General features: G+C 43.6%; 1 protein-coding gene across 5 annotated transcripts; it reads left to right on the top strand.

Annotated features, from left to right (window-relative positions):
• Positions 1 to 56887: 56887 nt before the first annotated feature.
• Positions 56888 to 143369, top strand: rxra.S (retinoid X receptor alpha S homeolog). Of its 5 annotated transcripts, none has more exons than XM_018232591.2 (11): positions 56888 to 57255; positions 113993 to 114249; positions 116681 to 116831; positions 119068 to 119247; positions 126039 to 126095; positions 133063 to 133229; positions 133557 to 133686; positions 135282 to 135414; positions 135893 to 135984; positions 136349 to 136454; positions 137777 to 143369. In XM_018232591.2, the coding sequence occupies exons 1-11, from the start codon at positions 57228 to 57230 to the stop codon at positions 137922 to 137924; spliced, it is 1449 nt and encodes a 482-aa protein (XP_018088080.1). In that variant the 5' UTR covers positions 56888 to 57227; the 3' UTR covers positions 137925 to 143369. The 5 variants fall into 5 exon arrangements, with proteins under 5 accessions (XP_018088080.1, XP_018088079.1, XP_018088082.1 ...); XM_018232590.2 differs by having other exon boundaries at positions 56889 to 57255; positions 133060 to 133229; XM_041574955.1 differs by lacking the exon at positions 56888 to 57255 and adding an exon at positions 109596 to 109697 and having other exon boundaries at positions 133060 to 133229.
• Positions 143370 to 144179: the final 810 nt, after the last annotated feature.

Raw genomic sequence — 144179 nt, 5'->3', positions numbered from 1 at the left:
TTTTTGTTTATTTTATATATTATAAAGTATATTTTTTACTTGGTTCCCATTAGCTCTCTATATGTTTACTGTGATCTTGTGGTCTTCTTTTAGCCCACCTCTCCCTAAGCTTACTATAAGGTTTTTGGTTTGTTTTAATCTACCTCTTATCTGTTGTTATTTTAGCAGACCTTTCCCTAAGCTTACTGCTTATGCTCTATGATTTTCCTTCAAAGTTTGAAGCAATATCCATCTAAACCCAGTAATCACGGTGTCCTTGGAAATCATTTATCCTGCTTGTTGACTGTACTCCAATTAATCAGTGCAAGAGCTTCTCCAACTGTCACCCCCCACCTCCCAAACCCTACAGGCCCTCATAAGCACATGATGGATGAGCACAAACACTCACTCTCAGGTCACTCTGCGTCACTTTTCCAGTCTTTGCTACTGTTTAAATAACAATCCAGCAATGTGTGTCTGCACCCACCCAGCACTGGTACCAGTCCTGTGTCTCAATCTCTGGAATTTATCTCTGGGTATAACTTTTCCTTTATCTACTTGGCAGATTTAATTTCTTCATTACTCATTCATTATTGCCTTTCTCCCACAACACACACAGGCTGAGAGGGATTCCTCATTCCTGCATATTGTGCTTAGTTGTTTAAAGCTGCTCTTGATTGGGGGGGGGAGGCTGGAGTGGTAGATTGAGGAACCACAGATGAAGCCTGCCTAAACAGAGAGGAAGGTGAGGGGTACATAAAGAATGGGGAACAACAGATGGGCACTGCCCAGACAGAGGGAAAGGTGAGGGGCACATACAGAAAGAGGAACCACAGATGGACCCTGCCCAGACAGAGGGAAAGGTGAGGGATACATAAAGAACGGGGAACAACAGATGGGCACTGCCCAGACAGAGGAGCAGGTGAGTGGTACATACAGAATGAGGAACCATGGATGTGCCCTGCCCAGACAGAGGGGAAAGTGAGGGGCACATACAAAATGAGCAACCACAGATGGACCCTGTCCAGACAGAGGAAAGGTGAGGGGCACATACAGAATGACCAATTACAGGTGGACCCTGCTCAGACAGAGGGGAAGGTAAGGGGCACATACAGAATGAGGAATTAGAGATGGACCCTTAGTTTTAGACATACATGATTCTGACATGTTGAAGGTCACCCCTAGCCCAGTGCAAGGCAACCTCACCCACTCGATAATTTCGGGTTTAAGACCTTTATTTGGAGCCACTCCCTAAGCTCTGCTGAGATTATCTGCTCCTGTTCATGATGCAGTCGCAATAAGCACTATATGGTACAACCCAAAGGCCTGAAAGCAGGTTTGGCCCCTTGTATCCAAAGAGTTAAAAGTAGAACTGGATGATCATTCCTTTCCCCTGGCGGATAAACTGACCTATTTTCTTTATCCCTCAAATGACTGGGTAACAATGATTTTTTTCCTCCCTTTTCTTTTTGTCCTACATAATAAAAACGTATGGATCCTGCGTAACGCCAGACTCTTTGAAGTTGCTTAATTTAAATGCAAGAATTCTCCGCCAGCTTGCGAGGTGTCAGTCCCCCTGGGAAAGATCTGTCTTGATCAATGTGAAATCAAGGAGTGCAGGAAAGTGGAGCGATACAGTCTTCCACTGAGAGTGGCACTGGCGTGATTGGCGCTTCTTGCTGCGCTCCGTCTAATAATCTCCCGTTTAAAGGCAAAATGCACCCTGCTTATAAACAAACTGCCCCTTCATAATTCATTATTTTCTATATAAAGTATTTTGCCTGGGTTATTCAAAAAAAGGGGTGTGTTATTTGTAGTTTTAAATGTCTTTAATTCCCTTTATTTGTATGACTGGGAGCAGCCATGTTTGTACTGATGCAGTATTCTCCTTTGGAAACCTATAAAACAGTGCCCTCTTGAGGCTTAATGGAGTATTGTCAGAATGATTGCCACACAAAGGCACAAGGCTGCAGGCTGAGTTATACAGGGAGCTCTGAGTACCACTCATGTTTTATAAGGAATAATGTACCCCCTTCTGTAAGTGATAAGGATTTTATAAGTCACTAAGGGGTTCTGTGACCAAATAAAGGCACAAGGCTGCAGGCTGAGTTATACAGGGAACTCTGAGTATCACTCATTTATTATAAAGGATAATGTAACAAGGATATTAGAAGTCAATGAGGGGTTATGTGACCATATAAAGGCTGCAGGCTGAGATACAGTATACAGGAGTTTACAGGCCAGACGCCATTCCTGTAAGTCATTATTCTCTTTACAAATACTCCTGGATGTTAAACACACTGGCAGGTCTCTGTAGGATGTGCCCATGTTGTATAAATGGCGCACCAGACTCCTGTAATTAAAGTATATAAATGTAACTGGCTGAAACATATCATTCGGGTGCAGAACTCCCCCACCCCCCCCACCCTAAAATCTAATTGCAACACAAAGCATTGTTATAGGAGGCAGATGTACCTGTCGGACCAGTGCTGGCTTTGCTCTGTCTCACTGCTAATTGGAGTTAATGTGTATAAATAACATTACTATTGATTAGAATTTAGAAATTAGTATCATAATGATGGAAAAAGCAATTGGCTTGTAAATGAAATCACCCTATCCCTACTATACCTGCTATCCCACAGCCACACTCCCTTCCCAGAGACTATTATCCCACTGTTACTTTAGGCACCATCTCTCCCTACTATACCTGCTATCCCACAGTCACACTCCCTTCCCAGAGACTATTATCCACTGTTACTATAGGAACCATCTCTCCCTACTATACCTGCTATCCCACAGTCACACTCCCTTCCCAGAGACTATTATCCCACTGTTACTATAGGCACCATCTCTCCCTACTATACCTGCTATCCCACAGTCACACTCCCTTCCCAGAGACTATTATCCCACTGCTACTATAGGCACCATCTCTCCCTACTATACCTGCAATCCCACAGTTACACTCCCTTCCCAGAGACTATTATCCACTGTTACTATAGGCACCATCTCTCCCTACTATACCTGCTATCCCACAGTCACACTCCCTTCCCAGAGACTATTATCCCACTGTTACTATAGGCACCATCTCTCCCTACTATACCTGCTATCCCACAGTCACACTCCCTTCCCAGAGACTATTATCCCACTGTACTATAGGCACCATCTCTCCCTACTATACCTGCTATCCCACAGTCACACTCCCTTCCCAGAGACTATTATCCCACTGCTACTATAGGCACCATCTCTCCCTACTATACCTGCAATCCCACAGTTACACTCCCTTCCCAGGAGACTATTATTCACTGTTACTATAGGCACCATCTCTCCCTACTATACCTGCTATCCCACAGTCACACTCCCTTCCCAGAGACTATTATCCCACTGTTACTATAGGCACCATCTCTCCCTACTATACCTGCTATCCCACAGTCACACTCCCTTCCCAGAGACTATTATCCCACTGCTACTATAGGCACCATCTCTCCCTACTATACCTGCAATCCCACAGTTACACTCCCTTCCCAGAGACTATTATCCACTGTTACTATAGGCACCATCTCTCCCTACTATACCTGCTATCCCACAGTCACACTCCCTTCCCAGAGACTATTATCCCACTGTTACTATAGGCACCATCTCTCCCTACTATACCTTGCTATCCCACAGTCACACTCCCTTCCCAGAGACTATTATCCCACTGTTACTATAGGCACCATCTCTTCCTACTATACCTGCTATCCCACAGTCACACTCCCTTCCCAGAGACTATTATCCCACTGTTACTATAGGCACCATCTCTCCCTATTATACCTGCTATCCCACCAGTTCACACTCCCTTCCCAGAGACTATTATCCCACTGTTACTATAGGCACCATCTCTCCCTACTATACCTGCTATCCCACAGTCACACTCCCTTCCCAGAGACTATTATCCCACTGTTACTATAGGCACCATCTCTCCCTACTATACCTGCTATCCCACAGTCACACTCCCTTCCCAGAGACTATTATCCACTGTTACTATAGGCACCATCTCTTCCCTACTATACCTGCTATCCCACAGTCACACTCCCTTCCCAGAGACTATTATCCACTGTTACTATAGGCACCATCTCTCCCTACTATACCTGCTATCCCACATGTCACACTCCCTTCCCAGAGACTATTATCCCACTGTTACTATAGGCACCATCTCTCCCTACTATACCTGCTATCCCACAGTCACACTCCCTTCCCAGAGACTATTATCCCACTGTTACTATAGGCACCATCTCTCCCTACTATACCTGCTATCCCACAGTCACACTCCCTTCCCAGAGACTATTATCCCACTGTTACTATAGGCACCATCTCTCCCTACTATACCTGCTATCCCACAGTTACACTCCCTTCCCAGAGACTATTATCCACTGTTACTATAGGCACCATCTCTCCCTACTATACCTGCTATCCCACAGTCACACTCCCTTCCCAGAGACTATTATCCCACTGTTACTATAGGCACCATCTCTCCCTACTATACCTGCTATCCCACAGCCAGACTCCCTTCCCAGAGTCTATTATCCCACTGTTACTATAGGCACCATCTCTCCCTACTATACCTGCTATCCCACAGCCACACTCCCTTCCCAGAGACTATTATCCCACTGTTACTATAGACACCATCTCTCCCTACTATACCTGCTATCCTACAGTCACACTCCCTTCCTAGAGACTATTATCCCACTGTTACTATAGACATCATCTCTCCCTACTATACCTGCTATCCCACAGTCACACTCCCTTCCCAGAGACTATTATCCCACTGTACTATAGGCACCATCTCTCCCTATTATACCTGATATCTCACAGTCACACTCCCTTCCCAGAGACTATCTGTGTGTTATCTATGTGTTAAAATGTTACTTGCATAATAATAAGGCAAATTATTGAGTTAATAAAGAGCCTTACCACAATGTTTATGGATTGTATACACTATATGCAGAACCCCAAATATCACCCCCTCCCTCCAGTTGGCGACCTCCCTCTATAAAGCTCAGCTTCCAGTTGGAAAGAATTTGCTGTATCCTAATTTATAATCTCCTTGTTCAAGAGAGGAACATTGTTCCATATATTCTCATTCACCATATGGTCCATTCTCTCAAGATTAATCTGAACGTCACTGTCATTCCATAAATAGTCTGCTCTTAATTTCTGCTTTAGTTACTGACTTGGACTTCTCAGGTGAAGGCCACAATGAAATTCATACAGTTACAGAAATCTGCTGTAGGGCCCATCTGACTCTCTTTGGCACGGCCCAGAATATCCTTCTCTGTATATTTGTCTTTATACATATTGGAGGAGGTGCCATATTGATTCCCTGGCTTAGACAGTACAGTATGAGGGTCAGGGCTGGAACTAGGGGTGGGCAGAGTAGGCCCGTGCCTAGGGTGCAAAAGCTAGGGGGCGCCTGGCACGTACCTGCTCTGTCGCCTACCCCATATCCGTCGCCTCTCTTCAAAAGTTTCTTCTATTTGGCCCCGTAGTTTTGCTTCCCCGCATGCACACGTCAAAAGGCGCATGCGCACGTGAGCGTCGGTTCGCGCATGTGCACGAAAGTGGGAGTTCGCACATGTGCACTGCACGGAAGCAGCAGTTTACGCATGCACGTGGCTCGCAGGCGCCGGACTGGCTGTTTGCCTAGGGCGCCTGGCCGGCATGGCCCGGCCCTGATGAGGGTATAGCTTATTGTGTGCCCAGAACATTCCGCCTCTGTATATTTGTATTATACTGTATATTTATATTATATATGGGAGGGAGCTGCCATATTGATTCCATTAGCACAGTCTTAAGGCGCAGCTTCTTTTTTTATTGGCTTCTTGCAGTATTTAGTTTCCCCTTTCTTTTCTAGGTGCTTTACAAGTGGGACAACAGACAAGCAGGATAGTAGCAGGAAACTCAATGAGTTTATTATAATCGGGGGGGGGGGGGTGCCGGTGCCGTACGTCCTCCCGGTGATTGACGTGGTATGAATATGTATATATACAGTGGTTCTGGCAGAACATATTTGGCGGAGCGATGCGGTCTCCGTGTGGTTGCCTAGCAACCCTGCAAAATGTTTAGAAGGGTCTAATTTTTTTTTCCGTATGGTAAACACAAATTTATGTGGTTCATTTCGTTAGGATTCTGGCAGCGGCGACTATGACCTCATTTTATTCATCTTTATTTTGGGGGGGCTGAATTGAAAGATTTGCAAAACTCTCCAGTCTTCCCCCCCCAGACGTTTTCTTTTTTCCCCATGAGTTTTTAGAGTGGATCTCCGCTCTCAAGACCCTTTATTAGACGCAGGGCTAATTAATTAGCGCTGAGCAAACGAGAGGCTTGGAATGAACACAAATTATAGGACATTAGTTGATTACCATGGCAATTAAGTTCTATTATGCAGCAGCCGCACTCCATTAAAGGACTCGCCTTTCTGCCCCCCGTGCCTCTGACTTATTTACTGGCACCAATCTTGTCTAATTTCTGGCCATTGTGCCAACTGACATTCATTTAGACACTTTAATTTGGTGGGGGTGGATTTACATCAAATACCCCCAACTAAAGGGCAGGATTTTTATCCAAATTGAAACCCAAAATAAAGCATCGTCTTTCAGTTCTTCAGTGCTTTAAAAGGGAACTTAAAGAAATACTGACACCAGAAAATAACCTTTTTTATATCTATTATAACATTATATTTGAATGTTATTTATACTTTTGCCATAAAACTATTTGCCTGATACATTTACATTACATTTGTGCAGCAGAGGTCGGTAAGCATGGGGCCCATGAGGGCGGGGCCTACTACCAGGTTTTTCCCTGGTGTGTCGCCAGCCCAGTCTGACCCTGAACCCAACATAGGGTCCCCTAATTCCCCCTTCTCAAACTACAGCTACCTCGCTCCCCAAAATGACTCTGCTCCCCCATACCTGTCTTGCGAAGCTGCACACTGGGATTGGCAGAGCTATGCCCAGGGTGTGGCTTGTGGTGGAATGGGCGGAGCTTGGTATGAGTAATGGGTAATAGGTTTAATTGGTTGCAGTACTCCCAGGTGTGGGTGGGACTTGTGGAGGGTGCTGGTTCAGGTGTGTTCTGGCTGTAATGGGCTGGTTGGGTGTGGAGTTTAGTTGGCCTGTTTTATTAATATAGCCAATATAAACCTTTCTACTATTTGGCACTGTAACCATCTGATTATTGTGAGAGTTGACCTGAGCTGTGAGGTTCTCTTGTAGGTCCTAGAAGGCCCAGTCCAACAGAGCTGTTTTTTTCACAGTTGTAGTGGTGCTATTGGCATGACCTGGGTTCATATGATCGCCAGCAGGCAGAGGGGGGCAACATTGGAACAGTGGTGTAATTAGAATGCACCAATCAGGCCCCCCTACAAAAAGACGGGCCCGGCGCACTGCAATCCCCCAACCTCCCGCTCGCCCTGCGTTCACCCAGTGAACACCTACTCCCATGCTGGAGGGAGGGGTGTTGTTATTTTCAGCAATAGAGGACGCAGACCCCTGTTCCTCTCCCCCCACCGCGTGGTCTGCTCCTTCTATTATTATGCCACTGATAGGCAGGTTTTCCTACACACATGGGAACACACACACACAGCCTGCCACATTCCTAATCCTAATTCCGCTACCTTCTCTACTAACTCCCAGCAGCCTTCAGAGTCCAATGAAGCTTCAGGGGAAAGAACCCCTTCTCCCATAGGCCATTCAGATCCTTCTAAAGGGGATCAGGTGCTTGCAGATGGACATTGACGCAATCTTTAAGCAATATTATTTAAAGACAAATAAAAAGAAATCTCAATTTCCACAAGTGAGGAACATTCAGCTTTCCCTCTGGGCAATTCTCAGCCGCCAAATGTCCACAAGAGCTTGCAAATGTGTCATAAATTGCCCGCTAAACTCGACATGCGCTGCGTGTTATTTTTTTTTTTAAGTGCATTGCTAAGGGACAGTTGGAGTTTTATATGCACTGCATAATCATCTGCGTGTTTTTGTACAGCGAGTGCGCCGGCGACTTTCAGCCTCCACTACACAGTATTTATCCCTTTTCCATCCCTCCCCTTGTCTTTTCCAATTCATAAATTCATCATGGTTTTCCCAGGATGTCACTTTTGGCAAATGATCCTCGCCTCCTAGAGTGCATGCCTTCTGCTAATGGATCGGTGGCGGGCTGACCCCAGGAAATCCAAAGGGCACATTGAAACATAGAGCAGGGTTCAAGGCTGGGGCTGTGAACTCTGAGGTTGCTCCCGGGGTCAGGGAGGCATTGTGCAGCCCCCACTGGTTTTTGTTTCAATCCTTTTCATGTAAAAAAGAAAAAGAGAAGAAGAAGATTAAAAAAATAGGGGTCTTCGGGGCTTTTGTGGGTGGGCTTTTCATGATGACTTTTCTTTTACCCCCTCCTTCAAAAATGTCTACTAAAATACATGCCATATCTTTTTAATCCATAAAGTGTTATCCATAAAAAAAGACAAGAGGGGGAAATATGTGGCACCCGTGCTTAAAGGGGATGTTAACCTTTAAGCCAGCTTTTAGTATGATGTAGGGAGGGATATTCTGAGACCATTTGCAATTGGTCTTTATTTTTTATTATTTGTGGTTTTTGAGTTATTTAGCCTTTTATTCTGCAATTTCTGCCATTTGGTTGCTAGGGGCCGAATTCCCCTAGCAACCATTCATTGATTTGAATAAGAGACAGGAATATGAAAAAGAGAGAGAATAGAAAGATGAGGAATAAAAAGGAGCAATAACAATACATTTGTAGCCTTACAGAGCATTTGTTTTTTTAGATGGGGGTGACCCCTATCTGAAAGCTGAAAAGAGTCAGAGGAAGAAGGGAAAAAGTCAAAAACTATAACAAAAAAAAAAAAGAATGCCAAAGTAAACGTTCTTTTGAACTGGCCATTCTGTAACCTACAAAAAATTATAAATAAAAACATAAAATTAAGTGAGGTGTGGATACCAATGCACAATAATGATAATATATATAGAAACAGATGGGTGTCCACCAACGATGAGTAAATCTATATACACGACAAAATTGGGACTAACCACCTGCCCATGTGATTCAACTATACTCAATTAGAAGTAAATAACACCTGAGAAATGTATTAAAATAAAAGGCAATATTTATTCAACACTATGCCAAAACACCTTATCTAAAACCAATTAAAATTAGGCAGCGCTGCATATGGAAAAGGGATCCCTTAGTATAGATATTTAATCCCTAATGCAAGGAATCAAGTATATGTAAGTTAGTATATTTAAGATAACGTGTGTCCCTGAGGACTGGACAAGGCGGCCCAGTGATGAAAGAATGATCCCAATATGTAATTAGGTGGGCGGCCTCAAGGTATCTGATGGTAAGATCCAGGACAATTATTGCATATACACCATATTAATAGGTCCCAAGGTCTGTGAAGAACGTGGTCCACAAATTAAGTGAGGCACCCCCTGCAGTCCATGTATACTTATGTATAGGTATAATACAATAAAGGAAGTTTTAGGGGTGCACTTCAGGGAGCACAATAGTGTATAAATGGACTGGTCGTAACTTAAGTCTAAGTCTGCGGGAAAGGCCATCGCTGTGTGTAATATTTCAATGGGATACTCCCGGTCTCCCAAGATAACCCTCCTCTATAGAACATAAAATATGTTACCGACCAAAAGTGTCCAATAGCGTCTCCACTGTGGCTCCGTGTTGATATCCGCACCGGGTAGCAGTATTTGCATAACCGACCTCCAGGAGGGGATCCCCACTTATCCACCGCAGCCGCTGCACCTCAACAGCCATTTCGCCACAAACGTGGCTTTGTCAAGAGGCCGGAGATCCGGAAGTGCTGTAGTATTTGAAGGTGGCGTCATGTGACTATGACGCTGTGAGCGGTTAGAACTAATCTTCTATTTCTATCCAAATTGGTAACATAAATCACATCCTGGATATATATTTCAAATGCAATTGTTGCCAGTTGATATCCTGGTATGTTTCCGGACATCACTATGCAATATGATCATTATGCAGGCTAGAAATATAGCCAGACTTAGGGACACATTTACTAAGCACGAGTGAAGGATTCGAATGAAAAAAACTTCAAATTTCGAAGTATTTTTTTGGGTACTTCGACCATCGAATAGGCTGCTATGACCTTCGACTTCGATTTGAACGATTCGAAGTAAAAATCGTTCGACTATGCGATAGTCGAAGTACTGTCTCTTTAAAAAAAACTTTGATTCCATACTTCGGCAGTTTAAACCTACCAAGGTACAATGTTAGCCTATGGGGACCTTCCCCATCACTTTTGTAAATTTTTTTTGATCGAAGAAAAATCCTTCGATCGATCGCTTAAAATCGTTTGTATCGTTCGATTTAAAGTATTCTATTGTTCGATCAAACGATTTTTATTTGATCGTTCGATCGTAGGATTTGCACTAAAATCCTTCGAATTCGATATTCGAATTCAAAGGATTTTACTTTGAGGGTCGAATTCGAGGGTTTATTAACCCTCGATATTCGACCCTTAGTAAATGTGCCCCTTAGTGTCAATCCCACCGTACTGAATATTATAAGCCTGTATAGTCTCCAGGATTATTAAACGGCTCAAATAGATAAAGGCATGGTGATGAAAATTAAATGATACAATATTCAAGCGCCTAATATACAGTACAATATATTATTAAGCTAAATAACCACCGACTGGAGGTAATCTCCCAGTGAATGAGTTAAGTGTACTACAATGTAAATATAAAACAGGATCAAATAAGGATTGCAAAATCAAAATCCAAAAAATCCAAATCAATAATCAAAATGAAAAATAAAATAAATTAGATGAGGTTAGCAACCAAAAAAACAAAAGAAACAAGAGAAACAAAAAGAAAAGGAAAGAAGTGTATATCCAAAGTAATTCCCAATAACCAATGGGATTGAGCACCGGACCATGTCTCAACACTACTCACAACTTTCTGGCTATCTATGGACAAATGCTTGGAAATTTAAATGTCCATTGAGTCCAAATTGGATCTATAAGTATTAAGTCTAAAGATCCAAGTAGTCTCCAATTGGAGTAATTTGTTTTCCAGATCCCCCCCTTATATCCCCATGTAGGCGATCTATGCCTTGGAAAAAGCAACCTGCGTATTGCCCATATTGTAAGCAGTAAATATGCTTTGCAATACTGGACATAAGATTGCAATTCCTTATGTCCTGTATATGTTCATAAATGCGCCTCTTTAACATCCTTTATGTTTTACCCACATACATCCTGCGCAATGGCAGGTAAACAAGTAAACTGCAAATGTGGTAGTACAAGATATATAGTGGTGCATAATCACTTTTTTTTAAAGGGATCCTGTCATTGGAAAACTTGTTTTTTTCAAAACACATCAGTTAATAGTGCTACCCCAGCAGAATTCTGCACTGAAATCCATTTCTCAAAAGAGCAAACAGAATTTTTTATATTCAATTTTGAAATCTGGCATGGGGCTAGACATTTTGTCAATTTCCCAGCTGCCCCCAGTCATGTGACTTGTTTTTGCACTTTAGGAGAGAAATGCTTTCTGGCAGGCTGCTGTTTTTCCTTCTCAATGTAACTGAATGTGTCTCAGTGGGACATGGGTTTTTACTATTGAGTGCTGTTCTTAGATCTACCAGGCAGCTGTTATCTTGTGTTAGGGAGCTGTTATCTGGTTACCTTCCCATTGTTCTTTTGTTTGGCTGCTGGGGGGAAAAAGGGAGGGGGTGATATCACTCCAACTTGCAGTACAGCAGTAAAGATTGATTGAAGTTTATCAGAGCACAAGTCACATGACTTGGGGCAGCTGGGAAATTGACAAAATGTCTAGCCCCATGTCAGATTTCAAAATTGAATATAAAAAAATCTGTTTGCTCTTTTGAGAAATGGATTTCAGTGCAGAATTCTGCTGGAGCAGCACTATTAACTGATTCATTTTGAAAAAAAAAGGTTTTTCCCATGACAGTATCCCTTTAAGAGATGACATTGTTCACAAGCTCCACATCTGTAAGTGCCCGGTGTTTTACAACATTGCCTCCCAGAACCTCTTTAGTAATGGCTTTGGGTCAATAAATCCCCAATGCTGGTATTTCTTTTGTAAGTGATTAACGGACATGGGGTAACTAGTTAGTCCAAGGTGGGATCCTTGGAAAAGTGTTTATAGATTATGGATCTCACTTCCCTGTCATTGTCATTAAAAGTTAGAATGAGTCTAGTCTGGCCTTAATTATTCTGCTTAATGTTCAAGTTTCTAGACTTGTAAGGTTTATAAAGCAAGTCATCCCTGGTCTGAGCCAGGGCCCCTTTTAATGCCTTATGAAGACATCTTGTTTGCCTTAAATCTCTGATAAAGTTTATAAACTTCCTGTCTGAAATCCTCATCTGAGGAGCAAATTCTCCTCAATCTTAGGTACTGCCCTTTGGGGATACCATCAAAACATCTGGGAGGGTGCATAGACTTGACGTGAAGAAAGCTGTTACTAGCTGTCGTCTTGCGAAATAAGCTTGTGGATAAACAACCATGTTGGTCTCTTTTCATTTCTATGTCTAAGAATTCGAGCCTCTCCCTGCCATGATTCACAGTGAAATATAAATTAAAAGTATTGACATTAAGTTTAACTACAAATTCCTTCAATAGTATTTCGGGACCCTGCCAGATTATCATGATATCATCGATATACCTGTGCCATCGAAGTATATGGCACAGGTACATCTCATATTCATCAGTAGAAAAAATGTGACGTTCCCATTCTCCAAGGTACAAATTTGCGTAGCTAGGGGCGCACTTGGCACCCATAGCCAATAATATATACCATCAAACAAAAAAAACGTTATGGTGCAACACAAATTTTAAAACCTGCAATATGAAATTATGTTGTTCATAAATGGGTTTGTGCATTCGCTCAAAAACTGATTTTATAGCTGCCAGCCCTAGATTATGGGGTATACTCATATACAATGCCTCTAAGACCACCAATATGCAATCGGGATCCAGAACTAAACCATTTAATTGTGATTGATCCACAACCCGACACAATTGGTCTCCCTGGTGGATTACTGACTTTCGGAAGGGCGTAGAATGTGGGAATTCTTCGATGGCTAACTTTCAAAAAATCACTTGTATTAGAGTCAATGCCCCCCAACTCTTGGGCTTGTTCAATTAATGTAAAAGGTTCATCCCTATATTTGTGTAATTGGGGTAGTAGAACTGGTTGATACCACTGCTTATTGTCTAAGATTTTTTTTAAACATTAAAATATACATGGAGGAGTCCATGACCACCACATTTGATCCCTTATCCAAGGGTTTTATTGTTATTTCACAATTAGATTGTAGATGTTTAAGTTCTAAGAACTCATCTCTCGTGAGATTGGGATACTTCACAATTTTTGTAATCTGTAGTAGATCATCCGTGACTCTACATACAAATGTCTCTGTTGCCCCGTTTTCAGAAATGTGGGGATATCGATACAATTTCTTTTTACAAGATGGTAAGGTAACATATTCCCCTGAATTTTCAAGCCAAAGTTCCTGAATATCCTGTAGAGCCTTATACTCTTCATCAACACGTGGGTCATCCCACAAATCTTAAGAGTCATAAAGTCTTTAGAGGTGAACCCAACCCTTTAAAGTTACACTGGCACCTGTAACACGAAGGCACCAGCGGATAAAAGGTCATGTTAATCCTGACCCTGATAACGGCAGTTAAAAACAGCTATTGTGGGTAAAGAAAAAGTCAGATGAGTTAAGATGGGAGCCATTAGCTGAGTCACTGGGCGGAGCTACTTCCATGTACTCAGCTGTGTGGGTGTGTCTTTTGTAAGATTGACAGCGCTTGCAGATTATTTACTTCTGTTATTACTGCTGCTTCCAGAGGCACCCCTGATAATGAGTAGAGAAGAGCAAATGTCCCCTGCAAGAGGCAGCTGCACAGGGTAGGGTGCTGGGGGTTCCTTTAGTCCCACTCATCGGGGGGAGGAGCCTCCAATAAGAATGCTGCCATGGTGATTATCTGTTGGGGCAGTGGCATAAATTGAAAGCTACCCTTTGACAAAATCGTTTTAGGGCCCCCATAACCCTGGAAAGATGACTTATATTACAAACATTAGCTCTGGGATAATAGAAAAAAGATCTTTATATCTTGGGAAGGAAGAGGTATTTTTGTGTCCTTTAGGCCCCTCACCACCATCCTTGCAAGGGCGCCATTACTTTTAAATAACCAGAAAAGATCTAAAGCAGCCAGTGTCTTCTCAGTTCCCCGTTGGGTTAGGGAGTGAGTGACGGCTGAATAGGCCTAATAAATTACTCATTATGGGCTCGTGGGTGAGCATGAGCCGGAGATGCCTCGCTATTTTCATTGGAGCAGACAGATGGATGTGTTTTCATTCCTCCTACCCCACCATGTGCTATTCATTAGAGAGAAATGCGCTTTTATGTGCAGATAAATCCAACCGAAGGGACCGCTCCAAACGCACCTCCCTTGGACTGTGCTTCCACTGCTAATCGGGTGCTCAGTGTAAGAAACTTACCCTGGTGGTCTAGTGGGCAGCGGGGTCCACGCCGCGTCCTTGGCGTGGACGCCCGCTGCGCCGCTCCTATCCTGCCCTTGCCGGCGCCATCTTGGATTACTAGGGTGCGAAATTGCGCACATTTTGGCGCCAATTGGTTCCCTATTTAAGGCCCATTCAGACCTGTAGCCAGTGCCCGTTATAGGATCTTATCCTGTGGTTTCCTGAGCTTTTGCTACCTGTTTCTGAATTTGCTATCCTGACTGATTATCCGTGTTTGACCCAGCCTGTTCCTGACTACTCTGCATTCTGTATCCTGACCCTTGCCTGCCTACGACAACTCTTCCTGCTTAACCCCTTGCTCGATCACCCGTTTTGACCCTTTGCCTGTTTGACGATTCTGATATCCGCCTGCCTCGACCCAGCCTGTTATCTGCCTGTCCTGATCCGGTCTGTTCCGTTTCCACCAGACGCCTTGTCCTTGACCTTCTGCCCAAAGACGCTTGCTATCCGGTCGTGCCCCTTTGCCAGCCAGAACTCCTCGCCTTGTACCCCTCGTTAAGTCCAGGTGGCACCCAATTAAGCTGAGGGCTCCTCCCGAAGCCCAAAGGTGGTCACACTACTGGTGAAGCCGAGCCGAGACCAGGGTCCTTGGCATTTGTTCTGGTTTTGGGTGCCGGCCGTGACACTCAGTCCGCAGCATCCCCACTGCTAAACAACATCGAACCCAAAGGAAGGACGGCACTCCGATAAAGCAGATGACTGGTTTATTGCATAGCTCTGCAGTAATATCATGCCTTACGCGTTTCAGGACTTAATCCCTTAGTCATAGACATAGCACATAGATTTATGTGCAGATACATATTTCTCACATTGGCAAGTTCTCCTGCCAGGGCACAGCTATGGGGCAGGAAAGCCAATTTTATTGGTAAGGACGTTGGCTTATTAGAAGATCCAAGAGCTTCCAGGGTTGTATATAGTTTTTGGGGGCTAAAGCTGATTTTCATGGAGGGGAAATGTCTTCTTTCTGCTGTTAACATGATAGGGAGGAAGAAATCTTTAATATCATCTTTGTAACAATCGTACCTGGTGGTTTAGTGGGGGGATGGCAGTGACGCCCGACGCGTCATTCTGTTTATCCGGCGCCGGTTCTTTATGGCGCGCTCTGGAAATCTCGTTTTGTAATTCAGCTGGTGGAGTCATCTGGAGAGGTTATTGGGCCTTCAGAAGGACATTCCTGTAATACATTGCTTCTTGCCTGGAGGTACATTGTATGCCATGAGTCTTTGCCATGACTTGAGTGCTTCTAGCTTCCTCTATAAAAAAGCAACTGTGCTATGTAAATGGTAACCTTATGAAATTTTAAGTAAGGAACCATTGTATCCATTGTCCTTCAATAATCCTGGACTGGACACCTAACTTGAAGGTCAATTAGTGTGAGATTTGGGGGTAAAATCTTACAATGTAATTGTGGTCCTAGATATTTTTGGAACTGATAAGGCTTCCTGTGATTGTAACCTTGCTATGAACTAGAGGGACCAAATGCTGGGTCTTGTAGAGGGGTTTGGCCCAAGAAGGTCCAAAAAATAGCTTGGATGGATTTTTAAGAGGAATCTAATGTTGATTCCCATTGTCCTTTCTTTGGTGGGATTTTTCTTCTTGGTAGGGTTGCCAATCAGTCCACTGATCCCCCAGTAGGCCATTTGACTAGATTGGGTACCACTTGGGTGCTAACTGATCCATTTGTGAAGGGACAACTGATCATGACCCATGTAAGGGGCAGGGCTTGCATGGCATGGACATTGCATTGGATGGATCTTCATAATGGGATGTGACTGGGGAGGATCTGGGTGTGCCTGTCTATGTAAGGCATTTTTTGTTGGTGGGACTCCGGTGACCAGTGGGCTAATAAATGGGCTCCTTGGGGGAGGGCGTTGCTAAGATAGTAGCAAGGCCCTCCTCCAAGGAGCCTGTGATTAGCTTTATGGCAGCTCTGCTCTGCAGTGTACACAAGTTGAGTCCCCCCAGGCACATGGGGGCGCAGGCAATCTCGGCGAGCAAGCAGAAAAAGTGACTATAACTTAAAGGAGAACTAAACCCTAAGAATGAATATGGTTAAAAATGACATATTTTATACACTGAACGTATTGCACCAGCCTAAAGTTTCATCTTCTCAATAGCAGCAATGATCCAGGACTTCAAACTTGTCACAGGGGGTCACCATCTTGGAAAGTGTCTGTGACATTTTCATTGGGCTCTGAGCAGCTGTTGAGAAGCTAAGCTTAGGGGTCGTCACTAATTATCAAACAGAAAATTAGGTTGGTCTGTAATATAAGCTGATGCTACAGGGCTGATTATTAAATTCTGATGGTAATTGCACTGGTTTCTATGCTGTCATGTAGTAATTATCCATATTAATTAATAATCAGCCTTATATTGTGACATTTCTATTCCATGTGTACTGTATATTGTGAGTGGGTCCCTAAGCTCAGTAAGTGAGAGCAGCACAGAGCATGTGCAGTGAATCAGCAGAAAAGAAGATGAGGAGTCTTTGGGGGCACAGGTCTTCCCTGCTGAAGGCCTTGGGCTGGTACAGAAGCCCATAACATAATGTACAACATTCAGGAAAACAGTTGAATCAAACAGCTCCAGGCAGTATTTTTAAACTGCAATGTGAACTGTTTTCCTGAATATTGTACCTTAAGGTGTAACAAGAACACCTGAATCTGCAGCCACAAGGAATTGAACATTGGGGCTTGAAACAAAAACGTCTTTACTATAATTTACATTACTAGCTACTTCTCTAGTTAAGCTTTAGTTCTCCTTTAAAATAGACAAACCGTAAAGTACTTTTCTTTTTTAATCATCATCCCATAATAAAAGCATCTTTATTCCGATGAAGCTCCTTTGAAGACATTTTAGAGATTTTTAAAGGGCAGATGGGATTTTGTTTGATGTGCAAACTCCTTGTCCCCCCCCCCACCCAAATCAAACCTCTGCTGTGCCTTTCTCCCTATATCTTTGTAATTATAATAAAAAAGTGCATATTTATTGTTATGGTGCCACATGTTGATTTTTATTTCTCTCCAGCAACAAATCCCTCTCCAGATCCCCCGCTGTTTCTCTTCTGCCTCAGAAAGAGCTCTGAACGCTAAAGACATATGTTATCCCCCACCCCTCTCATAATGCACAAAGCAGAGACACCTATGTTAACTGCCATATAGCAACCAACCAACCCAACCACAGGAGCTGTCAAATGTGTTTAACAATTATTTCAGATGGGAAATTCATCAACTGAAGGGGAAGCTGCAGCTCGAGTGATTATCTCTCTATTATCTAGGGAATGTCTCTAAACTGACTCCTGAAACAATGTAGCAGAAGCCAGTGGACTGTAGATACATTGTTTTAGGAGTCAGAACCAGGGAATGCAAAGGGGCACACTGCTTTCAATAGTAGGAGGGAATGACTGGCTGGCACAGCATGCTGGGATCTGCAGTTTGTACAAGCTGGATCTCTGCTTTGGGCAGAAGTTTGGAAGCATTTCCCATCTAAGAGCAACACTCTGCCATAAAGCATTTGTGCATGCAGGGCTTGGCACGGAGCAACATCAACAGCGAAATTAAGGCTCTAAATTATAGATATAATAAACAAGGCAGCAGTGCTCTGTTATTATTTCACATATGAGGAGAAAAATGACTTAAATGATAATGAGTTAATTGAGCTGAGGGAGGTCCCTCTAATAACAATGTGTCAGCTACTATTAGCTGCCGGGGAGCATTAAACCAGATTACCCAGAGGAGATGGTTATCATTTATTACCAAGAGCCGAGCTGCTGTCACCGCCCCCCCTTCTACTTAGGCTCATTTCCGTGGACAGATGCTCCATCACCCTGCACCATAAACCATGCCGTGCCATAAACCTGCTTTATTTCCCGGCAAATCTCAGATTAAACAATAGCGGGTTTTGCACAAAGATCTGAGATCCCAGATGTGCCCCCAGGGGAATGTTTTGGAATTACGTAGAAGAGATTCTGGCCTCTAGTAGTAGACTTCAGCCACACTTCATCTACCTCAGATTATGAACCTTGGCTGTGTTTGATGGGGCACAGTTTATGGACCTCATAATTTGGAGTGGCTCATATTTTAGACACAGATTGTGGAGTTTAACCATATTTAGAATGGCCCACCTTTTAGACCTTGGTCCCATCTTGGAGTGGCACCGATTGTGGACTTCTGCCACATTTTGAGCGACGTACATTGTGGACCTCACCCTCCCTTTATAATGGACCCTATTGGACCCTATTGTATACTATGGCTGCTCTTAGAGCGGCACAGATTATGGTACTCACATTTGACGACACAGATCTCACCCTCACTTGGTGTGGACCATACTGTACAACTTAGAGACACTTGTGTGCAGATTGGAGACCTCAAACACATTTGGAAGGGAACAAGTTGTTGACTGCAGCCACATTTGGTGTGGCACAGGTGGTGAACCTTATTGACAGAGTGGAGTGGAACATATTGTAGACCTCTGTAAGAGCAGGTGGATTGAGGTTAAGGCCATATGTCCGTGCTGTATTCAGAATGAGGCACAACCTCTGTTCTAGGGTCACTGACCCCAGCAACTAAAAAACAACTCGGATTGACTTTGAGGCTTAACTGTTATTTTTTCTAATTGCTTATCTTCTGCCTTCTTCTGTTCATCCTCTGTTCCAGAGAACAAGACTGATAGAAGGATCCAGGGTTGAGTTGTATGCATCAGAAATAGAGTTAGAGTTGAATGGTGCTCTAATAAATCATATTCTATGTCAAAAACTGTGGGGAACAAAAATTGAAACTAACTGTACCCAAAAGATTAATAAACATCCGCTACAGTTTGGGGGCCATATTTGTGCCCATGGTTGTTACAGTACGGTTGAGTTATTGGCAGCAGAAATAAAGTTAGGTTGAGATGGTGCCCTAATAAACATTATATCCCAAAAATATTGAAAAAGACAGAGATATATAAACATGCCCTGCAGTTTGTGGGCCATGTTTGTGCCCATTGCACTTACCCTTTAAGGTGGAAGTTGTTTTATGATGTTTGGTAGAAAGAGCTTACAATCAATACTGCGGTATCAAAGCCCCTCCCACATCTGCATGCCAAGTCGGACGTCCATTGTGACCAATCATCGTACGATTTTATTGGATGACAGATACTCAGACATGTTTGATATTAGGCTTAAAGGTGCCAACTCCATTTATAAATACTGCCATTAATTATGTCTGGAAACTTTATTTTCCTTACTAATAAACCCTTTACTGACCAGACAGGTAGATCAGTAACACAGCGAGGCTTAAGGTTCGGCTGGCCAACCGGGAACAAAGTGGTTAAGAGAGAGCACTCATCCGCAGCTACCAAAATGTCATTTTCCCAGTAGGATACAGTCCCAAAATAACCTGGCACAACATAGTATGGCAGTGACATAGGCAGAAAGACATGTTCTTTGCCTGTTCCTGTAGATGCATGAACACTTAGTGCTGAAGTGGGGGATTAAAAAGATGGATGGAGCAGGCGGGAGAGGATAGGGCAGAGTGAATTAGAAAAAAAAAACATTTAAAACAAGACGCTGCCAAAGAAAGACTATGTGCCGCCCATGCCCAGCTGAGCAGCCCACTTCTGCCCCTGCATCTCTGTTCCTTAGTAATTTATATTGACAGCGGCTCTCATAACACGCGGCTTGTTTACGATGCTGAACAGGAACATCACGTCCCCCCCCTGTACCCTGTCTTCAGGGACCTTTTATTTACTCCCAATAAAACTTCTCTTAACTCTCTCCCTGCCACAGAGAGATCATGAATTACAGGAGTGGTCCATCAACTGGAGATATTGTTCTGTCAGTGTGGGAGCCTCTATTCCTATTGTGTGCCCTTTTCTGTATATTTGTATTCATAAATATGGGAGTAGGAAGGTGCCATATTGTTTCCCTTAGACAGTACAGTATGAGGGTATAGCTTATTGTGTGCCCAGAGCATTCCTTCTCTGTATATTTGTATTTATACATACATATGGGATGAGGGAGGTGCTATATTGTTTCCCTTAGACAGTACATTATGAGGGTATAGTTTATTGTAAGCCCAGAACATTCCTTCTCTGTATATTTGTATTTATACATATGGGAGGAGGTGCCATATTGATTTCCTTAGACAGTACAGTATGAGGGTATAGCTTATTGTAAGCCCAGAACATTCCTTCTCTGTATATTTGTATTTATACATATGGGATGAGGGAGGTGCCATATTGTTTCCCTTAGACAGTACATTATGAGGGTATAGTTTATTGTGTGCCCAGAACATTCCTTCTCTGTATATTTGTATTTATACATATGGGATGAGGGAAGTGCCATATTGTTTCCCTTAGACAGTACAGTATGAGGGTATAGCTTATTGTGTGCCCAGAGCATTCCTTCTCTGTATATTTGTATTTATCCATGGGATTTCCTTAAAGTCCTTTTTCAGCCCCTTATCACCACACTACTAATTCACAATAACAAATGACTGGTTTAATATTCTGCTGTACCAATATTTATGCCATTGTAAAACTACCAGCTAATTAACTAATACATCTTATTACAATGTAACAGTGTTGTAGGCATTTAATATCTACAGCATACATTTAATTGCTAGTACAAATGTAATGATTATAGACTACTTGAATATTTCTGTACAGGCTATGAGCAAACTTAGGGGGCAGTTCCTGCTGAATTGTGCTTAGTACTAAGGAATTCCTATGCAGCCATAGTTTTATGGTATCTCTCTGTACAGACTATAAGCAAACTTAGGTGACTGTTCCTGCTGAATTGTGCTTAGTACAGGGGAATACCTATGCTGCAATAGTTTAATGGTATCTCTCTGTACAGGTAATGAGTATAATTAGGGGCTGTTCCTGCAGAATTGTGCTTAATAAAGGGCAATACATATGCTGCCATAGTTTTATGGTATCTCTATGTATAGGCTATGAGCAAACTTAAAGAGCTGTTCCTGCTGAATTGTGCTTAGTACAGGGGAATACCTTAAATTATTTTGGGTTTAGTTCTCCTCTAAGATGTAGTTAGCAAGGGGGGGTTCCCAGCATGCCCATCTGATGAGTTAGTGATCCCCTGTGCATGAGATCAATGGATCTGATGTAGAATATGCTTGAACGGGCGCTTGCCGCAGCCCTGCCTGACCTCATTACTCTCATGCGCACCCCAGGGCGGATCGATCATTAGCTCTTTCCAGTCATTTACTGACATAAAGCTGTGGGCAGATGTGCAGGAAGCAAGGAACATTTCTTACAAGCTAAACCAAGGCATGAAAGGTGGCACAACCGTAGCACAGCACCAACAATCAAACCACAAAAATCCCCACCAGAATGGGAATGCTCAGGTCTGTGCCAGAGGTGTGGCATTGCCATCCTGCCTTCTCTCCCAGTATTCAATGGGGCACGGTTGGTTTGGTTCACTTGTTTACATTTATGTGATACACTGAGCAAAAATCAGTGCTGCTGACTTAATGGTCCCATTGCACCCATGGAACACGTATGGAATGTGCCCTGATTACACTGCACCACTATACTCTCTATACTATACCCTCATACTGTACTGCTAAAGGGAATTAAAATGGCACCTCCCTCCTCCCATATGTATAAATACAAATATACAGAGAAGGAATGTTCTGGGCACACAATAAGCTATACCCTCATACTGTATTGCTAAAGGGAATTAATATGGCACCTCCCTCCTCCCATTTGTATAAATACAAATATACAGACAGAGAAGGAATGTTCTGGCTTCTGGGCACACAATAAGCTATACTTTCTGTACTGTCTAAGGGAATCAATATGGCTCCTCCTTCCTCCCATATGTATAAACACAAATATACAGAGAAGGAATGTTCTGGGCACACAATAAGCTATACCCTCATACTATACTAGGGAAACAATATGTCACCTCCTCCCATATGTATAAATATAAATATACAGAGAAGGAATGTTCTGGGTGCATAATATACTATAAGTTCATACTGTACATAGCTGGTAGCTGGAATACAAACAGATCTTATCAGTCGGGTACATATTTTCCCTATAATTTCTCTGTCAGAAGGAACACGTGTCTCAACCCTGTACAAATAATACGTCACCGGAAGCAGAAGAACAAGTTTAAAATACCAAGTTCTGCCTAATGTTGGTTTAGTGATGCCTATCGGCCTCTCAATACAAATGCAGGAAAATAAAAGTCAGTCAAACCCAGATGTACATTGGTATCCCGACAATTACATGTTTTTAGTGCTGAACCCAACAAATTCCAGGAATGACTTGCACATTCACTTGTCATGATACCCCCCTCAGGGCATTCCTATTTGTATTACGTAGTCAGGTCTTGTAAACATGATTTTCTACTTAATTTCTCTGCATCTTAATGGAGCTTTCAACTTCCAACATTCTGATGTTCTTCTACAGTCGCCTGCAGTGCCATCATTAATTCAATTGTGATGTAAGAGACCCAATAGGTGTCACATCAGGTTAAGGCTGGTAGGTGGGAATATGCAAGCTTTGGGTAATGTAACTGTAGGGTGACTGTTACCCCAATGTTTCTCTATATCTCTAACCTTGTTATGAGCTAAGGGGGGCCAGCCTGAAGGCCAGCTAGAGTGAGTTTTGGGGTGAGTGTTTATTTGTGCCCTGGGTACCCCTGGAACTATAGCAGGGTGACTGTTACCCCAATGTTTCTATATATCTGTAACCTTGTTATGAGCTAAGTGGGCCCAGCCTGATGGCCAGTTAGGGGGAGATTTGGTGTTAGTACTTATTTGTGCCCCCAAAATAAAGACTTTGGTAATTTACGTTAGATAGGCCATCTGTGCATGTATGGCCCTTGACGATCACCCCAAGTCATAATCGGAGCCACAGCAACCGGTGTCCTGAATTAGGGAGTTTATTAAGTCATTGAGCTTTTCAGAAACACTTGCATGTCTTCAAACTTTCTGTTTTCACGGTTCCAAGTTTCTCCCAAGGTTTTGGGAGAACTCTGTGTAGTTCCTCATGTATCTTAAAGCAATTATGAAACTCGTAAAGTCTAAACGTTTGGTTGGATCTGTTCATTCATGGGGGAGGTAGAGGTACTGCAGGTAGGGTTACCACCTAGCTGGTCAAAATGATACTAAATTGGGAAGAAAGGTTAAAACTTAAGAAAACTAGGCAATTTCTGGTGAATGCATGTGCCGTCTAGACTGTAGAAAGAGTGTGTGTGGTTCATTGGAGTCAGTACAAGGTTATTTGCTTCCCCTTTTAACTCCTCACCCTTGGAACCTGCTAAAAGCTTGATAATATGATTGGCCAGGAGTTCCTGATTTCACCCTCTGTTGACATCCGTGATAAGAGCGAGAGAGTGTCACCAGCTCCAGCGAAGGAATGTGCCAAACACACACACAGAGGCTGATCCAAGCTCGAGGATTCTGCTACATTGTTGGCTGGAGACCCAAGAGGAAACACGTCAATGAAAACAAGAGTTGGTGCCCCACGTGGTGCTCGAGGTCACCGTTAAGTCAAAGAAACGTGATCATCTAAAACGGAGAGCCAAATTGCAGTATATTTTGAAACTGAACAGTCTCTTTGGATTAATCCAGTGTAATCCCATGATCTCAACAAATATGTATGTGTTGGTTTTAGACTAATCGGTCCATTGTAATGGGGTAATGGATAAACTGGCAAGGTCACGCCAAACCTAAAGCTCTTGGAAAATTCTTCCAAATAAACAGGATGCCACCCATCAAGATTCCTCTAGGTTTAAGGGGTGGGGGCTCTCCCTTTGTGGCGTGTGCCTGTAAGGTCACCCAGCGTCATATCACAATGACAGGGGTAATGCATAATACGTTGGATTTCTATTGAATAAACCCCCTACAGCTGCACTTGGGAGACACATCCATTAACACCTACAAATTAATAGTGCTTTAATCGTGTCTTGGGGGTGGGGGGAATAAGCCATTGATTTAAGGACTACAAGGTCCTAAACACTGATTCATCCAGAAGGAACAGAAATATATGTGTAGGTTTATTGTGTTAAAAATTATTTTGCAGTATTTTATAGTGTCTGTGATAATCAATTTTCTACCTGAACCAACCCTTAAAACCCGTCCTCAACCAACCTGGCCAATGATTTTATACCCACATCTATCTCAGTATCTCAGATGTCATAGGACACAATGAGGCTATTACTGAAAGCATGATAATATTTTCAGGTATGGGCTGGGGATGACAGAAGCAATGGCCTGAGGGCTATCTGGGATTATCTGTATTATGTTTATATGAAGAGAATAAATTACCAATCGTAGCATTGAAATGGTGACCTCTATTGAAGAATGAAGAATTATAATCAATAACCGTCCTTTCCTTGCCTCTTCTTACAAACAAGTACATGTCCACTTTCTCTCCTCCAAACACCCCCCCCTACACTTTGGATTTCAGTTTTCTACATCCCAATGAGATAAGTGGCTAAAGCACTTAATGACCTCATGATTGCCAAGGTTATAGGTCACGTTTCCCTAGGACCTTTCCAACCATAACTGACACTTCATCTTTTTCCCCTTACCCCACCCCCCATCAGTAAATAATACTACTGCTCTCTGGTAGGGTCATACTAATAAAGCCAATTAAGTGCTGATGGCTCACATTGACACAAGACCGTTTGTCTTTTTGGTCACTGGTCTGCACCTTCTGTCTTTGTCCATTGTCAACTGCAAAGGAACCAGATGTGTTCCCTTCTCTTTTTGGACTCTCTTGGTTTATACTAGAGCTCTGAATATTTTCCAACATCTCAACCCATCTCAGATAGCCATATGTTCCTTGGGTGTCTTCTTTATATAGCCACGCAGCCACCTGTAAGTCTGTATCATCCTCAAAATCAAACATCTCTGTTGGCAATCTATTGGGAAATGCCAGTGGGGCTGTTGTAAGATTCCATAGACACTCACTATTTATTGTGTCAGTAGGGGCTGTTTGGGCTTGATATGCCAAGGCCTATTTTGAATCCCAGTCTGGTCCTGGACTGATGCCATATGGGTCAACTGAAGTTCCATCAGGCTTACCACTGTAATCCCTTGGTCTTCTCCCATACCTGGTCATGCTAGTGACAGTGATTAAAGGGGCCTTCTGTCTTCCCTTCTCTGTTACATCTAGCTATCCCATAAATATTCTAATCATGTTTAAAGTCTTGACCTAAACCCATATTTTTCCCATCCTGGAACGTTTGGACGCGTGGGACGCGATTGCCCCTTGGAGGTCCTTTATCTTGCACAAGCTCAGATCTTTATGATATGACCAAGTTCATATATGATAGCTGGCGGAGATTTATCTTTGCCCTGATTGGTGAGGAGTCAATTTTCCGATTATAGACATGGGGTCAGAGTTCAGCTTATAAATATCATCTCAACAAAAATTAACACGAGATAAAGATGCTTCATTGCACAACTCTAGGCAGATCAGATATTTTTATATACTCTGAGGGCATTTAGAGATTTTAGCTATAATACTTAAAATTATTTCTTGACGCTCTTTTGACACCCACTTGTTCATTTCAGGGTGATCTGTGTACATAGCCAGGGTCGGACCAGGTTGTCAGGACAGCGGGTAAAAACCTGATGGGCCCACAAACCAAAACACCCTTTTGCTGCTTATCTGGCCCATGCTCCCCTCTGATCTCGCCCTCCTCCGGCCCTATTAAGAGAACAGGCACGTGCGGGTTGCTGGAGGAAGGTTTTGGCTATGGCAGGGGACCCAGAGAGGGGGTTGTTGCTGGGCCAGGAGATCCTGAGGGGGGGTGGGGGGCCCTGTCTCAGAAGCCCTGGTGGGCCTTGAACCCTTCAGTCCAACACTGAACATAGCCATCTAATTTGGTTCTAAATCAGCATCGCTTTATGGGTTTCTTGCATAAATCCCAATTAAAATGATGCTTACTACTACCCCTGTCTATCAAGCTGCGCAGGCTCGCATAAATGATAAATTTGAATGCTTATGGTCTGATTACGTTTCTATTGATGATCATTGGCAGAAAGTGAGCCTGCGCTGTTTGTTAGACAGTATTTGCAGCGCTAATGGGAAATGTTTGAAATACTTTTTTTAAAAAAAATCTTAACTCCTTTACTTGCTGTATTAAAGACTATGGGGATCCACTCTACGCAGAACAGGGAGACAATTTTGGGTGCTTATCAGAATTTGGCCAAGCCCAAGCCCATTGTCTAATCTAGAAGATTACTAGCTTTTAGTTACCAATTTTCTTTTTCATTTGAATTTTTAAGAACTTTTTAAATTAATACATCTTGAAGGAATAAAAAGCTCCAAAAAAGAAAAGCAAAGGGAATGCAGCAGGGAGGGTTGGCACTCTTTTTTTTCTTCTTCTCAGGACTGTAAATAAATGATAAAAAAGGTAAATTTGTAGAAATTTTTAAAAACAGCAGGGAAGGACAAACAGAGCAAGTCCCCCCTGCCTTTATTTGGTGGAAGAGAACAGTGGCATTTTCTCTCCAATTCCCCCAACCCCCCCCCCCCCAGGATGAGCTCAGTCACCAATCAAATTATATATGTTGTTTCAAGCAGTGAGGGAAACGTGGCCTGAAATTAATTGAGATTTATGGCTTCCTTTAAACCTAATTGTCCTTGGGAATGGCGGCTCTCTGTAAGCGGTGGGATAAGTGGAGCTAAGAGAAATGGTAATGGCACATTCTCTCTCCACTTCTCCAGACACAATTGGCAAAATAGAAGCAATTGCTCTGGCCAGTTCGTGCCTTATATCTCGGCAAGGGCACAGTGACGCATCAACGGCGATATATCAGGTTTATGGGCCAAAAGTAATCTGCTTTTATTGATTATGATTTTGTTTCCCAAGAGAAATATTTTTCCCCACAGAGCAGAAAACACGGCAGGTCTGGATATGCCGTCGGCTTCGACAAACCCGGACATTTGCAAGTTGGGGCTTGGATAGAAATATCGGCTCATGTTTGTCCTTGGGTGGCACTTGGGCATCTATTTTACATGGAGCATCTCTGTTTATCTTTAGATAATATACTTTACGCATACTTACACGGTTTCAATTGTTATTGGATGATTGGGTTGTGTTTGATTTGGCCACACATGTTTGAGCCAACTGCATGATCCAGTTGCTTGGACTTTGGCACTGGCAGTAACATTCCAGTCATCCATTTAACAGGGAGCACAAAGGGATATCAAGCAATCAGCTCTGAGTCAAGAGTTACCGGTACCCAAGGCCAACCTTCCTTTGAGCCTTACCACCTGCTCGATCCTCCCTACCACCAACTGCATGCTGCACACACTCACCATAGGTACATGCCCTGGGTCTTATGCAGGGGTTTCAGTCAGTCAGGGGCCCCATGGCAGAGGGGGGTATTGATATGGAAAATATTAACTTGTGGGTTGCAAAATGGGTAGGATGTTCAGGAGCTTGGGCAAAATTTGCCATAATTGGGGAGAGGCTGGGCCATGGTTGTCATGGCAATATGACTTATAAAGGGAAGGTGGTGTCCCTTTAAAAGAACAGTAACACCAAACAAAGGGGCTCATTTATCAACACTGGGCAAATTTGCCCATGGGCAGTTACTTATAGCAACCAATCAGTGATTAGCTTTTTAAAGCCAGCTGCAAGTAGAACAATGAATCCAGCAATCTAATTGGTTGCCATGGGTTACTGCCCATGGGCAAATTTGCCCAGTGTTGATAAATGACCCCCAAAGTGTTTAAAAGTAGTTAAACTATAAAATACTGTTTCTATGCACTGGTACAACTGGTGTGTTTGCTTCAGAAAGACTACTATAGTTTATATAAACAAGCTGCTGTGGAGCCATGGGGGCAGCCGTTCAAGCACGGGATACACAGTTGATAACAGATAAGTACTACTATAGTTTATATAAACAAGCTGCTGTGTAGCCATGGGACAGCCATTCAAGCACAGGATACACAGTAGATAACAGATAAGTACTACTATAGTTTATATAAACAAGCTGCTGTGTAGCCATGGGGGCAGCCATTCAAACACAGGATACACAGTTGATAACAGATAAATACTACTATAGTTTATATAAACAAGCTGCTGTGTAGCCATGGGACAGCCGTTCAAGCACAGGATACACCGTAGATAACAGATAAGTACTACTATAGTTTATATAAACAAGCTGCTGTGTAGCCATGGGGCAGTCGTTCAAGTACAGGGTACACAGTAGATAACAGATGTTCTCTATAGAATCCCATTGTATTCTATTACAGAATTTATCTGTTATCTGCTAAGTAACCTGTGCCTTTTTTCAGCCTGAATGGCTGCCCCCATGGCTAGAGAGCAGCTTGCTTATATAAACTATAGTAGTCTCTGTAAAGCAAACACATAACTTTTACCAATGCAGGGCTACAGTATATTATATTTTAATTACTTTAAAATGCTTTAATGTTTTGGTGTTACTGTTCCTTTAACAGCTTAGGGGAATGGAAGTGATATCTCCATTGACCTGGAATAATGATATGGCAAGGGATGGGGCCCCATTAGCCTTTCTGCCACCACACTGCTTTGAGGTCCTTGTGCCAAGTTGCAGCACACAGAATTGTCTCAAAACATTATTTTCTGGGAAAAAAGAGAGATAGAGGAATGTGGAACATACTCAGCAGCCATCTGCCCAGCCCATTGATTTCATGTCTATTTGTTTGGAAACACTTCATCAGCGTCTCCCCTGATCCTTGCTCGTCTGTCCGGGCAGAACCATATCTGTCTCCGGCGGATGATATCATTGTACCAAGGCAATTAATAAAGGGCCGATTGCATTAGGATGTAGTAGCAAAGTGTGTAAGAGTCAATTACTGGGCAGCGCTGATTTACGGTGGGGAGAGGCGAAGCGTAGAATTGGGACCATATGTCACAGGCACATCACTGGTTGCACTCTGCCCTCTGGCTGGTTTGTAAGTTGGTACCTGAAAGTTATTGAGCCTGCAGGTCCTGTCTGATTCTAAGGCAGGGGACCCAGTTATTTGACAGTGTTGTAATGGACCTGCCAGTGATAACATATTAGGAACCAATCGCCAATTACACGTGGCTTTACCTAATAAAGTAAATTGCAGAGAACTAATTCACATACAAAAAAAAACAGAACATATACAATCTTAGTGTCCGCAATTCCAAGGCTATTGTTTATTTGGCCACAGCCCTCCCTATGGTCTCCTTAGCAGCACTTTCCTAACTCTGCCATTTTCTAAACAACTGCATCTCATAATTGTCTGAGTAGGCCTCTCTAGCACAAACACTTTGGGGAGAAGAAGGTGAATGGGGGAAAAGTACATAATGGGGACTGTAAGGTAGAATGGGATTTCAGGTGAGGGTATAACAGGGGAACATGGTTGTACCTGGAGAACAGGAAAGAGAATGATTGAGAGAAAAGAAGGAGGTATCAAAAGAAGAATGGAGGATGGGGAAGAACATTAAAAGTGGAAAATAGGAGATCAGAAAGAGAAGATCAGATTTGGAAAAAGTTCAGTGATTAGCCTAGAAAGGGTAGAAGCTGCAGGGGGAAATTGGTGAAAAAAGGTTTAGGGAGAGAAAAAACAAAAGAGGATTGAGGAGAGCAGAAACTGATGGTGGAGAGGAATTAAAAAAGGAAATAGAAAAAGCATAATTGCTAGTAATAAGGAAAGGAATGTGAGAAAAAGTAGAAACTTTTTGAAAAATGGAAGGAAAGGCCATCAAGTTGGTGTCATTTAGTGGCATAATTGCCTCTAAGGTCTTTGTCCAAGCTTGGTTCCATTCATGGACCTCGATGAAGCCTCAAATGACCATGAGCTCCCTGACACCTTCCCAAGCAAGACTCATGTTCTCATGGAAACCATTGCAGAGGGACAGAACAGAATTGGTCTAGCCATGTGAATTGGCCGTGGGTTGGTTTAGCCACATAAATGGGCAAATGCTCTGATTGGGTTGCAGTTGGTCTAGCCAAGTGAATGTTCTAAAGCTCTCATTGGCTACTGTTTGATCTATCCATGAGAACTGATTAAAGGTTGGTCTAGCCATATAAATGGGCAAATTCTATGATTGGGTTGAAGTTGGTTTAGACTTGTGAATGTTCTCAGACCTCTCATAGGGTACTAGCCAAGCCTATAAACTGTTATCAAAGTTTTATATTTTCCCCTCTTAAGTCACAGATGATTTATAGGCATTAACAAGACACCATTTTTGTTTTTCCTATAGTGATATAAGTACACTCCCCTGAGCAAATAAGCCACATTATCCCTCCAGCCCACCATAGGGGAAACTCCCTGCAAGCTTCTCCCCAACTCTCCCCATGTCAGCACTTTCCCAGCTTCCTACACTGCATGAAATCATGTGCTACACCCAAACTGTGGTCACACTCTGCCTTTTATATACTGATCTACCTCCTGAGGATGAAAAGCCGTTTGTTTCTGAAATCCTGCCCGGTTTTACAGAAAATCGAAATTTAAAAATTCTTGAGTGTCTGAATCAGTCCATGGGGTGCCCCCATATTGTTCCTGTGCTCACTGTATAGTGGGAATGAACTGTATTTATAATTATATATATATTTTTTAACAAGATTTAGACTTAAATGTAAAAATGTGATGCCAACACCCCCAAATCCAGCCCCTCTTAGACTTCAAATGACCGGTAAATGATGGTACAAACCCTACAGATGATTTCTCTTTAGAGATGTTAACTATAGTTCCTAAGAGCCGAACTGATGATAATGATGATGATTATAATGGGATAAAAATATGGCTGGTTCTGCAATGTATGGATGCATGGTAACTAAGGTGATTTCCTAATGGTATGATGTACTGAACATATGGTCAGAATAAGGTAATGTAACATATTACAATGGGAGCAGAGTATATTGAGCTGTTATATTGGTTTCCCATTTCCATCCAGCTTATCTCTGCCTAGCAGAAAATAAGGGCTGACAAGTGTGTAGCCGGCCAGCTATGCTCAAGTCTCCATCTCTATATGATCCGGATAAAATACACGAAAATCAAATAATAACCCCTTTCCCTGCAAGCTGGAGAGTAACGTATACCAGTATTATTGTACCAATGGAAAATTTATTTTTATTGTTTCCCTTAGACAGTATGAGGGTATAGCTTATTGTGTGCCCAGAACATTCCTTCTCTGTATATTTGTATTTATACATATGGGAGGAGGAAGTTGCCATATTGATATCCCTTAGACAGCACAGTATGAGGGTATAGCTTATTATGTGCCCAGAACATTCCTTCTCTGTATATTTGTATTTATACATATGGGAGGAGGGAGGTGCCATATTGATTCCCTTAGACAGTACAGTATGAGGGTATAGCTTATTGGTTGCCCAGAGCATTCCTTCTCCGTTTATTTGTATTTATACATTTGGGAGGAGGTGCCATATTGATTCCCTTAGACAGTACAGTATGAGGGTATAGCTTATTGTGTGCCAGAAAATTCCTTCTCTGTATATTTGTATTTATACATATGGGAGGGGGGAGGTGCCATATTATTTCCCTTAGACAGTACAGTATGAGGACATAGCTTATTGTGTGCCCAGAACATTCCTTCTCTGTATATTTGTATTTATACATATGGGAGGGGGGAGGTGCCATATTAATTCCCTAAGACAGTACAGTATGAGGACATAGCTTATTGTGTGCCCAGAACATTCCTTCTCTGTATATTTGTATTTATACATATGGGAGGAGGGAGGTGCCATATTGATTCCCTTAGACAGTAAAGTATGAGGGTATAGCGTATTGTGTGCCCAGAACATTCCTTCTCTGTATATTTGTATTTATACATTTAGTGTGTGTTGCACTGTAATCTACCAGGTGTCTGTGATGCAAAATGGGAATTATAGTTCTGCTGTGAACTCGGAGACTGCTGGTACCTCCCTCGTCTCTATGAGATTAGACACAAGGAGCAACAGCCCGGGGTTTAAGGGGGTGGTTCATCTTTAAGGTAACTTTTATTATGTTACAGAATGGCCAATTCTAAGCACCTTTTCAATTGGTTTTCATTATTTATTTTTTATAGTTATTTGATTTTTTTCTTCTGACTGTTGCTGACTCCCTTCTAAAATACAAATGCTCTGTTAGGCTACAAATGTATTGTTATTGTTACTTTTAATTACTGATCCTTCTATTCAGGCCATCTCCTATTCATAGTCCAGTCTTTTATTCAAATCAATGCATGGTCGCTAGGGTAATTAGGACCCTAGTTACCAGATTGGTGAAGGTGCAAATTGAAGAGCTGCTGAATAAAAAGATAAATAACTCAAAATGTATTTATTCAATAATAAAAATGTAAACAAATTGCAAATTGTCTCAGAATATCACTCTCTACATCATACTAAACGTTATCTTGAAGGTGAACAACCCCTTTAATCAATATGAGAAGAGATTAGAGAAGGACAGATGACTCACGTGACTCCATATTGGCTCCCACGCTCTGCGCACAGATGTTATTGCAGACTGCTTATCCATCTCGTGTCATACAAGTTTTATGGTCTGATTGGGCATCAGAGGGGAAAATGTATCGGGAGCTGATGGTGACAACCCAATCGTGAATAACAGGGGGCCCTCAGGCACAGACAATCAACAGATGACACCCCTCCACCCTTCCCCTCCACAGAGAGGGTTAATGATCCTTGTCACAAACAAAATTTCTTTCCCATGATTTTTTTTCCAGAGCGAGCAGCCCCATTCTAACTCATCTCTGGCTCCATTTGCCGTCAATAAAGTGTGAAGCAAATGCTGGTTTACTGGGTGATGAGTTAATGGCGGATTGTTTGCCTGTGGAATGGGCGTCCCTCTCCCTGGGTGGAACCGTCCCATAGTAGCTAATAAGTAGGTTTATATTTCATTTACCCTCAGGGAAACATATTAACAAGATTATTATAATTTCTTTTGGTTCATGGATATCATGGGGATCGGCCATATTGTTTTCCATCACAGCAATCCACTAACTTTCATCTACAGTGGCAAAACCCTGCTAAAGGCTGTGGCAAACCATCACATCTCCATCCATCAACACCCCACCACTACCATTCCCTTGGTAAAATAGAAAGTGAATATTCAAGGAAGGAGTAAAATAAGGGGGGGGGGGATGTCTACTGAAGATGTTAGGAGGCTCCTGACGTTTCAGAAGATGCGTTAAAAGACGTTGCTTGGAAACCAGGTGACATTATGTTGCAAATGCAAATTGCAGACAGTAAATTAAATTGCTCAGAGTGATCTTTAAGTAAATGGATGCCGGTCCCATCGCCTCCCTCTCCTCTCTCATTTCTCTCTGTTTCCCTTCAATCCCAGTCTGTAAAAGAAGTCCTTCCCAAATAGAGGGGAAGAACACTCAATACCTTGATCCCGTGTTCACGGATAGATTTCACTTTGGCAGTTGTTCAGAAGGTCATGGAGGAGTCTCAGCAACTACAGTATATTTTGGATGTCATGTGACAGGAACAAGTGCACTTGGCCATATGACCATGACATGGGTGTCCTTCAAGAACATGATTTAACATGGGTCTTGTCATAATGGTTTCAACTCCAATAGGCTAAATGTTATTTGTCAGTCCTTTCTCAAGTCATCTGCAAATCTCACATACCTTTCCTTGTCACTCTCTTCTTTATTGTCCCTTCTGAATATTGATCCATCTGTTTCCTCCTGCTGGTTATTGAATGGGAAAGTTGATGGCCTTCAAATGAGGCCACCACTTTGTTGAGCCAAGTGTATTCTTTGTCAAGTGTGAAGTCATGCAATAGTTTATCTATGGAGGGTGGCAACTCAACTAATGCTAAAGGAAGAGGATAATATTATCTGATTTCTTACTGATAAATCAACGGGTGTCTGCTGTTCTACTTTTTGGTGCACTCCGTATCCTCTCCGCATATTCGTTTTTCTAACCAAGTCAAGTCATCAAGAATAAAGTCAAGTCCTCAAATCATCATGAGTGATGGTCAATTGATTCTTAGATATCTAGATATGTAGTCTTGAAGTACCCCTTAGGAGACCATTTCCCCCTAAACTTTACCACTAAACAGCATAGTTGCTTGGGTTACTATTGACATAAACGCATCTCTTTAAGCACCGAGTTGCATAATAACCTGACCACAGGCATACCAATTCTCTCCAAGCAATTGGCCATGGAATTGGGCGCCATTAGAACTTTTTGTTTTATGGACATTCAATCTCTTTTATTTCCATTGAGCTGCATCTTCTGGTCATAGACTGAATAGATGGACCTGTTCAAATAAGACAGTATTGACCTATTTTCCTCAAGAGGTAGGATCAGTCAACCAAGAGCCAATGTCCCATGTGCGGTCACCTCCAACATATGCCCATACAGGACATGGTCCTATTGAGTCCCTATTTGAAATTTTAAATATTTATTTGAAATAAATACCTTTGAGACATATATTTTATAGGATAGGCCATGAAGGGGGCATGCGGTGGGAGGTGGTGGGACGTTGTATGGGGTAAGGCTGAAAACCAATCACTGTGTCTCACGGGGGGAGCAAAGCAAAAGTCTGTGACTCTCTAATTAAGGGAAGATAGCACAGCATCTCCATGGCAAAATGCTCTGCCAACAATAAACAAACCACTTGAGGAAGCTGAAAAACTCAGTCTCAGAACCTTAGAAGACACATTTGTCTGGGCTTATACTTGTTAACCCTTAAAACTGGGACACTGGGCCTGAAGCAAAAACAACTCAAATAACTCAGTTCATAATATACAGCACAGTCATGTTCATTAATGTAATTCAATATAAAGCTCCTTATTTCCCCCAAAGCAGTGGTTCCATTGCTATAAGGCTGTCACTCCAGGTGAGCCCACAGTTGAGCTAGGGGCAATAAAAGTATGAAAGCCAGTTGGGGTGAGATATGGATGAAAATATCTTTCTTTGGCAATTCTAAAAGACCAGCTTGAACGTTAATAAGGGTGAGTTTTGGGGTAAATTATGGCTGAGAGCAAAGTTCATATTTCTGTATGATGGTTATAAGAGAACCTTGACCAAATAATAGACTACTGCCCTAAGGTAATGCTTCCTTCTTCATTGACTTTCCCTAACTACTAGATGGAGTTTAGCAAAGCAAACCTGGGACCTTCAGACTCTATTCTCAAACATGGAACTGCTTTGCCTTGGCTCTTGATTAAGTCTACAGAACAGTCCTTGGTAACACAGGTAGGCAAGATATCCATCTATCTTTCTTCTAAAGTCATGGTGCCTTCTCCGGTAACCTCCTTTTTGGGTAAAGACTTGATGATGGAGCTAAGTAGGCCAGCCTTGACTTTTATCTTCTACAGCAGAGGTTTCCTAATGGCAGCGTAGAGGTTTTGTTTTTATAGCCACACCTGGCAAAAACAGGACCCTAACTTTCCAAAACACAGCTGCCTTGGTGGTTCCTTTGATGTCAAACCAAAATGCAAAGCTGAATGTTGAGTCAGATTTTGGGACTGAACATAGCTAATTAGCCTGACTGTAGGGCTGCCAGAGCATTGGAAGATCTCCCAGTGGACCTCTGTCAAGTACATTTTTTATATTTTTTTCCACTATAGGTCTATATTACACTTATTCAATTTTATACTGTCTCTAATTGCTGTAAAAATTGGCCCTCAATGTCAAGTTGGTCCTAGGAGTCCCAGTCTTACACTGAGCCTGAACCACCCTTCCCTCCTTTCTCAGATTCCAGAAGTCCACATTAACTTCATGCTATGGCTTGATTTTCCCATAAATCCATGGACCCCTGGTGGATACACAACAGCTGGTAACATGATGTCATGGAGTAATGATACCCTAGCTGGTACCCTAGCCATCAAGGACTTCTGGTAGTACTAGAGTTTTATTAAACACAGGTTATAATTGCCAAATACCGGGAAACTTAGGTGGGATTACTGGATGAAACATGGCCGACCCTTCCATCATTAACTCTCCAGCAGGCCAGGGGTTACGCTGACTGCGTTTTTGTCTTTCTCTGAGAGGCCGCACAATAGCCCCATTCATGCACATTTGAGTCACGCTGGCGAAAGCTCTTTTTTTATTATTATTATTTTGGGAATGTGCAGAAATGGGTGGAAATCAAAGGTTTTGAGCAAAAAACAAAATATTGGCAGAAGATGGGCACGGCTACGAAATGGCAGAGGCTTAATTGAGCACCGCCGCTGGTTTTATTAGCTGCCTATAATAATGGGTGCATTAAATCCAGATTAACCCTTCCATACTCCCGCATGCCGAGGATGGGATTTTCCATTAGTCTGCTATTAGGAAAGTGAAAAAGCCGGCATTTCAATGAAATTCTCTATATTTTATTTGTATGTTCTAGCATTCCGGCTAAAGGACACACAGGCCCTTTTGTAAATGTTCCATTAGTTTTGAAAACCTTTCCGAAATTAGTCGTGAAAAGGGAAGACATGGGGAACTTGGGCTTGGCTACAAGTTATACGTCCCTCTCTGCCCCCTGGTTCTGATTCCAACTCTTGAAACTTTGTAGCAGAAGTCACTTCTCTTATGATCAGCTGGTATCTGCCGCATTGCTTCCACAGCCAAAACCAGCAGTGCAGAGCATGTAAAAAAAGTCAGATGGAACGCTGCTTTCAGTAGCAATTACATGTACAAGACTGAATGTATCTTGTTCACTGCAACGTTAGCTTTCCCTTTACTAAGGCACGAGCAGCCACCATTGGGGTTAAAGTTGCATCTGATGACTTGCACTGTCTCTTTATGAGTCCTCCATGCATTCTCTCCCCCCTAAACTCCAGTTTAATGTCTGCAACAGCCTAATGTGTTTAAGGTTAGAATATCTTTTGTGGGACCAGACAATCTCAGCATTCTTTCCTGATTAAATTATAATGTGCAGAGCGCGAGAGCAGACCTTGTGGGGTACAGAACTCACCTCGGGGCTACGTACAGGCATTTCATTTTGGCTCAGAAATTAGATTTTTTAAAAGCAAGATAAATCGTTTTCCGTTGAAGATTTTCAGAATGCCACTTACTATATTTTAATGAATTAAATTAATACGTTAAACCTTAAACCTTTATGACCCAGTAATAAGTAAATGTCTGCCACATATCAGGCCCATTATGAACAACTGTTAAAACCATCATCAAACCATCATATGTCCTGGCTGGAATCAACCCTATAGTGGGGGTCCTATAGTTTATGGCTGACCAGTGGTGGTATTAGAATAAGATGAAGCTGAGCACACTATTAACTTTCCTTCCATTAAGGTAGCCTGGAGCACAATGCAGGAATACACTGGCACTCAAGGCAGTTCAATGCAGGGTTGCCTCTTGCTATTAATTTTGTGCGAACGTGCAACGTTTCAGGGCAAGCTTGATTCGGGGCAATGCTTGATAAAGGGGCTTGCCCCGAAACGTTGCACGTTCGCACAAAATAAATAGCAAGGGGCAACCCTACATTGAATTGCCTTGAGTGCCAGTTTATTCTTGACCAGTGGTGGTAACCACTTTGATGGAAAAATTGGATCTTCCTGGATGTGTTAAAGCAGCGTAACATACCCTTGTAACTAGCTAATAACTATGGAAGTTATTGGGTAAAAATTAGGGAGTCCAAATATCCCAAACCCCCTATGGTCATCAGGGTTCTCCTGGGAGCTGGTTTCTAAAGAAAGGGATGGAGGTAACATTAGGTGTCTGCTTGTTTATCTCTGACTTTTGATCACCGTTTTGTGGCCCCTAAAGGGATAAAAATACAATGTCCCTTTGGCTTTATCTCCAAAAGAGCTTAGCAGAAAGTTTGTCTATTGAATGTTAGGAGAGTATACCTATCTGCTACCTGGTCAAAGTGAGACCCCTTAAGAGTAGGGATGTAGCGAACGTCGGAAAAAAAGTTCGCGAACATATTCGCGAACTTGCGCAAAAACGCGAGCGGTTCGCGAACGGTTCGCGAACCCCATAGACTTCAATGGGAAGGCGAACTTTAACATCTAGAAAAGACATTTCTGGCCAGAAAAATGATTTTAAAGTTGTTTAAAGGGTGCAACGACCTGGACAGTGGCATGCCAGAGGGGGATCAAGGGCAAAAATGTATCTGAAAAATCTGCCTGTGTGTGCTTGGAAGAGATAGTGTAGGGGGAGAGCTGTTAGTGATTTCAGGGACAGATGATAGTAAGTTTGCTGGCTAGTAATCTGCTTGATACTGCTCTGTATTGGAGGGACAGAAGTCTGCAGGGATTTGAGGGACATTTTAGCTTAGGTAGCTTTGCTGGCTAGTAATCTACTGTTCTCTTTAAACAACTGCCATACGTTGACCTTGTAGGCATTGTTTGCCCAGTTTTTTTGGACGCAGCCACTGAAGCACAGTTGCCAGAAAAAATATGCCATATAAATGCTGAAAATAGTCATTTTTCGCCATACGTTGACCTTGTAGACATTGTTTGCCCAGTTTTTTTGGACGCAGCCACTGAAGCACAGTTGCCAGAAAAATTATGCCATATAAATGCTGAAAATATAAATTTTTTTGGTTGCAGCCACTGAAGCACAGAGGCCAGAAAAATTATGCCATATAAATGCAGAAAATATGCATATAGTAGTAGTAGTAGTAAAACAACAAAAAAATAAATAAAAGCAGTCCTTACAAGGACTACTGTTATTGCAGCAGTCAGCAGATGAGATCAGAAGCAGGACAGCTGCCCACTGCAGCTACATACAGAGCACTGCAGTAGAAGGTAGATTACTAGCCAGCAAAGCTACCTAAGCTTAAATGTCCCTCAAACCCCTGCAGACTTCTGTCCCTCCAATAACAGAGCAGTATCAAAACGATTACTAGCCAGCAAACTTTCAACTGTCCCTGAAATCACTAACAGGCAGCAGCTCTCTCCCTACACTATCTCTTCAGCACACACAGGCAGAGTGAAAAAACGCTGCAGGGCTTCGGTTTTTATAGGGAAGGGGAGTGGTCCAGGGGAGAGCTTCCTGATTGGCTGCCATGTACCTGCTGGTCTGGGGTGAGAGGGCAAAAAAAAGCGCCAACAATGGCGAACCCAAAATGGCGAACGTCGCGCGACGTTCGCGAACTTCCGGCGAGCGCGAACACCCGATGTTCGCGCGAACAAGTTCGCCGGCGAACAGTTCGCGACATCTCTACTTAAGAGAGAGAGAGAGAGAGACCACACTGGAGGAGCTGTGTGAGGAGTGACAACTATTTAGCTTTTGAACCCAACCTGGCTAAAGAGGGTTTATAGCGCACCCTACTTTCTGCACCAGTTACACTTGAAATGACTCATTGGGATGGCTTCATCTTTTTTGTGAAGGTCAAACCTTCCTGGGTTTATTGTTTTTATCCCTCCTCCTAGGTGGAGCAAGATGGCATCATAGGGTGCCATGGCTAAAAAGCTCCTGGATTTTGGTCATGAAGGGACAACCTCTCTGTGGTGGAGGAGTTCTTTTGAAGTCTCATGTTGCGTCAGAGGCCCAGGAGACCTGGTAGCTGTGCTTGAAACCTCTAGGTTGATCGTTTGGAACAGCTCCTTTGTTCCCTGTTGTTTCTTTTTATTTGGATCTAGTTGTGATTGAATGGAGAGGAAAATTCCCAGCTTCCCATGCTACCTCAGGGGAAATAAACCAATGTAGATGAACCCTGTTAGTTCTGCCCTTGAAACATAGACAAACCTTATGTGCTCTGTGCCGCCCAGACTTGCTCACTGTTGACAGTCAAGCAAAGTTCAGCCATTGTCAGTCACTGTCATGTGCAAGGGAAAGCTCTCAGTTCCTGCTCCGCCCCTGGCCCTGGGGCCCTTATTGTAAGACCCTTTTTAACCCACTCACCCCCATGCATCTGCTTCTGTTTATTTGGAATACAAGACAGGGAATGGCTTTACCATACACCCCTTTAATTTGACCTCTGTGGGCTGATGGGCTCTCACTCACTTGAGTTCCTAATGGACCATGAAATGTAGCGGTGTAGCCTGCGGCAGATTGCCCCGACACCTTTCTCCTTCTGCTCTCAATCGATTGGGCTCAGATTTCAGTGAGGGCCTGTCAGGCAGCATTTCCCCCAGAGCTTTGAACTCCCGTTGGGTTGGACACAGAACCTGATGCCTTGGGGAATGTCATGGGGCTTAGGGGCCCCCTTGTACACAGATCTGGACAGGATCCTACATGTTTCCAGCTCCTGTTAACAAGCTTTGTGCTCAGGGTAATCGGCCTGTAATGAGACTGTAAATCCCCTTTTATCTGCCCTGTCGGGGCTCCTTTGTACAAAAGTGCTAAGTAGGTGCGTGAACATAACTTTCTGCCCAGCGTTAGTTCCGTACACTTGACTCGAGCAAGTGGGCCCCGTTACTATGACCCCTCCGCCTGACGATGAAATTAATTTATCTGGACCTCAAGTCCCTTCCTATTGTCTTTTATTAAGGGGGTGCTATTTCATTGTTGCTAAACTGTTTTGTGTTTTGGCATTGGTGCCAAGGAGTGAGCTTGATAGAGATGATGACCCCCCCATCATACAGAGAAGGGCCCCTCAAAAAGGACAGTGAATCACTCAGTTCCTTGGGGGGGGGGGTCACAATGATGTTGTCATGGGCTTTTACACCACCTTCAATGTCACACCTTGAGCGACCAATCTTAAGAACACCCCCCCCCTGCATGGCATGACCCCATTTCTGTAATCACCAATTTGACTCCAACCTCAATGCTCACCCCTCCACCCTGCTCCATCCCTCAGTGTCCCCAGATCATTGATCTGCCTCTCTTATGTTTTTTGCTAAGGTCAAATGAGGCAACCATATCTCTCCTATTTTTGGTTTTCTATGAATGCTGGGAGATGTAGTCCAACATTAAACAGGTGGAACTGTAAGTTCAACCTAATATTAACTGTCGACAGCACAGCAGAGCCCTATGCCCAATATGTGCCCCTCCAAGTTATTTGCACTTTTCCCCACCTTGCCTTGAGCCTCAAAGACTTCTTTGCATGTCGGCCTCATATTTATACAACCCGACCCCTGAATGTGTGATGTAATGGATAACTATGGGCAGCAGAGCTATTTCCTTACCCCCCAGGGCAGGTATGAAATCACAGAATGAGTGACGTCACAATTGGCAGTCAATAGCTTTATTCCACATTTGGTCAATCCATTCCATTAAACCCATTTCCTTTAAAAACCTCCCCATTGCAGGGATACAGAGGGGTAATTATATACAGAACCCCAAGGGGTAGTACCTACCTGTGCTGTGTATTATGATGGGGCTAAAGGATAAGAGAGAATATGAATTGGAACTATAAGAGCCATTAGTAAGACCGCACCTACCATTCCATAACCTTGTCTGTATAAATATAGCACAAGGGGCAGCCTGAATAAAAAAGGCACAAGCTCCCTGACGTTAAAGGGGAACTCCACCCATAAGACCGCTGTTTGGCCCAATGAAAGAAAATAGAATTCTAAGCAACTTCCCAATATCTCCATTCTGGAAAGCTGTCTGTGTCCGTCTCCCTTTCTCTGATACAATGTATCAGAGGCCTGGAGGAGAACTGAATTCTGCTACTTTGTTTCAGGAACTCAAGACCAGAAATGGTGTGACAGACGGAAACAATGACAGTTGTACGTACAAAACCCAGGAGTGAATGGATATTGGGGAGTTGCTCAGAATTACATTTTCTATCATTAGGCAAAAAAACTATTATTGGGTGCAGTTGCCCTTTAAAGCAGAATAAAATCTTAGTCCCAAACAACGCATCTGTTCCCCATCATGCATTGCGCCATGTCCTGGCTTCTCACAGTCACCGGGGGTTAAAATTCTAACTCATTTCGCATGTTTTCTTTTTGAGTGAACTTTGTGTGACACCTGCAGGCATGAAACTCCTGTCATCAGGTTACACTTCCACCATCGCCAGTACGGCTCGCACAGACCCACTTTGTATCAATTATACTCTGCGTTTCGGAATTGCGGCCTCAGGCGAAACTTTCTGGCAGGGAAAAAAGCACCAGAAAGCAAGGTAGAGGGAAACATGAAAAAACGGGGGGGGGGGGGGGAATGAGAGGAGAAAGTCGAAGGGGGGTTGAAATGAAAGTGGATTTTATGTTGTTTGGAGCCAAGGATACTGACTTAGAATACAGGGAACTCTGCGTATCACTCAGGTATTATAAGGGATAATGTACCCCCTACTGTAAATGATAAGGATATTAGAAGTCACTGAGGGGTTCTGTGACCATATAAAGGCACAAGGCTGCAGGCTGAGTTATACAGAGAACTCTGAGTATAACCCATGTATTATAAGGGATAATGTACCCCCTACTGTAAATGATAAGGATACTAGAAGTCACTGATACAATAGATAGTGAAAGGCGGTGATTGATTGGCTGGTAGGGGCACTATGTAGCAGCGCAGTATTTGCCACTTCTGCCTGTTTGGTAAATAGCCAGGCTGATAATTAGGTCTGTAGGAATGAAATCCCTGTAGGCAGGGCCGGATTTACATAGTGGGCGCCCCTAGGCTCACTGCGGTTCGTCGCCCCTGTCCCCTCCAGGCAGACAAGAGCAATGGGGATTGGTGCATGGGAAATTTAAAAAATGGTTGTATCTCCAGCGTATCCCCAGTGTTTTTGAACCAATGTGGGTATGGTTGGGAAGCATGCCGCCGCCCTAAAATCCTGCCGCCCTAGGCCTGGGCCTAGGTGGCCTTTCCACAAATCCGGGCCTGCCTGTAGGGAATTACATGTTTAGTGTGACGAGATGACTAATCAGTGCAGATGGAAAACAAGTTGAAGTTATTAGCAGGGCACACACATGCCGAAAATAGAGATTTTCTTTTAAATTCGTAATTCTCATGTGCTTATTTAGTTGTAATTGTTTAGAATAATTTACCCTCCCAAATCCGACCGGAAATTCCAAATAAGCCCTGGCAAGAACACAGAGGCCCAAAGGGTAGGGGCAGGGAATGTGATGCGGGGTGAGGGTGACAGGAGAATTCCTATTTGTGCAGTCATATGTTCCACTTGCCTCATGGTCCCAGTTCTCCTCTCATTCAGGTCCATTATCTGCACATGGGGTGGTTTGAGACTTATGTAGTGAATAAAGTACCCCCTCTTGTAAATTATAAGGATATTATAAGTTACCGAAGAGTTTCATGACCGTATAAAAACACAAGGCCGAAGGCCGAGTGTTTTTATACAGGTCATGGAACTTTATTTATTATAATTTAATATAATACAAACGTTTCAGTGAGTCTTGTGACAGAAATGACATCACTACTCACCGTTTATAACTGATGACATCAGTTCTCACCGTTATATATATTTATTATATGATATATTTGCTCATTTTTGTCCGGGGATGGCGGTGAACCAGCAGAATTCAAAACTAAGTTCATGGGCAGATGGGAAGAGAGAACCCAGAAGGGTTGGATAAAGGGACAGAAGTTTGATATATGATGGTTAGTCCCCATTTCCGAATATTAGGAGATTAGCCCATGTTATAGTGTTGGGGTATGGTACCATCTCAGAACCAGTTACCCCTACTCAGTAATGGTGCCAGTTCCATGGTGCCTACTGTGTTCAAGGAGGGGAGGCTGCTTGGCCGCAGTACATGGAGCTGCTTTATTATATTGAGTGTAAAATTATTATACAAACCCCCCCCATTGGGTCACGTGTGCGGCTGAATGTATCGATTGCTGGTGTTTTCATCATGCAGATGGCTTATCAATAGTGAACATGGTGACCTCAATGTAATGAGCTGACTGATACCATCCCAGTGACCAGATATCCTCTGGTTGGTTAGCAGGGAGGGCGGGGCCCAGTGAGCCTAAAATAATTTTGCTGTGGGCTCAGGATCTTCTAGAATGAACACAGGCTCCATGACATTATGAAACAATATGGCCCCTTCCTCCTCCCATATGTATAAATATGTTAAAATATACAGAGAAGGAATGTTCTGGGCACACAATAAGCTATACCCTCATACTGTAATGTCTAATGGAATCAATATGGCACCTCATCCCATATGTATAAATACAAATATACAGAGAAGGAATGTTCTGAGGACACAATAAGCTATACCCTCATACTGTACTGTCTAAGGGAATCAATATGGCATCTCATCCCATATGTATAAATACAAATATACAGAGAAGGAATGTTCTGGGGACACAATAAGCTATACCCTCATACTGTACTGTCTAAGGCAGGGCTGTCCAACTGGTGCCCCCCCCCACCTACCTGTTATGTTTTCTTACCGTGTGTAAAATTTAAATGGAGATTGCCTGGCCCCTGCATTGTTTAAACCTCAAATTCAGACTAATCCACTATATTGTTCACACTTGTGACACCTCTATTGTTCACATCCTATAGCCCTATACTGTTCACTCCTGAGACCCAGACTGAAACTGCCCACATTGTTCACCTGTTCACACTTTATACAAGATGTTAATGGGGCACCAGTACTGTATCACTGTATGTAGTACATCTTAGAGTGGTCCTGATGGGTTTCACTGTCTCCTGCTCTGTTCTGCCTTCCCTATGCTCCCTGTGTTTGCCCTACTCTGCCAGTGTGTGCCCTACTCTGCCTGTGTGTGACCTGGTCTGCCTGTATGTGCCCTTCTCTTGCTGTGTGTGCCCTCCTCTGCCTGTGTGACAAACTCTGCCTGTGTGTGCCCTGCTCTGCCTGTGTGTGCCCTTCTCTGTCTGTGCGTGCCCAGCTCTGCCTATGTGTAACATACTCTGCCTGTGTGTGCCCTGCTCTGCCTGTGTGTACCCTCCTCTGCCTGCGTGTGACATACTCTGCCTGTGTGTGCCTTGTTCTGCCTATGTGTGACATACTCTGCCTGTGTGTGTGTGCCCTTTTCTACCTGTGTGTGCCAGCTCTGCCTGTGTGTGACATACTCTGCCTGTGCTTGCCCTACTCTGCTTGTGTGTGCCCTGCTCTGCCTGTGTGTGCCCTGATCTGCCTGTGTGTGCCCTTCTCTGCCTGTGTGTGCTCTCCTCTGCCTGTGTGACATACTCTGCCTGTGTGTGCCCTTCTCTGCCTGTGTGTGCCCTTCTCTGCCTGTGTGTGCCCAGCTCTTCCTGTGTGTGACATACTCTGCATGTGTGTGCCCTGTTCTGGGCACACAATAAGCTATACCCTCATACTGTACTGTCTAAGGGAATCAATATGGCACCTCCTCCCATATGTATAAATACAAATATACAGAGAAGGAATGTTCTGGGAACACAATAAGCTATACCCTCATATTGTACTGTCTAAATGAATCAATATGCCACCTTCTTCCTCCCATATGTATAAATACAAATATATAGAGAAGAAATGCTCTGGGTGCAGGATATAATATAATATGCCACCAGTAGAGAATAGACAGTGCCCTGAATGGTTTCTCACACAGGAGATGAGGGAGTCAGTATAGATTACCATTAAACAAGAAAATGTACATTTATACTAAGTAATTCATAAATCTTCTGTTTGGCTTGGGGAAGGCAGCAGAGGAACCTTGTCCCTCTCACTCTCTGTAAACGTACAAATGTATGTGCACCAGGCTGCCAACTTACATTTTTTTACCATCGTTTTTCTTCATTGTTTATGCGACAACGTTAAATATGGTGACATAGGATTGAGGCTATTTATCATAAGACTAAAACTAAGGCAGATATGAGAACTAGCAAAATAATGTACATAATGCAGCATGGCAATTACAACTAATATTTTGTCTTTTTTTGCCATATTTGGGCTTAGAATTTCATCTATGTTAAAAAAAGGAGAAATGCTTTTATTTCGTAGATGGTGGCTATAGTAACAGTGGGATAATAGTCTCTGGGAAGGGAGTGTCACTGTGGGATAGCAGGTATAGTAGGAAGAGATGGTGCCTATAGTAACAGTAGGATAAAAGTCTCTGGGAAGGGAGTGTGACTGTGGGATAACAGGTATAATAGGGAGAGATGGTGCCTATAGTAACAGTGGGATAATAGTCTCTGGGAAGGGAGTGTGACTGTGGGATAGCAGGTATAGTAGGAAGAGATGGTGCCTATACTAACAGTGGGATAATAGTCTCTGGGAAGGGAGTGTGACTCTAGGATAGCAGATACAGTAGGGAGAGATGGTGCCTATAGTAACAGTGGGATAATAGTCTCTGGGAAGGGAGTGTGGCTATGGGATAGCAGGTATAGTAACATAGTAACATAGTAAGTAAGGTTGAAAAAAGACACATGTCCATCAAGTTCAACTTTTTTTTTTTTATAACTACCTATCTGCCAGTTGATCCAGAGGAAGGCAAAAACCCATCTGAAGCCTCTCCAATTTGCCTTAGAGGGGGAAAAATTCCTTCCTGACTCCAAAATGGCAATCGGACTAGTCCCTGGATCAACTTGGACTATGATCTATTTCCCATAACCCTGTATTCCCTTACTTGCTAAAAAGCCATCCAACCCCTTCTTAAAGCTATCTAATGTATCAGCCTGTACAACTGATTCAGGGAGAAAATTCCACATCTTCACAGCTCTCACTGTAAAAAACCCCTTCCAAATATTGAGGCGGAACCTCTTTTCTTCTAATCGGAATGGGTGACCTCGTGTCAGCTGGAAAGACCTACTGGTAAATAAAGCATTAAAGAGATTATTATATGATCCCCTTATATATTTATACATAGTCATCATATCACCCCTTAAGCGCCTCTTCTCCAGCGTGAACATCTCCAATTTGGCCAGTCTTTCCTCATAGCTAAGATTTTCAATACCTTTTACCAGCTTAGTTGCCCTTCTCTGTACCCTCTCTAATTCAATAATGTCCTGTTTGAGTGATGGAGACCAAAACTGTAAAGCATATTCTAGATGGGGCCTTACAAGTGCTCTATACAGTGGAAGAATGACCCCCTCCTCCCGTGACTCTATGCCCCTTTTAATACAGCTCAAGACCTTATTTGCCCTTGATGCTGCTGACTGGCATTGCTTGCTACAGCCAAGTTTATCATCTACAAGGACTCCAAGGTCCTTTTCCATAATGGATTTGCCTAGTGCAGTCCCATTAAGGGTATAAGTGGCTTGGATATTTTTACATCCCAGGTGCATGACTTTACATTTATCAACATTGAATCTCATTTGCCACTTAGCTGCCCAGATTGCTAGTTTGTCAAGATCATGTTGCAAGGATGCCACATCCTGGATGGAATTGATTGGGCTGGATAATTTTGTGTCATCTGCAAACACTGATACATTACTTATAACACCCTCCCCTAAGTCATTAATGAACAAGTTAAATAAAAGTGGACCCAATACTGAGCCCTGGGGGACCCCACTAAGAACCTTACTCCAAGTAGAGAATGTCCCATTAACAACCACCCTCTGTACCCGATCCTGTAGCCAGTTTCCTATCCACGTGCAAACGACTTCATTAAGCCCAACAGACCTTAGTTTAGAAAGCAGTCGTTTGTGGGGCACAGTATCAAACGCTTTGGCAAAATCCAAATAGATCACATCTACTGCCCCCCCACTATCCAGAATCTTACTTACCACATCATAAAATGCAATCAAATTTGTCTGACATGACCTATCCTTCATAAAGCCATGCTGATTGTTGCTCATAATGCCATTCATTAGGACAAAATTTTGAATGTGATCCCTTAACAAGCCTTCAAATAATTTGCCCACCACAGATGTCAAGCTTACTGGCCTATAATTGCCAGGCTGAGATCGTAATCCCTTTTTAAATATTGGAATAACATCAGCTTTTCTCCAATCCATAGGCACCATACCAGATGACAGTGAATCTGAGAAAATCAGAAATAAGGGCTGGTCTAAAACTGAACTAAGCTCTCTTAGAACCCGGGGGTGTATGCCATCAGGCCCTGGAGCCTTGTTTACATTAATTTGTATTAAAGCTTTTTGAATCATATCCTGAGTCAGCCACTGACTAGATTGAGCTGAACCATTCGTGCAGTTATTAAGTGAGCCTGTGAACCCAGACTCCTCTATTGTATACACTGAAGAAAAGAACTGATTTAACACATTTGCCTTATCTGTATCTGTTACAACCATACTGATACCATTATTTAATGGAGCAACACTCTCAACCTGCATCTTTTTACTATTAATATATTTAAAAAACTTTTTAGGGTTAGTTTTCACCTCCACCGCAATTAACTCTTCATTTCTTTTCTTAGCCTTCCGATTACTGATTTAGATGGTGTCTATAGTAACAGTGGGATAAAGTCTCTGGGAAGGGAGTGTGGCTGTGGGATAGCAGGTATAGTAGGGACAGATGGTGCTTATAGTAACAGTGGGATCAGTGTCAGACTGGCCCACCGGGATATCAGGAAAACTCCCGATGGGCCCAGGTGTCAGTGGGCCTCTTGCTTCTAACCATGTGGCTTATTTCATGGTCATTCCCTATTTCTTTATGGGAACAAAGAGGCTTAATAATGGAAGAATAGAGTATAGTATGTAGAGATAAAATACTAGGAGAATAAGGATGTTGAGTGAGTAGAGGAGGAATAATAGTTTGGAAAGTGGGCCCCACAGACTAAGGTTTTCTGGTGGGCCCCTGACATCCCAGTCCAACACTGAGTGGGATAATTGTCTCTGGGAAGGGACTGTGGCTGTGGGATATCAGGTGTAGTAGGGAGAGATGGTGCCTATAGTAACAGTGGGATAATAGTCTCTGGGAAGGGAGTGTGACTGTGGGATAGGAGATATAGTAGAGAGAGATAGTGCCTATAGTAATAGTGGGATAATAGTCTCTGGGAAGGGAGTGTGACTGTGGGATAGCAGGTATAGTAGGGAGAGATGGTGTCTGTAGTAACAGTGGGATAATAGTCTCTGGGAAGGGAGTGTGTCTGTGGGATAGCAGGTATAGTAGAGAGAGATGGTGCCTATAGTAACAGTGGGATAATAGTCTCTGGGAAGGGAGTGTGACTGTGGGATAGCAGGTATAGTAGAGAGAGATGGTGCCTATAGTAACAGTGGGATAATAGTCTCTAGGAAGGGAGTGTGACCGTGGGATAGCAGGTATAGTAGGGAGAGATGGTGCCTATAGTAACAGTGGGATAATAGTCTCTGGGAAGGGAGTGTGTCTGTGGGATAGCAGGTATAGTAAGGAGTGATGGTGCCTATAGTAGCAATGGAATAGTAGCAGAGTAATAAGACAATTTATGGCTCATAATAAGAATGAAAACTGTTTAATTTTGGAGTCCATATTCCAGTTTTGTCTTCCCATTCATGTTGCAGTGTTTGTGTTGCGCTAGGAAAATAATTAAGTGCCCATGTCTGAGAATTAGAAAAAACAGCTGTTGTTGAACTGCAGGGCGAAGTGTTGGGAGAGTTTGTGCATATTGTCTAATTGCCTAAATTATCTGCTCTGGGCAAATTGAAATAAGGAAGCAGGACGGAGATCGAGGGAGAAAGACGCACTGAATCTTCAGCTAATTAATTAAAGAGAATAAAGAGGGGGGGAGGAATAGAAAAAAAAAGATCTAAGGAACAGATGCACCCCATTGTTGTGCTTTTGCTTGAGAGCAGATTTCTATTGCATAGCAACACAGGGAGAAGCACAGGGTAAGAGGCCCCGAATGACAATGGAAGACAGAATCATTTTTTAAAAATCTTTTCTCTCTACTAAACCCCCCCCCCCCCCTCCATAGCAATGCCAAGAGCTGCCATGTATCTCATGCACCGGGGAGGCAGGCATTGTAACCACACAAAGGAACCAATCTGGGTCTGTAGCATCTTTCCTACTGTGATGATCACACAGGAATCCAGAGTAATGTTTAACTCATTGCCGCTCAGCAGCCAAAGCTTTCTTAGAAAACGTACTCCTTTGTTACTGATCCCCACTGGGTCTGTGCAGCCACTTGGACAGAATGCTCTGTTATACAGATGCAAGAATCTCAGCCATAAAGCAGGACAGAACTGCTGCTTCCAATAGGGATCATATAGGATCTGTGCAGCCCCTGGGAGAGAATGCTCTGTTATATAGATAGCTAGAATCTCAGCTGCCATAAAGCAGGGCAGGACTGCTGCTTGGATGGTGCTTCTCTATAGAAGCTATTTTTTATTTCACCTACTATAACAATACTTTCTATTTGCAAAGGAAGTTGCTCTTATCTCTTTTTTTGGCTCATGTTTGTGAAAATCATTCTTGCCGGGAAGGCAGTAGTTTCACATTTTCCTATGTCCTTTGGTCCTTATAGTGAATGCAGAGCCCCTCTGAAAGGCTTTGTGTGGATCCCCGGTGTGATGGTTTATCTGTTAGGGAAGGCTCATTAGTCCCTGTTGGGGGGGCCGTGAGTTCATTAATAACAGTGTCAGTCTATCAGCCCAGTCTTTACAACAGGCCGGACCCCTGGGGTGCTGCTATGTATCTGGTGTAAACATGGGAGGGTGACCTGACTTTGGTATTCAGTGGTGCTGGGGTGACCCGTCTTTGACCTGGGGGCTGTTGTCTTTTCGAATTCTTTCTCCAATGTTGGACAAAGCATGAGGGACAGGTCTTGCCCAGATTCTGGGATGGACGTGTAATGGATGAATATTGAACCTAGTTGGTGGGATGGAGTATTTGAGAGGTGCCAAGGTTTTGGGGGGCCTATAGGTGCCTGACAGTCCCTGATTACCCTATTTGTAACCCGTCTTGCTGGTGCCGTGCTTCACATTGACTTTATATTCTAAGAATTCCTTTTTCAATGGCTACGTAATTAGCAGGTACATATGAATCTTATTTGGAAAATGTTAGGGCTGATATTACTGCACCCACAGCCTCACCCTTGCTCATCAGGGACCCATCATACGGATCCCTCACACCCCCCTATTGTCTGGGAGTGTCACTCAGCACGTGAATTTGAAGCTCCACTCCCTGGATTACAAGGGTTAATAACTAAAGCTTTCGAGTTGAGAGGCTTCAAGCTCAGACTCTCCACCTGGTGCATGGGAGGGTGCAGGTTCTGCCTGCCAGCTGAAATATTAGGTAATCGGGTTGGTCTGAGGTGTCTCCGACCCGGCACAGAATAGCCTGCTTAGGTCTTCTCCTCGAGATGCCGGGCCCCACACTGCTGCACACAATGGATACTGATTTGAAGTGCCAACCTACTTGGCATCTCAAATATACCATATCCTGACCCATAGAATCACAATTTTGCCACCCTGTTGGTGGGCACTTTAGAGGGCATAAAGGCTTTGCACTAGGGTGCTATGGAGACCCACACCCAATGGTCCAGTTGCCCAAAACCCTTGATCAGATTCCTCATTGTCTTGCCCTTACTGTATTTTTGAATGGGGGTGGCAGGGATTATAATCAGTTGTATAGCGATTGCTTCAGTAGCTCCCATTCTTCACCAATGAAACAATTTGGCAGAGTTTGTTCTTAATTCTCCCACCCCCAGGCAGTACCTGATTTAGGCAAACCCATAAATCAAGTTCTCTTCTTCTCTCCCGTGCTCCTGTAGTGGGTGGGGGGGGTGCACCCCAAGCTGCCAAATGTACTGGCCTTAAGGGAAAGCTAAGGCACCCCTAAAGGAATAAACAAGGGTGCACTATGACTTTAAGCCAGTGAATGGATCTGCTGTACATGTGCAGGCATACACCATCTGCACATAAGCTAACTGGGCTTGTCTTGGCGGATTGAAGGTGTGGCCTACCAAGTTAACCTTTTCACTGTCACTGCTCCGCTTTGGCACTAATGGGGCTTGTAATGAGAGTGTTGGCATGTAGGGCTGTCACTCAAGACAAATGGGCTTTTTCACACCCCTGAAGGGGGAGTTACATTTCTTACCCTTTCAGATCATCAGAACGACGGCTACACTTGCAGTAATTATCCTATTGCTCAGTGATTGTGTGTCTTTAACTTTCTTTCTGATTAAAAAGGAAATGAACAACAACTGCACAGCTCCACCTACAAGGGTCAGAACCAGCAGTGCAGAGAATAGAAACAGCCAGACACTGTCAAAAATAATGACATCTGCACATCGTAACAAACCCAGCGAGAGGAATAAGTAGCTATCGGGAAGTTGCTTAGAATAATTTTTTATTTCATTAGGCAAAAAAAAATGTTATTGGGTGGAGTTCCCCTTTAACTAATCCTTGAATCTGTGAACTGCTACATCTTTGTCCTTATTAAACGATCACTTCTATACCAAACAATATCCCAGCGCTCTGCCTGGACATGTATAATAAGAAAATACACACAATGTGTCAGCAATATTTATCTTTCATTTGTTTCTCCTTAAAGTGTGTCATGTGGGACTGCTGTATACTGTCTGCATTGCGTTTGTATGGGAGGCGTCATGTTTCTTCCTTAGACCCCCCTCCTCTGTCTGGACAGGGTCCATCTGTGATTCCTCATTCTGTATATGCCCTTCGCATTCCCCTCTGTGTGGGCAGGGTCCATCTGTGGTTTCCTCATTCTGTATGTGCCCCTCACCTTCCCGTCTGTCTGGGCAGGGTCCATCTGTGGTTCCTCAGTCTGTATGTACCCCTCACCTTCCCCTCTGTCTGGGCAGGGTTCATCTGTGGTTCCTCATTCTGTACTTACCCCTCACCTTCCCCTCTGTCTTGGGAGGGTCCATCTGTGGTTCCTCATTCTGTACGTACCCCTCACCTTCCCCTCTGTCTTGGGAGGGTCCATCTGTGGTTCCTCATTCTGTATGTGCCCCTCACCTTCCCCTCTGTCTGGGCAGGGTCCATCTGTGGTTTCCTCATTCTGTATGTGCCCCTCACCTTTCCCTCTGTCTGGGCAGGTTCCATCTGTGGTTCCTCATTCTGTATGTGCCCCTCACCTTTCCCTCTGTCTGGGCAGGTTCCATCTGTGGCTCCTCATTCTGTGTGTACCCCTCATCTTGCCCTTTTAGGGAAAATATCCCGGGTGCAGCAACTACTTGATACTGGCACGTTCCTATGATTTTTATAGAATTGTGTAAGTATTGCTTTAACAATTCACGAATCACGATTGGTTACAGAATAAAATACCAAGACTCTTCCCTAAAGGTGACCATAGACACAGCGATATTATTTGTACGAAAGATTTTCATACGATAATCAGTGCATGTGGGGTGGGAGACAAGGCGACTGATATCGGTAAAAAGCCTGGGATATCGTGCACCTTTGAAGGTGCCCCAACATCGTAACATTTATGCTGACTTATCAGCAAGAGCTAAAGAATCCTTTTTTTTTACCTGCATATCTGACTTTTGTAGAGTGGACGAAAGATCTTTCATACGACCAGTGGGCGTGGGGAAGATCATAATTGTATAGTGTCCGGGCTGGTGGCTGGTGAGTGTTATATAACTGTGCCTGCTCTAAATAGAGTCGCCTGTGAATCTGCTGCCTGTTTAAGTTGTTTTTTTTAGAATAAAGTGCCCACTGTACCCAACGCCGGAAGTAAAGCCTGACCACAAATCATTACTGATAGAGGAGTGGCACCTGTTCCATGTTACAACTAATTCATTTACATGTACACAGCCCTGGCACGCACATGTGCTCTGTTTATGCAACACACACTGTTATGGAATGAGACTTTTGGTCCCTGAGAAAAGGACTCACAAGTAACGAATTTGGCTTGTTTAATAAACACCCTGTGATTGTACATGAAACAACCTGCTACCAATGGTGTCCTATTCCCCGAAACAGTTATAGCCACGTAGCTCAGCGGGACTAAAGTTTATCAGGAACAAAAGCCAATAGGAAACAGTTTTATGCTTTGTGGGGTCCTGTCTGTACAACCCAGGGCCAATGCAATGGCAGGCTCCAGGCAATTACCCCAAAAGCAATTCTGAGCCTGTCCAGAGTTATTAAACTATTGCAGCACAGGTATTCCCCTGTACTAAGCACAATTCAGCATGAACAGTCGCCTAAATTTGCTCATAGCCTGTACAGAGAGATCCCATACACATATGGCAGCATAGGTATTCCGCCGTAGTAAGCACAATTCAGCAGGAACAGTCCTCTAAGTTTGTTCATAGTCTGTATATAGAGATACCATAAAACTATGGCAGTATAGGTATTCCCCTGTACTAAGCACAATTCAGCAGGAACAGCCCCCTAAATTTGCTTATAGCCTGTACAGAGAGATCCCATACACATATCGCAGCATAGGTATTCCTCCGTAGTAAGCACAATTCAGCAGGAACAGTCCTCTAACATACCTCCCAACATTTTGGAAGTAAAAAGAGGGACAACATTTTTTTTTCCGCACGTAGCACAGCAATTTTTTTGACCACACCCCTTTCTGTGGCCACACCCCCTAATTACCATGTTCGTTTTACAAAATTTGGCAGGTTATGAAAGTTTGACAATATTTCTCCTTATCTAAACTGTTTTTTGTGTCTCAAAATTGTTACAAAGTATCTTATTTGCACCTGTTAGGTGTTCTGGGCTCTCTGCTAAAAGCCAATTAAGTGAGAAACTTTGTTTCTTTTTCTGGCTGTTCAGTACAGAGAAAAGAGGGACTTTCCAGTACAAATGAGGGACTGCGGGTTGAAGTGTCAAAAGAGGGACTGTCCCTCCGAAAAAGGGACAGTTGGGAGGTATGCTCTAAGTTTGTTCATAGTCTGTATATAGAGATACCATAAAACTATGGCAGTATAGGTATTCCCCTGTACTAAGCACAATTCAGCAGGAACAGCCCCCTAAATTTGCTCATAACCTGTACAGAGAGATCCCATAACACTATGGCAGCATAGGTATTCCCCTGTACTAAGCATAATTCAGCAGGAACAGTCCCCTAAACTTGCTCATAGCCTGTACAGAGAGATACAGCATATGGCATAGGTATTCTCCTGTACTAATGAGCTAAAAGCACTTATGAAAGTTGTAACCAAAATCTGAATTTAATCTGCCTGGGGTAAAAAAAAATCCTGTTAAATTGAATGTACATACCTAAAGAACAGGTTCAGATTACAGGGGGAAAAACCCGGGATTGCTATTCTCCATACATCTGTTTCATGTTTAAATCCATATCTATTACAATAAATTAAAGGAATATTACATTGTGGAAACAATAAATCTGTGTTATGTTTAAATGTTCAGATATTCTGCTAAATCATGCGATGCTGAAAGGTTGTTCTTCCGGGGGGGATTACTGGTCAGGCGATTATCGCTCAGAAACGCAACGTGCAAAAGCACCGGAAGAGACGAAGTGTCCATGTGATCAGCAATTCAGCATTCATGGCAGTTTCCAGCTACAAATCACCCTATGAGCCATTGAAGGGGCTAATCAGAGACCAATCAGATCTTTATTTGCCTAACTTCTAGACGACCAGTCAATATGAATTGTTGTTTGGTTGCTATTGGCAACAGCACTTCTATTTAAAACCTTCACGTGCCCTCTATTCTTTCAGCCTTTAGAGGAATTTGTTGGTTCTTGCCAATTGGTTGAGGCTGTTGAGGGATCTGTTGTTTTTATTGTTTCAATTGCCCTTTGTTACGTCAGATAAAATATTTTAAAAAAGGAATAGAAACTGCCAGCATGCTGTAGACATAGGATAAATTGCAATTGGTCTTTTTTTGATGTGGTCCCATTAATCCTAGCAACTGATGGCACTGCAGTTTGAATGGTAGACTGATAGGGAAGGTGGAGGCAGGTTAATGCCAGGGGATTGGCTGCTTTCTTTGGTGGCCCACATTGTATTTCAACCTTAATTCGCTGATACTGGTATGTTGAGTTTACAGCCCGGCCTGGGACCCAGTTCTGGTTTTGCTTCCCCTTTGGCCCTAACAATGCCAGGGTGCAGCTCCTTTAATGGCTTTTCCCCTTCACCATTTGGAGTCTGTAGAACAGCTGGGCCAGAGCTTCTTCCTTTCCAGCTGTTTTGAAGCATACGGCTCCTGGGGCATGCTGGGAGTTGTAGTTCAGAACAGCTAGAGAGACTGCAGGTAGAAAGTGGCATGTCTTGACTCAGTTGCAACTCGGGGATCCTGCCCTGGCACTGCTGCCTTACATAGGGGAATGGGCAGATCAGGAAGGAGCTGTCCTGGATGGTGGTGGGTGGCCTCTATATTCTGCAAATAGAGGGTGCATATTGTATGTAGCAGTCTGGCATTGTTGGGGTTAAGCAGTTGAGCCCCTTTTGGTTCCCAAGTAACAAGTTTTCACCTCTTATCCATGCGCCCCTATATATATCTCAAATAGTACCCCCCTAAGTGTGTGCCATGCCCAGTGTTTTGCACATTTGCCCCAAGCTGCATGGCAGAGCCAGAGAATGCCATTATGTGCCATATGTAGAATAGGGAATGTCATGCTGTGCCACTGTGAGGGCAATACTGTGAGCCCGTGTTGTACTGTGCCACTGTGAGTGCCATACGGTTGATGTGAGAGCAAGTGCCACGCTGTTGTGCAACTGTCATGAAGCGCGGGGAGCGAGTTCGCGCAGAGAGAGGCGCATTTGTAGCTGCCGCCTGTAGGGGGCCCCCAGCGCAGCCTTTTCTCCCCAGTGTCTGCTTGTTCTCCCGGCTCCCCCCCTCTGCGCTGTGTCACTGGTTGAGGGTTCGGCCGTCGCTGCTCCCCTTGGCGGGGCCCCGTTGCATTGCAGCCCGAGGAGTTGGAGCGGGGAGGCAGGACAACTACTTTCCTTACATTGTTGGTGAGTTTGCAGCAACTCCTCCGCCTGGGCCCCCGACGCTGCTGGATCTTACTGTCCCCGGGGCCCGTGGATTTCCCGTTCCCTCCAAGACCATCGCTCTCCTGGGCAGGATTTCAGTGCGGGGCCCCAGCTTCCAGTTCCCACCACCAGGCGTTTGGCATGAGTTAACCAGCCATGGACACCAAGCATTTCCTGCCGCTGGGTGAGTACTGGGTGCCAGTAGGGTGCTGTGCTTGGGTGGGGGGCACTTACCTACTGCAGCTGCTATTGCCTGTCTCCTGCTCATGCCCCTGAGTTCTTATTCCTGCCACTCAACCCCCACAATGCACTTCTTGACTTCATGCCCCCTCTGGCTTTGCTGCCCACCTTCAGCAGTGACTGGCAGATATTGGTCACAAGTTCTTTGGGCACAGGCAGTGACACAATCCTTCCTCTTCTCCAGCTCTTATTAACTGCACACCTCATGGGTTGCTGGGGCATGTTGGGAGTTGTAGTTTACAGCAGCTGCAGAGCAGGTAAAAAGTTCTTTGGCTCAAGTGTAAGTCAGGGGAGTCCTGTCACAAAGGGGGAGGGGAAATGCCCAATGTGTTTATGATCCCGGCATGTATAGGCTACTTCCTATTTTATCAAGTACCTGCCAATGGCTCTTAACCCATTTATACCAGGGTGGCAACAGAAAGGTGACAATTGTTATGCAAATGGAACTGGGTGATTCCAGTTGCTTCTGTAGAGTTGTGGCACTACTGTTCCCAGCAGCCTTCTTTGTCGTTAATCTGAGGCTGATTAACTGCCACAGGGGTATGCGCAGTCCTTAGTAGAAATGGCCCACTGCATTGGACAAACTTCCCCTTCCCCAAGCAAAGATGCACTGATTTATTGGTCTCGCTGAGTGCACGCGGTTTTGGCACCTCTTCCCATCACCAGCACCCGCTGCCACACAAACTGGTTTCTAATTACAAGCATTTGGGACAAGTACCCCCCATCCCTTCTGTCCTGTGACCCTGCGCTCGGTCTTGGGAGCTGATCCTCAAGCTCAGAGTAGGAGTTCTGCTGCTATAATAAAGGGCACAGAATTGCGATCACTCCTATAAATGCCCATTTGGTGCCATCGGATAAATGTGGGATCTTCCGTATTTCTTATACAGAAACATTATTTTTAGCATTGTATTCAAATTCAGGCATTTTTGCAGACTGCTTCACCATGCCCAATGCGTTTGTAGCCAGTCAGTATGCAGATTGGATTATTTATATGCATATGGTTTGCAAGGGGATGAGGAGGTGCCTGCGGGCACATGTCTAAAAGGTCCAACTCAGGACTGAGAACTGTTTGACGCTGGTCTCCTTATTGTCAGTGGTGGGTGGTTTCATGGCGCTGCCTGTTTTCAATAAAACCGTGACTTTTTTCATGACACAATGTAGCTGCATGCTGATACAACACTGTGATATCTATGGGATAAGCTACACTGGTGGCACATGTGGGATCACATCTGTACAATTATTTCTATGGTCAACCCCCCCTCTTTTTTATCTAGTGATGGGTAATGCCAAGGTAACAAGACCTTGCCCGGCCCAATTCACTGCACCAGACAATGAAATAAATAAAAGCTGAATTCCATCCCCAAACTTGTCAGGCACCTGGGGTGTTTATTTCCTTGCACCGTGAAGGATCCGTGTCTCTGGGTGCTGCACAATGATAAATGCCCCATAGAACATTTACCAAGTCTGACCCACTTCACTGACCCGGGGATACCAGTGGGCAGTTAGCTTGATCCTCTTGGGATTGGGCATTGGACTGTCAAACCTTGAATGTCGGAGGGTAAGACCCCCTTGCTCTGTGCTTGTTGTTGGCACACCTGATTCCCACGGGCAGTCAGGTCACTTTCCCACCAGATTTTTTCTCTCCTTGAGAACCTCTTGTCCCTCGAGTGTTTTGCCTGGGCACCGAGGTGACGTATGAGAAAAAGCATTTGGGGTGAGTTTGGGCCGGGTACATTTCAGAAAAAGGAAACCAATTGTGAGTGGCACCATGCCCCACTTTTAATGGGTATAGTAGATACTTCTAATGGGTATATTAGATGCCAGGCAGCATTAGGGCCCTTCAGAAGTTACAATTTAGATGCAAACTGCTGTGCAGTGCGGAGCTTCCTGATCTCTGCCCATTTAAGGCTGTTGCACCCTCAAGGGCCACAGTTATCAGATTCAGAAGGAGGGTTCCAGTATGTGGGTACTGGAGCAGTAAAACTGGGCTGTGTATATGCCACCCTAAAGCTTGGCGGGGCGCAGGACAGGAACTGGAGCGAGGTGAATATTCCAACTTCATGGTGCAAGGTCCATGTGCAAGTTGTTGTGCAGGAATTCCTACTGATAACTGGCTCACTGATGGCCTCCCATACAGAGCTTGCCCCCCCCCCAATCTTACCAGCTTTCCTAACTAACTGAACCCCAAGTCAGTTGTATTTGTTACTGGTCAGTGCAGTGTCCAGCTGTCCCTTTCTGATTCCGTCTTTATGAAACAATGTAGCAGGAGTCAGTTCTCCTCCAGGTCAGGGAATCTGCTGACTTCTGCAATATTGTTTCAGGAGAATATAAACAGCCATTGCCAGACAATAGCAATGACATCCACAGAACTATAAACCCAGTGAGAATGAGGAATGAATGGATATTGGGAAGTTGTATCAGGAGTCAGAGACAGCAGTGCAGACAAGAGAAAGGGACAGAGACAGTGACAGTTACACAGAACTATAAATCCAGTGAGAATGGGGAATGAATGGATATTGGGAAGCTGCTTAGAATGATCTTGTCCTTCATTAGGCAATAAACAGTTTTTAGGAGGAGTTTCCCCTTTAACTGGCTTCCAGCTCTCACTGCCATCTAATCAAGGCTCAGCATAGACCTCAGGAGTAGTTATAGCAGTTGCAGTAGTCGGGAATGGATGTACACAGTGAGATTGGCTTAACCCCTGGGGTGGGGGGGGAACTTTTATCAGATGCATGGAAGAATAGTTTAAATTCTGCATTGCTGGAACAAAGTGGTTTATCCCACTCATATGGCAGGGAGGACGCTTGTGCTGATTGCACACATAGCAGGCTGCCCGTGGCTCTGAGGGTGTAGGGCCTGTAAGTCTCTCCCCATCTATAACCCTAAAGAGCGAGCAGACTCTTTGGTTTTATGTGAAGGCTGCTCTCTTCCCTCCCGTCCCCATTAGATTCTACAGGAAATGCCAACGCGATTTCAATCCTCTCTGTCCGCTCTGCTGCATTAGTGCATTAATCTCACTGTTGCTATGGGGTGTGAGCGAGTGTGCAAATCCCATGTGCAGCAGGATGCATTTGTCTGATGGGATTGGATGCGGAAAGGGAAAGAGAGATCCAGTATTGTGGAAGTGAGCAGGTAATGCCAGCTCTGCTTCCCAGTGCCAACGCTAAGCCATTTGTTACTAGAGAGCAGGGTGAATCAGACTGTGGTCCTTCTAAAACTACATTTTGGGCCCTCAAGGTGTTGGTGCTGATAAGGTGTTAATGGACTTCAGATATAGAGTTCAAGTGTGACCTATCAGCTGTAATGGGAACTACAAATCCCAGCATTCCCAGTTAGCCCGCAGCTAAAATCAGGCCGTTGGTTGCATATCACTCATTGCTATTGGAGAGAGGAACAGATCAGGATTGATCCGACGGACCATTGATACTTACAGAACTTTAGAGCAGTTTCTGTGTAAACGGCACCAAGGAAGAGGTGCGGTTTTGGTGGTTAAAGCAGAGTCTTGTGACTCCGGAGAACAGAAAACTGAGAGGTTTTTCATTTAAAGGGCTATAACATATGCCAAGGGTGGGGGAGGCACTGGAAACTGGGGAACTTGATGGCCTCAGCCTCTGCAGATCCCCTTGAGGAGCCTTGTCAGTGATTGACAGCTGCGGGTTCTGTGCAGTTCCATGGTGCTGGGCCCTTTGCCGGGATCAGAACAGCCCTCGGGGGAGCGAGCCGGCTCTAGTCAGGGAGCATTTTTATAACTAGAAAGTCTTATTCTTGCTAACTGACTGTCACTTTCGGTTTTTGAAACAAAAATATATATGTAGCAGGGATTATCCTTTGCAAGTACAATAGGGGTCTGTATACTGGGGTGCATGTTTGAAGAATGGATGGAGCTCAGCTGAGGCCAGCAATATGGCATCTCTCATACCAGATATGCAGAACTAATATCCTATGCAAGCAAACCGCCATGATTCATTGGTTGGTTTGGAAGATATGGCCCATCAAAGTAGGTGGCTCAGTGGTTATCATTGCCTTGGCTTGATTCTGGGCCTGGGGTTATCTGCAAAGGGTTCTCTTTATGCTTGTTTGGGTTCTGATGGTATGAAATACGTATTGAATATCCAAAATGGAAAACATGGTCATTGGCTGCCTGGGTTCTGGTATGAACCAGCAGCACGGTCTATTTTAGCAAATGCGTAGGGTTCTAACCAAGGGTTCAGTGAGTAGAAGGTTGGGTTGTTAGTGGCTTTAAACTGGTGGGCCCTCATTGAGCAGATCCAGTCATCAAGACGTTACTGTATAAGTGCTGAATGAGTGTTGCTTGTGTCCTTTCATCTATTATAAAATGTTCTCTTATAAAATGGATTTCCTTAGATGTCTCCTAGAACAAACCACATTGTCTAAGGCAGAGCCTAGGTGGTGGGGTGGCACTATGTTCTCGGTGTAACTATCTGTATCTGTGTATCTATATATCCAATTCTTTATCGCCAGAAGATCTTATACCCGTTGACGGTCAATGCTTTTGTGTCTCCCACAATGAAACAATCTTCACATAAAGAGAGGGGAATCTTGACTGAGAATTTCCTGTAGAACAATTTGCATTGGTGTCAACCCAGACACTGTCTATCTTCGCCACTTGAGGTTTTCAGAACTCTGAATGGGCTCAGAAAAGGGGTGAAGACCACTTGGTGTCCTTATCTCAGGTATTGGAAAAGATGTGGCTTCTAGTTAAGTAGTGATGGCTGTTTACTTGGCTATGTGGTTGCTAGGGTCCTTAAGCCTGACAACCAGAAAGTAGACTGGATGCCAGATTATGTTGAATTTTTATAGCTGTTATCTCCTCTTCTGTAGCAGTCAAAACACTTTCCTGTAGCAACAAGCCATTTGGCTGAAGGACATCATTGGTCAAGGTCAAATGGAGGTTCATCGTGATTGGCTGAAAGTGAGCAGCCTGTGGCCCTAGAGGCCTACGCAAGTGGTGGCAGAATGAGTCACTTTATCTGGCAGTTTTGAACTACGGGTTTTCCTTTCCATCTTGTTTTGTCTGGTGGCAAATGAAATCTTCTCAGCTATCTTGGGATTTTTATTGTAACAATAAACCTGTATTAGCTGCTTTGTAGAAACCCATCACTGCCCCGGTTTCGGAAAGCCGTTGCCAAAGGAAGACATTCGTATGGGCCCTCGGGTTGGATGCTGGTTGGTTTAGAGCAGATGAGAGTCATGGGGCACAGTTCAGATGCAGAGTGCAGTAAAGGGCCCTGGTTATTAAAGAGAATATAAGACATTAAGCACAAGAGCCTCTTCTGTTGTTTAAATGATTAATGTTCCTCAATGCAGCCACCTGCTGTCTCTGTATTTGGGTTTATTTGTTTGGTGCAGCAGAATTTTGCAGAGCCCTGTATGTGCCCAGTCTCACGCTGCCATATATAGCCAGGTTTTAAGCACCATGTGTGCCAGGTGAGAGGCACGAGAGATCCTGTAGAGCTGGGCACCTGCACCATGTTGGTGAGTGCAAAGACCATCAGCAGATGACCCTCCTCTTCTGGGTGTCATGTTTCTGCTCCAACCCTACTGCTCTCTGCTTGGCATTGTTCCTGCCAATATTGCGGCCGGCAACTGGCTGGTTCAGTAGCTCCGGTGTGCGTGCGGCTGCAGAGCTAAAACAAGGTGTGGTGCGATAATGATTAATAAAAACGCAGAACATTTTCCCACCTGGCTCTGCCAACTTTCCTGGCACCTTTAAGGCTCATGTCACATGTAGAGTTTGTGCCAGCTGAGAAACGCCTGATACCAATCTGTGCCTCCTGCCATCCAGCCTGCAAATGCTTAAATGTGAATTTTAAGCCAAAAAAACACCTGCATGGTGAGAGGCAACTGCCATTCTCAATCAGTGACAGCGGCACAGGGAGGGCTAGTATCATTAAGGAGAGGGGAACACGGATCCCTGGCTGTACCTGCTTCTCTTTGTTACCCCATAGGGGCACCAGACACTTCACAATGACCTTGTTGCTAATTGCTGTCATTGGACCAGGAGGAGATTTGGGCTTAAAAGCTCAATTCATGTGCTTAGTGTTTAACAAGCAAAGGGAATTTTACTTTCCAATAAATCCTTCGTTTCTGAGCCAAGTCCCATTTATAGCCCCACCTGTGCCACACTGATGTAGGCACGACCAGACATAGTTATTATATCATGCAGTCAGCGTGAGAGCAATTCATTACTCACCTAAAGAGCTTTCAGTCAAATCAGGACCCTTTTTATAATTGTATCAGAAGACAGAGCAGATACAGTATAATAAGGATAAGTCTCGGAGGGGCTCTGTGACTATATAAAGGCACAAGGCTGCAGGCTGAGTTGTATACGGAACTTTGAATATCACTCATGTATTATAAGGGATAATGTACCCCCTACTGTAAATGATAAGGGTATTAGAAGTCATTGAGGGGTTATGTGACCATATAAAGGCACAAGGCTGCAGACTGAGTTATACAGGACTATATCTATATAGCTTTATATCTTTTGGACACGGTTATGAGCCTGCAGCTGAAATAACCCCGCTGGTTAGTGCTGCAAAGCAATTGTCTGTCCCAGTGGCCGAATGAGCACGAAATGGGCCAGCAAGGCATTGAATGAAGGAGGGCAGAGCAGCTGTTAGAATCTAATGAGTGCCTGTTGGGCAGCTTAACCCCGTCGCTGCTATTTATTGGGGAAGTCATTGGCTCCTGGGGGCTTTCTGTTGATTCCAATGGAAATTGACTCAATTCCAGGCCACAATTAACACGTTTGTGGCAAATAAAGATACAATGTCCCCTGTGGGAACCCGTGGAGAGGGGGAACAAGGAAAACACTTGCCTCTCCTGTTCCACTTTTCTCTCTGGGAATGTTCTACGACTAGTACTAGTTCTAGTCTGGGGGGCACCTTCCTTTTCATTGTGCTTTTATCTTAATGTTCAGTAAGTCATTATAATAGAGGTGAGACTCGCCTTCTATGGCTGAATATTGAGGGTGTTTAATTTGATATAAAGAGCAGGGATGGATAAAACTCACACACCCGCTTCCCAATCCTCCGCTCCCCTAAAAAGCCTTTGTTAATAGGGTTGGTTCACCTTTAAATAAACGTTTAATATGTTATAGGATGGCTAATTCTAAGCAACTTTTCAATTGTTCTTTATATTTTAATATGAATATTATATTTCCAACTTTCAAATAGGGGTCACTTACCCTTAGCTAAAAAACAAATGTTTTGTAAGGCTACAAATGTATTGTGTAATGTGTTATTGCTACTTTTTAATTGCTCTTCTTTCTATTCAGGCCTCTCCTATTCATGTTCCAGTCTCTTATTTAAATCAATGCATGGTTGCTAGGGTAATTCGGATCCTAGCAACCAGATGGCTAACATTGCAAGCTGAATAAAAATCTAAATAACTAAAAAAACACAAATAATTATAAATGAAAACCAATTGCAAATTGTCTCAGAATATCTATCTCTACATCATACTAACAGTTAATTTAAAGGTGAATAACCCCTTTAAAGTCAGTGGCAGGTGGCACAGTGGGTGACAGCTCTTCCTCTGGCAGAGACGACACTTAAGTGTGCCAGCTTTCCAGGGTTCACAAAATGAAATATGGGGGGCCACACTGGGGCGCCACCTGAAATAGCTAAAGAAATCGCCTAAATGAAATTTTGTTAATATCCGCATATTTATGCTTCTCAGACACACATGGCCCTTTCATGGCCTGCAATACAATGCAGAATACCTTTCTAAAGAAACCGTCATTAGCCAACAATCTAATTGTTGAGATTTTAAATGTTTCTGCAAATAAAAATAATGAACAAAGAGACGTTCTGGTAATTGGAGAGACTCTGGATCCAAGACTTCTTTTATTCAGTCTGTTTCATTGGTTGCCTGTGCATGACTGCAGCATCTCCTGTCCATTCAGTATTCTGGGTAGAGGAGGGACACCATTTAAGGAATTCGCCCATACTCTCATTTAGGGATCCACAATTTTGGATTCGGCTGAACCCCTCAATCCTTCGAGAAAGATTTGGCCGAATACCGAACCGAATCCTAATTTGCATATGCAAATTAGGGATGGGAAGGGGAAAACATTTTTTACTTCCTTGTTTTGTGATTAAAAAGTCACGTGATTTCCATCCCCGACACTAATTTGCATATGCAAATTACAATTCTGACTCAGTTTGGCCGGGCAGAAGGATTCGGCCGAATCCGAACCCTGCTGAAAAAGGCCGAATCCTGGCCAAACCGAATACTGCATTCGGTGCATCCCTACTCTCTTTATACAATTGTCATGCATGGGTCCAATCGGGCAGACCTGTGCCCAACCTGGACCCACAGACCTGCAAGCAGACCCACATCCGCCAACCACTATGCCCCGCCACCCAGTACCACTGCCCAACCCAGCTGGCAAACAGCTTGCTGTCACTTTTTAAGCGGGAGGGACCCTATTCCACTAGGAAAGGAAAGAAATCTTACCATAAAATCAAGAGCGGGTAGGAGGGACCAGTCCTGCAACATAGCCTAGTACCCAGACGCATTACCCGCAGACTACCCGCACAGTCTGGCCCAAAACCCAACCACCTTGTGGGTATTCCCCGGGTCCTCGACCCGATGCAGGACTCTACCCAGAGCATTCCCATGCCTGGTGTAAGGGCTGGAGAGAGAGAGAGAGATGAAAGCTTTCCTGGGGGCCCCAGATTAAAGGACAGATTAGATAGCTTCAGCAATTAAAGCAATTCATATGCTAACACGGATGCTGTTCCAGCGTTAAAAGCTAAAGTGATTGCTATTGTTCACCAGACAATGGATGGGGCCTTACAGAAGGGGTAGGCGATACTCTTCCCAGTGTGTGTGTGTGTGTCAAGGGGTCTGTATAATCTTATCATGCTAAATTCCAGGAGGACAATGACTTGAAGGAGCAGCCAACAAATTAGGTGCAAAGTCACTGCCAGTGCAGGTTTAGGACAATGGCACTGGGCGTTTAGATGAGAATTCCAGCTCGACAGGTGGGCAGCCAAAGCTCTGAATCGCTTCCCATTCATTTTGGTGCCAATCAACTGGACTCATGGGACCGCTCACAAGTCAGGGGATAATAACTTGGAAAATGTTGCCTGCCATGTTTTAGGTTGACTCTATTCCATGCGCCAGTCCAGGCTCTTACCATTGAGATGAATTCCAAACCCGGGTGGCAAGCCGTCCATCATCATTAACATCGTCCTTCCCCCTTAAAGAAAAAAAAGAAATCAATCGACCAGTGAAAGTCATCGCTAGTAATTTAAATCTAATTTCACATTAGCCTCTCTATTGTAGGCCTTGAGCAACTTATAGAACAGGAATGACAGAGACAAACATCTCCTCCTGGTGTGAGCAACCAGCTCTACACAGGGACGTGTTTGTCCACTTCCAACAAGGTGCAGCTGATCCATATTTCTAGCCTTATTACACTGATCTCCGACTTTATCATTAGGTATTCACAATAATCTGCTATCAACATCTGGTGTCAAGGGTGCAGCACATTTTAAATACAAATTAATTTTACAAATCCACAATTTTGTGGGCCGATGATGTATAATTTTGTACAGTTAAATGTCAAGGCAACATGGAAAATTGCATAAAATGTCATCCTTGTCAGGGTATAGCTATTAACTGTTATGGGTAACATATAGTTATAAGCACTGCCTGTGCTCTTGTTTATTTTCTTTTAAATTGACTAAATAGTACATGGTATAGCTTTCTGTGCCCAGAGCATTCCTTCTCTGTATATTTGTATTTATACATATGGGAGGAGGGAGGTGCCATATTGATTCCCTTAGACAATACAGTATGAGGGTACAGCTTATGATGTGCCCAGAACATTCTTTCTCTGGATATTTGTATTTATACATATGGGAGGCGGGAGATGCCATATTGATTCCCTAGACAGTGCAATATGAGGGTATAACTTATTGTGTGCCTAGAACATTCTTTCTCTGTATTTTTGTATTTATTCATATGGGAAGAGGTGCCATATTGATTAATGAGGGTATAGATTATTGTGTGCCCAGAACATTCCTTCTCTGTATATTTGTATTTATACATATGGGAGGAGGTGCCATATTGATTCCCTTAGACAGTACAGTATGAGGGTATAGCTTATTGTGTGCCCAGAACATTCCTTCTCTGTATATTTGTATTTATACATAAGAGATAGCGGTGCATTGACTTGCATGTTAATAGCCTGCAAACGTTGATCAGCTGATAACTGCTTTAGACTGCCACGTTCTGAGTATTTTGGTTGGTTTGGCTCAGATGAATAGCGATATCTCTTCATTTATATTCAGCCATCGTATAATACGACCACGGATATGCACGGATGGTCTTTCTTACTTCTCGTCTAGTAGATGGCTTTCTGTATTTGTTAATGGTTTATTGTTCTCTCTACAGAAGGGTTGATGTTAAGATCATTCATCATAGAAATGATCGTGGAAACGATCTTCGCGCTTAGGCAACTTTATCAGTGTCCCTGTGTGACTGGTGCATACTTTTATGGGTGCTTTATAGCACAGTCGCAGTTACCTCTAGCCAGCAATCAGCAATGAGTTTTGAGTAGACTATTCCAGTTTACAAGATGAAAGTAGAGATCTGATTGGTTGTTGCCTTTGCAAGTTTACCCCAGTATGTCTTCTCCATAAAATGGCTGCCCGTCGTCACAAAGTTAAGTGCTTATGTTTTTAGCTAGAGAATTTACAAATTGTCTGAATAGACCTCCCAAATACAAGTAGTTTGTCTGAAGGTCTTTATTTAGTAAAGAAACAATGTTTCCTGAATTTAAACAGCAGTTTGGTGTGTCGGGAGCTGTGCCGCGCAGCTGTCTATTGTGTGCGTAAGTGCTAGGGGTGTAATTCTACACAGGAAATCTGCCTTCTCATCATGCAAAGTAAGAGACCAGAAGGAACCCCCCCAGTGTGATTAAGCCCATTGGTTATGGTGACTGGGTTACTCTTAAGCAGACACTTTTTGGGTTTTGGTGTAGAGAAAAAGGAAGGTGAACGCAATAAAAAGCACCAAGGGATTTAACAGGGCATTAGGCCTTTCTGAAGCTCTGTGGGTGTGGGAGAAACAAATGTTGCATAGCTGTGGCTCTGCTGATCCGGATGATAAGACATTCATAGAACCATTTTACTACTCTATAAAACATGACTCAGAAATCTGGAATCTGAATGTAGAAAGCAACTGTCAGTCTTGGTCGCAACGGGGATGTTGTTGGTTTCCATAAAAGACCCTGATGAAAGTCTCACATCTTTTGCACATTAAATAAAGTCATCTAAATCCCAAAGACTTGGGGGTACCAATGGCACGAAGCGAGAGTCACCCCTGCTTTAATCAGATGGACAGCGCTATAAGTACATTTTCCAATATCCTAATGGGGTTATTAGGCTCCCTCACTGCCATACCTCGCAGCTGGCGGAAAGCGGACGTGCCGTAACAGATACTATAAGAGATTAGACCCGTATAATGAAATTTAAGATCTCCTATGGCTTCAGTTTCCTTTGCCTGCCGACGCTTTGTGTACACAAAGAAACAAATCCGTCTGCTCTGGATCCAGCACTGGTGGAGAAATGGAAAGTCAGATAAAATTCCCCTTTTTTGCCGACTTATAACTGTGGATATAGTAAAACTGTAATTCACAAGAAAGGGGAATTTCAGGGCCCAGGCCTCCAAATTGCAAATTGGGGAAATATCTGCTATGTTCGGGCAGGGGAAGACCTGTTCCAAAGAGCTTGCAGTCTAGGGGGTTTTTGTGGTAGGCTGAGGGTTAACACATCTGAGACAAAGGCTGCTCTCGCCTCGGGAAGTGATTTTTCTAATGGACACGTATTGACTTTTAACAGTTTTGAAATGTGTGAAAGTCAGAAGATGAGGCCAGATAAAATCAGCCACACGTTGGCGAGTTCTGCCCCCCTCCCGGATAGAAAAATTCCCAGTTTTCGGCTTTGTCTGCCCTTGATTTCTTGTGCCGGGATGCATATGTGTGTGTGTATTTGTATATGTGTGTGTGTGTATTTGTGTATATATATATATATATATATATATATATATATATATATATATATATGTGTGTGTGTATATGTATATGTGTGTGTATATATGTACTGTATATGTGTGTGTGTGTATATATATATATATATATATATATATATATATATATATATATGAATGTATGTGTGTGTGTATTTGTGTATGTGTGTGTATATGTATATGTGTGTGTATATGTGTGTGTGTGTGTGTATATATATATGTATATATGTATGTATGTGTGTGTGTATATGTGTGTGTGTATATTGTATGTGTGTGTGTGTGTGTATATGTGCACTCTTGCACAACAAAAATAACTTTATTAGGTGAAAGTCTGTCTGTCCCCCCCCCCCCCGTTCTCTATCCTTGGACTTTCAACCCAGGACACAAGGTAAGCGGCAAACAGTACGGCCCGGAATCTGGAACCTGTGGAACGGAGTAAGAGCCAGTAACGTTTTATGCCCTGGAAACTCATTTTCGGCTTAGTGGAGAGCAAGCGTTTTATTAGGAACATTCAGATCTATTTAGTGGTCGGGGCTGATTAGGTACCATAGCCAAGCAGAACAGCACTAGTAAAAGAAATCCCCAAATCTTCCCAAGTGGGTAATTAACCCCAACTTTAATTAGTTTTTACTTGTTATATATTAGAGGGTACTGCTTATTTTTTTTTTAACAGGTTTCCTTTTTATTGAGTTTCAACAAAACGGGGTACAGAAGAAAAAAATGGGGGGGGGGATAAGTCAAAGAAATAAGGTACAATAGCATCACATCGTCAATAGCACAAGAACACTTATACAGTTTAACTGCAGTACATCAATGTAAAGTAGCGCCTAGGTGAATATCACACCACATTTCCCACACCTTCCGAAATTTGGAAGGACATCCCCGTGCTTTATAACTGAGTTTAATTAAAGGAAGAATGCTATCAACATAATTTATCCACTTTTTCCTAGCCGGGGGCTTCGGGATATCCAACGCATCACCAATATATTTTTTGCATAGAATAGCAATGTTCTCACTGTTAGTCTAGTATGAGCTGCGGGAAGAAGATCCTCGACTACCCCTAAAAGGCAACATTTAGGAGAATATACATTAGGTATCTCTAGGGCTTCTGAGATATATGTACAAACATCCTTCCAGTATATAGCTATTTTCGGGCAGGCCCATATCATATGTATATATATAGAAGGAGCCATCGATTATATGACATTTTGGGCAGCTTGGTTCCGCCAATCTGCCCATTCAAACCAATTTATTAGGTGTGAGATATGAACGTAACAAGAACTTATGCTGAATCAGTTTATCCCTGGCCAAAATTAAAAAATTATATAAATGATCTGTCGCTTTCTCCCACTGGTCATTAGTAAGGTTTGGTAGATCCACTCTCCATGTGCCATATGCTTTCGTAATTGGTGAGGGGATTGTAAGTTGCAAGTAAGCATATAAGTATGAAATCATCTTGGGGGGTGAGGTTGACGTAGTAAGGTCAGTATTGCCGGTTCCGATAGATTCCCTATTGCAACACTGAATTGGGAGTGGAACATATGTCGTAGTTGGAGGTACCAAAACATAGGTATCGTAGGGATGGCTAGGTTCTGTTCTAACTTGGCCTTGTCCACAAATAGGACTTCAGACATTAAATCCCCTAAATACTTAAGTTTCCTGGGGGCCCAGTATTCGACTGCTTCAGCTTTATAGAAATGCTGCAGAAAGGAATTATTCCATAAGGGGTGATGCAGGGATTTAAGAGGGAATTTAACACCAGTTTGTTTCATAGCACTCTGCCAAGCTTGGTAAAGTGCCAGCATACAAGGGGGCAGAGCTGGAAAGTCTTTCAGCTTCTAAAGGGGCAATTTCGTAGGGCCTCTAGTGAACCCACCCAATGTGCCTGAAGTTTGACATTTGAATTATCCTGGTCCTGCAGCCACCAATGAATGTATGCTAATTGAGATGCCAGATAATAATGAAGGAAATTTGGCAACCCAAGGCCTCCCCTGTCATAGGGCGCTGTCAGTGCCTTAGTAGATACACGTGGTACCTTATTGCTCCACAGAAACGGAGTGATCAATGATTGTATCCCTTTACAGACCTCTCTGGATAATGGAATTGGGCTGTTATGGAACATATAGAGGTATTTAGGCAGGTACTCAATTTTAATTAAATTCACTCTGAGGGTGCTGCTTTTTGGTTCTCCCCAAGTTGCCTGTTGTTGATCCGGCAGAAGGTTTGTTGGTCCCCTCATCTCCATGGCAGGGACGTCGGCATGTCCCACATGTCTGTGCCCCCCCGCCCCTTGCTGAAACTGAATGCTGAATCTTGGCGCTGAGTGTGAAAGCAGATAGAAATTAAGAAAATGTCAGATTTGGCTCCGGCTGCTGCCTGGGGCGGTGAGAGAGAGAGGACTCCCGATGCAAGCCTGCTCTTGTTGCTTTGCCTCACAAACATCTCAACTTAGGGTGAGTGGCAGAGCTTGCCATGCAGAGCAGTTAACCCATCACCAGCTGGTACCCAGCTACCTGCCCTACAACCCTGCTGCAGATGTTTCCTTTGGGGATCTACCTAAGGGGGGTAAAAAAAATTGTATAAATAATCTGGCTACTTCTGGCGTTCCCTCTGTGGCACAGCAATGGCATGTTACTGTGTCTTTAATGTCTACAATTGAAGGTAACAAAAGGGTGCATAGAAAGCTGATCAACAGCCTAGAATTGCCCCCTCCAGGCCTTGTTTAAACCCCAGCCAAATAAACAATGCGTCTTTATTTGGCATCTCGTTAGTCGCTACAACAGGCTCGTCTCGCTGCCCCCCCCCCTCCGCCTGCAATGTCATGTGCTACTGGCATACTGTGCCTTGCCGAGCGTGGAGCTAATGACTGTATAAAATCCCCATAGTCTCCCCACCACCCAGCGTCAAAATCACACCTTCAATTAGTAGCATTTGCCTTAATCCCGGCCTTATTTAAATGGCAGCTTTGTTGAAGATAGAAAGGCAAACAGAGCAGAATTTGCAGACAGGAGGGATGTGGGGGGGGGGGGGTCCCGGAGGCACTGGGGCTGCAGAACGTGGTTGCATGCAGAGTTCACACTCGCCCCTAAGAGATCTGTTTGTGTGGCCTTTAAGTCTGAATGCTGATGCCAAGCAAATGGCATGATGAATGCCGGCTGGTGATGGTGTGGGGCATTTGGTAATGTGGGCATAGGATTTTTACTTTAAAGGAGAAGGAAAGCTACCAAGGCAGTTTATTGCCAATAGAATAACCACACTAGTGCAAGCTGGAATGCTACATTTATTCTGTAGAATACTTTACCATACCTGAGAAAACAGCTCTAGAACTCTCTCTGTTAGTTTAGGACAGCAGCTGCCATATTAGCTTGGTGTGGCATCACTTCCTGCCTGAGTCTCTAGCTCTAGGCAAATACAAGAGTTCCTCTGCACTCAACCCAATATCAATATATTTAAGACAGAGACATTTTGTGCATACTGCTACTGAAAAATGCGTTACCCTTTAAACAAAACAGGGATTGTTTGTCCATATATTGCAATATATTTAAGCTGGCCAACTACGTCAAAGTCATCCCATATCTGGCCAGTCCTTCGCTCAACTTTCATCTGATTCATTAAGAATTCTATTGCTTCATTATACATTTTACAAAGGGAGTAAATCCCCCGCCTAATGTTTTTTAAAATAGTGTTGAGCACAACTTTCCTTTGTTTCTCTAGCTCTAGGCTCAGATTAGAGGAGGGAAGAAGGAGAAAAACTGAGCATGCTCAAGCCCTAGCCCTGGAGTTTTAAGATGAAAACAGGAAGTCTGATAGAGAAGCCCATGTGTACACAATAGAAGGAAAGAAATGCTGTGTTTCTTTTGACAGATGACTCTTAGCAGCATTACTTTCAGGGTTTACTGGTGTGTTTATATAGACCTTTCTGATAAAGCTTTCTTAGTTTCAACCTTTCCTTCTCCTTTAAAGTAACAGCATAAAAGGAAATTGTGCAAAGAAATACTGCTTTTGGGAAAAATATGTGGGTAAGAAAGCAAAGCTAAAGTGGAGCAAACAAAGCAAAATAAAATTAATAGTGAGCTCCAGAAGTAAATGCAGTAGGGTGGTTTTTGGGGATATGCTTATGGGTTCCTTATATCATCTGTAGGGCTGCTGTATCACCATCTTCTGTTCAGCCTTCTGATGGCTTTATTTAACATTCCCTCACTGGCTGCACCTGCCAAATATTCTCCTGAACTCTCACGGCCTCCCAAATAAAAATCCCCCTTCCCAGGCCGGGCTCCAATCCCTGGTTCCCTGGCCGGCTGCCCTTGCCGTTGCTGAAGGTGTTGTGGATTCTCTTTGCCCTCGGCGCGCTCTCTCCTTTCACACCTTTCCTATCACAATGTCAGCTGTTGGGATGACTGGTGTCTGCATCTCCAGCTCATTTTTGGCTCCGTGTGCTCAAAATGACTTTGTGCTTCCCTCTCGCAATGACTCCCCCGCCATTCATTATCTAACAGAGACGTGAATCCGTAGATAAGTGACTTAGAATCCTAGGCGGCCGGCCAGACCTTACTAAAAACCTCCTTTCAACTTGTCAGCACCTCCTCCCTGCCTTTCAGCAGCAGAAGTCAGGGAGCAGGATGGAAAGTTGCAGGGATTTTAATTTTGGAGGAAGACAGATGTCACCCCTATTGATGTGGGCACCAAACATTGGTCTGCCAATGCTGATAAAACATTATGTAATGAGTGTCCTGCCGTTCAGTCCCCACACTGTTCCATCTGCACCGCTCCGTATTGTCCCAACCATTCCTTCCCCACCACAACTAGACATTCCCAAATCCACCCATACCTTCTACTTTTTTATAAGCCCCATCTTCATGATTTGGAGCTGTCCCCACTAAATATGGACAATAGGGCGGTATGGGGATATAGATTACTAACCTTTCCTTTAGGAACGGGACTACCCTTTGCCCATGTGTCCAGATCTTGTGCACCATATTCAGTGCAGTATATACATATATTTCTTATATTAAACTATCCAACAACTAGCCATGTGTCTCCTGGAGAAATGTCATATCTGCTTGAAAGTCAGGTACGTTGTTTCTATGCAGCAAACTGGTGGACTGGACCTTAGCTTTCACCCATAGACACTTGGATTTTGGTTCTGGTCATGTTAAGGGACTTGTCTGTGTCTTTTCAGTGGTTGACTCTCTGGTGGGGGACGCTGTGGTCTTTCTCCATGACAAAAGTAGTAGATAATGCAACGTCTTAAGTTGTTAGAAAGCAACTGAATCCAGATTTTAAGCTATATAACTGAGTCATTGGGTATTTTGGGGGCACCACCACCTACAAGCTTCCAGTTGGTTTCCCCGGGAGACCAGAGTAGTCGGCACCCACGATATTCAGGCCCACAAGCTACGGCTTGCCGGTATAGAAGGCTGCAGACAGAGTGATTCATAAACATGAGCTATTATTGATAATCAGGCTAATGTTAATAAGTGCGCTGTCTGAACTCTCTGTACTGGAGCTCTCATAAGGGGAAATGTCCTCATTAACGAGATCACGTAGTAAGTTCTTCGTTAGTTCATTACTTTCTGATGTTTGATGTATTTATTATTAGATATTCATTCATGTTTGGCCCCAAGACAAGCCTCATAAACCCTTTTTGGAACTTGACACTGGTGAAGCTTTAATGTCTGTGTTTTGAAGCTGCCATATTGCTTGCCCAAGCAAACAATTGGAATAGATTGTATTGATTGTCCATTAGAAGACCCATTTGGATTATAGGGCAGATCCTTTTTATATTAATGTCTGTTTATTAGTTGAAATGGGTCTGAGGTGGGTGGTGGCACATATTTGCCAACCCCCCCCCATCTATTGTACATCTGCTTCTTTACCATAGAGCCAGCCTTGGATTTATTAGTATTAGTAAACAGTGAGAAGTAATTATTAAAGGGGTTGTTCCCCTTTTTTTAGTGTAGAGAGTGATATTCTGTGGCAATTTGCAATTGGTCTTCATTTTTTTTATATGTGGTTTTTGAGTTATTTTGATTTTTATTCAGCAGTTCTCCAGTTTGCAATTTCAGCAACCTGACCGCTAGGGTCCAATTGACCCTAGCAACCGTGCACTGTTTGAATAAGAGGACTATGAATAGGAGAGGCCTGAATAGAAAGAAGAGCTATAAAAATCAATAACAATAAACGTGTAGCCTTACAGAGTATTTGTTTTTTTTAGATGGGGTCAGCGATCCCCATTTCAAAGCTGGAAAGGGTCAAAAGAAGAAGACAAATACATTAAAAGCTATAAAAAAAATAATGAAGACCAATTGAAAAGTTGCTTAGATTTGGCCATTGTAGAACACACAAAGGATTAAGGTTAGGAAACAGATTTTTTTTGTAGGAAACCAGGCCTCTTTATTAATCAGTGAGAAGTAATAATCATTAAATTGGGTGTAAGCCTCATTGGGGAGTGGAGAAACCATTAACACCTGAGTTCCTCATGCCATTCTATCAACATATTTGTCTCTCCCTCCCTTCGTCCGTCTGGGGCAGAAAAACAAATCCATATGTTAAATCCCCCTTCTTTCAAAAAAATAGAAAATTTCATTTAGAATGTGAGTCTGGCTTTAGATTGCAGCTGCTCGGGCTTGAATTACCGTTTCTTTAATCAGAGGGGTTAGGAGATCTATACGTATATGCATGAAAATGCTCGGGCAGGTGCTCCATGTTTTAAAGATGATTTGCCCTTTTGGAACCAGGGAAAGAGTGAGGCCACCCCGGATGCTTCACCCTTTTTACGAATCAGGCTGGCGGCGATGCGGCGTGACGCAACCCCCGGGATTCTGGGAATTTATTTCTCATTTTATTTGCCCAAATAAAGATTTAATGGATAGGAAATAAAGTTTACAAACAGTAAACAACGATGTAAAAAGAAACATACACCTCCTTGTCTAATGCACAGGGAATGATTACTGGTGCCAAAATGCTCTAGTGAGCCCCACCTGTCCCACGTCCAAAAGCACGCCACTAGAGTTTCTGGATAGGTGACGTGTAGGTGTGTGTTTGCACAAAGAGGAGCTGGGATACATTATCTCGGGGGTTAATCATTAACTTATTATAGAGTCGTTTCATATTGCGCCTCGGCCGCCCCGTTGCACTCACTGATCGATCCACATTATATAATGACACAATAGTCTTTCCAATAGGCCATAGAAATGTTCTGTTTGCTTGTGATGTATCGCATTGGCACAAACACACGCTCACACCCCTCTGTGCATGTGGCGTTGGACAAATGTTTGATTTCTTTGCTGTAGGAAATCATTAATCTTTACAAATTGCATGATGTGTGTGTTAATACTCATGAGTCATTTACCCATTTGAATTCACTGGTTAGTTTTATAGAGAGATATGATGCAAGTATTGGTATTACTTTATACTAAGCACAATTCAGCAGGAACAGTCCCCTACGTTTGCTCATAGCCTGTGCAGAGAGATCCCATAAAACTATGGCAGCATAGGTATTATTCCCCTATACAAAGCACAATTCAGCAGGAACAGTCCCCTAAGTTTGCTCATAGCCTGTACAGAGAGATATCATAAAACTATCGCAGCATAGGTATTCCCTGTACTAAGCACAATTCAGCAGGAACAGTCCCCTAAGTTTGCTCATAGTCTGTACAGAGAGATCCCATAAAACTATGGCAGCATAGGTATTCCCCTGTACTAAGCACAATTCAGCAGGAACAGCCCCTAAGTTTGTTCATAGCCTGTTTCATATTCCCTTGTACTAAGCACAGATTAGCAGGAGAATGTAACTGCCCCTTAATGAGCAGTGACAAGGATTTGCAGTGATTATCACAGTTTAGATGACACTGGCCTCTAAACTGAAGGTCTTGGGTTTGAATTGAAGAGCTCAGAGTTTCAAAGCAATGGAAAGCATGAGAGCAAGCTGCTAATTCAGGGGGTTATTACCCTTCAATGGGTTTAGTGCCTATTTATTGAATTGTTTTTCAATGGGGGTTGTCATTAAACTTGAAAATGGCTGCTCAGATGGCTGTTTCCCCCCTTGTACTGACCACCGGCCGTCCTGTCCCTTCCGATTCTCTTTCTAGCGTTGCAAGAGCCTAATAATTCCGGAATCCTTTCATGTGCCATTGTACAACCTCAGCTGTCCCCGGCCATAAAACCAGCAATGCCATTCACATCCCTTTCAGCTCCCCCCCCTGCTGTAGGAACCATGGGGGCATCAGAAATGAAACCTGAGCGCCACAATTTATGGGGCCTTGACATGAAAATAGACACTGCGGGACCACAGTATGCCCCCCCACCAGAGAATCAATTGGTCTCTGCCTATTACACTCATAGCTGCCTTTGCAACCCCCACTTTTGGTGCATGGATCACCCCAAAACTTGTGGAGCCATGGATTGGACAGGGGGGCAACAAAATACAGGTATGTTATCCAGAATGCTCAGGACCTGGGGGTTTCCTGATAACGGATCTTTCTATAATGTGGATCTTCATATCTTGAGTCTAATAGAAAATCATGTAAACATTAAATCAACCCAATAGGCTGGGTTTGCTTCCAATAAGGATTCATTATATCTTAATTGGGATCAAGTACAAGCTACAGTTTTATTATTACAGAGAAAAAGGAAATAATTTTTATGGAAGACGGCCTTTATGTAATTTGGAGCTTTCTGAACAGGTTTCTGCATAACAGATCCCCTACCTGTACTCATTTTAGGGATGGCAGGCCTCTGGTGACCCCGCTGCCTGTAGCCTTCTCAAATAGCCCACCTCCCCCGTCCCTATAAATAATATTATTCTCTTTAATGGAAATTAAACTGAGGTTCATAATTAATTCAAAACCCACTTCCTATTGGCTGCTCACTCTCCACCCTATGCCCATATTAATATGGTGTTTGTAGTATTTGTATGATCCTCTGCACACATTTTCCCATCCCCATGTTATTACCAAATATACACAGTTCATTTTCTATATTTTTGGCAAGTGCAGCTGCAAATATTCCCATATTCTGTCAATAGTCTCCATTATACCTTTTACGTAAATATTTTAATTTCGCCAAATTCTACCTGAAGCTTGTGACTTTTATTTACATCACTGCGCTGTTGCTGGGGGGGGGGGCATCTCATGAGCTGATAGGGTTAAATCCTTGATATTTCAGACCCAGACCTCTGCAAAAACTCCCTTCGGCCCAATGACATTTTTAGCTATGTGAATCTTTATTAGTTGTGAAAAGAGAAAGTGTGACAGGCTGGAACAGCGCCGTGGGGCAGGATAAAGATTTTGTAACAAACAGGTCTGGGGGTGGGGGGGGGGTCTGGATGCCATTTTTATGTCGCGTTTGATTTTCTCATTCATCTCCGTGTGCGATTTACCCCCTACTAATTCTCTTTCCTTTATTGATTTACCTCTGTGTTTCACTCCAATCAAGTTTATTTCAAGCGGCTTTATTTCCCTTTGCATTGGAAGAAAGTTGCTTATATGTTGAAAAAGAGTTTCCGCCACTTGCGTGTTTGTGTAGTGAAGTGATCCAGCTAAAGGTGTGGTACTGTGTTAACCATTACAGGGAACAACTTTGACATAGGAAATAACATAAGTGACTGAATGCTCTGTTATACAGAGAGCTAGATTGTCAGCTGCCATAAAGCAGCGCAGGACTGCTGCTTCCAATGGGGATCACATGGGATCTGTGCAGCCACTGGGACAGAATGCTTTGTTATACAGATAGCTAGAATCTCAGCCATAAAGCAGGGCAGGACTGCTGCTTACAGAGGGGATCAGATATGTGTAGATGAACGTGTCAGTTTCTGCTCTGATTACATTCCTTGCTTTTCGGACCAACTAATCTCCGGTGAAATCCTGTGATAAATTTCAGTTTGACCAGAGGACACTTCTCATTTAGCTGGCAGCTTCCGCAGTTTAATACAAGGCCCCGCTTGTCCTGTCGCTCCCTTTCTCTCTATCACTCTCTCTTTCTCTTGCAAGTTTGCGACTTGGCACTGTTGGGGTCATTTGTCTGGGAAATGCCACACTTGGGAAGAGATGAAAGTTTTAGTGCCGATATATAGACAGATCCATAAAGACTGTTGTCTCCATTGGTTTTTTTTTTTGGCCTGGAAGGAATTCGGCCATCCTGCATAAAGCTCCTCCAGTCGAGATGATGTGATTGGCCGAAGGCATTCCAGAGCTGTCAATTTCCCACAATGCCCTATAAATTTAGTCCGGGGCCAATTGTGTTGCCCAGAATAGGATCAGAGATTTCTGGGTCGTTATCTCCCTGTTATGCTGTTGTCTCCCTTTTTTTCCTGGAGCGAAGCCGATCCTAACGGCCTGTCACTCTGCTTTTTGCTTTCGGGTGAAAAACTGCCCATCCTGATTAAAGTGGCACCATGGCGCTGTACTATGGCGCTGGCATGTTTAATAGGTTAAATGCAGATGACTGACATGTTTTCTATAAAATCAGAGAAGCAGAAATATCGTCTTTAAATAGTTTTTGTCCAGGGTGGGGGGGGGAGTTGGGAGAAGCACCATTTTTCTTCTTCCTTTCAGTGGCATTTTAGGGGGTGTTGGGAGAGGAAGAATGATGGGCTGGTGCATATTTAAAGCTGCGGGCTGCCATTATCCTGAACAGTAAGACATTCCTTTTTGTTAGAAAGCAAAATGATTTAATATTTTACAAAAGCAGCCCTGGCCTTATTTATATTAGTGTCACCTTCCATTTATTTCTCCCAAAGCACAGCCTGTCCAGATAGAGGTCTGTGTTTAGATGCAACCCTGAAGATATTTTTTATTGATCCCCTTTATTATGTGCCCAGAACATTCCATCTCTGTACATTTGTATTCATACATATGGGAGGAGGTGCCATATTGTGTCCCTTAGACAATACAGTATGAGGGTATAGCTTATTGTGTGCCCAGAACATTCCTTCTCTGTATATTTGTATTTATACATATGGGAGGAGGTGCCATATTGTTTCACCCCTGACTGAGTGATTGATGCTCACTTTTGTGCCTGTTGAACCAAGAAGTGGTGTGTCTGAAGACTCTGAGGACCATAAATCTTCTTGGTTTTCTGAACAAATGTTACTCTTGTGTTCCGTGTGTCCCAGAGCAATTCCCAGGGCTGGCTCTTTATTCTGCAGGAACACAAGGCTGACATTCTTTCCCAGCATCCCTTAAAGCCAGTGTCCCCCCCATCTATCCCGTGCTCCGTGATGCTTTCTGGGTTTCTATTTCACCCCCCCCCAGATGGAAATAAAAAGTGAAAGGAGCCCACCCCCAGAAATAGTATCCCCCTTCTGTTTGTCTGAATATTTCATGGCCGGGATTAAATATTTAGGCGCGGGTGCCGCTGTCATCGCGGAGAGAGAAAAGCGAAGGCTCATGTTGCCGGGATGTCGTTGCTTTTGTAAGTTATCCGTGTTATTTAGAAAATGACATGACTGCTTAAAATGCTGTTCCTCTGGCCTCTTTAATTAAGACACAGACATAATAACTATCTGCTCTCATTAATTAATTTTTAACCGCTGCAGCGAGAGCTGAGTGACGCAGAGGGACGGCTTTCACTTGTACCAATTAATTTGGTGAGTACTTAACCCTTACCTGCACCAAATGAGTGTCCTATAGGCACCCAGATCTTTTCCCTTCTCTATTCTCTAAATGATTTCTCACCCCTGAGACCCAAAGCTAAATGTTTCTTAGGGACCTGTAACACATTATGATCTAGCCTGGTGCTGCACCCAGATTATAATCTGTTACCCTAAACATTTTCATGGTTGTAGGTAGAGATGCACAGGGCCTCCAGGCCTGGCTTTAAGGTGATTGGTTTATTTCCTTACAGAGTATTTACAGCCACCAATGAGAGTTGTAGTTGCAAGTGATTGTGGGTAGAATGAGAACCAGTTATATGAGGTACAGAGAGTCAGTGATTTGGCGTAGATGGAGAACAGGGCCCTATTTTTATATAAACGTCTGTATAAAAAATAGGGATGCACCAAATTCTGGATTTGGTTCGGTATTCGGTCAGGATCCTGACTTTTTCAGCAGGATTTGGATTCGGCCGAATAATTGTGCCTGAACAAATCCAAATCCTAATTTGCATATGTAAATTAGGGACAGGAAGGGAAATCAAGTGACTTTTCATCAAATACAAGGAAGTAAAAAAACTTTTTGTTTCCCATACCTAATTTACATATGCAAATTAGGATTTGAATCAGTATTTGCCAAATCTTTTACAAATTATTCGGGGATTCGGCCCAATCCCAAATAGTGGATTCAGTGCATCCATAATAAAAAAATGTCAAAATTCTCTCCAGTGCTAGATGTTTGTGGTTAAATCCAGCAGTGGAGCAGAGGGGTGCTATCAGTTCTCTTGGCAGTTGGAGCATACATAGTATACAAACTGTACTAAAGGAGGTGTGGGCCATTCTGGTGCCTACAAAGATACAGCTCTGATGGCTTTGGGCAGAGGAAGAAATTGTGATTGGTGGTTAAGGGATAGTTGATATTTGAAGCAAGGAGATTTTGTAATTTGAGGTTGAGAAAGATTTGGAAATGTGACTTAGAGGAATAGCTGGTATTTTAAAAGCTGGAATGTTGGGATAGTTAGTGATTTGAGGTAGAGCTTGCAACTTGATGGAGAGGGGCGGCATGGTGACTTAATGGAGAGGTAGAGCTGGTGACTGGATGGAGAGGGGTGGAATGGTGACTTGATGGAGAAGTAGAGCCGGTGACTTGATGGAGAGGTAGAACTGGTGAATTGATGGAGATGTAGAGCTGGTGACTTGATGACTTGATGGAGATGTAGAGTTGGTGACTTGATTGAGAGGTAAAGCTGTTGACTTGATGGAGAGGGGCTTGATGGGGACTTGGAGAAGTAGAGCTGGTGACTTAATGGAGGAGTGATGTTGACTTGATGGAGGAGTGATGGAGACTTGATGGAAAGGTAGAGCTGGTGACTTGATGGAGAGGGGCTTGATGGGGACTTGATGGTGAAGGGCGTTCTGGTAACTTGATGGAGAGGGAATGATGGTGACTTGGGGTAGAGTTGTTTGCTTTAGGAAGAGAGACAACTGGTGCCTTATGGTGGTAGAAAAGGTGACTTGATGAAGAGCTGTTGACTTGGGACAGAGGTAGAGCCTGTCATGTGGGGGTAGAGAGCAATGCAGATCGATGGCAGTGGCGCCGAGGCTAGATCTCCATCTTATGTACATTCTGTAGGTGTGAACAATTACTAAGCTCGGTCTGAGCAAACACTGGTTTGGCAGAAAGTAGGGCTAATTGGAGCTTTTTTTATCCATACGTGTCTGGTCCTGCACCCGGTTCAGATCAGTAGGAGGGGAAGCATTGAGGGTGTGATGTTAGTGAGCTCTGCAACAAATCTGTTTCATAGGAACTGAAACTAAAAGATAACACAGAAAAGGCAGAGATAAATCGCTTTCCCTACTTGTACAGTCCATTTGCATAGTGCCACTGCTGTACCCAGGGAACCACAAAGCACATGAGGAATGGGGAGTAAAGTTTAGTATATCCCTAACGTTCAGTCCCAGTGTGTGTGTATTCCCCCCCCCCCCGACAGGTTCAGAAACAAAAGGTGACATTTATTTTAATGGGGGTTCCCCACCTAACACTTGTTTTTGGCTTGATGAAAGAACATGTCCTTTCAAGCAACTTTCCAATACACTTTCTTTACAAACGTTCAATGGCTTTAACGTTGTTTGTGGATGTAATTGCTTGACAGCACCACCTGTTTGGCCCTTCCTGTTCTTTGCACTGCTCATTAAGACTCTTGAAAACATGTAGCCGAAGCCAGAAGGAATATACAGGGAGTTGACCTTGGTGCAGGAAGGCACGGCTAGGTGTGAATGGGAACGGCTAGACAAATATTGCAGTCATGTATTTGCTGCCACAAATCGGCTATCAATCATCCCCGGTACTTGGCGTTGGTCATGGACGGGAGGGAAGCGTTCCAAATCTTAAGATCCTGTATGGGCCAATGTCATCCATCAAGCACATGGGTTTTAAACCCTCCCAACATCCTTATTCCATCATGAACTCCTTGTTTATGGAAGGCGGGGGTGCACATTTCGGGCATGGAACATTAATGTTCCCATGAAGCATGCTGGGAAAAAGCACCTATAGGGGTTTAGCTGTGAGGATGTATAGGGGAGAATCAGCCTTTTCCACAAGTTCAAAGAGGTTTATCTCCTTTAAAGCATTGAGAGTTGTGGTATGCAAATATCAAGGATATAAACAACATATTTGCATACCACTTACCCACAATTCCTACATGCAGGTTGAACGCTTATGTTCTTTGATATTTGTGCTGAAAACTTGCTTCTAGGCCTCTAGGTTTGTGGGTGACACGGTCACGAGACACTGGGAGAACATAAAAACTCTGTGTCGATGGTGCACAGGCTGGAATCGAACTCAGGACCCGAGCTTTATTTTGAGACGCTAATCTTACAGGTAGAGGGTAGAGATGGAGGGAAATAGTACCAATAAACTCGATACATGTATTTAGGGGAAGTCTGTTTCTCGGGCCACAAGACACATTGTATCATTCCCAGATGTATAGACACACGTTTTCATACTTTGCAGCAACTCAATTCCACAGAAATCCATGCTGTCCCTGTTAATTTACGTGTGGACCGGGAATGACGCAGAATCCCTCTCTTCCAAGGACGATCACATGAAAATGCAAATGTTATAAAGTTGTTTAGAATTACATTTCGCTTCTTTAAGTTATGTTTTTTGGTTTAAATCCCCTTTAAAGCTCTTTGGTTGTTTGGACTGTGGCATCTTGGGTCCATGTATGATTGGTTGGAGGTTATGCATAATGAGTTGCCCCCTACACCCGCATCCCATTTAATTTCTCTCTGCTATTGGGGGATTTGAGTGTGCAGACTCCCTCTGCATGAAGGGGTCCTGCTCCTTTCAGAGCTCCATAGGCAGACTTTGGCCTACGTTCAGGAATTCCAAATTATCTCCGGGCAATCTCGGCTTCCAGGGAGCGCAGAACAAGTCTGCTTCTGTCTCCCACATCTGGAAAATGTTACAGCGGGGCGTGCTGGCTGTCGTCACACCTAGACTGACAATCAACCCCCCTTCTTTTCTAGTACCACATCAGCTTAACCAGCTCGCTGCTATTGTGCCCACACCACCACGGAGAGGGTCCCCACTTGTACCCACACCCCCTGCAAAGTGGGTCGCCAGTCACCCCTAGCTGCCATTACTCTGATGTCAATTATTTGCCTTCTGGTGCACCCCTTTTATAGTTCCCCCTCCCTTAAGATTTTCTCATTGCAAAACTATTTTTCTATTTATTCCATGTTTTATCCTTCACCATAAAGTTCTGTGCAATCTGGTTCTCGGACATTCTTCTTTGGCTTAAAGTGGCCGTACATGTGCCGATACCCTCAGGTGTATGACCAGTTGGACTATGGGATACAGCGTGACCTTTCTTCTCTGTATATTTGTATTTATACATATGGGAGGAGGGGGGGTCCCATATTGATTCCCTTAGACAGTACAGTATGAGGGTATAGCTTATTGTGTGCCCAGAACATTCCTTCTCTGTATATTTGTATTTATACATATGGGAGATGGGAGGTGACATATTGATAACCTTAGACAATACAGTATGAGGGTATAGCTTATTGTGTGCCCAGAACATTCCTTCTCTGTATATTTGTATTTAGACACATGGGTGCGAGGTGCCATATTTTTTCCCTGCTGAGTCAGCCGCTATGGCAACTTATACCTATACCGATCCAGAAAGATTCCTCTTTACACACAATCCACACTTAGATAGTTAATGTAGTTAAAGAACGAGTCTCTCTGCATAATTATTGTTCCGGAGTATGACAACCAATCAGCAGGTTCCCTTTGCTATTGTTGACACGTGGGAATGAATGTTGCTCAACAACATATTTCTGAGACAACACAGGGAGGTGGGCGGAGCATGTGATTGTCGAACCTGCCCTTGATAAAATCATGTGCAGTAAAGTACAGAGGACTTTGTACCTCGGACAGGCGAGAGGAAGGGGGGGGCATCATGCTTGATGGGTGTCAGGAAAGCTTCTAGATGTTTCCAGTTGTTAGAATGTTGTGGGCAGAGAATTTAGAAAGTGGTTCCATTGGCCATAGGTATAAGGTATTTTCAATGAAGATATATTGCACAATGAAGATATATTGCCCAGCAATCACAAGGCCTTCTTTTTCTATAGCAAAGCCCCGTGGATACAGGGTCGGACTGGGGGGCCCGGGGCTCCCCAGAGCCCTAGCCACTATCCCCCCCTCAGGCACCACCACTCCTACCTCCTTCTTCTAGCGGGCACTCAGGGGGGACCAGGGAGGAAGATCGGTAGGCTTTGAACATGGAGCAGGTCTGTGCCAGCAGAGCCAACTGGGTTTTTTCCCGGTGTCCGCTGGGCCAATCCAACCCTGCCTGGATGTAACGGTGGGTGCACCATTTAAGTCTATGGAGATGTATTTCTGAGCATCTTGCAGCCTGTCAAGATGACAAGTGCATGGGTGGCAAAATGTTGCCCTGTGTCCCAGCCTCCTAAGAATCTGATAAAGCACAGAGGCAAATCCCTGAAATGACTCCTTGTGCCGGTCCAGAGCCGGACTAAGTAGTGCTGACACCCAAGGGACCCCCCTGGGGCACAGGAACTTCCATGCATGACTGTTTAGTTTTGGTTAGCAGAAAAGAGAATATAACGCCAGACCCATTCGTTTCCCTGTAAGGGTATCCGACATTGCTAGGAGTAAATAAGCGAGATCCGTAAATCAGGCAGCACATAAATCCCAGAGTGAGTGGTCTCCTACCCTGTGGTACAAAAATGTTTAATATATGTTGGGTGTACCCTATATATAGGATATATGGATATCTTAATACCTCCATAAAGTAAAGCCAAATGCCGCAATGCCTTCATCGTAGGGTTCTCGGGCCTTTAATTTACGGGTGGTACTTGGGTGAAACGGATAAGTGTATAGGCACTTGCGATATACAATAATCCCCCCATATAATGTGCATGGGTCGGGAGCAATACAGTTGATTTAGCAATGGCTATTTTGGTCGGCAGTAAGTCGTCAGTCCCATAAGCAGGATGTTCTGCTCAAATGAAAACACTCCAGTAGTAAGAGAAAGGAGCAGGAGTTTCTTTAGAGAAGGATGTTCCCAAAAATAGCCCAGTTGCAGAGCGGCAGACGACCGGGTGTTGGACGAGGGAATTCGGGAACAGCACATTTAAAAACCCATTGTGACATCGGCGGATGCATCGACGGCTCCTTGCGTGAGAGCAGCTTTACTTAAAAAATAAACAAGTGCGACTCATAACGGGAGATGGTTTCTTTGTTGGCAGGATGTGCTCATAGGCTGGGATTATCCAAATCTGCTAAATTGGATTTTATCTGTGAAAACTGCCTTTTATTTCCCGCTATTCTCAGAGGAGACGGAGGCCTCCAGCTCACTGTGCCGACCTAATGGACAAAGCTGAATAAATAGCAACCCCTGATCGGCCGGCGCTGGTAGAGTTACTAATAAAGAACCTTTATTTATTTATCTTTTAGGGGAAGCCGGTGCCATAACCGGTATTTTCAGTAAATGGAAATGGGTCAAATCATTAGGTTCTGCCCCCACGTCTGCCCTGCGCAGCCTGTAATCACCAGCCGTTTGGCAAATAGAGCTTTACGTAAAGGAATATAAAATATTTACATTGGGAGATACTCAAGGGAGCAACGGGAAAATGATCATTTAAAGGGGGTGTTCCTCTTTAACCCAACTTTTAGTATGATGTAGAGAGGGATATTCTGAGACAATTTGCAATTGGCCTTCATTTTTTATTACGAATGTTTTTTCAGTTATTCAGCAGCTCTCCAGTTTGCACTTTTAACCATCTCGTTGCTAGGGTCCAAATGACCCTAGCAATCATGCACTGATTTGAATAAGAGACTGGAATAGGAGAAGCCTGAATAGAAAGAGGAGTAATAAAAAGTAGCAATAACAATACATTTGCAGCCTTACAAAGCGTTTGTTTGTTAGATGGGGTCAGTGACCCTCCCCTTTGAAAGCTGGTAGGAGAAGAAGCCAAATAATTTAAAAAATGATAAAAAAGAAAAAATGAAGGCCAGTTGAAAAGTTGCTTAAAATTAGCCATTCTGTAACATACTAAAATTGATTTTAAAGGTGAAACACCACTTTAAAGGCATAATGACACTATTTGGCCATTTCCACTATTACATCTCCTTCAGGCCCTGAGATTGGAGCCAGTACCTGGGTAAGGGCACCCATGGCCCTCCTGCTTGGTATTTGAGGGGTACCTGACCCGATGCAGAGCTATTTTGTGTGTAATTACCAACACTAAAATTTTCTTTTCAAAAGATTAATCTACATTAAAATATGTACATGTATAGGTCATGTTGATCGTTTTTCCCTGATAGTTCTGCTTTTGTAATTATTACTTGAAGTTCCTAAACCTGACTGTTTTGCAAACCTGACTGTCCCTTTTTAACCAGTCAGTTAGTGTTTCTAATGCTAATGGACTACTGCTGCAAAAATATGGCAACCCTCCTGCAAGAAGACAGAATGAAGAGAAACAGATCCTGAGAGAGGGATAGTGAAGATAAATTAGATTATTTCAGAAACGGTACAGAATTTTTAATAAATTATATATAGAAAACGTCTTATTTCAGTTTGCTAAAGCTTATATTATACTTTATTTTCTGCGATAGTTCCCCTTTAAGGCCCCCCCTGATATATGCTGCTGACAGATTGGAAGCTTATTGGGCAGTCTATAGGGCCCTACAACGGGCTTCCTTGATCAATATCTAGTTGTTGTTCTGGCCCATTTAAAAATCCTGTTTTTTTTTACTCTGGCCCAAGATCGGATCAGCCTGATTTCGGCCACCCCAAGTCTGGCGAATCTTCCCAAACTCCTTCCCTGTTCCTGCCCCGACTAAAATGAAAAAACGCTCTCGCTAATCACACGCGGCGATTCGTTTTCCGAAGTCGCCCGAAGTTTCCTCGTGAGGCAACTTCGGAAAATGAACCGCATGTGATTAGCGCCGGAGTTTTTTCATTTTAGCCGGCGCAGGAACAGGGAAGGGTGTTTGGGGAGATTGGTCGCCGCAAAAATTAGGCGATTAGTCGCCAGGCAACCAAATCTCCCCAAAACGCCCAGCAATCCTCAGCAATCAGACTGTATCTCTTTATCTTTACCACTAAAGAGGGGTCTGTGCCATGTCAGAGAATGCCATGCTGCTGTGCCCGGTTTAGGTGGGTGTTTAATCCTTCACAAATGGTGTGTCCGGCAGGCTTGCATCCCCCCCGTTCTATGGCTCTGTGTACTATTAAGGGATTAGTCTGAGAGCTCATGCCGATTTGCATCTCGTTTAGAGACGGACTCATTAGGAGGTTTTGATCCGGGCAGCCTTTCTCACTGGCGCTTTTATTCTGGCCACACCGCGGGGGCCACCTAAATGCCTCTGCTTTCATTAAATGAGCTGGAATGTTTCAAGAGAGACATTTCACACTTTGTCTAACAGGGGGACGATGACGTGCTGGATTTGGGGGTACCCTAACAATGTCTGGGATTATGAAAGAGAACATTGGCAGCACTAATGACTTTTTATGGGCATTTTTGTGCAATTACAGTTTTTATGAGCCACACGGACTTAATGTTTTGATACAAAGTATATAATTAGCAACTTGAACGGAGACTTCAGGAGCTTCATTTTGAGCCAGGGCACAGTGGCGTAACTTGATGCTGGGCCCCACAGCAAATTAATTTTAGGGCCCCCAACATAACTAGAGATTGTCCTTTTTTACCAATATATATGTTGAAATTGCTCATTATTTAGGGTCTCATGGGGCCCCTATATCTCCTAGGCCCTCCTGGATGCGCAAGCTGGCACGATACCCACGGGTCAGCTGGTTCAGGCCGACCTCGCACCCCCTTTCCGGTTCACGGGCGGGTGCAGGATGAACTCTTCTGACTGCTTCCAAATGCCGACTTGCGGGTTGAACTTTTATAGACGCTCGCCCTGCCCCTTTTGTGACATCATCGAGAAAAGCCCGACCCGCACATCACTACATTTACTAAAATCTGATGTTATCTCATTATTTAAATACAAAAAACATGACCAAACTCCCATACCCAATTTTACTTTATTTATCATTACAAAAACCCGCTAAAACCGATTCACAAAAAAACACGAAAAATTGTTGTTTTTGCTAAAAAGAACACTGAATTTATCAGGTTTTATGTCTGAAGCACTCTAATTTTTCGTGACATCGCTCGAAACCCCCGAATTTTTCGTATTTTTGGAGGAAACTCATTGCAGAGGATCATATCTTCATTCCCATTGACTTCTACAGGACCTCGAAATGTTGGAGTATTATTGGATTTGGACTTTTAGCGGCCTAGGGGTATAATAAATCTCAAAATAATCGAGTTTTTTTTCCTCTAAAAATTCAAGTTTTCTAGTGAAAAACACTAAATTTTTCGAGTTTTTTGGATTTGGACTTCAATAAATAACCCCCTTTAGAACTAAAGCAGATGCCCCAACCCCTGCCTTTGCCACCTCCACAGTTCCTTTTATTCCACAAATCCAGTTGTCTTGTTACCCCAAAAAAGAAAGTTTATCTTGTAAGTTTGACCATATATACTCAAGAAACAGCCCCCAATCCCCTTTCCCAATAACACTTGCCTACTTGCACAGTCTGTGCCAGAACTGCCCTTTTTAATATCACTTCCCAGCACCTAGAAAACCATGCAAACATTAAATACACCAAATAGGCTGGGTTTGCCTCCGATAAGGATCCATTATATCTTAGTCGAAAAGGAAATCATTTTTAAAAATGTGGATTTTCTGGATAATGGATCCACTATGGCACCTAGTATTTGAGTCACAGCAGTCACAAAAGCTCATTATAATCGGTTGACTCGCTGCAGCCTGTACCTGTGTGGAAATATTCTTCACTCTGTTTGCCATTGACATCTCGCCCTTTGCACTGTGTGATGCCTTTAAAGTTGACATTGGGTGTTTTGCTTTGTTTTTTCTTTTTAAAAACAAACCTTGATTTTTGATCCTCTTGCTAAATGCTGCTTCGTTTTTATTTTGGGATATTGCATTTCTCTTAATTTTGGTTCTTTATTCATTTCCATGCTCTGTTACACAGATAAAGCAGGGCAGGACTGTTGTTTTCAATGGGGATCAGATAGAGGATCAGATAGGGCCTGTGCCATTGTGGTAGAATAAAATAAAAAGTAACAAACGCTTGGTAAATGTGCATAAAACAAACAAGAAATATTGTATTAAGAGAAATAAGAAGGGATTTGTGGAGATGTTGGAGCGGTTGGCTACAGGGTGCTGCTGCTGCAGAAATTCAATTATCGCTGGTTGGTGGAGGAGAATTTTTTTAGGGGGAGTCAGGGAGTTATAGAAACAAAAGCAAAAACCACAACTAGCCGCCTTATCTTTCCAATGAGTCCACAGAGCCCAGACTTGAATGCCCATTAATTGAATGTAAAATCTTCTGTATGGTGAATGTTGGGGGGGCAATTAGCGCTGCAGTTTATCTGTCACTCGCTGGGTGAATCTTCCTTACACAAGTTCATTAACTCTACAGAGAAAGATTTGCATTGCCGGCCATTAGCAGCCAGTGCCCAATAAAGGCTTTAGCAAACAGGCAGATTCGGGGAGATTTAGTTTCCTGGCGACTAGTCGACTCTTCTTCGGGGTGAAAATCTCCCCGAACTGCCTTCCCCCTGCCTTTAGCCTGCTAAAATGAAAAACCCAAAGTCGTCCAAGTTGTATCACGAGGAAACTTTGGGCGACTTCGGGAATTGAATTGAAGAGTGCATTGCCGCAGGAGATTTTGCATTTTAGCAGGCAGAAGGCAGTTTGGGGAGATTGTCACCCCGAAGAAGAGGCGATTAGTAGCCAGGCGACTAAATCTCCCCGAATCTGCCCGTGTGCTAAAGCCCTAAAAGGACAAGTAGCTCAATGTCGCATAGATCTGGAGTTTTCTATTGGTTTATTTGACTTGTAGTGATTGTGCCTCTCTGTATTCCCCTGGATCGGATATCTGAACTTTGCATATTTTGCAGACTTAATTCAAAACGGCCCCATGAATCATGTTTTCCAAAGGCCCAACAGAGGCAGAACCGGGACAGGAATGAGCTTGGTGCCGCCTGTCTCCCACCTCTGACTAATGTAATGTACACAGAGCCACAACATAGACTCTAAAGGCCAAATGCACCTCCTTCCATATGTATATATACAACTATAATGAGAAGGAATGTTCTGGGCACACAATTAGCTATACCCTCATACTGTACTGTCTAAGGGAATCAATATAGCAACTCCCTCCTCCCATATGTAGAAATACAAATATACAGAGAAGGAATGTTCTGAGCACACAATAAGCCATACCCTCATACTGTACTGTCTAAGGGAATCAATATGGCACCTCCCTCCTCCCATATGTATAAATAAAAATATACAGAGAAGGAATGCTCTGGGCACACAATAAGCAATTTGGTTACATTCTCATTTCAGCACAGAATTACCCAGCAGTAGCGGCTTTGTGAAGCTGCCTCTGTTTCCATTTCCAATAATCAAGTTAAAACCAACGTTATAACATGATACCCCTTTAGAAGTGGTCTGGCAGATAGCATTCCCTCACCTGGCGCTTGCAAAGCCGGCGTGGGATTTTCTGATAAGGCGCAAGATGTTACACTGAGATTTGCAAAGTCGAGGGGGGGGGAGTGAGTCGCCTGCAGACTTTTAGAGATCTAATAAGGGATCCGATAACCACATCTGCTGCGGGATTTATTTAATGTTTCCACTTGCAGTCCCCGTGGCATCTGTCTGGCTATAAGACGTGCCAGACGCAGAAAATTCCTGGTTGATGCCCTGTCTATCCTCCACTTTCTCACCGCAATGACGTTGGGGGGGGGGCAGTTCTGTTCATATCTAAGGAGGGTTCCTGAGCCCAGTGGTCTTGCAGCTCCCACTTCTGGGTACAGATGTGATGATAATAAAGAATAAAGGCCCATATCCTTATAAATGACAGTGGCACCTTGAGACCACAGGGCAGCAGACTGTGGCTGCTATTTCTGACTGTGCCAGTGTGAGACTCTACAGGCTACTGGGGGGGGGGTTGGTAACATATTTTCTTTTGTACTCTATATCCCAGTCCTGGCTCCTGCCGAGTGTACCCCATGCCAAGCATCATGTCATTTTCCTACAGTGACTGCTAATGGGACCAGAGTTTGTGACTGCTAAAGGGCCAGTGTCTGTTTGTATTCTCTGCAGTGCTGGTTCTGACTCCTGAAACAATGTAGAGGGAGCGTAAGTCAGCTGATTAGCAGATCTGGAGGAAGGCACATTTCTGCTAAATCAGTTAGGAGATATATCAGGAGGTATAGGCAGTGCCCCTCTTTATAAAGACATGACGAAGGGCCAGATTTGTGAAAGGATCTCCGTCTGATGCCACGGACAGAGGGTTGTTCGAGACTGGGCCTGTGCCTGGGAACCGGTTGTTCCAGCTCTGTTTCGGCAGGTATAAGTCAGGGGCTGTTTTGTACACAGAGCTGGTAGGTTTTTCTCGTCTTGCCACATTGCAGCCAAGTCTGCCTGGTGGATCGAAGGAGGCAGCAAACTGCTCTGGGTCTTAAAGAAACACCGTCGCTAAAATGCAAGGGCGTTAAAGGGAACCTAAACCCAAACATAGATTTTTCTTCAATGAATGAAAATGCCATTCTAAGCAAATTCCCAATATTGATTCTTTCTTCATTGAGTTTATAGTTCTGTGTAACTGCCATTGCTATTGTCTGTCCACTACACTGCTAACTCTGACTTATGAAACGATGTAGCTCAAACCATCTTCCCAATATCCATTCATTCCTCATTCTCACTGGGTTTATAGTTCTGTGTAATTGTCATTGTGTCTGTCCCTTTCTCTGCACTGCTGTCTCTGACTCCTGATACAACTTCCCAATATCCATTTATTCCTCATTCTCACTGGGTTTATAGTTCTGTGTAACTGTCATTGTGTCTGTCCCTTTCTCTGCACTGCTGCCTCTGACTCGTGATACAACTTCCCAATATCCATTCATTCCTCATTCTCACTGGGTTTATAGTTCTGTGTAATTGTATAACTTGCTATTGGCAGCAGGGTCCATGTCTCTTTTTTTTGCAATCCTTTTGAAACAATGTAGCAGAAGACAGACTTGTACATTTCCATCCACATTGTTTTAGCAGGATATAAACAGACACTGCTGTCAATAGCAATGATGTTTACACCTACTGTAACTATGATCCTAGTGAGAAGGAGGAATTAATGGACATTGGGAAGTTGCTTAGAATTACAATTTTGCCTAATGAAATACATTTTATTTTCTTGGCTGGGGGGGGGGTTGGGTCCCCTAAGCTGGATGCCCCAATTTGACAAATGGCTCTGTAGGATACTCCTGGAATCCCAGCTGGAAGATCAAATAGTTGAAGACATTTATGTAAATGATCTCTGAGCTAAAGGGAACCTTGGCCAAATATTGGACCTCAATAGTAGGGTTCAAAGCATAATGTCCATTAAAAATAATGAAAGATCAGTTTATGATGATTGTTGGGGATAACTAGGCTGGGGCAGCTGAATGGCTACTAAGGAATACTGCATCATCTGGGGCTCCCTTCATTGGTCATGGAGAAGGTACAAAAGGCAAGTGGTGCCTGCAGAGATTTAAATCTCATGATTCTTATGGTGTAGTTTTTATTTCTACACAGCAAATAATTCACTCTAGCATGTAAAATTTCATTCCTAACCCAACAAGTGTATTTCTTTAGTTGTAATATTGGTGTAGGTGCATCTCAGGTCATTTCGCCTGGTCTTGTGCTTTCAGAAAGAGCCAGTGCTGCACTATGGAAATGCTTTCTGACAGGCTATTGTTTCTCCTACTCAGTGTAACTGAAGGAGTCTAACGAGGACATGGACATGGATTTTTACTATCGAGTTCTGTTCTTCAATCTACCAGGAAGCTGGTATCTGGTTGCCTTCTCATTGTTCTGCTGATGGGCTTCTTGGGGGGGGGGGGGTTTGGGGTGGAGCTGATATCACTCCAACTTGCAGTGCAGCAGTAAGGACAGAGACAGATGGTCAGATTCGGGTAAGTTAGTCACCTGGCGACAAATCTCCTCTTCTTCGGGGTGACTAATCTCCCTAAACTGCCTTCCCGTCGGCTTCAGGCGACTTCTGAAAATGAAGTGCTCCGAGTGCCATCCCGCCGGCGATTGACATTCTAGTTGGCGAGAAGGCAGGGGAAGGCAGTTTGGGGAAATTAGTTGCACCGAAGAAGAGACGATTTGTCGCCGGGCGACTAATCTCCCCGAATCTGACCATGTGTCTCTGCCCTAAAGCGTGACTAAAGTTTAGCAGAGCACAAGTCACATGACTGGGGGCACCTGGGAAACTGACAATATGTCTAGCCCCATGTCAAATTTCAAAAATAAATATAAAAAAATCAGTTTACTCTTTTGAAAAATGGATTTCAGTGCAAGAGTCTGCTGGAGCAAAACTATTAACTGATACATTTTGGAAAAAAAACATAATTTTCCATGACAGTATCGCTTTAAGATTGCATTGCATGTCGGTGCACTCCAGGTAGCAGATTTGCACATTATTCCAGGGCCCTTTATTTCCATATGGCAGCGGGTGGAGGGGAGATGTAGGTGGAATAGCAAAAACCCAGGGGATACAGGGGCTGATTAATGGAGGAGCGTGCAAGGGAAGCGACGGGAGAATGAGGCAGACGCACAGAGAGTGCAAGAGAGCGCTGCATGACTCACGAGTTTTGGCAGAAATATAGAGAATGTCACCTCAAGTTCACCGGTTCAAACACAGCTCAGTTCTGCTCTGGCACATAACCATCACTATAGGCTCTCCTGCGCGGCACAGCTTGGGGCAGGCGTGACAGGCTCTGGGTCCAGCCAACGGCATGCTGGATTTAAAGGGATACTTCCATTTAATGCCTTGTTTCTTGGGGGCATCCTAAAAACCATGTTCTTTTCCAGTAACCTAAATGCTAGGCCCTGTTTGCTTTTTTGCTGGATTTCCTGTGCGCCGGTAATTTGGGATCCGCTGCCAATGGCTCCTCTCGAGCACATCCTGGATGCACAGGGACCTCCACTGACTCATACGTTCACAATTGGCTCCTTCGTTCTGCACAGTTCTGAAACCACAAAATCTTTTTTTTTTTTTTTTTTTTTTAATGGGAGTTGACACTAAAATGTAATATTGCATGAATACAATCATACCGATACTTGGAGAAGTAAACCTTGAATCACTGAGGGTTATCAGTTTGTTAGGCACCTTCTGCATTGACTTATCTATAGGGATTTTTAGGGCAGAGCAACCCCGTTCTCCTGTAAACATATTCAGATGTTATATTTGAGTGTCAGACCCACAGGACAGAAAGGGGATAAACAAGCACTGCTTTCAAAAGCAAATTAACTTTATAACCTATGAAAATATGTAATTAAAGGGGGGATCCCCAGCACTGTTATTTAGGGACACCCTCCATTTAATCAGACAGCGTTTTCCCCAAAAAGCAGCTCTTCTGTAGCTCTGACTCCGGTAAAGACATAGGGAGTGGCGCCTTGGAGTTTGTAGTGACTCATATACACATGTTAAAGAGGTTGTTGGGCTGTAGATGACAGATGTAAATGTGGGCGAGGCTGGAAAAATCCACTGGCTCAGGAGAATAATTGCAATATAACCCTGCCCTCCGTCACCTACCCGTCCCCAAGTTAAACTCAAATGTGTGTCTGGATTAACACTCATTGTGGCACTGCTGGGATACTCGTTTCCTTTGCCCTCCCGTAGGGCTGCAATTCAGCCTACTCACCAGGAAAGGAGAGGCGCATATTGAAATTTGGCACCACTTTCTTCCCATATATATAAATATAAATATACAGCTAAGGAATGTTCTGGGCACACTAAGCTATACCCTCACACTGTACTGTCTAAGGGAATCAATATGGCATCTCCCTCCTCCCATATGTATAAATACAAATATACAGAGAAGGAATGTTCTGGGCACACAATAAGCTATACCCTCATACTGTATTGTCTAAGGGAATCAATATGTCACCTCCCTCCTCCCATATGTATAAAAACAAATATACAGAGTAGGAATGTTCTGGGCACACAGTAAGCTATACCCTCATACTGTACTGTCTAAGGGAATCAATATGGAACCTCCCTCCTCCCATATGTATAAAAACAAATATACAGAGTAGGAATGTTCTGGGCACACAGTAAGCTATACCCTCATACTGTACTGTCTAAGGGAATCAATATGGCACCCCCTCCCATATGTATAAATACAAATATACAGAGAAGGAATTGTCTGGGCACACAGTAAGCTATACCCTCATATTGCACTAAGTGGCAAACAATATGACACCTCCAACACATATGTATAGATATAAATAATGAGGTTGTGTACAAGGCCTGGGGCACGACAGCTCTGTAGCAAAGTACCTGGAGTATAGGGCATACATTTGGCAATAAATAGCCCAAAGACCCACCACCTAATTTGCAAGATGTCTCAGGGTGCTCACTTTCCCTTTACATAGAGGCTATTTATTCTCCCCTGTAAAGTCCCTATAATGCTCACAGCGCTGGCATAATGGCGGCTGCGGAATAAAGGCCTCTATTAATGGATATCTCACTGCACATAATGAGAGTGGAAAGGAGGTGCAAGTTACAAGGATACAGACTGACACAGCTCCTTTGCCTTTTCAATAAAAAGAAGTACAGACAGCAAAAATAAAGTACCATTAATGCCTAATCATTCCAGCACTCCTGTCTATGTCATGCACAGCAAGTGTCCCCTCTTTAAGCCCCTTTGTTGCGTTTGTTGAGTGGGTGTCTTTAGAGACAACAGAAACAACATGTTCTATGTTGCTAACTGCTCTTTACCCAATCAGACTGCTTACTGCAACATAGAATCCCTACTACTTCTGATACCCATTGGAAACAGCAGTCCTGCCCTGCTTTATGGCAGCTGAGATTCTAGCTATCTGTATAACAGAGCATTCTGTCCCAGTGGCTGTACAGATCCTATCTGATCCTCATTGGGAGCAGCAGTCCTACCCTGCTTTATGGCTGAGATTTTAACGCTGAGTAGTACCCACCCCTTGGCACTGTAGCCACTATAAACTTGTTTGGTCTGTTTTTTTTCTGTTACATTTAAAATCTCTGACGTATTTATTTTTCAAGGTTACTTTAAAAAAAATATAGTTTGATTATATTCAGTGAGTAGAATCTATTGGATTGTGATATGAAAACTCATCAGCGTTAGTCTGACCCTGCAATACATTGAATTAAATCCTTACAGACATAATATTTCTATATGTTATTCCAGAAGAACATTGTGAGCTTTTTAGGTGTGAATGTGATTTCTAGACAGGACGTCTTGTGCATTATATGTACAGTATATTTGCCCCCGTTGAGCAGGAACACAAGATGACTGCTGCTTCCTCTGGCAGGAAACAATGGGTTTAGTTGGCACATCAACGCAGCTTTTTAGCAGTTAATTAAAGAATACAGGAAAATGAAAAAGGGAGAAAAATCTAAAGATGCAGGAAAGTGGCCTTGAGGGAAGCAAAGGGCAGAACTTGATCCTGGCCTGATAATAGAACATTTCCCCTTTAATTCTTTTGCACAAGGGAGATCACATTTATTCACAATTGCGTGTGTACCAAAAGAATCTCCTTGTGCACCTGTTTCCTGAGTGTGAAGTCACACCCCGTCCCAAACTGGATGATGGAAGCGGTTCGATCTTGCTAAGAGGGTTCCCTATTTACTGTGATTACTACTGGGTCCCAAGTTCAATTCTAGCCAGGGTATTGTGTGCAAGGAGGGTTTATATTATCCCCTTGCCTGCAGGGATACTCCAGTTCGTCTCATACCCAAAATACATACAGGCAACTGGCAAGTTAATGGGCTTCTGATAAAACTGCCCTTAGTGTGTGTCACTGTTATTAGGACCTTAGATTGCAAACTCACTGGGGCTGATGGGAATGAGATAGAGGCCTTAGATTTTAAGCTTACTGGTGCAGGGACTGATGGCAGTATGATAGAGACCTCAGATTGTAAGCTCACTGCGACAGGGACTGATGGGAACATTGGCACCTTTGATTGTGTGCTCTGCTGGGGCAGGGACATATAGGAATGTAATAGAGGCCTTCGATTTTCAGCTCACTGGGGCAAGGGCTGATGGGAATGTGATAGAGGCTTTAGATTGTAAGCTGACTGGGGTAGGGGCTGATGGCAATATCATAGAGACCTCAAATTGTAAGATCACCGCAGCAGGGATTGATGGGAACTTTGGCGTCTTGGATTGTAAGCTTCACTTAGGCAAGGATTTATAGGAATATCATAGATGCCTTAGATTGTAAGCTCACTGGGGTAGGGACTTATGGGACTCTGTACAGCGCTGTGTGCCATAAATAAAGGCCAATAAAATAAATAATCTTGATTGGTTGTTTAGAGCATGCACATGCTCTGGATTGGATAAGCAAGCAGCTATGTTTTTGGAGAAGGTCTGGGAGTGTCTGCTTTGGGGTCCGGCGGATAAAGGGTGCATTTTTGGCACACGCAGGCACATGCATGTAGGATGAGGCAGCCGTTGCAGGTGGACACTCTCAGTAGTGAGAGTCAGACACATAAATCAGGCCGTGCATAGGAGGAAGCAGAGGAGAATCTTGTGCCTTTGATGTCGGGGCCATTGAGAAATCTCAAACATCCAGTCCTGTGAATGGGAGAGAGCGACTGTCCCCTCGGTGAGACCATCCAGTAAACAGGACCCATTCAGCTTTCTCTATCAGCATAAAGATTGCCAGTAAGACAGATAATAATTATTAACAGAGGATTGTGAAATTGGTATGTAAAGTCAGATCTTTATACGGTTGCTAGGCTTACGCTTCTTGGAAACCAGATTGTCATTTGAATGGAAACTCAAGAGAGTCAGGGTAGGGACACTTTCAGCTTTAAAGGGGACCTGTCACCCAGACACAAATATCTGTATAATAAAAGTCCTTTTCAAATTAAACATGAAATCCAATTTCTATTTTTTATTAAAGCATTCATAGCTGCTGTAAGCTCATTTAAAAATCTCAGCTGTCAATCAAATATTGTCTGCCCCTCCTCTATGCCATGGGCATAGAGGCGGGGCAGACAATTACTTTCACTTTCCATTCAGCACTTCCTACATGTCACTGCTCTCCCCACATTCCCCCAGTTCTCTTCACGATTTAATTGTTTAGCCAGTGCATGGGGATGGACATCAGGTCCCCCATTCTGGTGCACAAACAAGATTCTGAGATGATACAAGGCTTTCCTTAAAAACAGTGTCCACAAAATGGCTGCTGCCTGCTTGCTATCATTTTGAATTCCCAGACTGAAGGAAACAAGATTCAAATCATTTAAACAGTGTAATTAAAGTTCATTTTGCTTGACTAATGTGATAAAATAGGATTTTAAGTAATTTTTTTGGGTGACGGGTCCCCTTTAAGGCAAAATCAAAGGCAAATAATGTTTACAAATAGATCCAGCAGCCTTGAACCTGCTCCTGTGTGGAGGCTAATTAGTGTAGTGTTGCCTTGAGGCTACTTAATATTCTGCTATGTGCTGGAGGCTTATTTGTCTGTCCCATGACTGCCAGTCACTATACAGGGCTGCGAATCTGGGACGCAACCACAAAGTGTGACAGAGAGCGGCTGTTGCAAATTATGTTCCTGCCGAATTGTGCTTAGTACATGGGAATACCTATGCTGCCATAGTTTTATGGGATCTCTCTGTATAGGCTATGAGCAAACTTAGGGGGCTTTTCCTGTTGAATTGTGTTTAGTACAGGGGAATACCTATACTGTCGGTTTTACAGAGCTATAAAAAAGTGTATGGAAGGTCTATCTAGGGAAGAATAAGTAGGACAGTATTATATATTCAGGTCCTAATTTCTCAGAGAAGTACCAGTGAAAGATAAAAAAGCTATACTTGAATATTTAGTGGCCCTTTAATAATCAAGTCAGCAGATGGATTGCACATTGTGGGGCACTTTGGCTTCGGTACCTTAGAAATACCATAAAATAATCATAATGTGTTCCTTAAGGCCCCTTTCAATAGATTCTCTCGCATACATTTCTGGTGCCTGTACATAAGGTTACTGCGCTGCCTGAAATAACTCTAAAGGAATGTGCAAATAACAGGGAGTGGGGGGAAAAAAAACGGAAATTGGTACACTTTTGGACCTCCCTGCAGGACGGTGCGGAGCAGGGGACTAGGAAGGAGAAAGAGGTTCTGGGGAAACGATTGGGGGGTTTATCTGGTTAGTGTCTCCAGTCTTCTCAATTGAGAGCCCCCAGTTTCTGTCTCTCTTCTTCTGTTTGAGACCCTCATTGGATTATGCGTGAAAGTTCTGACATTTCAAAGCTATGTAGATGGGGGGTGGATAAATGAATGTCTGTACATATATTAGTAGAGTCGTCCTTTGTCATTGTAAAGTGGGGTCCACAAGTGCAGGGTCAGTAGGATGCAGCTCTTCCCTAACACCCAGATGTCCAGCATTGGACTGCGGGTGTCATGGCCCATCGGTACTGCGAATCAGGGGCCCCGACCCCCTTCCGCCACCTCCACAGCCTTCTTCCAGTCCGCACACCACCTCTACTGCTCCCGCCCACCAGCATATACCTGTGTTAAAGTTCGGGGTGGGGGTGTTCTGGGAACGTAGCGGCAACAAGGTCTGGGCCAGCAGGGGTGCCATGGGGCCAAGGGGCCCACTAGGTTTTTTCCTGGTCTCCCACGGCCCAGTTCAACCTTACAGATGCCTTCACTAAAAGAAAAGACACCACTTTCTAAGCCTTTTCCTTCCTTAATAAAAATATACCCCTTTTGGAATATGCTGCTCTCTTTATGCAGAAACCGACCCCATTTTCCAAATAAACAGGCTATGCTAAGCAGTGCTAAGGTGGCCATACTTGAACCAATAAAGTCAGCGCCGCGGGCTTGGTCCTTCCAGCCTGAGTCGGCAGCTTATTGGCTTGTACGCTGAGCCTGCCTGAATGATATCTGGGCCTCTATCAGGCAGGTTAGAAAATGCCATCATATGAAGAACGGGTGAACTCCAAGCATGGCTTGAGGTCTACCTGCCATGGTCCTGGGGATCTGAGACAGTTGGACATTGGGTTAGCAGGTAAAACCACTGTGAGGTTCGGAGTCAGAGAGGGGATAAGATGAGAACCAAGCCCGGTTCAACAGATTTCGCAGCAGCCAGTAGAGCTTGCTATCAGCGCCATGTCTCAGCTGCTTCCAGTGCTTTCCTTATCTGATGAATGGCTGCATATCAGTGCAGAGCCTGGGAGAGGGGATGTTTGCTTAGACTTGCAGAGAAGCAGGGTGTCTTTGTATGGGAAGCAGGCGAGAAGGAAGCGCCCAGCAGAGAGGGGAAACCATCAACGGGTTCAGCCAGAGAAGGCCTTGTACAGGTTGACTTTCCCTTGTGTCCATGCAGTAAATCAGGTGCTGAGTGTGCAAGAGCAAAGTCGCGGACACATTTGAATAAACCAAAACATTCTTAGTAGTCGCATACCTGACCCTGCAGTGTTATGGATTTCTGGTGCTCAAAACATTCATCCACTGATATCAAGATTTTCTCACCATCACACAGGGTTTTAAAAAAATATATATAATTGCTAGGACCTTCCTTCATATGTGAGGATGTTGCAGTGATGCCAGCTCCAGCATTAACTATGAATGGTTCTGTCTCAGGGCTGGAGCTGGACTTTGACAAGTGCCAGTTTGGACATGGGCCCATGTGGATTATTGAGCAGTGGTAAGAGATTCTTTGGCACCTTGCAGGGTGCAGTAAAGCCCACTTGTGGCACAATATTTATTTTCCATAAGCTCTGACTTTACCAGTAGGCACAATGGCTGCGGACGGAGAGCTGAGACTGCCTTGTCCTTTCTTGGAACTGCACTGTCTTCCCTCCCTGCCTCCACGGCATTTGGATCATCTGGTCTTCATTAAAGCGACCCACTTGTCCTGACCATTCATCTTGTCTAGGAGGTGAATTTCTGCTCCTGTGGAGGTGAAGATGAGAAATAGAAAGGAACACAGAGGGGGGATAACAGAACTTGGAGAAACTATGCCCTGTTTATTGAAATGGTTCATCTTTGAGACTTTGTTTCTCAGCTTTCTTCATTACCCCTACATTTCCCAGCTGGCAGTTAAGAGCTCTCTTCATTACCCCTACATTTCCCAGCTGGTAGTTTGACTTTATCATTAGGTCATGGTCCTTCTATTTGGCCCAGGGATGACAATTTCAGTGCAGAAATGCACAATATTTGCCGGTAGAAGACATAAAAGAAAAAACCTGCGACGGATGGAGATAAAATTGCGGCACTTAATGGCAGGCCAGATTTTTGGCACAGGTTAAAAGCGACATGTGAAATATGAAATTCCCCAGCAATTGAATTGCTTTATCATGCTTGTTCTCTTCTTGTTAACGTGAAAACCATTATTATTCTCTTTTTTTTTTTGTTCAAAGACCCAGCAGACGCCTTGTTGCACTGACAGTAATTACAAACAGATCCATTACATTAACCAGAGAGGGGGGAGATCAAGAGCCATTGACACAGAAGGCAAGGTCTCCCGAAACGTGACCCGTTCAAAGAAAATAAACATTCCTCCCCCCCCCCACTGCCTTCCTAATGCCCCTGTGCCTGCAACATTGGGGTATCATCGCTCCCCTTGATCGGAGAAGGGGCTAAGATTCCGGCCATGCTTTTATCTTATGAAGATGTATTTGTTTGTTGGGATCGTTCAATAAGAGCTTGTCAGGATCTCTACAGACCCAGCCACTCCCTTAAAGACACGGCACGTTGCTTATCAGAAGCTGTTTAATGTGCAGATGTTGTAAAGAGGGAGGAACTAGGCTGGGCAGGGCCCAAACTTATCTACGGCTCCTGGTCACATTATTATTTGTTTCAGGAAATCTTCTGACTGCGCCTTCTCACCGTCAGCTGTTTTGGTTTTTACCCCTCCCCAACTGGCAGTAGTCACATGCAACTGCCGGGCACGTGAAAGTTTGCGCACACTAAGGCTTAGTAAACTGAGGGCCTTGAATTAGGACCTGTCCTCATTTCACTGGGATTGTGAGTAAATTGAGTCTTGTAGAGGGGCACCCAAACACCCCCCACAACGTATGTGTTCACATGTTTGCTCTTTAAATAGTTTCCCTATATTTAGGTGCACAGGTGTGACCCTAGATAGGTGTAACGTACCTGAACCGACCAACCTCTGTCCCGAGCATAACTACGGATCAGATCAGAAGTATACCTATAAAATTCACAAAGGCCATGAATATCTTGTAAATTATATCCTTATCTACAGTGACTAGGGTTGTTATCAGTTATAAACGGTGAGTAGTGATGTCATTTTTGTCAAATGACTCAATAAAAATTAATGAATTATAATAAATAAAGTACCCCTGGTGGAAAATATAAGGATATTAGAAGTAACCTTGGAGTTCCATGACCATACCTCTGTGACTTATAATATCCTTATATTTTGCAATAGGGGTACTTTATTTACTGTGTATTCACTATATATTTGCCAGGTCTGTGTTGAGACATGGGGAAGAGGCAATTCTGGTATTTAGTATTAGAACTTTTATTTCCTATATGGGGCTGCATCATCCTCTGCAGGGTTGGACTGGGGCCCGCCGGCCAAGACCCGCACCCTGTCTGAATGTGTTGTTGCGGTCCCGACCTCCCTCTCCTCCCTTGTTGTGGCAAAAAATAAACATGCCAGTGGGAGACTGTTGTGGCTGGGGCCCCTGAGACAGCAGCCCCTGTGGAGCCCGGGCCCCCCAGCCTGACCCTGCCCTCCTGTAAATGGCAGAGACTTAAAGGGGTAGTTCACCTTTAAGTTGGTCTTTATTTTTTATTTTTTCTTTCCAGCTTTCAAATAGGGGTCACTGACCCCCATCTAAAGGCTACACATTTATTGTTAATGCTTCTTTTTATTACTCATGTTTCCATTCACGCCTCCCTGATTTACATTCCAGTTTCTTATACAAATCAATGCATGGTTGCTATGGTAATTTGGACCCTAGCAACCCTACAGCTGAAACTGGAGAGCTGCTGAATAAAAAGTTAAATAACTGAAAAACCACAAATAAAAGATGAAAACCAATTACAAATTGTCTCAGAATATCCCTCTCTACATCATACTAAAAGTATACTAAAAACAACCCCTTTAATACCCACTCCCCCCCCAAGGAGGTGCCATTGCATAGCCCATTGGAGTAACTTTTCCTATTGTATATTATACAAATTCGCTACCTAGGGCAAAGTTTTTAAATGAAGTGCTAATATAGTCAGAAGTCGTACTTTTTCTTTTGGTTTTGGTTCGTTTAACCTTTTGTACTTGAATGTAAAAATGTGTTAGTGTCACTTTAAACGGGGTGCTTTTGCACTTATGGATTGCTGGAGAGAGGTATGTTGTTGGAGATGCATAAAACAGGTTCGCAACAAGCCAGTTAATTAGTTTTTTTCCAGAGCTTTGGTGATTCTATGTGGCCCATTCGGTTACTGAGGTTGAAATTTAACGGAAAACACAAATACCAGTGTAAGCAAATAATTGTTTGACTTGACAAGTCACCTGTTTTAGGATCTCATAATTGTGGTGAGATGTAGAAACGGCAATCACCGAGATTTTTACCAGTATTATCACCCTGCTCATAGAGTATAAAGGAAATAGTGCCCTCAACAAAGGAAAAGGAACTGAATTAACAAAATAAAAACAACTCAGTGTTGACCTGTAGTAACTTTTTGATTAGAGTCTTTTGCTGTGTTTAGAGGAGATGAAAATGGACAAATGTCAAGACCTATGGGGTTTTAAACACTTTTACTGAGCTTAAACTGTGGTGGGATGGGAAACTTGTAAGTTACCCTTCGCTTGTGGATCCAGACAACAAGAGTCATCACCCTATGGGAACCTATTTTGGAACTGTCTGCTTTTCTTGGGTCACCGGGGAGGACATATCCTTAGTTGTGTGTACAAAGTAGAACCCTTGCTACAATTTAAGGGTTGGATGGAACTCTATTTTTACCTTTCTTTTGACCTTGCATAGAAGCTACTGTGCTGTCTTGAATGTTCTCCAAAGACCAGTCCTATTCTGAATTGATTTCACTTGAAGTCCCCAAGGCTGAGGCTTGGCTTTGGCCTTGCATAACTCAATAAAGAGGATTGGCTTTTGGATTTCCTAAGTACAACTAAAGACCCTTGCTAAAATTTGAGGATTGGGTGGAACTCAAACCTATTGTTGCCTTTCTTCTGACCTTGCAATGCCTCCTTGAACATTCTCCAAAGACCAGTACAATTCTGAATTGCTTACAACTAAAGCCCCTCCGACTGAGGCCTGGCTTTGGCCTTGCATAACTCAATAAAGAGGAGTATGGATAGGTTCTTGGATTTCTCTAAATGAATACATAATGTTCTGTTCCTCTCAAGGTTTACCAGCTGAGTAAGAATTGGCTTTGTCGAGAGCTCTCTAGCCCTTTGTTCGTTGATGCTGAGGAACTCCAGGCTCTCCAAACCCTGCACTTTGGTGACTCACATGGATTCCATAATAAGACAGGTGAAACAAGGACTGAGACAGTGCCGCTAAATACATGTGGTGACACATGTTAATGACTATTTATAGTTATTTTGTGAAGTGTGGCTGTAATAAAAGGAGGAAAAAAAAGTCCAGGGAACCATACGCCAAAGCGGAAGTCACCTGAGAGAGATTGGATGTTTCTGCCCATATGAAGAAAAGAAAACAACCCTGTTATGATTTCCTACATCTTCTCTATCAAAGAGGCTTCCAGGGAGACACATATTTTTACCATATTGAAGCATCCAAATGCTCAGTCTATATTTCCTCACCAGGGCCTGAGTTAGGAACTATCTGACCGAGAAGCGATTGCTTTTGAGATTATCCAGCTCCTTTTTTTAAATTTTTTAGTTAATTTTGACTTTTCTGAACCTCCCCCCCAACCTGCTGACCCTGGAGAGAGCTTTGGGAGACCACATGCAGCCAGCTTCCTTTCTTTCTCTACAGGAGAGGGAAGACAGCTTGTTGCTTGGTGGGACTCGGATTACCACGGTCGTGTCAGATCTGTTGCGTGTAACTGATATATTTTTAGAGACTTACTCCCAGCACAGAGAAAGTAGAGGGGTGAGACAGTGTGGTCCTACGATGCCCTCAGATCTGTTTATACAACAACATGAGACAGGTTTAGCTATTTATCACAGCCCATAACTCTGCTCCTTGGGGGCTTTTACTCGTGGTGTTCTGTTCCCCTCTTTGTGTGTTTGCTGGTGTCATCGTTCTTTTCCCTGGTAACCAGAACCAAGAAGCCCAGCTGGTGGAAGGGTCATTTTTGCATAAGGTGTAAGGTGGCATGTGGAGATGGTTAGCGAGGGAACAAGACACTTATACGGCTGCTGGGGATGATTGGTGTTAGAAAGTTGCCTTTCCAACGAATGGGAACGGCATGCAAGACCTACACATTGTGTATCCACATCGATTGCCCCCTCTCTATGAGACCCCAAGTGTATACGTTGTGCATTGCATCAGCTTACGGGTTGCTGTTGGACTTTAGATCTCTAAAGTGCTCCAGTTGACCTGACATTGTTTGTGTGCGTATGTTGTTTTCTTTCATGAGTGAGACCAAACTGTAGCCGCAGAACCTTTAGCCAGTTGCCAAGGAAACCGTCCCACATTATAGCTTTCATATTGCTTATATGGGAGAATTATTGCAATTTATTTGTGCTGCCAACAAAACACACACTCTCCTCTCGGTTGCTGCTTGTAGCTCCGGAGTGTCTCCCCCCTCCACTTCAGCCAAGGATTATTGGTCCCCTCTGCTGAGCACAGAGGTGGCGGGGTCAGCGTACAACAATTACGCTGAGAATGGGAAGAGGTCACATTGTTGGGCTAGTTATGTTTTCTTATTGTGTACTCGAAGCCGTACAGCCGGGCTCTAAGTGGAAATTTCCATGTGTCTGGAGCCAGTTGTTAAGGACAAGCAGCGGAACTGTAGAGGAAGCAGAGCCTGCACTTGTTGGTGGGCTGAAGATGTATGGGGGTATAAATTAGGGAAAATGTCTTATTCCTAATGTTTACAGGGGCCCCAAACTCAGTGTCAGACTGTGGGATGTGAAGCCCACCAGAAAACCAAAGCTAAGGGCCCACTGCCCTGTCCCCCAGATAAGGGCCCACCAGAAAACCCAAGCTAATGGCCCACTGCTATGTCCCCCCAGATAAGGGCCCACCAGAAAACTCAAGCTAAGGCCCCACTGCCCTGTCCCCCCAGATAAGGGCCCACCAGAAAACCCAAGCTAAGGACCCACTGACCTGTCACCCAAGACAAGGGCCCACCAGAAAACTCAAGCTAAGGCCCCACTGCCCTGTCCCCCCAGATAAGGGCCCACCAGAAAACCCAAGCTAAGGACCCACTGACCTGTCCCCAAGACAAGGGCCCACCATAAAACTCAAGCTAAGGCCCCACTGCCCTGTCCCCCCAGATAAGGGCCCACCACTCCAGCACTCCCTGCATGAATACCACTGCCACAAACGCCAATGATTACCTCTATATTGCCATACTGCACTGTCTGCCCATGTTTGCGGGGCCCAGTAACAACAAGTTATGAGACTTACAGGATCCTTGGTGAGAAAGAAATCATTTTCAGCTCAGTGGATGTAGAAGATCTAGGATGGGGTGTTTGAGGCATAGATCCGCGGTATGAGTAGCTGTTTTCATGATGAATTCTAAGAATTCTACAAATTTAACAGTATGTTCCGACTCATGCCACTCGCATTGTATCCGTCGTCACATGGGATGTTTCATAAAATACAGCCTTTTCTTCTGCCTAAGGAACACTTTGTAACCTTTGCACTGTATTCTATACAATGTATCCTGCACAGGAAGGAAAGTAAACCAGGCAGGGCCTATTTGTCTCTCATATAGGGGAAATTAACCCACATGTAATCTTCCATGGAAGAAAAAGTGATTTTGAGCAACTTTCCTATATCCAGTAATTTCTCATTCTCACTGGGTTTATAGTTATGGAATGTAATTGATACTGACATTGGTGTTCCTTTCTCTAGTCATGGCTTTGCCTTTTAAGACTTGCTTGTAAAGTGTTGCAGAAGTCTTCTCTCCTTCAGTAAAGTCAGCTGTTTCTACTACATTGTAGTAGAAGTGCAGTGCAGAGAAGAGAAAGGGAAAGACAGACACAATGACAGTTACACAGAAATATAAACCCAGTGAGAATGAGGAGTGAATGGATATTGGGAAATTGTATCAGGAGTCAGAGACAGCAGTGCAGAGAAGAGAAAGGGACAGAACTATAACCCCAGTGAGAATGAGAAATGAATGGATATTATGAATGGATACGCAATTTATCCAGTCATTTTGGAGTTTTTTTTAAAGTCATGTGCTTTAATAGTGCGAGGATGTGTCCCTGACTGGTTGTAATTTAACTTTCTTTCACAGCTCAATAGTTTTCTGTGTGGAAAATATAACTGGTCTATAAATAGGGCTTATCTTTCACTTATTTTCCATTAAATAGGGCTGCCCACAACTCTGTACATTTGTATTTATGGATATGGTTTCCGTTTGTACAGGAAATAGGTTTATCATACTAAGGGAATCAATATGGCAGCTCCCTCCTCCGATATGTATAAATTTCAATATACAGAGAAGGAATGTTCTGGGCACACAATAAGCTGTACCCTCATACTGTACTGTCTAAGGGAATCAATATGGCACCTCCCTCCTCCCATATGTATAAATTTAAATATACAGAGAAGGAATGTTCTGGGCACACAGTAAGCTGTACCCTTCTTCCTTGCCTTGTATTGTCTATTTACCTTGGTCATGGATGTTAGTGATCAAGTTATAGTTATATATATTTTATCCCTGTTATGGATCATCCTGTATCCGTGTGGCACCAGTTAGAGAGCAGCCGGGCTGTGGCCTGCGCTTACAGATCATGGCAAGGCGTGCCAGCGAGAGGAGAGGTTTCCTCATCAGAAAGCAGGAAATACCAGATAAGTCTGCACTTCATTATTCTAATCAGCAGATTGAGAGCGATTGCTGCAGAAGGAGAGGCAGAAAGGGTTTTGCTGTGGAACCTCCAGGGGAAGCTAAAATTAGCATTTTGGGAAACGTTATCCAGGCACAGACACACAGGTGAGTGTAACTGTGTTTGCCTGTATATATAGAATTATATTGACTTGCTCTTGTTAGAAGCCACAATCATGGAAGGACTAAAACACGGATTATTGCGTGTTCAACAGCAATCTCCACCCTCACAGCAGCACTGAAACTGCGATATTAGGGTAGGACTAGGCCTAGGCCTTGTATGTTTAGTTGCATTTTAAGCCTGTGGAATAGGCCGAGACACACCAGCAAGTGCCATATCTGCTGTGGGCCATACACAGATGCATGCAGCCTATAGTATTCATCCTTCTGGCAGTATCATCACTGGTGCAGCCAATCATTTTCAACCTTCCGGCAGTATCATCCCTGGTGCAGCCAATCAGTTGTCACCCTCCCTGCAGTATCATCACTGGTGCAGCCAATCAGTTTTCATCCTCCCGGCAGTATCATCACTGGTGCAGCCAATCCGTTGTCATCCTTCCAGCAGTATCATCACTGGAGCAGCCAATCCATTTTCATCCTTCCGGCAGTATCATCACTGGTGCAGCCAATTGTTTTCATCCTTCTGGCAGTATCATCGTTGGTGCAGCCAATTGTTTTTCATCCTTCCGGCAGTATCATAGTTGGTGCAGCCAATCCATTTTCATCCTTCCGGCAGTATCATCACTGTTGCAGCCAATCGTTTTCATCCTTCTGGCAGCATCATCGTTGGTGGAGCCAATAGTTTTCATCCTTCCGGCAGTATCATCACTGGTGCAGCCAATCGTTTTCATCCTTCTGACAGTATCATCATTGGTGCAGCCAATCGTTTTTCATCCTTCCGGCAGTATCATCATTGGTGCAGCCAATCGTTTTTCATCCTTCCGGCAGTATCATCGTTGGTGCAGCCAATCCATTTTCATCCTTCCGGCAGTATCATCACTGTTGCAGCCAATCGTTTTCATCCTTCCGGCAGTATCATCACTGGTGTGGCCAATCAGTTTTCATCCTTCTGACAGTATCATCATTGGTGCAGCTAATCAATTCTCATCTTTCCGGCATTATCATCATTGGTGCAGCCAATCGGTTTTCATCCTTCTGACAGTATCATCATTGGTGCAGCCAATCAGTTTTAGCCTTCCGGCATTATCATTATTGGTGCAGCCACTCAGTTTTAGCCTTCCGCCATTATCATCATTGGTGCAGCCAATCGTTTCATGATACAAAATGATCCTCTCTAAAACATGTTGAGCTCCCAGAACCCAAATGTACCTGTTTTACATCTGGACAATATAACAGGGTGACTGGGGAACTGGCAGCTATGCTCTCAATCTCAGCAAGGCACCCCCGCTCCAGGTGTAGGAATTAGATCAATTAACAAGAGAGCTGAGAGAAAGCAAACGAAGAGGCAGAACTTGCTGCTAAGTGCTCTTTATTGCACACAACATGTTTCGGGCCCAGAGCCCTTTATCAAGTGCCTCTTCGTTTGCTTTCTCTCAGCTCTCTTGTTAATTGATCTAGTACCTGTTTTACAATTTCCAGGATCCTCAATTCATATTTTAGGCATTCTAGTGCCTTTAATGACGGGGCCATGCTGTTGAGTTCCCCATACATGGTTCCTGTTTTGTGCTCAGCACTTTCCTTGCCACATACACTGCAATCTCTCTGTGCCCACGTCATGCCCCTTCCTTCGTGCAGCTGCGGTTTGAGCTCTGTGTGATGTATCAGGTGTCGCCATTAAATGGCAGTGAAAGGAATTCATTTGAGGTTAAATTGGAGAAGAAAAAGGGTTTCAGCTGCTTGGGGGTTTAGCAAACTTGTGCCAATGTTGACATTAAACGGTGCCAGTGTTGTACCTGCCCGGCTCTTTCTAATTATGTTTGCAAACACAATGTGCCCATGGAGGCGCTAAAATGTCAGCTGGGAAGCACCTGTCTTAACAGTTCCAAGTACTCTGCCCCCAGTGGGCAGAAAGGAGACACAATCTACTGATTCCAATAAAGCAGTGGCCTTTGTAGAGGCCTAAATACTGGGGAACATTTGTCACGTGCAGTGTCCATTTAGGGCCAGCCAGTTTCCACTGTTACATAGGAAAGAAACCAGTTTTAAAGTGGGAAACATGTTTTACTTTGCACTCTTCACTTCCTGTTCTCCTGAACAGGAAGCTGCTTCAGTGTCTCTGTTGTAAGGCTGCTGCCAAAACTCATCAGGAACCGTGCGCCCTCTGCATTTATAGAATCTTGGCTGGTGTTTGGACAGCGTTACATTAGAGTTAGTAGCTGAATTGTAAGAAAAAAAAAACCTTTTTACTGGAAGACTACAGGGGAATTCTGTTTTGCACCCCTGGCACCATCCTGCAAATGAGCTGCTGAAATGACTTGTAAGCAAAGGGAGCAATTAGTCATATGCCACTCGGTAATAATCACGTGACCACAATGTGAGATATAAGTTCACAGAGCATAGTAACGGGGCAGTTTCGCTCTTATGAGTGATGCAATTTGTGGTTTGACATTCAGGAATAACTTTTAGTGTAAGTGATAAAAAAATCAAAGGTTTACGTGTATTGGAGGTTTCATCAGAAATCAGCGTTAGTCAGTTCTGTATATTTGTATTTATACATATGGGGGGAGGTGCCATATTGATTCCCTTAGACAGTACAGTATGCAGGTATAGCTTATTGTGTGCCCAGAACATTCCTTCTCTGTATATTTTATATATATATACTGTATATATGGGAGAAGGGAGGTGCTATATTGATTCCCTTAGACAGTACAGTATGAGGGTATAGCTTATTGTGTGCTCAGAACATTCCTTCTCTGTATATTTGTATTTTTACATATGGGAGGAGGGAGGTGCCATATTAGACAGTACATTATGAGGGTATAGCTTATTGTGTGCCCAGAACATTCCTTCTCTTTATATTTGTATTTATGGTGCCATATTGATTCCCTTAGACCAAGGGTGCCCAACTTTTTTCACCCATAAGCAACATTTAGATGTAAAAACAGTTGGGGAGCAACACAAGCATGAAAATGTTCCTAGGTGGTGCCAAATGAGGGCTGTTTTTGGCTATTGGTAGTCCCTATGTGAACTGGCAGCCTACGGGAGGCTCTGGTTGGCAGTACATCTGGATTTTATGTAACCAAAACTTGTGTCCAAGCCTGGAATTCAATAATAAGCACCTGCTTTGAGGCCACTGAGAGCAACATCCAAGAGGTTAGGGAGCAACATGTTGCTCACGAGCTACTGGTTGGGGATCACTGTTAGACCATGGGTCGCCAACCTTTTTTACCCATGAGCCAAATTCAAGTGTAAAATAATGTTGCAGAGCAGCATAAGCATGCAAAAAGTTCCTGGGGCTTCTAAATAAGGGCTGTGATTGGGTATTTTGTAGCTTCTATTTGTCCTTGCAACCATCAGGAGGCTATGTTTGGTAAACTAAACCTTGACTATAAACCAAGAATTAAAAAATAAGCACCTGCTTTGAGGCCACTGGGAGCAACATCCAAGGGGTGGGAGAGCAACATGTTGCTCACAAGCCACTGGTTGAGGCTCACTGCCTGCTTAGACAGTACAGCATGAGGGTAGAGCTTATTGTGTGCCCAGAACATTCCTTCTCTGTATATATGTATTTAGTGTATACATATGGCAGGAGAAAGGTGCCATACTGATTCCCTTAGTGCAGAGACACGCTCAGATTCGGGGAGATTAGTCACCCGGCGACAAATCTCCTCTTCTTCGGGCGACTAATCTCTCAGAACTGCCTTCATCTGCCTTCCCGCTGGCTAGAATGTAAATCGCTGGCGGGATGGTACTCGGAGTGCTTCGTTTTCTGAAGTTTCCTTGTGATGCGATTTACATTATAGCCAGAGGGAAGGCAGGGGAGGCAGCTCGGGGGGGGGGAGTTAGCCGCCCCGAAGAAAAGGACGACTAATCTCCCCAAATCTGGCGACTAATCTCCCCAAATCTGAGTGTGTGTCTCTGCCCTTAGACAGTACAGTATGAGGTTTATCTTATTGTGTGCCCAGAGCATTCCTTCTCTGTATATTTGTATTTATACATATGGGAGGAGGTGCTGCTGCTGGAATATAAAGCAAAAAGCAGGGGTCAGGGTGAGAAGGAAAGTGCTCCGAGCTCTCTCTGGTGCTGTCTCTTTTCCGGGATATTTATGTACAGAGCGACTCACTCACAATACAAGGATATCCGCTTTCTTTCTCTTTCTCCTTTTTATTTTATTTACTTCCATCTGCTGGCTAGGATGTTAGAGGAATGTTGGCTGTTGGATTATTGTGTTGTGAGAGTGTTAGTTAAACACAATGTTAACATTTACTTTTTTTTTTTTACAGATTTTTCCACCCAGGTAAACTCCTCGTCCTTAAGCTCCTCTGGCCTCCGCGGGTCTATGACTGCCCCTCTGCTCCATCCGTCCCTCGGTAACTCTGGGATAAACAGCTCCCTGGGTTCCCCCACTCAGCTGTCCTCTCCCCTCAGCTCCCCCCTCAATGGAATGGGCCCACCTTTCTCCGTTATCAACCCTCCTCTGGGCCCATCAATGGCCCTTCCATCTACGCCCGGCCTCGGCTATGGAACAGGCAGCCCTCAGGTGAGTTCATTTGGGTGCAGCAGTTGCTTGGGAAATGGATCTTTATCTACATAATATGGTTGCAGGAACAGAACAGTTAAAGGCATGGAGCATGCCCAGGCAAAGTGCCGCTTTCAGGCCACTCATTGGCACTTGGAGGAAGAGAGAGAGAAGTACAGTCCAATGGTCTCCATCCCTATGGTTCCCCATCCCCCTTCAGTACAGAGATGACACTAAAATAAGTAACGAGGCATGCCAGCTGACTGCCACCTGCCGCAAGTCATCTGGGCTCTGCCACCTTATCCGTGGCACCAAGCTTGTGCCAGCAAACGCAGATCACAGGGCTATTTTATTTTAGGGTCTCATCTGATCCGTAGGCAGACGAGATTGCTCTGGAGGATAGTGCTGTGCCTGCTGACAAGTGTGCCCATTAGTGGATTAGTTATGACAGGCTGTAATTGCTATTATTATAAAGCAGCTAAGTACTTCCCCTTGGAACTAAAGGTGAGATGCATGAGGAGGTGCCAGCTTTGGACACCTGCAGGGTGTTGGTGCCATATTGACAGACTCATGCCAGTTTCCAATGGAAGGAGTAGGGGAATAATGGCTGAGCCTGGCACGAATCAGTTACATAGCGGATGGGCTCTTTCTGCTGCGTTGCTTTTAATCTTCATGTTAGTGGAATTGATTTGTCCTGTACCCGAGCTGCTAAACACAGCGCCTTTATAGGGCATAATAATATTGATGTCAGGGCAGACGGTACTGCCACGTCCTACATCGCCAAGCTGTCATTTTCTCATGCACAGACTTAAGCGATTAAGCAGACTGAAGGATTAAAGCCTTTCCGGTCCTCATGGGCATTGCCCATGTGCCCTCCATTTGAATAGTATAATGTAGCACTGCAAAGCCAAGCACGTGGGGGGGGCCTTCATTAGTGGCATTTGGTTATATATTAAAATGTATGTAGCAGAAGAGTTTGTCCTTGGTGCTCGGCACGCACAGTGGAGGCAGCAGTGATGGAAGGTGGGCTAAATTAGATGGCAGATGTTGCTTGTGATTAAGCCTCGCCTGGTTGGCTTCTGCCAGGGTATCAGTGCGGAAAGCCATTCACTTTCCTTTTTGGAGAGAGAGAAGTGCCAGCCATGGGGACTGGATAGCTGCATAGGGAAAGGGCTAGATTGTCTGGGTTCTTTTCTTAATCACAGGCTGGCACATGCAGGGCTGGATTTGTGGAGAGGCCACCAAGGCCTAGGGCGGTAGGATTTTAGAGGGCGGCATGCTGCCCAACCACACCCAAATTGATTCAAATACACTGGGAATGCGCAGGAGATAAAATTGTTTTTTTTTTTAAATCTCCCATGCGCCAATCTCCAATAATGAAAATTTGAGTGATTTAAAGGGAGGGATGTGGGGCGGCGAAAGCCAGCGGGCCTAGGGGCGCCAGCTATGTAAATCTGGCACTGGGCTCATGAGCACCCCCAAAGTGGGTTACTGAGGTTAGTTTTCCATCTTTCTATGCCAACTCCCTTCATTTATACTGAAACTCAAGTGAGCAATGTGAGTGGTACTTGCTCCCATGCTCAATGCTTGTGGGCGGTGCTTATTTTAGTCAGGCTGGAGACATTGCCAACACTACAGTGCCTCCTGCCTGTCAGAGCTTAGGATAGTGCAAAAGAAATCCATTGGCACACAGAACTGGTGCAAGTAAGGTAAACCTTGCATGCTTAATGTGGAAGAGCTTAGGACAACCCAAGTGGATAGAGCATGGCTTCCTTTCCTTGTATTCCTGTCTGCATGATTTGTGGCTCCGTCTATGTGAGGGATTCCCCCTGTAATTTTTTTTCCTCTTTGTGGCCGCATTGTATTCAACCTGAGTGAGATGATCACAAGCAGGCAGTCACTGTGAATATTACTTTGCTGGCCTGAAAGAGCAGCAACAAGAGTAGTCGTTACTAGTTCCGCTCAATGGAGCGAGCAATTGCTATATGTGCCCCAAACAGCTAGTTCTACTCACTGCAGCAAGCAATCTTGTTATGTGCCCCAAACAACTAGTTTTTATCACTGGAACAAGCAACTGATATATATTTGCTCCACACAGCTAGCTCTTCTCACTGGAGCAATCAATCTCTACATATGTACCCCAAACAGCTGCTCACTGGAGCAAGTAATCACTATATATGTGCCCCAAACAGCTAGTTCTGTTCACTGGAGCAAGCAATCTCAATATATGTGCCCCAAACAGCTGCCCATATGAGCAAGTCATCCCTATATATGTGCCCCAAACAGCCATGGTTCTGTCTGGCCCAGTAAGGCGAGAGCTTGCAGAATCTCCAGTGAGCAGGCATTGTGGATGCCCATAGGCCAGCTTTATAGGAAATATTGGACAGGGACTGAGGAAGGGAGACTAAAAATGTATGTATTATAAGTGTGTGTATCTCTCTCTACTTTCCAGCTTCATTCCCCCATGAACTCAATCAGCAGCACAGAAGACATCAAGCCTCCTCTGGGAATCAACGGCATCCTTAAAGTACCAGCACATGCCTCAGGACCTATGGCCTCTTTCACTAAGCACATCTGCGCCATCTGCGGAGACAGATCTTCAGGTAGTGATGCTGTGTATCTGCTTTGTATTTAAACATATGGGAGGGAAGAAGGTGCCATATTGATTTCCTTAATGTTGGAGTGCTCTACCTCTGTATTCCTTCTTTGGGAACAGGTGCTAGTCAGCGTATTACCCAACCTGCCATGGGTTGGTAAATCACATACAATCCAATGGGCTGCTGCACCCTGATAAATGAATCAAATTCTTTAGTAGTGCAATTTATTGGCTCATACAAAGTAGACAGGCAAAGTTTTGGACCTCACAGGGCCCTTTATCAAGAGGCTTGATAAAGGGTCCTGTGAGGTCTGAAACGTTGCCTGTCTACTTTGTATGAGCCAATAAATTGCACTACTAAAGAATTTGATTCATTTATCAGTGTGCAGCAGCCCATTGGATTGTATATTGATTCCCTTAGACAGTACAGTATGAGGGTATTGCTTATTGTGTGCCCAGAGCATTCCTTTTCTGTATGTTTGTATTTATACAAATGGGAGGGAATGTGCTTTCTGATCGATGGGCCCTTATGTGCTGTTGCCGTGCAGATCTGATTAATGGCAGGATTCAGAGCGAGTCCCTCTCGTGAGTTTGATGAAATCATAAAAGGAAGTTTGCGGTGCCCGGAGGGCTGTGGCCGGGGGGTTGCACTTTTTCACATGCCTGTCTCCACCGTGTCTGGCGTGTGGTTGCAAAAGGCAAAGAAGGGAATCTATTATGTTATTTAAAGCTTCTTGCAATTCAGAAATGACCCTCAATGAATGTGAATGAGGAAATGGGAAAGGAAAAGAAAGTGCAGCATCTGGAATGAGCAGCTAATAAAGGTCCATTTAGCCGGGCAGATTGTCCAGTGGGAGCCAACGCTGCCGGAAATATCGGTTTATCCTCCAAGGCAGTGACCTTATGCATAAGTTCCCAAATGTGATGGAAGCTGGGTTGCGTGAGATGGGTTGCTGATTTAGGTAGAGGGTTGCTGATTTAGGAAGGGGAGTTGCTAGTGTAAGGGGCCCTAGTAACCAGAGTAAAATGTTTGCATGGATAACTTGACTGTGCAAATAAAGTAGCATTTGTGTCTACTGGAAAACAACTCATCCAGTGGAGGAATGGGCATATTTCTCACTGAGAATGCTGGGAATTGTAGTTCAATTACAGCTGGTGTGCTGTTGGTTTGCTGACTCTATGGGAAAAGGCTTTATTAATGTAATTTTCTCCCCGTGCTTGACAGGCGCCATATGCCAGAGCCGAGGCACCATATGGCCCAAACATGCCTTACATTTAATTGTGCAGATTATCGGATTCTGCAGAACCCTTAAAGAGACAGTTACTTAGGAAAAGCACTGTTAGGAGCGTGCAGTAACATTTCCATGACTCAATAGTGTTTACTATATAGAGGGAAATGAGCAGATTTTGCACATGTAGCTACTTATACACTAGGCTAAACAGTGCTGTACCTATAGAGAAAGCAGGCCCCGCAATCGCAAAAGTCCGGGCCCCCCTGTGATTCTGGGGTCTGCTTCCTCTATAGCTAACAAGAACTCACCCCTTCCCCAGCAGGCATGGAGCAGAGAGTGGGCAGATTCTGGGAGGGGTTCGGGTGGAGAATGGTCGGGGTCTGGGTGGTGAGTGGGTGGGGTCTAGGTGGTGAGTGGGTGGGGTCCAGACAGGTACTGGGCGGAGGCGGGAAGTGGGCACGAGGGTGGGGTTAGGAGTGTGCTGGGCCCCTCTGACGATTTTTTTGCAGAGGGGCCTGGTGAACTCTAGTTACGCAACTGAGGCTAAATATTATTTTTTGGGGTGGGGTTTCCTTCCCTTTTAATTCTGACCCAGGTGAACGGCACCTCGCCAACCTGTTTTGAACCACGGCCAGGCAAAGCATGCGAGGTTGTCTGCACTCAGACACTCATCTGCAATCAATAATAATAAAGGGATTGTTTCCCTCACGTCCCTGCTGCTATAGTGGCAAATGCCCAGGTGTACCGACCTATCACATTCCTGGTGTGATTGGTGGCTGACTTGGCCACTGTATCGGGAGCAAATAGTGCCGGTTGCCAAAGTAGCAGCTGTAGGTAGGGCTCATGTCACACAGCTATTTATACAGAGGCACTTGGAACATTTAAATGGACAGCAACTCCAAAATACACATGAACCTGCACCTCTCCGTAGAACCCTGCAGCTGACACAAACCTTTCCTTTAATACTTCTTTCTCTCTCTCTCTCTCTCTCTCTCTCTCTCTCTCTCGCAGGCAAACATTACGGGGTTTACAGCTGCGAGGGCTGCAAGGGTTTTTTCAAGCGGACGGTGCGGAAGGACCTGACTTACACGTGCAGGGATAACAAGGACTGTTTGATTGACAAGCGGCAGAGGAACCGGTGCCAGTACTGCCGGTACCAGAAATGCCTGGCGATGGGCATGAAGAGAGAAGGTAATGCTCACGAGTTAATTTGCCAGTGGGTTGTACCCAACTATATGGCAGTAGTTCATGTTGCCGCTGTACATGGCATATCATACACCAGCCCTGTTCTCAGAGGCCTTTTATATCTGTTTCCTTTAGCTAACATAAATGTGTGTAGCAGAATAAAGCGATGCTATGGGGGTGAGGAGAGAAAAGGCAAAGCAAGCAAACCCGCAGTACATTTAATGGACAGGCAGGCTGGCGCCAAGATGAAACACAGTAACGTCTGCAGTTCTTCAGCCAATGTAATAAATTAGATAGGGATGAGTGTGATAAAGATGATCTTGCTTTGGAATGACTGCCGAGGTTGGCACGGGGAATGCCAGTTATATAACTTGCAGCAATAGAGGTAACTGTAGCCAGGGAAGTGAAGGACACACAGAGCGGCTCTGTTAATTTGTTTGGGGATGTTCATGCTCTGACTCTGCTTTAACTGTACAAAACACGCATGTCACATGACATGCTGCAGCTTATTGCGGTTAGTCACCTTGTGATGTCATTGGTGATGCTGCTGTGCCAACCCAAGCACCAGAAGCTCTACCAGCACCTGATAGGACTATGTAGAGTGCAGTGAACCGGTCTACCGGCATCGCCCTAACGGGACCTGTTCCCCTTAACTGTACATACGCCTAACGAATACACATGGGTGGACGCCATCCCTGCAAGTGGAAATGCGAGAGCGTTACTGGGCCTGCGTTCAAAGCGATCTGTCCAAAGCTGCTCTGGCTGCGGAAGCGCAAAGGCATAACAAGTTAGGTTGTATGGACAACATCAGCAGACAGGCTCCAGGGAAACCAAACTTGTTAAAAAGTCAAATCTTTATTGTTCGATATTAAAACACACTGTAGGAGCAGGCAGGGGAACAGCTTAACGCGTTTCGTGACCCAATCTCACTTCATCATACGCCTAACGAAACCTGACAGAGGAACAGGTCACCCAACATGGCACAATCTGGTCCCATTAGGATTATGTAGAGTTTAGGGGAACAGGTCTCCCAGCATGGCACATTCGCGTCCCACTAGGATTATGTAGAGTTTAGGTCTCCCAACATAGCACAATCATTTATGGGAACAGTTCACCCAGCATGGCACAGTTGGGTCCCATTAGGATTATGTAGAGTTTAGGGGAACAGGTCATCCAGCATGGTACAGTCAGGTCCCATTAGGATTATGTTGAATTTAGGGGAACAGGTCTCCCAGCATGGCACACTCGGGTCCCGTTAGGATTATGTAGAGTTTAGCGGAACAGGTCATCCAGCATGGCACAGTCAGGTCCCACTAGGATTATGTAGAGTTTAAGGGAACAGGTCTCCCAGCATGGCATAGTCGGGTCCTATAAGGAGTTTGTAGAGTTTAGGGAACAGGTCTCTCAATGTGGCCCTAACTGTACATACTCCTAATGGGAATATGTAATGGGACGCGACTGTACCATGTTGAGAAACCCATTCCCCTAAACTGTTCATACAGGACCTGATAGAGGAACAGGTCATCCAGGATGGCCCTATCAGGTCCCATTAGGAGTATGTAGAGTTTAGGGGAACAAGTTGCCCAGCATGGCACAATCGGGTCCCATTAGGAGCTTTTAGAGTTTAGGGGAACATGTCTTTCAGTGTGGCCCTATCAGGTCCCAATAGGAGTATGCACAGTTAGGGCCACAAAGACCTGTTCCTCTATCCGGTTAGGAGAATGTAGAGTTTAGGGGAACAAGTCTCCCAGCATGGTCCTACCAGGCCCCCTAAACTGTACACAGTATTTTGCAGGTGTCAAATGGGTAGGAACAATCCCAGGGATTAGTGATTTTGGGGCTGACATTAGTGTTTGGTGCAAGAAACTGTATTTCTGAGTTATGTACCTACGTGAAAGACTAGGTGTAAATCTCTGTTATGACAGGATTTACAACATGAATACTGCTAGGAGAGTGTAAGCTCTATGACCCAGAGAGAGAGAGGCATTGCACCTTCTGTTATGTCTTACTAGTAAGAAGGTAGACTTAAATGTAAAAGTGTCTTCAGGTTCTTACGTTTAAGGGCATATGTTTCATTCACACATAAAAATGTGAAGTGACTGAGGCTGCTCTTCTGAGCACTTTTGCAATTTACATGAATTAATTATTCATGATATGAGCTGCTTTTTCAATTGGTAATATCAAGAAGGTGTAACCTGGGTGCTCCTTGCTGTTCATCCGGGTAAAAGGCCAGGCTGAAGGGAAAATGCTTAAGGAAGCTGGAAGCATCTCCAAATGCTTCCTTGCTCTGTCACTCCTGCCACATTGAGGGGTATATTTCCCCTTTAACATATAGAAATGATGTAAGCACATTGTTTTTATGCCACATTCCCGGTCCTTTTTGCTCCACATTCCCAGTCCTTTTAGCGCCAAACAATGCCATAAAGTGCAGCCATGTAAATGTTTTATGGGAAGATTTTGAAACCTTAACTGAATTTGTGAATTGTGAATTGTGTTCTATGATCTGCGCTTCTTTTAAATGGTTTTATAGGCAGAAAGAAAAGGCTAGAATTATGTATCTGCCCAGGGTGCACCCTCTGTCGTCTGTCGGCTCAGTTGTTGCTGCTGCACAGTAGTCACTAGTAGGCAGGAGACATTGTTGTGTTTTTAGTTTTAGTTCAAGGAGAAAAAGAAAATTCTGGCCTTTTCAGCCAAGCAAAGGGATGTTTAGCCGGACATAAATCTGCCTTTTATCTCTCTATTGACACAGTGTTGTCATTGCTCAAGACACAGCAGCTGTTGCAGCAGATTAAGGCCAAGGATTCATTGCCTTTTTAACACATAATTTAACTCCTGTCCCATAGCAATTAGCAGGGCTAGGAGGCAGCAGACATCTTGTGCTCCCTGTCAGGGTTTAAATGATGGCTCTGGGCTCCCAGGAGGGGATTGCTGGGCTCTCTCCGGCACCATCAGGCAAGAGAACGACCCCGGTTCCGCCTGGATACACTCCCGAGTGCTTCATTATTGACAGGTTTTCACTTTCGCGTCCATTTTCGTGTCACGTGGGCCCACGAGAATTGCCCGGGCCTAAAATGAAAAGCGAGTGGCGGGGAAGGGGGAGCCACTATCAAATGAGGTCACATTCACTGGGCAAAAACAAACAGGGAAATGATTATTTCCCCCCCTACTATACAGTTGTATAATGCACCCCGTTATATAACGGATTATTTTCCCCCCTACTGTACAGTTGTATAATGCACCCCGTTATATAGCGGATAATTTCCCCCCTATTGTACAGTTGTATAATGTTCTCCATTATATAGCAGATTATTTCCCCCTACTGTACAGTTGTATAATGCACCCTGTTAAATAGCAGATTTCCCCCCCTATTGTACAGCTGTATAATGCACCCGTTATATAGTGGATTATTCCCTCCCCCCACTGTCTAGTTGTACAATACACCCCGTTATATAGCGGATTATTCCCCCCCTACTGTACAGTTGTACAATGCACCCCTACTTTACACTGCATAATGAATCATATCTTATATTGTATTGCGGATAATACCAGTCCATGTGTATCTATTTAGACAGGGCTGTGAACATTCATGAAGTGCTTCCCAAATAATGGGGCTGTCCCTCCGTTTTGGGGGTGGGAGGCAGAGTATGTAAAGACTAGGCAGAGTTAGCTAACTTTTTTATATACAGTTAGCTGCAATTACGGAAAGGCCATCTCCCATAGACTTTATTTTATCCAAATAATCCAAATTTTAAAAACAATTACTTTTTTTCCTGTAATAATAAAACAGTACCTTGTATATGATCCCAACTAAGATATAATTAATCCTTATTGTAAGCAAAACCAGCTTATTGGGTTTATTTAATGTTTACATGGTTTTCTAGTAGACTTAAGGTATGAAGATCCAAACCATGGAAAGATCAGTTATTCAGAAAACCCCAGGTCCAGAGCATTCTGGATAACAGGTCCCATACCTGTATTAATAACCTTTAATCAATATCCCTGTCCAACCCCCCCCCCCCCCCCAGCCACAGTTTGGGACAACAATGGGGTATTTTGGCAGTGAGCCTAATGTTCTGTTTACTGGGGTTCTGGCCTTGGCCAACTGCTTAGTGACACATCACAGAAGACACTTCTTTCTCTTTAGTCAGAACACTTGCAATGGACCATTAAGTGGGAAGTATGGATGGATATTAATGATATAATATTACTCAGGGTGCAGTAATGGTATGATGATTCTTAAGCTGTCCGTACATTGAAAGATCTGCTCATTTGGTAAGGTCACCAAATAAGTGTTTTTTGGCCACCTTGAGGTGGGTGACATTGGGCTGATCAATCGTTTAGCCCTTGGGATCACAATGACAAGGATACAGGCCCATCGGTGTGTGCCCCATACTGGGCAGATAGTTGTTTGGAAGGTGCCAAATCAAAAACTAAAATCTGCATGTTTAGGCCACCTTTAGTGTTGGACTGGGCCTCCTAGGGTCCACCAGAGAACCCTAACATCCAAAGCCCACTTTCATAACAGTACGAAAGAGGCAGTGCTAAATGGTATAGACATTCTACAGGCGTGGGTAGGTTAATAAGGTACATATTTTGCCAATCTTGGGCTCACTAGCGCCTGGGCCCACTGGCAGATTGTCTGCTATAGCCTTAATGAAGCTTGTCAAATAAAGCTCTAAAGTAACTAGAGGCTTGAAGGCCAGATATAGTCTCCCATTGCATTTATTGCATTCCTTTAAATGGCTTTTTTTCATAACCCATCATAGGAATATGTTTTGTAATAGATAATTGACTTGTTACATGGGAAAAAAAGTTGGATGAAGTATGTATATTTTTCATTCATGTGAATCTTGGGAACAGCCTCAAATCTCCATGCAAGAAATGTAGGAAAGTCTGCCCTCTTGTCAGGACTTATGCCACAGAGGAACGAAGGCCACCAATGAATAGAGCAGCAACGGTTGAGGGACTTTAGCAAAGCCAGTGGTTTTGGTGGCTGTGCTGGTGGCAGAGTAGGAGAAGCTGGGATCAGATAAAATAAGCAGGAAGAGGCAGAGAGAAGCCCTTTCCCAGGCTCTTTCAAGCCTCCTTGGGAGGTCTGTGAAACTTTTCTTGTCTTTTCGAGATGTTCAAGCTGGGAATTGCTGGCGTTTCTCCTAAGCAAAGCATCTCGCAGGCCTTTTGTACGAAGGCTAGAGGCCATCGGAACGTCATAATAACCGGAGACGCTGAGCGGCACAATGCCCGCTATTAAACCTGCCACTTTATTGTCTAGAAACTAACTGCACATCCTTTTGTTGTGTACATTCCTGCACCAGGATCATCTGCTTTTCTTATGAAAGAAAGGGAAAATAATTTGCTTATGCCACATGCTGCTTCTATTGAGCATCATTCCTAATACCGGGGATAGAGCCTACTGGTACCCCAAAGATGGGGCATTTCTATCACAACAGCTATTTGCTCCTTCTTAATAGTCAACTTATTATTTGCAGTGAATGACAATTACAGGTATGGGGGGGGGTCATCCAAAAAGCCGTCTCCCATAGACTCCATTTTATCCAAAAAATCCAAATGTTTAAAAATGATTTCCTTTTTTTCTGTAATAATAGAACAGTAGCTTGTACTTGATCCAAACTAAGATATAATTAATCCTTATTGGAGGCAAAACCAGCCTATTGGGTTTATTTCATGTTTACATGAATTTCTAGTAGACTTAAAGTATATCAGAAACCACATGGAGGAAGCTGGTTTGTCTTATGTCCTGCGCTCACACTACCAGTGAGAACATTTGGTTTGTGTCCCGGATCACGTGCGTGAAAAGGGGGATTAAAAGTCAATAAGATCACATAAAAGTGTGGGGTGAAAAATCTACAAAGCCGCAGCTGTGGAAATAAAGCTCGGGTGCCCCCCCCACCTTAAACCTAATGATGCTGGTAATCGGGCACACTCAGGGTGGGAGGGAGTAATAGTTTAATATTGACCCAAGAAATAACAAAGACCATACAGGTCCAAAAAAAAAATATATAACTGGGAATCGCCATATTGGTACGTATATAAGGTTTACTTGCTGAGGATAACATACCTAGGGCTCCAATGCATACACAACTGCCATCATCCCAGTTTAAATCTCTTTGGCTTCCCAGACATGTTCCTATTATATTAGAATAATCCTAATATCTTGTAACATTCCCAACACGCTCATGTGCGAAGCCGGGTGTCATGTATGGGAGGGTGCGGGTGCTGAAACGGAGGCGGGAAAGTGAAAAAAGAAAGTCTGTGTGCCAATGGCTCAAAATAGATAATTTTTCAACAAACTGGGCTTTTTTAGCCAAAGCATGGGGGGGGGGTTGGTTGGTTGTTTATGTACATGGGTGAGCTTGTGGCGCGTGCAATGGGTGCCTTTGTAGTGGATAAGAAAATATTCTCTGTTGTAGATCCCCTATTGCTTCATATGTTAAAGAGGCACTTAGAGCATGGGAATATGAGAGGAAAAAGGTGTTGACATGTATGATGTTTGATGTGAGGATCAAGTGTTATTGCAGTGTTAGGCAGTGCGAGCATTGGACCAGGTTCCTGATAGTTTGGCCACTGGGGGCGCTCTCAGACTCAGTAAAGACAAGGGAGAAAGGCTCTTTGTGCAGACTGTAAGAACCCCCCCCACCCCACTGCTAAATATGTCATATTTCCCCCTACAGCCAGCAACTTGCCGTACAGTCATTGACATGTAGCTGCAATACAGTGATTTGCATCGCTGCAAGAAAAGAGATACAATAATTGTTGTAAATTTTATTCTGTTACAGGGATGGAACACCATCCATCCCAGCATTCCAGAGATCTGCGATGTCAGACGGAACAAGGTATTTCCAATGAAAAATTACCCTGCTTTACTCACAAGGGGAGCTCTGGCTTTACCCTGTTTTGATGATAATGCTACACCGTTGATTTGTGTTGTTATATTGTATGATTGTACCCATACCAAGATGATGAGAATGCACACAAGCAATACATCTGCTAAAGGTACATTCCAAGTGGATGACCTCCTTGAACCCCATTCAACATGGCCTTGGCTTGGCCAGTGGATGAGTTAAGATGTGCACACAGGGCAAGATCCCCATGTTTGACAAGCAGACCTTTGACTTGGCCAACCACATGCTGGTCCAAACCAATATCTGATCACTTAGCCCCCAAACCAGTGATCTGCTCATACCAAAGGCCTATATAGACCCATCAAGGGAGAATTGCATCAACTTTCTGATGCTGTCCTGATGCAAGAGGATTTTCTAACCTGTAATGTGGACATCTGCCCAATTGTTGGCCAGATATCAATCAGGCAAACCATCAGGAAGGACCCACTAGGGAGTTGTCAGATTTTATCAGCCCATGTATGGCCACCTAAAGCTTTCTCTCTCTTTTATACTTCCTATATCTTGCTTGATTTTGACATCACCCTTATAGAATGCTTCCCCATACATGGGGCACTCAAGGTTCAGGATGATAAGAGGTGTATTGCTCTTGATAAAGGGCCATTGTTTGGCTTGAAATATTGTAACTGTCCAGATCATGAAGCCAAAAAGTAGCAAATAAAGGCGTTGATTGAATTTATTGATGGTGCTGTCTGCAACATTTTGAAGAGGTGTATTGCATCAACAAAAGGAGACCCACTTGCTGTAGTTGGCTCTTTCACAGAGGAAAGTCCATTCTTTTGCTAGGATACCTTAGTTTAGTGGTCCCCAAACAGTGGGGCTGTCCATCCAGGGGGGAGGGAGGAACTGTGTCAGTGGCGGGGGGGGGAGGGTTAAGCCTTAGGGCTATTCCACACGGGGAGATAGCGACGCGTTTGCGGTCGCGGCGACAAAGCGCCGCGACAGTCGCCGCGACTGGCGCAGGCGACAGTTTTGTATGGGCGCCTATGTAAAAACGCCTGTGCTAACCACACGAGGCGATGCGCTTTTCAACAGTCGCCTGAAAATGCCTCGCCAGGCTTTTTCAGGCGACTGTTGAAAAGCGCATCCCCTCGTGTGGTTAGCACAGGCGTTTTTACATAGACACCCATACAAAACTGTCGCCTGCGCCGGTCGCGGCGACTGTCGCGGCGCTTTGTCGCCGCGACCGCAAACGCGTCGCTATCTCCCCGTGTGGACTAGCCCTTAAGGCCATTGAGTATGGTGTGTTTTTTGAGAGATTTGTGTTCTAGTGTCCTATATCTTCTTGGAACGATGTCTGGGTGGCTGATATGCCTGGCTATTTGCTAAGGGTGCCCTGACCAAAGGTTGAACCTCCAAGGGAGGCTTCCAATGAATAAAGTCTGACAACTCACCACCTTACACTTTTCAGGCATAATGAGTAGGATCACATATCGCTGACACTCTCGTGCCCACTTCAAAGGCCCACATTTTAATATCTGTGTGTCCCTTGCCATCCAGGATTGTCTTGCCTCTTTTTTGGCAAAACAATGGCATTCTTCAGCTGTAGCAACGTGAGCTTTTAAAGCAACAACGGCTTCTTATTAAGGTGACAAAGCAAGTTTTGTGCTGTCATTTACTTAACCTTTAAGCACTGCCAATAGCATAAATACTGCTCCGTGAAATTAGCATAGGGAAAGATTGGATTACGGAGTGGAAATGAGAGGACACCAGACAGAAGCACTAAGTATAGGAATTAAGTAGTGAAAGGAACTAATTGCATGAGCAGGTGTGGAGGCCTAGCTGGGGAGAACCGGAGATCAAAGCCCTTTTTGTGCTAGACAAAAGTTTGTTAGTCTGTTACCCAATAAGGCTGGCTGACTCCAACCAGTACTCTAGTATCCCTAGGGCTCTCCTGTAATTTTATTGAGGCGCTAGAGACCTGTTTGGATCAGATCTTTCAGGAGTACCCATTGGAAACCTAGATACAGGCTTAACAATCAGAAGCACAAGATGTCACTGCAAATTCAAGCTGGAGCCCTGAGAAGGACCATTTTTTGGTACTGATAGCACTTCAATGCTTCTTCCAAGTAAAAAGCTTGGGCCAATAGCAATGTAAAGTATAAGAAGCAATGGTCATATACTGCCTCATTACAACCTTGTGGGGTTAGGGTAGGTATCCAGCCTCCAAATCAAAAAGTGTCCTTCAGTGAGAGTTTTTGCTCTTTGTATGGCCATTAACTGGAATGGAATTACCTGAAATGGAATGGATACAGTTGGCCAAGTGGCAGATGGTGTCAAACATGCCACAATTATAACGTTCCCTATATAACCCAAGCCACAGGGGCATTAGTAGACCATGTAAACAACCCTCTGCCTTTAGTGCCCCTTTAGTCCAGGTGCCCTATGATAGAAGAGAAGGCACACCAACTTTAATAATGTTATTTTAAACTTGCTGCCAAAGTGCCTGTCATAGGGTTCCACAAAAGTTCTCATTGCGTTTGGAGGAGTCATATTACTGCTGAAAGGGGGGGGTGGGGGTACCTTGAGAATATCCTAGATGTTGGAGGGTCATTCAGATCTTCTTGTAATAATCCTGAGGACACCTTTGGAATTGCTCTCCCTAGTCGTTGGTTTCAGTAAGGGTTTTGGAATACAATAACTGTATTTAAGTCTTAATGTAGTGTATCTTAGAATATAGTGGCCCTTGCCCATAATTCCCATAGCACCACCTGTTTGTACCCTTTTTTATGATCCTAGTCTCGTCTTTATTGAATGATAAGAATGTCTAATACTCAGGCGTTAGTGAGGTTACATTTGGATCTGGGGTTTGGGCCATCTGTTACATTCATAAACCACTAATGACTGGAACAAGTTCAATGCTCTGTTTTCAATTGGAGAGATCAGGTTCACTCCTCTTTGTTAAATTTTCAGGGATGTCCCCAATACAGTTCATTGGATAGTGGTGCCTTTATCATGAAACCACAGTTTGAGTCTCGTGTTTCTCACAAACCTGAATATGTCCACTTGAAAATTAAACAGCCCTGTGCTGTGCCCTGGTACAAAACTTAATCCCTTGTTGATCACTCGGCACTCAGTAGGCTTAAGCGTGCGAGATGATATTGTGTCATAGTGTGTAAATCTCTTGGTTAATTTCAGAGAAGACATTTAGATATAAGGGTTTTGCCAGTTGATAACATCTGATGAGCCTATCCTGAGCAACCTGAAGAAGATCATTTCAGAGAAGACATTAGGTATGTTTTCACTTTACCCAACTTTAAAGGGATACTGTCATGGGAAAAACAATTTTTTTCAAAATGAATCAGTTAATAGTGCTGATCCAGCAGAATTCTGCACTGAAATCCATGTCTCAAAAGAGCAAACAGATTTTTTATATTCTATTTTGAAATCTGTCATGGGGCTAGACATATTGTCAATTTCCCAGCTGCCCCAAGTCATGTGACTTGTGCTCTGATAAACTTCAATCACTCTTTACTGCTGTACTGCAAGTTGGAATGATATCACCCCCCTCCCTTTCCCCCCAGCAGCCAAACAAAAGAACAATGGGAAGGTAACCAGATAACAGCTCCCTAACACAAGCTGACTGGCAGATCTAAGAACAACACTCAATAGTAAAAACCCATGTCCCACTGAGACACATTCAGTTACATTGAGAAGGAAAAACAGCAGCCTGCCAGAAAGCATTTCTCTCCTAAAGTGCAGGCACAAGTCACATGACAGGGACAGCTGGGAAATTGACAAAATGTCTAGCCCCATGTCAGATTTCAAAATTGAATATAAAAAAATCTGTTTGCTCTTTTGAGAAATGGATTTCAGTGCAGAAGTCTGCTGGAGTAGCACTATTAACTGATGCATTTTGAAAAAAACATGTTTTCCGATGACAGGATCCCTTTAAGACTATGGAGACACAATGCAACAGGATTCCTCTTGCTACCTACCACCTTATGTACATTTTAAAAGGACTGCAAGGTTATTAGAAATTATTGATCTTGTTGAATGACCCACATCTAGAGTTTTCATGGTGTTTACTGGTAATAATGTAGTTGATGACCTAGCCTGTAGGGATGATCTTCAATGAGCAAAGGAATGCCATAAAGAATCCCAGTTGAAAACTAATATCAGGCATCCAATACTTGGGCAAATTTAAGCCTAGAATTTTGCGGAGGTTGGATTTGGAGGCTAGACATCTAATGAGGCAGTTTCATCAACATTGACTCTTGTTTCTGCCATTTCTTTTCAGTGCTGGAGAAGGATTATGTTTTTTCTTTGAGGGGGGGAGTCTAGTCAAAAAGTATGAGCTTTGAATTTGCATTGGCTAATATAATCTTGTGTTTCAGAGGTTGCTCAAGCTTGGACAGTATGATTACCATTGTAATGTAGTGAAACTACTGTGGGCTTAAAGTTATTGGATTTGGATTGGATTTGCATTGGATTTGACTAATGATAAAGAGCCAGGACATGGCTTGAAACGCAACTGTATCTTTTGGTCGTAGCCAAGTAACAAATAAAGGCTTTTTATTCATAAAAACGGTGCTGTCCATTATTGAAACTTGGATTTGACTAATGACTACCATTCTAGGTAAACAATATGACAGCCCTTGCCTATACACAGAGATGAAATGCTCTGGGCACAAAGTAAGCTTTACCCTCACACGGTGTTGTCTAACAATATGGCAGCTCCAATCGAATTGTTGAACTACAAATAGACAAAAGGTTTGCTCATAGCGCTCACTGAGACAGACAGAGGAAGTAAGGGTCTGAAACAGGAAGCTGTCTCTGGCAGTCACGGCACTAATGGTTTTTAACACTCTCCGCAATCTCTTGAGTGGGTGGACAGGGAAGTTGGGGTGGGGTGAGGGCTTAAGCTAATTGGGGAAGAAAGTCTAATACAATATTGTAACCTGTGATTACTAGGTGTTCATATCTCATAGAACCCACTGAGCATGCAGTTATTTATTTGATACAAATTTTTTAAAGCAGTTTCTTCAGGGGGACTGCTGGCTTGTTGACTGGGGGCTCTTGTTGTGGTAGGGTTTATAGGGGACACACAGGAGGGCTGATAAACAAATGCAAGGGCTTCTGCTGCACAGAAACTATTTTATATCATTTTCATTTTTGGTGTTACTAGTTGTTGAAATGACAAACTTGTCTTGGGGCCATATATATATATATATATATAAAAACATGTAAACGAAATTACATTTCAGTTTTTGCATTTTTTTTTACTTGTTCTTTCATCAGTTGGGAAATGCAATTTTAGATTGCTATTATTGTACTGAGAGTATCTCCCGAACTATGGGTGGGTTATACAAGGGTCTGTTTTGGGGCGACTGTGCCAGTTGGAGGCTTTATCCTTAAACTGGCCATAGACAGAACCACCCACCGACACTTAAAGGGATCTGTGTGAGCCATTCCCATTCCATCCCCAACCACACCCCTGATCTACCATAACCAATTTCTTGCCTTGGCTTCTTTCGAAGATTTCAGGTGCAGCTTTCAGGTTGAGTTGAGTTATCTACATACGCCAACTGATAACAGGTTAGTCCAAGGTTTGGTGTGTGCTGGCTGGATGTGATCAATAGGGTTTGAACATTTCAACTGGTGGTGTTCATAGTATTGGCCAGTGTATGGTAACAGCTCCTCCACCCTTTCTGCTTAAATGTGGTTCATAGACCCTCGTATAAGATCTGTTGAGCTTTACCATAATTTCCATCAAGTCCACTACCCTCAGCCTGTGCATTGTAATAGAGACTTGGCCATATGTCACAGCCATGCAGATCTATGGTGGCCAGGAACTTGTCACATCCGATAGGCAATCAGGAGAGGACTTTTATCATTAGACATAACAAGGCTAATGCCTGACAGGACCCCCGGTAGGAAGACGTCTGTGAGGAATTCCCTTCTCATTCCTTGCCACCAGCAGCTGGATCTTAGAGTTCTGTTGGAGGTGGCCGGCTTCCAAGGCCTTGCCCCTAGTCACATTCCTTGCGTGCTTCTGGTGACACTGCCAGAGTGAAGCCGGGAAGGGCTGGTCACTGTGTTTCCTGTGTGTGAGCTGCAGCTGGTTGATTCGGAGTGCAAAGTTGATTGTGGTTGAACCATAGTAGCATTGATCAAAACAGGAAAATGAAGAGAAAGTGATACCATTTATTGGCTAAACTTGTAGACTGTAAAATAGCAGGCTGTCGGCATGGCTAAGGTCTCTTCCTCGGTCATCAAGAGGTTTAACCTGTTGCTATTGCTTCTGTTTAGCCTATGGATTATCATGTAGTGTCTTAATAGCTGTGATTATCGGTGGTAGCCAGTACCCGGATACTGAACTGTTGCTGCGGATTTACAGGCATAAAAGCCCACGTCAGACGTCACCCAGAGATGTAATTAGATTTCTGGTGTCCTGGGAATTCCAGAGCCTGCTGATTGCACAAATCCCAGGCAGCTGCATAACTTTCCCAGGCTTCCCATTCCCTGCCTGAGCGGCCTCGGCTTTTACTCTGCTTATGGCACAAAGAACTATATTAAATGCAACCTGACGAGCTTGTTTTCTCCAAAACCTAATTGAACAAAGATCTTTGTTTAGCTTTGGAAAAGGTGGCCGTAATTCAGTTGGTTGCTCCTCAGCATGTAAACGTCTTCCACCCAAGTATTCATAATGATGTTTATAAGATATGGAAATAAAAGAAGAGGTTTGCATAAGAAGACCCCCCAAAAACACTATGCCAGTGTAATGCTGCCAGTTTACAGGGCTGTTGTATGATTTCCCTGTCACTGGTGTCCTGTAGAGCAAAGGCTTTGACCCAATTAATATCATTATCTTTTCCTCAGGGAACTTCATGTTACAGTATGTCAGATGTTTAGAAATAATGTTCTCCACTTTTTCTGTTTTTGTGTGTGTGTACAGCAGTCCAGGAGGAGAGACAGAGGGGAAAGGAACGAAATGAAAATGAGGTGGAGAGTAGCAGCAGTGCCAACGAGGACATGCCGGTGGAGAAGATCCTTGAGGCGGAGCTTGCGGTGGAACCAAAGACAGAGACGTACATTGAGGCTAACATGGGCCTTTCTCCCAACTCTGTAAGTGACCTCAATTACCTGGGCGTATAGCATGAGATATTTAGACGTTTCTCTTTATACGTCCTATTCATTTGATAGTGGAGAATATTGAGTAGGATATTTCTGCCAGAAACATAAATTATAAATTAAAATATTTTAGAGTCCATGATGAGTCAATTTGGAGTGTGGGGTTACTGTAATGAAGCCATTTGTTGCTATGAAGTCCAATGATATCAGTTGTGCTTGTCCACATGTAGAGCATCTCCACCAATTGAAGGCATGTCATTGATGATGTCATATGTTCCTCTTTTGGAAACCTCACTCTGTATTTCTTTTTCCCCGACGCAGCCCAGCGACCCTGTTACCAACATTTGCCAAGCAGCAGACAAGCAGCTCTTCACACTGGTGGAATGGGCAAAGAGAATCCCACATTTCTCAGATCTGCCGCTGGATGACCAAGTTATCCTTCTTAGGGCAGGTAGGCTTTCTTGGACAACTGTCGATACTTTTGCAACTGTCAGAGCCCTTCGGCACAAAGGGTACGTTAGAAATCTGGTGCATATACTGACAGTGCAGAGGGTCCCCGAGGGCATGGAACTTGACAGTCCTGGAAGCCTCACATTTATTACATTCTGTAGCAGAGAAGTATGTGAAATGATTTGCAATGTCGTAGCATGCTCCATGTATGTGCCTTTTTATGCTGGTTACAGTCAACAAAACTCCAGGCCTACATACTTTGTGGCTTGGGTCATTATAAGAGATCCATTCTTTAGGAGACAACTTCCCCAACAACTAACGATATAGCCCATAGGACATACCTTCTGAGGCGGAGGTCCCCAAACTTTTTTTCCCGTGAGCAACATTCAAATGTTGAAAAAAAAATGGAGAGCAATACAAGCATGCAAAAAGTTCCTAAGGGTGCCAGATATTGGCTCTGATTGGGTACTGGTAGTACCTATGGGGACTGCCAGCCTACAAGAGGCTCTGTTTGCCATTTCAAGTGTTTTTTATGAAGGCAAAAGTTGCCTTCAAGCAAGGAATTTAGAAAATAAGCACCTGCTTTGAGGCCACTGGGAGCAACATGTTGCTCACGAGGCACTGGTTGGGGTTCACTGCTATGGTTTGAATGTTTTTGGAAACATTTCTGTATTCCATAAGGTTATTTACCTGGACAAGCAATAGAAATCTTGGTTTCTTTCAACTATAAAGATAAATAAGAAACTCAAACTGTTAACGGTGCTTTGGATATGAAGGTCGAATCCCAGCAGATTACGGCTTTTAAACTGCTAGGCGCATAGATGGAGTTCCCACCACGCATGACTCTTTAAGGGGTGGGGGAGAGTGAACGTTGCCTTATAAAAATGACATTATTTATTTAAGAACCAGACACTGCTGAGTTAGAAGCCAAAACAGGACTCTGGTACCCGTTTCCTAGCTGTTAAAGAAGAAAAAAAGACTTTGATGACTCGGTTGTTTCCTTGGCAAGGGCAGAGTCTTTTTGGACTGCCATCAACAGAAGCCTGGCTTTTGTCTTAGGAGACCAATTGCGATGGTTTCTGTTCAATGCTTTAAATAACCTCCCTGCAGTATTTTATCTAGTGACTTCATGTATTATTGAGCAGTAGGAACAAGCTCCAGGGAATAACTGCACATGAAACATTCACATCCCAACATCTAGCTAACAGCACTCCTTGATTCAACTCATGCGTCCAGTATTGAGGGAAAGCAGGAGCTGACATGGCAGAAGCCTTTCTGTGCCATCGCTTGCTCTTCCAACTCAAGGAGCTCCAGAGAGTTCACTAGAACTTCAACCAGTCATGTTGCCAACTACATATTTATATATAATTAGTTTCTTTCTCTAATCTTATCTTATAGTCTCCTTAAGAAGGGTTCGAATACCAACTTATGAGCAGTAGTGAAAGTTTAAACAAAGATATCAAGGTATCTAGGGCAGACATGAAAATAGAATCAGACATGCACAAATAGGAGCCAACTGCTTGCCTCATGGTCAAACTAAAAAACTAGTTGCTTCCACTGAACATTTCTTTGCTGACGTTGTGGTTTTTCATGAAGGGTGGAACGAGCTCCTCATAGCCTCATTTTCACATCGGTCGATAGCCGTCAAAGATGGAATTCTTCTTGCTACGGGACTCCATGTACATCGGAACAGCGCTCACAGTGCAGGAGTCGGTGCTATCTTTGATAGGTGAGATTGCTCTTCCAGGTTCTTTAGTCTTCTTGGCTGAGTAAATGCGTTGAATGGCTCCTCCAGGTTCCTATTCTGTATGTCTTAGTAAATGTGTTGAATTCTTAGGAAGCTTGACCAGTTTCAGGAGGACTCATTAAAATAACTCAATATGGGTTCAATAGACTGAGGGTAGTTACATATTCAGTATGGAATGTGAGGCCCAGGCCAAAAACTCTGTTTCTCAACCCCTTTTTGAAATTCTTGGCTGGACCTTTCCTGGGAAGGCCACACTATGAATTATTTATAAGTTTGCTTATGTTTTTGGTTGATGAAGGACTGTAGTTATCATTTAGTCAGAGGTTTTAGCCAACATTTATACAGTATGGGTTTGGTAGTAATTAGTGAGGTCAACTATTCCTTATGTTGTCAAGTTTTCTTCTATAATTTATGGTGATTGTGTAAACTGGATTTTTCAAAGGTTTCTCCTTTCCCTCAGGGTCCTCACCGAGCTGGTGTCCAAAATGAGAGACATGCAGATGGACAAAACAGAACTCGGTTGCTTACGAGCAATAGTGCTCTTCAACCCAGGTTTGTTGGTTGATGTTCTTCAGGCTCAATTCAAGTGCTTTGTTTTGAGGGCTTCTTTCACACTATGTGGAAGGTCAGGCAACTATTATACTGCGACTACCATGGCAACTTGTTCTGAGAATTAGATTCCAGCATAGCATTGGAACAGACAAGTGTATAGCGTATTGTGCCCACAGAACTATCCTTGTCTGTACATTTGTATTCTACATAAGGATGAGAGCTGCTGTACAGTATGAGGGTATAGCTTTTTGTGTGCTCAGAACATTCCACAGATCACCTATGGTGAACTATGGCACATGTCCTTTAGTGTTTCTAAATAGAGGGTAAAAGGGCATTTTTTTATTGTTGTTGGTACATTTTACAGACTCGAAAGGTCTCTCGAACCCCTCAGAGGTTGAGGCTCTCCGAGAGAAGGTTTATGCATCGCTAGAGGCCTACTGCAAACAGAAATACCCCGAACAGCCCGGGAGGTGAGTCACAGACAAAGTTCTTCCTTAACAAAGCTTCTTCTTTAGTGCACAGTCTCGTGAAAACACAACAAGACTTATTGGCACCTACAATTATAAAATGCACTTCCACATAGGAAAGCACGTTGGAAAGGAAATCCTGTCTATAGGTTGGTATTTTAGGCCTGTCCAGTGCTCAGTCTCTAAGGAATATGGTCTGAGTGTTCTAATTCTTACCTCAGTAAAGGAAATCCATGTTTTTATCTTGCATTGTCATATTTTACATGCTAAAAAATAAGATTTTGCGGGATTACAAATGTTTTTGGGCCTAAACTTTGCTTTTGTTTAAAGGCTGTGCCAAATGGACATACTAGCTATTGTCTGACTTTTTCACTCCATGTCCCAGCTGATGTCAGACCTTGGTCAGATATAAGAGAACATTAGGGTACCAGCCGTTCAGTCATTGTTTTAATAATATACCAAATAAGTGTTCATCACAGCTGACCTTTATGGTGAACTTTCAGGTGCATCTTGGAGAGAACATAAGCAATCTCTCAAATCTCACCCAAATTATCCTTTAGGCTGAGACTGAATGTCACTTCTCTAGGTCTTTCAAGGGGAGCTTGCCGCAGCTTAGAACCAGCCAATTCTCCATTGGGCCACCTTCTGAAGTTGACACAATGATCCATGCCTGCCATTTTGCAGCAGGTGATTATGGGTGAATTATGGGGTGCACCGGCAGTGATGGAGTTAAGCTCCTTTCCGCCAGATATCATATGCTTTTAGTTTAAACTTTTTCAAGTTGAACTTCCTGGATGGTGCTCTGAGTAGCTTGTTTTTCCTGGCTCTCCCAACTTCTTTTCTCAACAGCTCAGCAGAAATGACCCTCTGGCACCTCTCCAGCCTCTAAATGGACTTTCTGTAATTTGTCCCCCCCCCCTTTAAAAATACATTGCTTGTGGGGAGGGGGTATGTTTTGCATCAATCCAGGCTCTGTAAACACTTAATAAGAATTTTGAGTTTATACAGAGCAGATAGAAGGCTGAGACCATCTATGTGTCTTCTGTTAGATCACCACTCATTGTGTGCAAATGTTCCTTCTCATTACACATGTATTTACATGAGACATGAGATATTCTCCATTATTGTAATTAGCTTTGTAAACAACATCGCCACCTGTTGTTCCTTTTGACAGAACAGAAGAGGAGAGTCTTGTAGTGATGCTCTTAGAACTGACCAAAAAAACAGATTACTTATTCTCTTCTTCTCAACAGCTTTATTACCTCTTAATGTATATGCACACATTTTAATTGATATTATACTCTCCGTTTCTATTCTTTTCTCAGGTTTGCTAAACTTCTCCTACGCCTGCCAGCTTTACGATCTATTGGCCTCAAATGTCTGGAACACCTTTTTTTCTTCAAACTAATAGGAGACACACCAATCGACACTTTCTTAATGGAGATGCTGGAAGCCCCTCACCAAATGACTTAAGAGGAATGGAGAGCTTGAATTTGAGTGTAGAGGGCTATGAACTCCTTGTTGGATGCCCTCAGTGACACTTTTGTCTCCTGGACACTATGGTGAAAAAAAGAAACCCAACACACAAAAAAAATAGAAACGTCCAAGAGCCCTTATCCTTATGTCACATCTGCGCCTTTACTCCATGCACAGAGCTAGAGAAACGCTCTATCATTGTGAAAAGTGGAGCAGAAACAGGGATTTGTTGAGAGTGGGCTCCACATATTTGCCTCTTTGGAAGAGATGCTTGGTTTGTCGCTGCTGAGGTTTCAGTTGTTGATATTATTTGGCTCCTTGTTCCCCTGCATCCCCATCCAAACACCAGCACCTGGAGTTGAGGTGAATTCGCACAGATTTTGGAGAGTGAATGTATTTCTGTTTTTTTTTTCCTATGTCATCAGGATTATTTGAGTCTGACTCCTGAGATGGGCAGAGTTGCCACTAAAATCGAGAGGGCGCATGTCCTCTGAACAAGCTACGAGGATAAGAGCTGAGTCGCAGCGGTTGCCACTGGGGTTTCTTTCGCAGACAGAGTTATGCCATACTTGACTTTCGGCCTTAATAATCAAAGAACAAAACCCGTCTCAGAACAGAGCTTACCTTTTATTTCCTCTGTACGAGCTGGCTTATACTATGATGGATATGGCCATAGAACCGGACTATTTTATTCTGTGGTATACATGGTAGAGTATGAAGTTAGCTCCACTGCCTAATTCATAATGTAGAGCAGAGATGTTGAATTTGCAATCCAGCAGCTGTTGTAGAACTCTGTTCTAAAGTTCAGCAGCAGCTCAAGGGACGCACTTTGGACAACCCTGCTGTAGAACAGCCATTGGGTGATTTTTATAGCTTTTCTATAAGGCGCTTTAGATCAAGGCACTACAGAAGTCATTTGTTGTTATATATTTTACAAACAAAAGCTAACAAAACCTCCACTAGGATTTGCCACCTCTTCAAGAAATACCCAGATGATCAATGTGGCCCTTTTGGGTTTCACACATCACTTTTTCTCAAGAGCATCATTTTAGGTGGATAGTAGAGATGGAAGCAGGAGGTGTTGGGTGGCAAATCTGAAGGAGATCTTAATGTCCAAGATTGGTTTTGTAGAGTCAAGTTCCTTTACATTCTTACTTAAGACCTCTGTGCTTTTTCCGATAAATGTGATATGGAGGCAACAGAGCCTAGCTATAATTTAAAAAGAACTTCTGGCACCCTTTGACCCACAAACTTTGTTTCTCTGGAAAGGTAAATGCCCAAATATATTGAAGATCCTACAGAGGAAAAAAGTATTCCACTGTAAAAACCTTATGGGGCTTCAACCGCCAATCATAAAAATGTGTATGGTGTTGCAATGATTCAATTGGTTTGTTGAATGGGCAGGTCCATGGTGCACTGGCAAATATGGACGTAACGGGGAGCTGAGGCTATTGACCTAAATGATTGAATGAAAACTTATGTGGGCATACTGTGTATGGCCCTTAATAGAGGTGCACAGTATCGGCCAGAGAATGGCTGCGTTTAGCTTATATCCAAGATTCTCCTCCTTGAGGCCCATCCAAGGTCTGTAACCACCAACCTAAGACCTGTTCAAAGCCTCCAATCTGTTAAGTAGAAACAAAGGCACCAATTCAGTTTTTGTTAGTGAATCTCCATTTTCAAGGTTGAATCATTGAGTGGTAACACCAGACACAATTTAAGGGTCAATCTCCAGAAATCCTGAGCGGTATATACTGAAAACTTTTCATGTGCTGTGTGTCCTCTTACAGGCCTTTTCCTCTGTCGGAAATGGAATTATTAGCTAACAGAATCACAGGGAACCTTATAAAAGCGTTTTTTTTTTTTGTTTTTTTTTTAATTTCTCATTTTTTTTTACAGGGTAGGTCAGTGCAAACGTTGCATTAGTTGAACTATTTGGCCTTTTTTTTTTTTTCTTGTAAAGCATAAATGGTATATATGTATATTTTTCCAAAGATTATTTGTTCTCTTCTTCTTGCTCTTGGCCTGTTTTGTGAAAAAGAGCGAGTTAATTTGGAATCTGAGCCAACACTATTGCACGCTTCCGTGAAGCTTTTTCTCCTCTCTTGCCTGCAAACTGGTCAAGCGCTATTATTGCCATTGTTATACCTCTCCTGTAAATCTCAGTTTCTGCGTCTTGAACAGCGGATCACACTCGCTTTTTTTTACAGATCATTTATAGTGTAGCCAATCATCTTGCAGTAGGAGGGCGGTTTGTTGTTTTGTTGGAGGGTGCAACTCCAACTGTATGCAACTGTTGGTGCCGGCATATTGACTCCTAAAGTCGTTGTATCTCTGAGGATGCTTAAGTAAAACTAGTTTGTGATGAAGGTTTGATTATGGATGGAGGTCCAGTCATTGAAAGCCAAAGATCACAAGGAATTTGGCCATGCGTAAGGCATCCTGCCATTTTATATGACCAGTATAGCACTTTTGAATCACACAAACATATAGTCAAATGGAAAAACCTTAAAAATGGGGTAAGGGGTAGTAAAAATTGCCCCCGTGAAATTGGCACAAAATCATGAAGGCCATTGGGTGTAGGATTATGTCTGAGATTAAGACTTGACTTCAGTCCCCATGCCATGGCCAATTTCTATGTCAAGTTGGCTTTCTTTTGCTCCGAGGCTGGTTATTCTGAACGGTAAATAGGAAGTTTATTGTGGAAAATAACAGCTAATACAATTAATATGAGAAAGTACGATTTTCTTGTTTGCCGAAACGAAAATCTAATTAAACCTCTTCTCCCCCTCTCTGAACGGCATTTTCATGACCGTTACTCAAATATACCAAGTGCCTGTGTGGCAATGTTCTTTATTGGGGTTTGAGTTTTTGTTTTCCTCCTCAGCTCGAATTGGATACTTGGTTGTCCAAATTTAGTTGGATGGAACACAGTCATATTTATAGCCGGGAGTTATTCCTTGAATAAGATCAGAATAAGTAGCACATTTCTGGCCTATGAATTACTTTTGAGATAATCAGATGCAATCGATCGGCCAGACAAGACACCAGCAATTTTTTTTAGGTTTCATTTACTAAAATCTGCAGAATTGGGTAAAACCTCAAAAAGCCATTGTTAGTGTATAATGTTAGTGTATAATCAGTGAAGGTTTCTCTGTGGAAAACACCAATCACTCAGGTATTTCAGTTTAGTGCTGAGCGGTGGTAACGCCATGACCAAACCTTTCTAAGAAAGAAACGTGGGTAAATGCAGATGACTTACGGTTTCTATTAATAGAGACCTTTGGGCTATGGCACAAAAACCTGACATTCAGCAGTCATCGTATGGCCTGGCCTCAAATTGAAAGAGTATACCCACCCAAGGAGCAACCAAATTCCATAGAATTTTCCATAGAGTAGAGTTCCTTGCTTATAAAGAAGGAGGTGCTGCAAAGTAGCACTTAGTCATAACCAACCACAAAGCCCCACACCACTTGCGTTCCACGCAAAAAGGCCCATGTCACTTGCATTCCACAAAAAAAGCCCCACACCACTTGCTACTAGTGCCTTAACTTACTCATCATCCCATTTAGTTCCCAAGAGAAACTTTCGTGCATCCCTCACTAGGCAATAGTGACCCATCTTAGTGCCTTACTCTATGCACCAAAACACCATCCCCAGCGTGGTATCAGGAGGCGTTCCAACCACCTGAACCACCAGTTTTGCAAATCCACCAGAAGCAATGATGGAAACCTGCAGGGATAAGTGAAATGTCTTCAACGAAAAAGCATCCCAGATACCATCATATACTCTCATTCACATGCTCACCGCTCACTTGTGAAACCTGCCTTCATGGATGACTTGTGATGGTCCCATTGTTTGGGAGACCCTCCTTGCATACACCTAGTTGAGTCTTCAACTAAGTATACTCAGCAGGCCCCCATTGAGGAACAGGCGTTGATTTGATTTAATTGCAAAATGCATATTTCCTGCTTTTATAGAAGTAACCTGCATGACTAAAATTGACAATAGTCTTCTCTAAACCCTATCTACTTGAATAGTTGTCCATCACTCTCTAACAGCAAAGGAAAGTTCTGTTGGAATGCCCCCAATTGAGTCAATGCATTTACCAACGGATCTTTTCCTCATCCCATTAGCTGTATATTCTGCCATACTTCCTTAAGGTCTTTCAGATTCTGGACTTGTAAATACTCAGCGCCACCTGCTGTTCATTTCAGCCAAACGGTCACAGATGGCAGAAAATGGAAGTTATTGAGAACAGAGAAGACTTTCCCCAGACTAACTTAATTTTCTCCCGAATGTGGCCACTTGGTCAGAATGAACAGCAGGTGGCGCTGTTCTTCAAAATTTATTAGAATTAGAATATATATTATAATAACTCATAAACTAGAAACAAAGAGGTAAATTGCAAAAGTGTTCTGAGCAATTGAACACTATATTTTAATCTATGGCAGTCTGGGGAATGGTGTTCAACAATTAGGAAAAGGTCTCGCCGAAAGATGGCTTAGTGCATCGGTTTTGATATGATGTATGGCGCCCAGGATTCATACGCATCTGGAGTGTTTCTAACCAGGTAAAAGAGATTATATTGTATTGTGCTTGTGATATGGTGTTAAAAATTATATAAAAAAAAAAAATAGTTCAAAGAAAAAAAAATTATCAGAAAGGGTAAAAAAAAAATCAAAAAAAAAATCTATTGTATCAGCAAAATAAAGAAAATCTATTTTTGTATGGAAGAAAGTTTATCCCTTTTATTGCAGGTTTTTGTAATCACTTTCGATGTATTCTTGCCTACGACACTTGTTGGCGCTTGGGGGGGTTGCCATGGCAATGCCCTCGTTGGAGGAGTGGGGTGCAAATATTACAAGGGGGGCAAATTCAGGACAAGAGCTTTGGCAACGTTCGGCCGAACGGAAACAGAACGATTTCCCCAAGTCCCAAATCCTTGGCCTAAACGTTGTCCATTTCACTTCCATTGGGTTATAGGACTGGGAAGACCCACATAACCTGTTGACTGTCCATTCTGAATTATGGAACGTTTTCCAAAGAAGAGAATTTAGTACAGAGGTCTCAGCCCAATGGGGAAGACCCCCTCACTGAAGGCATTGATGGTATCCCCCCCATGGCTAAAGTATTACCCCATGTTAGAGTGGAAGGGTGGGGTGCAAGGCATGGCTATGTATTTATACACCAGTTCTTGGCAGCTAGGCGGTATAAAAAATGAGCAGGGGCCCCACCCACCATGTTTCAAAAGCAACCAATCGGCTGCCTCCATGTAACTGCCTTTCTGCTCGGCTCTGTTTTACTGTGAATCACTTCTGCACCCGTTGACTTCAAGATGCAACTGTACATTGGGAATCGGAGTATTTTTCTTGATGAATAATGGTATTAGAATTGTAAACAAAAAACTCAGCATTTTTAAATATAAATTCCAAGTTGCAAGGGTCTCCGTGTCTTTTTTTTTTCTTTGTTTTTCCAACAGCCAATGGGAAGGACTCATATGAATTTACAGCCACCCCCATGCCTAGGTGTCAACTCCTATGCCCGAGTTCTACTACAAAAATGAAGTCTGTGAGCAGAAAAGTGTCATCTGATGTTTCATAAGCAGAGAAGCATCACAAGACTTTCCTCTTCTCACTAACTTAATTTTCTGCTGTGGTCAGTCGCCAAGCTGAACAGTAGGTGGTGCTGTTGCTTCAAATTCATTTTATTACTGGTATTAAGTATCTGGTTAGAAAAGGCCTGTGTTATACTTGTGAAAGAGTTGCCCAAACATGGCTGGTTAGGGATGCACCGAATCCACTATTTTGGATACCCCCGAATACTTTGTGAAAGATTCGGCCGAATACCTAACCCAAATCCTAATTTGCATATGCATATTAGGGATGGGAAGGGGAAAACAGTTTTTACTTCCTTGTTTTGTGACAAAAAGTCATGTTTTTTCCCTCCCTGCCCCTAATTTGCATATGCAAATTAGGATTCGGTTCGGCCGGGCAGAGGGATTCGGCTGAATCCTGCTGAAAAAGGCCGAATCCTGTCCGAAACCCCAAACCGAATCCTGGATTCGGTGCTTCCCTAGTTGGTACTCAGCTGGGGCCCCCGAGTTATAATTAGGGGAAGGGAAAAGAGATGCATGAAAATATATCCATAATAAAGGCTTCGGAGGTACATGTAGTAACACTGACTAGCCCATAGAGTTCTGCTGCCATCTAGTGGACAGTCACCTTCTCCTCTAAACACCAACCCAATCAG

Source organism: Xenopus laevis, chromosome 8S (assembly GCF_017654675.1).
Source record: "Xenopus laevis strain J_2021 chromosome 8S, Xenopus_laevis_v10.1, whole genome shotgun sequence".
Lineage (NCBI taxonomy): Eukaryota > Metazoa > Chordata > Amphibia > Anura > Pipidae > Xenopus > Xenopus laevis.
Note: the sequence above shows the minus strand (reverse complement) of the source record. Positions and strands in the feature narration are given on the sequence as shown.

Bases quoted from the DNA above. Each gene is read 5' to 3' on its own strand.
- rxra.S (XM_018232590.2), top strand. From the start codon at position 57,228: ATGGACACCAAGCATTTCCTGCCGCTGG. The intron at 119,248-126,038 runs GTAATGCTCACG...ATTCTGTTACAG, and splicing joins GATGGGCATGAAGAGAGAAG to GGATGGAACACCATCCATCC. The intron at 135,415-135,892 runs GTGAGATTGCTC...CCTTTCCCTCAG, and splicing joins GTCGGTGCTATCTTTGATAG to GGTCCTCACCGAGCTGGTGT.